The sequence below is a fragment of the Drosophila suzukii genome, chromosome X (genome assembly GCF_043229965.1).
Source record: "Drosophila suzukii chromosome X, CBGP_Dsuzu_IsoJpt1.0, whole genome shotgun sequence".
Lineage (NCBI taxonomy): Eukaryota > Metazoa > Arthropoda > Insecta > Diptera > Drosophilidae > Drosophila > Drosophila suzukii.
Genome location: NC_092084.1, coordinates 2686202 through 2813529, shown reverse-complemented (window position 1 = coordinate 2813529; position 127328 = coordinate 2686202). Strand labels below are relative to the sequence as shown.

The 127328-nt window shown below is 40.4% G+C and overlaps 6 protein-coding genes and 1 long non-coding RNA gene across 11 annotated transcripts; 3 read left to right on the top strand and 4 right to left on the bottom strand.

Moving 5' to 3' along the window:
- Nucleotides 1–18608: 18608 nt before the first annotated feature.
- On the bottom strand, nucleotides 18609–55839 carry RunxA (Runt related A). Of its 2 annotated transcripts, none has more exons than XM_036820867.3 (6): nucleotides 55098–55839; nucleotides 34106–34928; nucleotides 28241–28354; nucleotides 26631–26747; nucleotides 22990–23187; nucleotides 18609–19635 (listed from the first exon to the last, which is right to left on the bottom strand). In XM_036820867.3, exons 2-6 carry the CDS (start codon nucleotides 34650–34652, stop codon nucleotides 18647–18649), a joined length of 1965 nt encoding a protein of 654 aa, XP_036676762.3. In that variant the 5' UTR covers nucleotides 34653–34928; nucleotides 55098–55839; the 3' UTR covers nucleotides 18609–18646. The 2 variants fall into 2 exon arrangements, with proteins under 2 accessions (XP_036676762.3, XP_036676763.3); XM_036820868.3 differs by having other exon boundaries at nucleotides 26631–26732.
- Nucleotides 34666–58852, bottom strand: LOC139353339 (uncharacterized). The gene is made up of 3 exons (XM_070997246.1): nucleotides 58736–58852; nucleotides 55461–55863; nucleotides 34666–34928 (listed from the first exon to the last, which is right to left on the bottom strand). Exons 1-3 carry the CDS (start codon nucleotides 58850–58852, stop codon nucleotides 34666–34668), a joined length of 783 nt encoding a protein of 260 aa, XP_070853347.1.
- Nucleotides 58853–60291: 1439 nt separating this feature from the next.
- Nucleotides 60292–90162, bottom strand: LOC136117287 (uncharacterized). The gene is made up of 2 exons (XR_011604561.1): nucleotides 90028–90162; nucleotides 60292–61006 (listed from the first exon to the last, which is right to left on the bottom strand). It is a non-coding gene; the product is annotated as an uncharacterized lncRNA (long non-coding RNA).
- A 72-nt stretch (nucleotides 90163–90234) lies between these two features.
- On the top strand, nucleotides 90235–94465 carry Cyp6v1 (Cytochrome P450 6v1). Of its 2 annotated transcripts, XM_070997219.1 has the most exons (4): nucleotides 90235–90364; nucleotides 90553–91805; nucleotides 92886–93704; nucleotides 94039–94465. In XM_070997219.1, exons 2-4 carry the CDS (start codon nucleotides 91338–91340, stop codon nucleotides 94312–94314), a joined length of 1563 nt encoding a protein of 520 aa, XP_070853320.1. In that variant the 5' UTR covers nucleotides 90235–90364; nucleotides 90553–91337; the 3' UTR covers nucleotides 94315–94465. The 2 variants fall into 2 exon arrangements, with proteins under 2 accessions (XP_070853320.1, XP_016937299.3); XM_017081810.4 differs by having other exon boundaries at nucleotides 90355–91805.
- A 2022-nt stretch (nucleotides 94466–96487) lies between these two features.
- Nucleotides 96488–102131, top strand: LOC108015093 (uncharacterized). Of its 2 annotated transcripts, none has more exons than XM_036820609.3 (3): nucleotides 96488–96676; nucleotides 101451–101771; nucleotides 101877–102131. In XM_036820609.3, the coding sequence occupies exons 1-3, from the start codon at nucleotides 96643–96645 to the stop codon at nucleotides 101999–102001; spliced, it is 480 nt and encodes a 159-aa protein (XP_036676504.3). In that variant the 5' UTR covers nucleotides 96488–96642; the 3' UTR covers nucleotides 102002–102131. The 2 variants fall into 2 exon arrangements, with proteins under 2 accessions (XP_036676504.3, XP_016936824.3); XM_017081335.4 differs by lacking the exon at nucleotides 96488–96676 and adding an exon at nucleotides 101131–101313.
- A 544-nt stretch (nucleotides 102132–102675) lies between these two features.
- hydra lies at nucleotides 102676–104389 on the bottom strand. Its single transcript, XM_017081301.4, has 4 exons — nucleotides 104231–104389; nucleotides 103815–104068; nucleotides 103374–103754; nucleotides 102676–103213 (listed from the first exon to the last, which is right to left on the bottom strand). The coding sequence occupies exons 1-4, from the start codon at nucleotides 104256–104258 to the stop codon at nucleotides 102971–102973; spliced, it is 906 nt and encodes a 301-aa protein (XP_016936790.3). The 5' UTR covers nucleotides 104259–104389; the 3' UTR covers nucleotides 102676–102970.
- An 18650-nt stretch (nucleotides 104390–123039) lies between these two features.
- Nucleotides 123040–125942, top strand: run (segmentation protein runt). 2 transcript variants are annotated; one of them, XM_036820798.3, is made up of 2 exons: nucleotides 123040–124015; nucleotides 124399–125942. In XM_036820798.3, the coding sequence occupies exons 1-2, from the start codon at nucleotides 123301–123303 to the stop codon at nucleotides 125232–125234; spliced, it is 1551 nt and encodes a 516-aa protein (XP_036676693.3). In that variant the 5' UTR covers nucleotides 123040–123300; the 3' UTR covers nucleotides 125235–125942. The 2 variants fall into 2 exon arrangements, with proteins under 2 accessions (XP_036676693.3, XP_036676692.3); XM_036820797.3 differs by having other exon boundaries at nucleotides 123041–124024.
- The last annotated feature ends 1386 nt before the right edge of the window (nucleotides 125943–127328 follow it).

Below are 127328 nucleotides of genomic sequence, written 5' to 3'. Positions count from 1 at the left end.
TTATAAATGTAAAACATATACATTACTTATAAGCACTTTGGATATTTTGCTACGCTTAATGAAACTGGTGTAGACCAAAAAAAAATTCGTTAACAAACTCTAAAATAGAATTTAAAAATAAAATATTTTTGATAAGTAATCATAATTGATATAGAAATTCCTTACAGAAGAATTAGCACATATACTAAAAGCATTCCTGAAATGATGCGTTAATTAGCACAATTTCTCCCCGTCTTTCTTCTTTTTAGCATCCAAATTGCTTTCCTTTGTAATCTTGACGTATCTTTTTTTTATTAAGAAAATACTGCTGAAGCAAAATTAATGATGTCTGTCATTTGATTTGATTAAAAAATTTAGCCAGCCAAAGGAAAATGTCATGACTTGATGGAAGTTCAGAGGGACAGAGACGATTTTTTGGTAATTTTTCTTCATTTACATGGGGGTCAGGGGCACTTCGATTGCCCAGACATTTTTTGCCCCCGCAATAAATTACATCAAAATCAAGGGGGAGGATGGGGGCCACCCGAATCAAACTCAACTTAGCTAAACACGCCTTAAACGGGCATTATCTGCCGGCCAGCACATTTAATTTCAATAAGCTCTCTTTTGGTCAACTTCCCGGGGCCACCTGTGACCAATTTCGATTATGAGACTTGGCAACTTCTTTTTGGCCCGGGTTTTCCCTCGCTTTTCCACTGATTTTTCCCCATTTTCGGTTTTTTTGCGTTGAACTTTGTCCCCATCTTGGGTTGTTTTTTTTTGAGAAGACAACCCCAGAGGCGTTGTAAATTTTCGTGCCTCATAAAATTCTCGACCATCCCTTGGATTTTCTTGCGAGTTCATTTTTTCTTAGGTTTTTCCGGTGGGCGGGGAGGTGGGTGTGGCCGGGGTGGGTGGGTGGCTAATCAGCTTCCGCATTTTTATAGCCGGACGGACGTGTAACGGAAATCGCAAGTAGCTTAGCCTAATATGCTTTGTGTTCGGCTCTTTATTTATTTATGCCACTTTCACTTGGCTCGGGGCTTTTCCCTCCACTTTTCTTTTTTTCTTTCGGGTCAGCATTTGCTGTTGTTTTTGTTGGTCCGGATCATTTGTTTTACTTGGCCTCAAATAAATCCAAATAAATAATTCATTTGCCGCTGAGTTTGCTTTCAAGATTTTCGCCTATTGATTGGAGCAGGTTCTTGAGAAGGAGGCGAAATTGTTTGTATGGTTTGTTGGCTAATCAAATGCGTGAAAGCCGAGGAAGATTATTATATTGTACTGGAATAAAAACTTTAACAATAAACAAAAGATCTACATTTAAATAAAATGGAAAAATACTACAACATCTTTGGTATTTTTTTAGATGTAAAAATTTGATTTTTGTTAAATGGCTTTTTCATAAAAGGTCCAAGCATGTTGCGAGTTCAAAGATGAGATTTCTCAATATTCCAAAAATCTTTATTTTAAAATAAAGTAATATTTATTATAAATAGATACCATATTGTTAGATCGACTATTTAACTGAGACTACAAAAGCAGAATCGAGTGTCTGGTAATTTGTGCTTTGTTCCTTGTGGATAACATCGGATCTTCAAGTTCCCATTTTTACCCCAGGACCTGAGAAAAATTTCAAAATAAATGCATAATTCATGGTGCTCGTCGCGTTTGCTCTCAAGATTAGCAAAATACTCGGGGTCCTGCCGGAATGATAGCCCCTGATGGGGGGTTGATTGGCGTAGAAGGGGGGGTCCTCGACCGTTGACTTGTTGACCAATTGTGTGAATTATGTGTCAAGGCGCTGTCTGGCATACCAAAACCCCTCAATAAACCGATTGCGAAATCCCTATGCGAACTCAAAATCGCAGGCGCCAATCGCGGGCGGCAATTGAAGAAAATTAATCAAAGCGGCGAAGGCTGCCCAAGGATGAAATGATTTATGGGCGAGCAAATAATTTGGACACAAAGGTAACAAATACTTTGATAATCATAAATCACAACAACACGTTCTCCCTCACACACACACAGGCACACACACACACCCACAAACCGCATTTTGGGGGCGTAAGAAAGATAAATGATATTAAATATAGTAGCCGGAGACTCCGATTCCGATTCCCATTCCGGAGGACTGCCATCCTGGCCAAGTAGTTGACCGGCCTAATGTGTGAAACATTTCATTTCAACGCTGCCAGGAGGCCCAAACAAATTGCCTATTGAATGATTAAAGGCTCTGGAGAACGGAGATCTAGAGATGGGCTATTAATATAGTCACATTTCAAGGACTCTTATTCATTGTTCTAACTTAATGTTAAGCTAGTATTTTTAGCATTTCTAAAAATTGGAACATATTCAAAGAATACGGTTCAATTATGTGAAAAGTTTTATTTATAAAAAAAAATACATAATAACATTTGTTTGACTAGTTTACTGGTATGCAATTGATTGAAAAGAGCAATAAAATAAATAAGTAAAAATCTGGAAATGGTACAGATAATAACTCTATTTACAAAATATTATTTTTCTTCATTTCTGGAACTAAGATTATGTAGGGTTTTATAGGTATAATAATAAATATTAATTTGTTATCCCTGAATATATATCGTGACACTAAGCCATTGCCCAACTGTGTATAAGACTTTTTATCAGGATCATATCATTTAAAAAAATTCATAATACTATTTCGATACTTCTGTTGTGGATACAGAAATCCCTAAACAATCTACCTATTATATTTAATCCCGATTATATGGCTTATCCCTAAAAATAAAGTCTATCGTGACACGTGCCCATCGCTGCAGCATCCTCGATTGTGGACAGGACTTTCATTTCGGGATTCGCGTGCCGGGATCATAAATCATCGGGATTGGGGAACAGGCTCAGGAACATATGAATTAGAAATTGTTACACGGCCTTCTCTCCGGTTTTTTGGGTTCCGGATTTCCGGGCCTCGCGATGGGAAGGGACTTGGGCCTGTCGACGGCAGTGTCCTGGCTGCCAGGACGTGTTGACGTGCATGAAATTCTTACGGCAAAGGATTCCATTTCATTTCGTTTCATTTCATTCGTCTTTCGTTTTGCTTGGCCTGCCGCACGAGTGAATCAGGCCAAAAATAAAAGGGAAAGGATTCTCCGGCATCGCCTCACGTACATAAATATTTTGTCTATAATTTTCACAGTAATTTTCGTGCCCCCCTTGAGCCCTTTTGGTATTTTTAATTTTTACCCACGCCCCTGGAACTCTGTGTTTATTAGTCTGCGTTCGGCGACTGCTCCTTGGCCATAAATCTTGCAACGTGTCTTGCATTCAATTTCCCGCCGCTAGCCGCTCTATTTTCCCTCCCCTCGACAGGCTTCTCCGCACTTTTCCACATTGTTTCGCTTGTTTTTATGTCAAAGATTAAGCGAGCTTTAAGTGCTCAAGGTTTCGAGTGAAAAAAAAAAACAAGAACTGCCTCAAGTCGGGGAAAAATATAAACACGAACAGTAGGGCAGCGAAATATTGTTTTGTAGGTCCTGTTGCGTTTTTCATTTGCACTTTAACTTTTATTTAAATTGTCTGGCATGTGTTTTATGTCCGCACTGAGGAAAAGGTTGATTCATATAATAATATTAATGTGAAGCTTAAAAAATAAAAGGGCACTGTTTTCAAACCTAAACAAGCAATTGAAAACTAAAACAATTATTTTTTTAGATAATATTATAATTTTTATTATTGCAACAAGTGTTAGACCATATAAATTAAATCAAGTGTGCATTTGACTAATTAATTTAATTAAACATTCATTTAAAACTAAACGGATGTCGAGGACTTTCCATTCCCATTCGAGCAGCCAAAAAGGACGAAGGACATTAGACAACAAGTCAAAACCGACAAAAGGAAATGAGTTTGCAAAAGAAAATATGAAAAGGACAACCGCGACGACAGTTAAAACGTGACGAGTCGACAATGGGGAAAAGGATGCCGCTTTTCCCGCCACCCATTTTCCATTTTCCCAGCCATATCCTGCAGACTGTGCAAATATTTGGCATCTCCCATAGTCTTGGCCGAAAGACCGGAGGCGTTTGGCTCCTGCTCCTGGATATTTGGATTATTTCTACGTTTTTTTCTCCATTGTTTTTGGTTGCCTATTTTTTTCCTTCCTTTTTTTGCCGTTTCCAGCCGGCATTTGTTGTGCTCGAGTTTTTACCGCCAACACAAGATTTAATTAAACCAAAGACTTGATTTATGAACGAAAGGATTCGATGTCCGGGCCGCCGGATTTGGGTGGGGTTGAAAAATGTCGAGTGAAAAGGAACTGTTTTTGCAATAATGATTTGGGGATGGCAAAGGAGCAAGGCAGAAGCAGCAGCAGCTGAACGGGCCGTTAAAGGCGGCATTATACCATGCAACATATAAAGAATTGCTTTTCCCGAGCTTCTCCGACGCCGGCAACAATTTCTATTGTTTTAACCCTTTTTTCCCCGTTGTGTGTGCTGTGTCCTTTATTTTTTATATGTATATTCTTTTGCCGCCGCTGCTCGTGCGGAAGTGGAAGTGGGATTGTGGCCTTTGCCCCGGGCATCGATTTAAGCGAACAACGAGCAGGCCAAATAAACACGATACTCAATCGAATTTACGCTACACAAAATTGAGAAAAGCCCTGGCTTAAAGCAAAGGAGAATGCATATTTAGTGGGTGCTTTGTGTGAACCCGATAAGATATTTGAACTAGCATATGCCTAAGCATATTCATCCAGTGAAAACAGGCAAAATTAATTAGAATACGTTCATATTCATAAATGTAGTATAGGGGAAATAGGAATAACTGTTATTTTTTGAAAACTAATTATTTTGAAATGAAGTTATTAAATATACAAATCTATAGATATATTTTTTATTATACCTAAAATTATATTAGTTGTAAGAAGATAGTAAATAAGTACTTTTTAAACCACCATGAATATTTTTAATCAAATAATGAAACATTTAAATTTTTTTATTTATAACTACGTATTAAAAACAAGCTTAATTTAAATAATATAAATTTTTAACCTATTTCCTTTATTAAAGGCAATTTTAACTTTTTGCCATAAACCAAAATAGTTCGTATGAGAATAATTTCTCCCTGTTGGCCAACCAAATGGGGTGCCTAAAAGCCGCCTTAACACCTGGCTGACCAAACTGCACCTCAACATACTCATCAGTGGATCCTGTCAAGCGAATTATTTTAATAAATCTCTGGCAATCGATGTGGATTTGATTGTTAATGTCTAAGTCCTGGCCACAAGGAGCCGAAGGACCAAAGGAGCGCTCACCGTTGCCATGGCAGTCCGGTTAGTTGAGTTTATTAATTTGATTTCCCTCTCAAAAACTGAGCTGAGAAATTTTCTTTTTTGGCCAGAGCCACAAATTGGAATACGCACTAATTGGGCGGGAAGAATTCTGGGTCTGGGTGGGTGGGTCAGTCGAAATATGCTTGGCATATTTTCTCGATTGCAACATTGCTGGCAAAGTTTTACATTCTGATTCTGATTCTGCCAACCGCCATGCTGGCGAAAAGTTTATAAGTATTTCCACCCCCTCTGGCTGCTCATTGTTGGCCACAACCTCAGTTTTTGCTAATTTCGAGTATTGCCATCGTAAATCTTTTCATTAAGAAAACTTTGCATAAGTTTTCCCCGCATTTTCAGCTGTTCCCCCTGTTCCCCCTTTTCCCTCTGTCCCCCCGTTGCCCTTTTGGCCCTTTTTCCCCCCTCAGCTGGCCAGCTTTGGATTTTCCATTGCCTAGACGCCTTTTCGTCGGCTCAGCGTGTTTTCGTTATTAGTCTGATTAATTTGGCTCTTTTCATAAATTGCCAACAGCTCCCAGCCGCAGCTTCCAAGCCTCTTAGCCAGTCGACCTCTGCCACTGCCCGTCTTTCACCGAACTCACCAACTCAACAGATCCCCGCAGAACAAGGGACTTGAGAAGTGGCTTCGTGGCATTACCTACCCTTACGTACCCTTAGATATCCTAGATGGCACTGAAAATGATCCTTTAGTTATCAAAGATGTAAAACACCAAGGTTTAAATAGAATATCTCAACTTAAACATGATAAATAACTTAATAAAAAAATGTTAATAATGATTTATAAATGATATTTCACTACAAATTTTATATAATATATACAAAAATTTATTTTAGATATACACGTTTTATATCGATCATCTTATTTGTTTAATTTGTTAAGTTTTTTTTCTGCAATATATTTTGTAATATATTTTGTTTTCCATTTAGAATGTACAACAACTTTCATGATTTCATATATTATATTATATTTTAAAGCACAAATTCTTATGTTAACTTTAAACCAAACCGACTTTAATAGCGGATCAACCCTCAATTTCTGTCTCTATTGAAAAGGGCAAAAGTCTAGCAAAAACTCGCTGCGAACCTTTTTCCTACTTTCGGACTGGTCCAATCCCCCGCACTTTTCACAACCCCTCAGATCACAAGATATCTTTTTGGGGGGAGTCGTCGGCATGAGGTAGTTAAGCAAACTCTCCAGGAACCACATCATACATTATCCTAATAAAGGATAATTCATTAGTATTTGAACTTTTTGGCATTTTTTGAAGTCTTTTGGCTGACGGACCAAGCGCCATTTTAATTGCTGACGGTTTCCTCGGGTTTTCCCGGGCATATCCTAGCCCGTCCGCCAAAATATCTTCTTGGGCATTTAATTACGTTGATTTGCGGGTATTTCTCTCTGCTCTCGAGTGAAATGCTTCAGTTTCGGTTCCGCTTAAGCTCCAGCTTCAGTTTTTCTATTAAAAAATTCCGCTTTGCTTTCAATTTATTTGGTGGTAGAGGGTGGGAAATAGCGCCCCGTTCGGCGGAATCTGCCGCGAATGTTTATTAATAAAAATTTCATAAAATCAATACGAAAAAATAGAGAAGATTTTTAAGGCCAGACGAGCTCGTAGCCATCATTCTTCGTTGTTTGCTTTAAGGGAGCTTTAAATTTCATGTTCATCGAGTACTGTGTAATACTATTAAAGGCGAGTGTGCTATGGTAAACAAAAAATATAATTCACAAACAAAAAATTCAATATAATTCAGCTTTTCATCCGTTTTGCATAGGCATGTGCCTATATCTCTTCATACGGTTTCAGTAATGACTATATAACTCTATGTATCTATGCATCTTTTATGTGTTATATAACAATTTTAAACCAATGGAAGAAAAATAATATTTACAGGCTTTGGGTTCCCGGTTTAAAGGCCGTTGGAGTAACGAAAAATATGGAACTTGGAAATAATTCCCAACAAGTTTAAGCCAAAATTCATGACCTAAGTACCATGCCAGCCGATGAATCAAGTGACCGAAAGCTTTTGTGAATGAATGTATTGGTGTGTGAAGATGTTATTATACTGGAAATGGAATTTTACATTTTTTCAAGACAATCAAAGCTTGACCCACATATTATTTAAATTTGTCGTAGCTACAAAATTATTCGTTTCCTTCCCATAGCTCACTGTGATATATTGGCATTTAATTTTCAGGTAGCTTAAAGTCGGATAATGCTTTCTAATTTATTTTTTGGCCCCGCACCCCCGCTATCCTTTTTCTTTTCGCTTTTGCCGGGTAGTTTTCATTAGTGCAGTGCAGCCGCAGGACGAAGCTCTCAGCTCCCAGTTAAGTTGAGTTGAGCTGGCTTTGAAAAATCGACAAGGTAAAGTGGAAAAAGGCGGGAAAGAGGCAAAGTGGAAAAGCGCAGGAGATGCAAAGACAGCGCACAAAGTGTGTGCGGTATCTTATCCAAAGTCCTGGTCCCGAGGCCACCCTCCGAACCACCCACAACCCACCACCCACCCAACCACCTCGTCACTCATTATGCGCTGTGGCAGTCGCTGCCTTATCCTGACATATATTAGTATGGATTTTTAATGGATTCTGGCGTTAAACTAATGTCACAGCTCAGCCTTCGTTGTTGGTGTCTCCTCTGATGTGGTTCTCGGTGGTTCGGTGGTCCTCGGGAGTCGGTAGTCGGTAGTCGGGCTGGGTAGTTTTGGGTGGTGCAGACACCAGACACTAGACACCATGCCATACCAGGCAGGATCGTCCCGAAGTCTGTCGTTGGTCCAACATATTGTCGGTGGTTAGCGACTTGAAAGGCGATTCGTTTAAGCCCGACAAACTATTAATTCTGCACTCAGACCGATGGGAGGTGGGCAAAAACTCTAATGTGGAAAATGCCCAGCATGAGGAAGGTGGAAATAATGGGATGGAAACCTGAAGCTAGCTTAATGAGATGGAATATATATGTGTGTTTCGTAATAACAGAGAATTTATCCGAGGCAAGGAGCTTTATTGATGATGCCAAGAAGGTAAATCTGCTTCAAGTAATTTAATAATTTTAGATCACAAGAAGTCATTATAACACTTAATTAAACGACTATAAGCTAATAGCACGAAATATATGACCTTGCAAATTTGAGAAAACGAAATACCCATTATTAGTATTCATTTATGTTGCAACGTTTTCGTAGTGTAAATCCATTATCAGTAATATTTCTAATAATAAAAATGTAAAAAATACTCTTTAGATAATACAAAAAAAAACAATTAGGTTAGGCGAACAGAGTATACTAATAATAATTGTTATTAATTTATTTAATTATACTTAGTGTTATTATTATACTTTTATATTATATATTATTTTATTGTTATATTTTGATAAACAATAACTTGATAAATAAAAAAAAAATTATCGAAACCAGTTTTTTTTGTATTTCTCGTAACCTCTCCCGCTTTTTTGTTGACCGCAAACATCAAAATCGCCCGTCATATTTAACCCTCGAAAAGCGGTTAAATCTCCCCAAAAGAATCGGGCGGAATTCTTGACATTTCACCACCTCCCCCGTCAGTTGTCAGGACTTGAGAAGCAGGCCACGAATCCTTGAGTCCTCGCATCCACCACCCCCTAGGGAAGGTCCTTCATCCAATGCCAGTACTTACTACTTTAGCCCTCCTTCCCTCTCGCTCTGTCGCCCGCGGGCCTTACGGAGCGGCCGTCTCGCTCGCACTTGCAGCGGAGCATGTGCCGAACATTTTCTTGAATAAATGTTGCGGTTAACCGCAACTTATAATTGGTCGAAATGCCTTACGCTTGCCTGCTCTCTCCGTGTGCGAGTGTGTGTGTGAGTGTGCCAGGACCTTCCCTTAACGGGACTTTGCGACTGCGTAAGTGTTGGTGGCTCCGTTTATTGATGGCAGCTATCAATAAAGAATTTTTCTTCACCTACTTTCAATATAAAAAGGTGTCATTCGCGAAAAAGAAAAGAAAATACGAAAATCGAAAGGATATTGCAGAGCTTTTGCCCTGGCGCCACCTAGCGACTCAAGATAGAAACAGCGGACGGAAAAAAGAATCCTGGAACCGTTACCCAAAGGAGCTGGAAAAAATTCCATCCACGAAAATAACAAGTGCCCACGTTGGGCGCCAAAAAGTTGCTCCGCGTCTTGAAAGACGCCCGCCAAAAAACGGGGGTTAATGTCTAAGTAAGCTTTCTTCTGCGCAGACTCACGCACACACACTCGCACAGACCTCTTATAAGCCAAGGTCCCTAAGACCAACCCGAAGTTTCTTCGGTTGGCAATTTTCTTGGCTCGCCGGCATTTTTCTTAAGAAAACTTTCGCAAGCTTTGTGTGCTTACCAGGATTTTTTTCGTAAACTGGCTAAAAAGATTTTTTTAATGCTTTTGCCAGTCCTAGGCCGCTAGATGGAGCCAGCAGTCGTAATCTGAGAATAACATTAATTAAGATATTCGATTTCAAATGTTTTTAAAAATATGTTTACCTTAAACATTGTTTTAAAAGTATTTTTCTATCTTATATATCTATCCACCACACATAATACTTACATCTTTACGTTGCTACAAAATGTGCTTAAAACTATGCAACAAAATATTTTAAGGCAACATTATACTTCACTGCCTACTTCTAGGCATCCAGTTAACTGATTTTAAAACCCTGTAACTTTCTTGTCACCATCAAAAATCATTTGGTTTACCTACCTTAAACTACACATTTTCCATTGAAGTGTAACCTCGATTCGGTTTCATTTATTTTCTGGCTACCTCCCTGCTGTTTTTGTTGCTAATAAATAAACATGCGTAATGAAAACTAATGAATAATGTAATCATTTTCCATTTTCTAATTTTGATATTTTAATTAAAATGATTTGCAACTCGTAAAAACCACAAAACGATTTCAAATCATTTCGTTGGAGGTGAAAGGGGTCAATGGGTTGGCGAGGGGAAAAGGGGTCATGGGCGTAGAGGGTGGGGGGTGCCCCCAGCGGGGAGGTTGCAAGAATTTTATTCAAATCATATCATACATTAAAATGTGTTTGTTGTTGCCGCGCTGTTGTGGACGCCATTTTGTTTTAAAATGATCGCATTTATATTGCAATTGCCGAAAAATCAAAATCAAAATCATTTCTCGCCCAGGACATTGTCGACATTGTGTGTTTGTGTGTGCCCCAAAACATGGCCAAAACAATATTTGTTTTGGTCAGCATATATCTTTATATATATATACATATATAGATTTGTGTGCGCGCAGATATAAACATTTACAGTGGTCGCTGATTAATTGTATTGAGGCTTTTTGGAAAATCCTTTCTCAACCCATTTTATTTTTTAGTAATTTATGTAATAGTAATTAAATAAAATTAAGGTTTTGAAATTTTTAAGTACTGATGCAATCAATCCCAAAATATATATTAACTTATCTTGTTTACTTTAACCAATTTCGGTTTTTCGATTTTCAAAACTAAACTTATTACACTTTTACTATAATTACTTATTATTTAACATCGCCGTTCTTTTAAAGGGATTTTTAATAAATTATTTTGGTGGTCATAAACTGATAATATTAGTTTAGTTCACTAATTTAACAGCGACCACTGTCCGTATAAATATATTTATCTACGCACTCATGTTTGTGCGTTGGCCTTTTGTGTGGTAAACGCGCTTCGCTCTTTGTATTACTCCCCTCCAAAAAAATGGGCGTAGGGTGAAAGGGGGCTAGGTCAGGGGGGTCAGAGTGGCGGGGGCTCTTTTGAATAGCTGAATGTTTGAATTTTGTCGCTGTTTGCTGTTGTTGCCGCCGCTTTTGGCCAGCAAATAATACAAATATGTTGGCATATAATGAATATAATAATGCATGCGAATGCATTTTATTAAATATGAAATATGATTTTATTCTCGCCAATTGAGAATACACAAAAAAATAAATCTAATATCAAATGAAAGAGGAATGCGAACTGCAGTTGTATGACAGCGAGGAAATACTTTAACTATTTTTTAGGGATACATGATAGTTGTTTTGGACAACGTAATTATTTAAACCCTTTAATGTAATACGAGAATATGTGCTTTCGCACAGACAATTTAAAAATGTTATTTCAAAAAATAATATTATTTTACCAAACTAATATTGTTCGCATTTCAACTTTCGCAAAGTCTGATGGATCCTTGGTTCTACCGGTTTGATTTCTAAGCTTTATAAAAATAATAGAGGACCGAGAATTGCTGGCCGCTTGGATCATTTTCAGAGACCGCAATGCGAAATGTTATCTAAACTCAACCAATGCCTACGAATTTTGGTGTATTATTTATTTATAATTTTTAAAAGGAAATTCAATCATGCACACACACGCAGACTATCGCCCTCTCTGTTTGCTCTGCCCCTGTCTCTTTCGCACAAGGGGGTGAGAGCGGGACAGAGCTGTGGAAATGCAATCAATTTAGTAGCAAATTGCATAATTCGACTTCAATATAAATTTTCCAGCTTTTGCGCCTAAAATGTTGCCAAAGTGTCGCCTCCTGTTTGTCTCGCTCGTTCTCTCTCGCTCTATGCCCCGTCTCCCTCTGTCGCAGAGTGTGTGTGTATTCTTATGCGTGTGTGTAGTCGTGCATTAAAATTAATTAGATTCGAGGGAGTAATTCCAGCGACAACCGCACGAATTAATTGATTCAAATCAATATTCGGCATTTCGGGCCATGCTCTCTATGGCTCGACACACAAAAACCCAACCAAAAACCAAACTCGAAACGTAGTCCTGCCACGCCCACACCCCCCCCCCCCCCATTTTTTGGGAGGCTTTAGCGTTACCCATAACAAACCATATTGAATACGTGCTCGAATCGTTAAGAGTTCAGTTTCAGTTTGATTTGCCTGACAGTTTTAAACCGCTGCCCAACATTGTCCATCCTGCTGCACTGGCAAAAATTCGTTGCTCTTCACTTTCTTCAAAATATATATATTTAACGAAACTATGTTCTGTACAATTTGAGTTACACAAATATCTTGATTACACTAGTGTTGATTTCCTGAATTATTTTTTTTTATCTTTCTCTTATTTTCTGGGATATTTTGGAAACAAATATTTCTAAGTATGGTTCATACGATATTATTATCGAATTTCGTTTCTTATATGTAGATATTTGGTTCCAAAATTATTCGTTAATCTTTGACCCTAATAATCCTGATTATAAATATTTGGGTTACCTATTTCTGGTAAATATTGCAGAAACCTTTTACTTTACTTTGGGCCAGCCTATTTGCCAGTGTATTTGACCCCTGCCACTTGACATCCCACTCCCCAAAAATCCTGATTTCGGAAATGCTCCTCGTAGTGCAGAATTCGCTGGAGGTGACACGCGGGCTTTGGGACCCAGATGATTGCGGCCGGTTGTGCAAGCCATATAGTTTATATGCCATTTACCATATACCACCTGGCCACATAAACCATATGTAGTTGGATTCGGGTTTGGAGTTGGGCACATATGTAAAGCGGTTGGCAAGCTGCGATTGTGGAAAAGAGATTGCTGGCCACATAATTTGCTTGGATGCGCCAATCGGATTTGTCAGTAGGTTGGGGCAAAATAATCTTTGATTGTCTTCTAAGTGTCAAGGAAAATATAATAATTGGTAAATTGTTAAGAAAGTTTATTTATAACAGAAGGATCAAGTTTTAAAAAATATTGGCAATTTATATAACATTTTGAAAAGGTTCGAGAGTGCCGCAGAAATCGCTGTAAAGGTCTTCAAAAGTATTGAGTCCGAAAGAAAACTTTCTTTTTTTCACAGCATACTTTTAGACAGCATTATAAGTGTTTTTCGAAAGCCAGTGCTTAGAAAATGTATTTATAACAGCAAGATTAATTAATTTCCACAGAAATCGCTTGCAACATTATATTTTCAGTCCGAAATAAGACTTTGCTTTTTCACAGCATACTTTAGGCACCTTTTTTAAGTGTTTTCCAAGCTCAAATGTTTATTTAGCTTCCAAGTTAAGGAAAAGCTTAGTAAGTCTCAACTGGTACCCTATTAGCTCGGCATTTTAAGTACCTGGCGAAAGCACTTAACTGCCGATTCTGAACAACCACCTGTCCCATCCCGACCTTTTGACCCCCTGCCGCCGAAAATCGCCGAACTGCATTCCTCGCTTTTTAACCTTTTTAACTGACCAGAAACCCAATGCACCAACCGATGGGGCGGGGGAAATGGGAAAGTGGGAAAATGGGAAAATGAAAGGAATTGGATTCAGTCAGTCGGGGCCAAACAACAAATATAATGCCGAAAACGGGGGGATCGCCGCGTTTTTCGCCTGTCAAAGCGCGAATGCCAAAAATGTGCAACGCCAGCGGAAAAGCGGAAAATGCGGAAAACAAACAAAACAAAAGCAAGGGCAGAGCAAGCAAAACAAAACAAAAAACGAAAAATGGAAATGGGAAACAACAATGGGAAAACCGCACCGAAGAATGTTTTCATACGCCCCGTGTGTCCGTGTGCCAAAAGGTGCAAAAATGTAGCAGCCGTTAAATATTTGCACGAGTAACAGCAACAGATTTGCAAAGGCGTTTTAGGTCCGAATGGGTTTTCCGATGGGTTTTTGTGGCCCCATCCATTTCTGCATAATTCTCTGCCGACCTCAGAAATCACTGCATTATTTGAATGGTCAGAAAATGGAAAAGTGGAGGGCTGGAGAGCAGGGCGGCGCGTTTTCCAACTTTTGTCGGTTGGAAAATACAACGCATTTCATAATTAGAAAGTTTCCTTGCCATGCCAATTAAGGCGGCTTCCTTCCGGTTTCAAGGTACAAGAAAAGGGAATAAAAAGGTTCCCATACCCGCTTATTACTCTCATATTCTCTAATTGGCAACGTAATCAAATATACACCCATGTGCAGGGGCTCACACTCATACATAATTGAGGCGGGGGGACTGGAGAAAGGGCGGGGGAAAGGGTCGGAGAAAGTTGCGTGAAAGTCTCGACATGCGGAGCAAATGAAGCGAGCGCAAAAGATGATTTCCATTATGAGTCGCCCAATAAAAGAAGACGAACAAGTGAACATTTTTAATTCGTCGAGGGCGGACTCTAGAGTTATTGAGTTGAGATACGGAAAATTGGAATTATCTTTAGGTTTTTGAGGAGGTGACCTAAAACTGTCTATAAAGTAAACTATAGGTTCTCCGTTCTTCAAAAACTGTGTGGTACACATATCACTTATTATATCCATTTTCATTTAAATGATAATTGCTTAACCTTTTTTTATCCCATACCTTTTAAGTACCTAATATCTTGCAAAAAGGTGACCCAAAACTTTAATACGTGGCCCATAACTTGAACAATCGTATTCCGATATCAAGGAAGCGCAACTCCAAAAGCCAATTTTAACTTGGTTTTCAAGAAGGATTTGTTCTCAACTCCTTGATCCACTCCTCTTGCTTTTCGCTCGGCACTTTTAAACTTTTATGATGACTACCTTAACGCAACTCATCCCAACATATTTCAACTCATCCGGCGTCTCATTGTGAGCCGTCTAATTCGGTTTGCTTGTTTATCACCTTAATTAAGACCCGGCTGAAAGCGCTAACAAATGGCTAATAAGAAAAATGAATTTTATTTGCAAGACCTGGGGAACATGCAACAAATGGGGGCAAGTGCGAGCACTCCACTCAACTTCCACTCCAGTTTGCCACTTGCCACCTGCCACTTTCCACTCAACTCGGAATCTTGGCTCATCTCGAGTCGCACCCACACCCACACCCTTAACCCCTTAACGCCTTAACCCGTTTGGTGATGGTCGCCAAGGGATTTGCTCATATGAAACGTGTTAATATGCAAGGCGGCACACGCTCCAATTGGAATGGGTGGTATCTGATGGGAGGTTGGGTGTTTGGGTGGCTGGGCGGTACGGGTTTTGGGTGGGGCAAAAGAATGCCCGTTGAGAGGCTAAATCAGCGTCTCAAGTGGTTTCCTCTAGCTCTTTATGGAGCTTAGTTGCACTGAAAAAAGGGAGGTTCAAAAGTAAAAAATGAGCAACTTGTTTTAGTTAAGCTTTCATCTCTATTTTGAGTAAATTAAGAATTCGTACTACAAAACTTGTTGATACAATCGTTGACCACAAAGACTTTACCTTAACTAAATATTTTTCTTCAACCTTTTCTTGCTATTGATATTATATAATTTTGTTTAGCATAATGTTATGACTTAAAATTATAGCAACATATTTAAGTGCCTCTATTTCAATGTTTCTATTATTTCGATGTATTTTTCGCAGTGCTCTTCAAAGGACCTCATGTGAGTATGAGCGTCTGTGTGTCTTGGCGTCTGCTTGAAATTTTACCAAGCCTCGCAAGTAATGGGTAGAATTTTTAATTATTTACACTCACATACCCGCCTGAATACTTGACGGCGAGCTAATTTGTTATGCGAAACATCTTCGGCATGGAAATAATTAAAAAGTTTTTTCCAGCACTTTCCTGTATTCCTGTTCTACCCCATCCCTTTATCGCTAGTCCTTATATCGATCTCTTATTTATCCGGTGCTTAATCCCAGCCCCGGTTTAACCCCCTGTTGGCTACCTTTTTGCGGTTATGCCGCCTCCTCGCCGTTTTTGTTACGCTTCGCGTCACGAAGTCTTGTAGCCCGAGTGTATTTTTATGGCCACATACGTGCGGGCAGGTGAGATCCGGATGGACTCCTCCGATTTCGCCCGGTTCCGGATGGTGGACTGCTCGGTTTGCAGCTTAATTGGATGCCACAATGTGAAATAAATTGAGCAGAAAATTACGTTGCCCGCCAAATTCAAACCACACGGAGATGGCATTAGAAAGAGACGGCGAGGAGCGAAAGGGACGGGGATGGGAGGTTGGCAGTAGTAATATCATGGCCAGGTCATAAGTTTTCGATCCGGCCAATTGGCCCCGACGGTGTCGTAAAACGGCTGCTGAGGAGAAATAGGAGAAAATCTGAAAAAGAGACTGTCTGATGGGATTTTTTTAACTTAAAAAAGGGGGAACGAAATTACTTAATATGTGACATATAAAAAATATTTAGCTTCTTTAAAGGTTTTAAAATTTCTGTGGCATTTTACAACTTGGAAAAATAATAGCATTTCCATACCCAACTAAATTAGAACAAAATATTTGCAAAGTACAGATAGATCCCTGAAAATACCTCCCTAAGAAAATAGACCATTTCCAAAATTTGTTATTAATTTTCATAATTTTATTTAATATAATTGTTGAATTTAAGTTTTATTTAGATCTTTTTGGTTTTACTTTTTTCGTTTTAGGTTTTTTGTTCCTCAAATAAAGTGTTTTAATTACATATATTTATTTTATTACAAAGAACTCTCATTTGTTGGTTTTTTATTGCACAAAATGTGGGTTTAATTTCTATATATTTAAATATGCGGGGATCTTGGCTAAATTATACACATAGTTTCGTTAATTCTTTATGGATTTTCCATTTCCTGTGGTATACATCAATTACAATTTTACTTCGATTCTGTAAGTTAGCGTGTATATTTATATATATGTTTAAAGAATGTGCTATTTTGGACATTTCTAAACAATTCCTTAACTCTATTTACCGTTCGCGTAGTATAGTGTTTTTAGGGAATTTGATGCTGATTTTACCACTTATGAGCTAACAAAAAAAAGAATTACAATATAAGTTTTCAAGTGTCATAGATTGCGGTTGCGGGTGTGCGGTCTACCTTTAGTATACAGATATCTCGTTTATGCATATTTATAGTTATATATTTGTTTTCGGTTAGCTTAGATTGCACATGTTTATACACATTTAAAGGACACGCAGATCAAAGCACATGAAATGAACAGTAAACAAATTCACGAACATGGATTACGGCTTAGGAACTCAGACATACATCGGCTCTACGACCCGCCCAATTAAATAGGTCCCCAAACTCCTAAGAACCCCTTTCCCCCCGGGAATAGTACCCTCCTTCCGTTCCCAACACTCATATCTTACACAAAAACAGGAAAAATCACTAAAAATCAACTTGACTTTGGCTTCACAATGTTTACGACTAGTTTAAAGTTTCTATATATTTTCTTTGGTTTTTTGGTTTTTGTTTTTCGGTTTTCGGTATAGTATTTCGGTAATTACTTATCGCTAATATGACTAGCTTTATGGCTCGGGCTTACCGCGGGCCTGAAAAAATACAAAAAAAAAGTAACTCGACACAGACCCAATACTGTTTAAAATTCATTTTTTTCTTCTTGTGTTTTTTATGTCTTTAAAATCCACGAAAAATGTTCAAAACGGCCTTCCTTTGTCCCCTCAAAATTTGCTAAGTATTTCTGTCTTAAGCTCTAGTTTATATTTTCTTGGCTCTTCAATTAACTAGATGCTATATGGAGGGCTTTGCAGCACTCCAACAAATTCTACTAATAGTTGATCGTTTTCGGTTTCGTTTATATGGTCATAAAGTTATGAAAAAAAACACTCATTCACAAACTTCTAGAGATTTAAAAACAATGCTTTAGATGCCTATTAGGGGATATGAGATATTTGACGTCCGCCAACGCTATGTACAGGATAAATATTTTCATCAGATTGTAAAAATAAAACATTTTAATCTTGGACAAGGTCAAGCCAATTCGTTTTATACTCCAAAGATGTCTGTTATCCCCCAGGTATATACAATTATTTTTAAAACGCGGCTCTTACCATGACGATTCTCAGTTATCGATTACCGATTGATTTTGCGTTTAATAAAAGAATATTTATATTTTCGAAATGGAATCTTTTACATTCAATAAAAGGAATGGCTCTGCATTTGTGTAAGCCGCATCCTGAAATCTGTAATCGATTTTGTTGATATTCTCTTTTTAAGAAATAGATTATTTTTAGTCTATAATTTCAAAATAATTGAAATAAGTTTAAAATCAAAAATTAATCATTTTTTCGATAGTCTGAAAATCATTATTCGACATTCTTTCTTTATCAAGTCAATAACTTTTGACTTGAACCAATAATTTTTTGAACTGCTGCTACGCAGCAAAAAATAGTTAAGGGGATCAGCAGATACAGATACTTCTTAAAGGTTCTTTAAAAAAAATCGATAACTTTAACATATTTGAACTATCAGCAGAATGAAAATCGGTAATCTCCGACTGGAACTCGCCCCTTGACCCCCCACCACTTTCTATGTACAGATTAGAATCCCCCGAAGCAGTTCATGCCCCCGCCCATGCCCAGCCCCATGCCCGCGCCCATTCCCGACCCCATTCCAACCCCCACCCCCGCCTCGTGCTGCGGCCCACCCCCCTCGCACTATAGAACCGCCGAGCCGCACCACAGAACCTGACCTCAATAGGGCCTCCAAACGCTGCCCCCGTTGTCGGTGGGGTTGTGGTGACCGCGATGGGCAGCTAAGGCGGCCACCTGCCGATTGCTATTCCCGTCCTCGATGTTCCGCACCGAGGCCCCGCAGTTGCCGATCAGCGTGAGATCGCCCGGGTGGGTCACGCCCCCGCCGGCCATGATGTTGTGCTGCTGCCGAACGCCCACGTTGCTGATGTGGTCCATCACGCTCTGCAGCTCCCCGTGCACCGAGGAGTTGGGGGAGGCGTGGGCGGGCAGGGTGTGCGAGTGGAAGCCGTGGGCGGACTGGTTGGCGGCGGTATAGAGTTGGGAGTAGAGCAGGCTGGCCGGGAGCACGGGATACAGGGAGCCATTGCATCCGGCGGCAGCGGCGGCGGCACTGCCATGCCCACCGCCCACCACCCCGGTACCGCCGCCATAGGCGGAGGCAGCCGAGTGCTGGGCCTGGTTAACGATCCCGGGGAAGTTCTGGTTGGCACCCAGCATCGCGGGATTGCCCACCGCCGAGGCGGCACCGCCGGCGCCACTGCTGCCCGCCGCCCCACTGCCCGCATTCGAGGCCGCACCACCGTTGGCCGCCCCCCCACCACCCGCCGTGCTGCCCAGATTCGGGGTGTTGGTGGTCAGCAGGTCCTCCTGCACGGGCGATTCCGCCTGGGAGCTGTCGGACAGGCTGCGCGGTCCATTCTGGCTGGAGTGGACGTTGTACTCGTTGCTGGCGTTCGTGTGGTAGCGCGGCACCAGGATGGAGTTGCCGCCCGCACCGCCGCCGCCGGCGCCACCGCCGCTGCCGGCTCCTCCGCCGGCGGCCCCTGCCCCGCCGCTGCCGCCGCCGCTCGCCCCGTTCACCGTGGAGGAGATCGAGGTCTGGCCGCCGGCGCCCAGCAGGCTGTGGTGCGTCATCTGGCCGCTGGTCGAGCCCACCAGGCTGCTCAGGTGCTGGTCGAGATCGCTGGCCGTCGAGTCGGGGAGCACTGAAAAAAAAGAAGGGTGGATTGGGTCGATAAATACCACTGTATCAGTAGGATACATTTTTATGTAAGGAATATGTTTATTTATGTATTGTTCCTCAGTTTATACTTTTTCATAAGGTGTTTCATAATGATTTGGTCAAATATTTAAGTTTCCCGGTTTAAGTGCCAAACGATTGGGAATTTAGTTACGAGTTTAACGAGTCATGACATTCCCTATTCTGGCTCCATTTCACAATTTGTCGACCAAAAAACTGTTTTTTTTTCGCAAAAATAAGGACCATAATATTTTGGAAGAAAATACGTTATAATAATAATAAACCTTATTTTTAAGCCGTTTTAATGTTGTAATTAAGTCAATTCGGAGCGCACAACAAAAAGACCGACTGTTATGAGCAGCTTACAACCAAGGCTATCGATTCCTATCACTTATCGGGAAATTTTTTTTTTGACCCATTTTCGCATTTTTTGTAAGGGGTTTTATCATCTATTTTTTTCGAAAATTTTTCAAAAATTAAAGTTTGAAGATTTAACTACCAATCTATTGGGAATTTAGTTACGAGCTCAACGAGGTATCACATTCCTCAATCTGACTTCATTTCGCAATTAGTCGACCTAAATACTGATTTTTTTTGTGCAAAAATAGGGAACCTTCTTTTTGACGAAAAATGCGATATTTTTAGGCCGTTTTTATGTCGTAATTTAGTCAAATCGGGGCGCACAACAAAAAGACCGACTGTTATGAGCAGCTAACAATTAAGGCTATCGATCCATATCACAAATCGGGAAATTTATTTTTTGACCCATTTGCGCATTTTTTGTAAGGGGTTTTATCATCTATTTTTTTCGAAAATTTTTCAAAAATTAAAGTTTGAAGTTTTAAATGCCAATTGATTAAGAATTTAATTACGAGCTCAACGAGGTATCACATTCCTAATTCTGACCTCATTTCGCAATTTGACAACCAAAATACTTATTTTTTTTAACGAAAAATACGTTGTTTTTGCTTGTCGAGAAAATGGTCAGGTTTCTTGATTTCTTAATTTCAGACACCAGGAGAACATAAACGCTTAGCAGGTGTAAAAACGATCAGGTGATTAGCTTATTCGAAGCTTAATTAGAGATGCCCTAGTGATTTCTTCCTTTTGGCACGGCCTAAGCAAATACATAGGACGTAACTGTTACTTCGAGCATATCGTGACAAGCTCGTTACAAGATCGTGACAAGCTAATGACACGGTCATGGTTGCTCATCTCTGGTCTGCGTTTGGCTCACAGCTAACGGTTCTTTCCCATGCAGATCAATTCCTATTGGTCAGTGGGGGAAGGGGAAATATGTAAACGGCCGCCATCTTGAAAATTAACAGCTGTTTAAGTTCACTTTTGGCTACCTGCTGCCACTTGCTAAGTTTTCTGTTTGCCTGGTGTCTGAGACCAAGAAACTACACTTTAGACTTCATTGAAATGTCAATAATGGAAGTCAGAAGTCCAAAATACCTTATTTGTTCGTCGAGAAAATTGTCGAATTGCTTGGTTTCTAATTTCAGACACCAGGCGAACATAAACGCTTAGTAGGTGTAAAACGATCAGCTGATTAGCTTAATTCAAGTTTACTTAGAGATGCCCCAGTGATTTCTTCCTTTTGGCACGGCCTAAGCAAATACATAGGATTTAATTGTTATTTCGTGACAAGATCGCGACAAGCCCGTGACATGCTCCTGACACGGCCATTGTTGCTCATCTCTGGTCTGCGTTTTGCTCACAGCTAACTGTTCCTTCCAATGGAGATCAATTCCTATTGGTCAGTAGTGGGAGGGGAAATATGTAAAGGGCCGCCATCTTGAAAATAAACAGCTGTTTAAGTTCACTTTTGGCTACCAGCTGTCACTTGCTAAGTTTTCTGTTTGCCTGGTGTCTGAGAGCCACAAATCCAGCACTTTGACTGAAAAAATGTTACGAAGCCATTCAATATGTTGAAGTAAATTAGCGACTTTTCGATTTCAAACACCAGGTGAACAGGAAAATTCGTAGGTGGCCAACGATTAGTTTTTAAGGCTTGACTAGAGGTGTGCCACTTCAAAAAATCGAAGGCCTCTTGTTGCCGACCAAGCGAGAGCCCACCCCTAGTCGGCTTACACTAAACTAACGGTGTCCTTCCATTAAAATAATATTAACGCCCAGCAGCCACCTACTACAGATTATGTTGGCCTGGTGTCAAAGATCAAGAAATTAAATTTCAGACCTCATTGAAATGTCAATTTATAGAAATCATAAAACCAAAATACCTCATTTGCTCGTCGAGAAATTGGTCAAATTGCTTGGTTTCTTAATTTCGGACACCAGGCGAACATAAACGATTAGTAGGTGTAAAACGATCAGCTGATTAGCTTATTCCAAGCTTACTTAGAGATGCCCTAGTGATTTCTTCCTTTCGCCACGGCCTAAGAAAATACATAGGACTTAACTGTTACTTCGTGACAAGATCGTGACAAGCTCGTGACAAGATGGTGACACGGCCATGGTTGCTCATCTCTGGTCTGCGTTTGGCTTACAACTAACGGTTCTTTCCCATGGTGATCAATTCCTATTGGTCAGTGGGGGGAGGGAAAATATGTAAAGGGCGGTCATCTTGAAAATGAACAGTTATTGAAGTTCACTTGCTAAAAGTACAAGCTGCCACTTGCTATGATTTCTGTTTGCCTGGTGTCTGACTGAAAAAATGTTACGAAGCCCTTTATTTTTTTGACGAAAAAAAGTTTATTTTTAGCCGTTTTTCAGTCGTAATTTAGTCAAATCTATGCGCACAACAAAAGACCGACTGTTTTGAGCAGCTTACAATCTAGGCTAACGATCCTTATCACTTTAATGAAAACTTATTTTTGGACTAATTTTCGCATTTTTTATAAGGGGTTACATCATCCATTTTTGCGAAAAGTGGCCAAAAATTAACGTTTTTAGATTTAAATGCCAATCGATTGGGAATTTAATTACGAACTCAACGAGGTATGACATGCCTTATTCTGGCTCAATTTCGCAATTTGTCGACGAAAAAACTGATCTTTTTTGGGCAAAAATAGGGAGTAGCATTTTTTTTGACGAAAAATAAGGTTTTTTAAAGCAGTTTTTCAGTCGTAATTTAGTCAAATCGAGGCGCACAACGAAAAGACCGACTGTTATGAGCAAGTTACAACCAAAGCTATCGATCCCCACCACTTTTTAGGAAATTTATTTTTTAATCAATTTTCGCAATTTTTGTAAGGGCTGTATCATATTTTTTTCGAAAAATGTTTGGGAAATTTATTTTTTGAACAATTTTTGAATTTTTACACTCGGTCAACTTAAAAAGACCTAGACTTACTCGGAACGCAGTCGCGATTGGTAGCTCCTCCGAAGTCCTGGTTGTTGCTCTGATCATTGGAGGAGCAGGTGAATCCCAAGGCCGGATTGTTGAACTGGGCGGAAGTGGGCGTGGTGCAGGACGATAATCCGCTACTGGCCAAATACGGCGAATACGCAGAGGCTGCCGATCCATATCCCCAGTGCGTGTTGCTGGCGCCTGAAAATTGAAAGACATTTATAAAATATATTAGAACACGTATCAGAACAGTAAGCACCATAAATAAAATAAATAAAAATGTGGGGCATATAAGAGTATTTGAAAAGGCTTGCATACCCTACAGAATGCATACAGATCTTGTAAAAATAAGATATTCGAATCAAGTTACTGAAAAATCATGAAAAATAAATACAAGATAATTAGAGATTAGCTATATCTCCAGCCAAATTGATGACCCATGTGGGCCGCTAATTGGGGGTCACCCACTTCTCCACCCCCCGGATTTTCCCACAATATGCGGGACCTTTGCCGCCATTTTGCGGAGACAGGAAGTAAAAAAGGAAAATAAACGACAAACAAATCAATGGAATGGACCTAGGCCTGCCGAAAATTCAGTTCAGTTTGGCCATTTCGTGGGGGCCGGGGCCAAAAACAGAAGCCGGGGAAGGAAAGAAGAGTCAACATTTTGCGGGTCGCCGGGACCCATGCACAGATAATTAGGCTTAATTAATAGCCCATTCGGAAATTATTAATTAGTTTTTATAGGCGACGGGCGCGTTTTCGTAGCCGGATATTGATTTTGTGGTGGCTTTATTAATGCTATTGGCTTAAATGTTTCTACCTCCATTAATTACGTGGCTTTTTGTGTACAATTTTCTCTGTGGGATGTGGGCTACTCTGCACGGTGTCCTGTCTGTCATTATTCGCGCCAGTGTGCGTGTATCTGTGTGCCGTGTATCTGTGTGTCTGTGTCTGTAAGAGTGGTTAGTCCTGCCTGTTTGTTGTCACACTGATTGACTTCATTTGCGCATATTTTCGGGCCCTGAATTATTAACAAGGCACTGGACACCGGACCATTTTGGGGTTTTCAATGGGCTGGGGCAAAATAATTGCAAATATGTTATTAAGTCGCTCATTTTGAGAACAAAAAAGGATAGAAGTAGTAGATAATTCGAAAAATTTAGAAAACTAAATCTTCTTTTAATGAAAAATGTTTACGCAAACTAAGTGTTTTTTTCTCGAGTGCAAATACAATATTTTCATATTTATTTCTTTTAAAATCCTACAATCGCTAGAAAAAAACAGCACTTTTAAAAAAGATATCAAAGTGGTATAAATAATAGTTGTAATTAATCGAATTACAAATCTTCCTTTTATAAAAATAGTATTTAAAAATGTTAAACCTGTTTTCCTATTTCCTTAAACTCTTAATAGTCGCTTAGTTCCTTTAAAAATGTACCCAACTCCCTTGCTCTTGACTTTTCCGGTTGGGTTTTTTTTTTTTTGCGAAATTAATAAAATATATGCCAGTAATTAAGTCAAGCAGCGACTGTCAATAAAATTTGTTAATAAATAATTCAGGATACTTTGCTTTTTGCATATTTACAATTAATTTATGGGTAATCAGTATCAACAGACGCTTTCAGTAATCATTATTTACTTGTGTGCTGTGTCCCCACATATATATGTACATGTACATATTTATGTGTGTTATATAATGTGGATTGCCTTTTCAGAATCCTGTAAATCGTGCAATTTGCATTTTGATTTGTGCACTGGGCTAGACGGTAAAATATTGACACAAAATGGGCGCATATATGAGTTTGAGTGGCGAAGGAGACGTTCAAATTGGCAGGCAATTTGCGCATTGATTGAGTTGCATTTTATATTTACGGTGAGTTTTTATTTAAGTTCACCGGAATCACTTTGGTAATGGGCGGTAATCAAATATAAGTGGCAAATGCTACAAATAATAAATTGGCAAAACACTTGAGGGGGCGCTTAAATTAAATCAAGCAAGGGACTTTAAATCCGATTAAACTTGCTACCGTATGGCTGGCCAAACTATTATAGTCAAATAATTTTAAGTGCATTTAAAATTACTTCAGTGGGATGACATGCATATAAAACGTATTTCATTTAATATTAAGAAAATCAGTTGAGAATTTTAAACATTTTTTCCGCGCTTGAGCCAAATTCTTTCATAATTGCTTTCACTTCAGTGGATATTTGGCATTATACACACATCGAATATATGCTTGAATATGGCACACTAACGTTTCCATGACCAACTCTTTGTCTTTGCTTTTTTCTACATTAACCTCGTTAATATGTTAATTTTATTAAATTCAGCTTTTTTAATGGCATCAAGCTCTAAAGAGAAAATCACATTTGTAGCCGTTGCAGTATTTTTTTAGCCCCAGGCAGCTAGTTTTTGGGAAAGGGGACAAAGTCTAGTCCGGCTTTTGTTGCTGATGTTGTTGTAATGCAATTAATTGTCAATTTAAATTGAAACATCAAATTTAATATAAATGCATTTTAAAATGTACAATTAAATTTATTTCACCTACGCGAGCACACGAGCAAAAACAGCAAGAAAAATTTGTCTCCCACAACATTAATTATTGATTTTGTTATAAATATTCTATCAATGGAGATGGGGTGAAAATGAGTAGTGAATGGGGTTGATAAAGTGCAGAATAGAAAAAGTATGGTTTTTTTGGAAGCAAAAAGTAGCTTTGGATATATAGGAAAACTATTAAAAACAAGATGTAAAATACATAAAGAAATTTAAAATGCCAGTTGCAGACAACAAAAATATATATATTCTATATAAAATATTATTACTTTTAATGGGTACTAAAACCTTCGAATCATTTTAAAACACTGACTCGGCTTGCTTAGCATTCGAGCTGTCAAAATCGGTTTATATTCGCTTGGTTAAATGCATTAAATTTATTTGACTGCGTAGTTTTTCATTTAAATCATAATTTGAATGCGAAGCTCTGATTTAACAGCGTTTTTTTAGGCTTTGACTTTTTTGTGCGTGTGTCTGCTTGTGTTTGACCAACGTTTATTTGTTTGTATAGTAAACTTCGGTTAAATAAAGTGGCCAACAGTTTAACAGCAACAATAACAACGAACCCACTTAGCCCAGAAAAAAAGCCTATATGGCAAGGTGACCCGCAATTTTACCACATTCAAATGGTTGTCCAACGGCAATAACACGAAAAAAAACAACGCAAGTTTTTAAAGTTGTTATTTTTTCCTACTCATTAACAGGCGATATGTGTATTTGTTTGAATTCACGTTGGCCAATAAAATTGTGAAATATTTAATTAATTTCTTGCCTAGCCTTGGGAATAGAAACTTAAAAAATTATTATAGAGGTATGATTATAATTTTCGCCTTTAATTAAGTACAAGCTTCTTTCGGAAGCAGTTTTAAAATAAGTATAAAAAATAAAGTATAAGCAAGAAAGTTAGTTCTAAAAATAGCAGTTAGTTTTAAGTAGCCTTAAATATTTCATTAAACATTTGCAAATACATCCCATATTTGGCTGTAAGGATAAATCTCGCGACACACCTAAAATTTAACGATGGAAAATGATTCGAGGAGAATAAAATATATAGCATGCTTTTCGGGGACTATAGTATACTTACTCTGACAATTGCCAATGGGCGGCATCCGGAAGCCGGAAAGGGGATCCGTGGAAAAGTGGAACGGTCTTTGGCCAAAAGCGAAGTGGAACTGCTGTTGCTGTCCTAAAAGGGATAACACTAAGTTTTTTTCAGTTATAATTTTCTGTCCTTAACTAAATGGTTTTATTGCACTAGAACAGTGGTCGATTGCAAATTATGTGGCTTGTACAAAGTTCAATATTTTAATTTATTTAAAATTGATATCATAATTAGGAACTTCTTTATAATTAAAGCACAAACAGTTGTTTATATATATATAATATAACCAAGATAGTTCTCAATTCGCGAGCGACCACTGTACTATGTATGTGTGTTCTTGTACATGACTGTATGCGTGTTTCTTTGTCTGAGTGAAAACTTAAATGGCAAACACTTGATGAGTGACATTTTGTTGCTTTCGATTCGCTTGGGATGTCAAGACGGGACTTCCCCCAAAAATTTCCAAGACCCCACATAAAAGGAGAACTATCCACAATGGATTTTGTGTGTATGTGAAAGTGAAATGACAATGGGCCAAAAACTTTTTGCCAACCGGCGACACTTTCAGCTAAATTTCTAGTCCGCACTAAAATCCTTCGGCGGTTGCAGCAGTTATCTGCCAGCTTGTATTCATTATAAAATAATAACCTTTTGTCTGCAGCTTAAAGCCCTGTGTGTGTGCAACCCCTTCTAAGTACCAAACCCATTTTTGGACTCTGTCTGGCATTCGGGCGTATAAATCATTTCATGGATTTGAATTCGGACTGAAACCAGATTACACAGACCAGCAAAACTTTTGCCACCCGTCTGCATCCAGGGAACATATGCAAAGTAAAATATTTGCATCCTTATAAATATGTAACGGACTGGCAGAGTGTGTGATAGAGCTGTCTAATGAATATTCCTTCAAGATATTCGGCATTCTGGAGTGAAATGAAGTGAGGTATTAGCAAGGAAGTGTCCTTGCTGCATCGGCAAAGTTCCGAGGAAGGACTCAAAGAGGGAAATGGTAGTATTTTACAAGCGCTCCTTAAACTTCCTTTTCAGCGATGAGCTATTTTGGATAAAAAATAGATTCATAAAAATACTTTGAGAGATTTGTGATTATTAAAACATACAACTATTTTTATAGAATGCTGAACTATGCTTTCCCAATAATAAATACAGAAAAGAATATAATTTTTTAGTATTCTGATCAATTTCAAATGAAATAAAATTATTTTATTGAAATATTTATACAAGTTTTGGCATAACATAAAAAATCGTCACTATACCCTTCTCTTTTTCATATATTTTATGGGTATTTTCCCTATTATAAAATAAAAGACATAAAAAAGACCCTCTCATCACTGACGTTAATGAAATGCGAATGCCTGGACCCCAAAATCCTGCCCATTCAACCATCTCTATCTCGTCTGCATCTCTGAGAACATCTGAGAACTGCCTGCTGCTGCAGAGCAATTTATCTATTTGGCAACTAATAAATTGTTATGCATTGTCCTGCAAATGAAATACCCGAAAGGGAGTGGGGGTCTTGGAAACGAATGGGGCCTGGGTTCCCATCCTAATCCGGCTCCATAGGGCATACTTACTTGTCTTGGAACGGGGTTCGCGTGGCCCATCGACAGTCACTTTGATCGCCTTGTTGTAGGTGGCTATGTGCGGTGGATTCGTTGACACGGTGATGGTTAGCGTGAAGCTCTTCCCTGGAAAAACAAATGGGGAGAAGGGAAACAAACAAGTTTAGGAGGTTTTCCTTTGCCTAATGTCTGCCAGACATGCAAATCAATAAACATGTTTTCGGTTTCTGCTTCTTTCGCAGTTTTTTTGGGGCATTGTCACATCGTAAATGTGTTGGCCATAAAACAAGAATGGTGTCAAAGGTGGGGAATACTATTTATGATGGAAAACATTTTCCTAACTCTGTGATTCCAATGTATAAACTGATGTCAACAGTTTCAATAAATTTGAATAAACCATAAAAATGCTAAATAAGTGCTTGAATTTCTACAAAGATCTTCAAATATTTGTCATAGTTTAGGTTAACTAAATGAACAGTCTTCCAAGTTTTAGACATTTTGTTACTCAACTACTACTACTTTTATAATAGAACACATGTTCCTGGTTAAGTTATTCCATTAGTTATTTAGATATTGATTAAAGTGTTATGAGTACTAAATTAAGAAGGTAATATTAATATATATATTTCACATTCAAATAGGAATTTTAAAGATTTTCAAATATTATAATTTAAGGAATGGTGATTAGTCTCCTGGTGATTTTCTCTTTCCCTCAGCAATATCAAGCTGTTTTTCGTCCCCAACACTTTCTTATTTAAATTCCATTCAGGTCTCCTTTCACCTTTCGAAATAAAGAATTAATTACAATTTAAACTGATTTAGTCTGTCGACCCCCCACCCTCTCAAAAGAAAGCCCTTCACATGTGCGTCTTTGGCGCCCCAAGATTTATTTCGTTTGCGCCGCAGTTTTCTTTTAATTAACTTGTTTCAGCCAGTCATTGTCAAGTGTTGCCAAGGCCTTTTTGTCCGGAACTCCTGCCATTTTTTGTGTCGCCCCGGATTCAATTAAAAGCATTTCGGGCTTCTTGAGCCACCGCCTTGCCGAGTTTCCCTGCCCTGTCTATGACAACGCGGCGTATGTGTGATTTCGTGGTGGGGGTTTGCTTTTTAAGTTGACAAACAAAGCGTAAATCATTTCGGCACATACAAATAAACCGCCGACGTCCCCGAACCACGGCAGATACACATATATATTATACGTATTATGCCATACAAACGCAGACGGAGCGGCTTACACATGTCCTGGGAACACACTCCACTGCGCCAGGACAATATCTTCCACTCGACTTTCTTAAAAAATGAAGTCTCAAGTGGCGGCCCCACGATGGGAAAACACTTTTGCGTTTATCTGCCAGCAAGTGCAGTTCATTGTTGCGCAATTCTTTGACACTTTTCGTGGTGTTTTCCCGCTTTCCCGCGCGAAAAGTGGGTGTTGCCGGAAAAGTTGGGAGATTGGCCATGGATAATCGATCATTAAAGCGAGTAATTTGCTGAAGAAGTAGAAGAAGGAGTTTTTTCCTGGAAAAATTGCATTTGGTCGACCGAAAATTAAGTCCCAGGTGCTTGCCTGATACTTAGAAAAACTATAATGTTATTATTAACTAGGTTTCTAAAATGATTTAAGGCTAAATAATCTTTTTTACTAGGTTTTTACAATAATGTAAGGATTTTATAATATTTACTCAATTTGAAAGAAGAATAACCCTTTGCCCCCAAAGCAAAACCATTATAATCAGAGCTGCGCCTTTGACCCAATTGATTGATAATCCCACAATAACTCCCCAACCCAAACCCTACGAGCATTCATCTTAATCTCCACCGAAAGTGCGACAAATGGAAGTGTCAACACTTGAGGGGCAAAACATTTCCGTGTGGGTGTGGCGGCATTTAAAATCAAATCCTGTTGACAAATAACCTGAAATCCTAAATGGCAAATCCCCGGCAATTTACCGTTGCACAGGCGTCATAAATCAATTTGGGGGTAATGAAAGCACACACACTCACACTCTGAAACGCAGCCCAAGACACAGATACAAACACACACACGCACGTTTTCCAATAGTTGATCATATGATGGTGGATACATTTATTTAAAGGGAAACCCGGTTTAAATATTCCATCAAGTTGTCAAACAAGGCAGAAGATGAGCAATTTCTCTAACTATTTGTAATGCAATTTATACGCTTTTTAAATTATATTCACCTCCATTTTTATTTTGTTAGAAATTTTAATATTCAACTACGATTTTGCCTCAAAAGTTTATTTTTCAAATCTTTTTGGGGTTATTCTTAACTCAAGGTGGCTTCCCCATAAACCTCTCTTTCCACTTCACTTCTTGGCCAAAAAAGGCTAAGCCCTTGAAAGCTTTGAAATCCAGCCAGTAAGTCGCTCCAACACCAAAATAAAAACATTTTGCGGCTTCTTTGGTTTTCATCTTTTTTTGTTTGCTTATTTTGATTGCTTGTTGATTTCTTATTTGTGTTTACCTGAGGGTGGATATTTGTGCTCGAATGATTGATGGCAGGTGGGAAGTGGGGATTTTTGAAAGGGGTAGCACTAGTTTAGAAGGGTATTAGTCCTGACAAAATTTAAAAAATATAAATATATAAAAAAACCAATAATAAATAAATAATAAATATATTTAAAAATGATTAGAAAAATATAAAACTAGTAATGCAAATTACCAATTAGAAAGCTTTTACTAAATCTTAAATATATTAAATAAATGCTTAGAAACATGTAAAACAAATAAGCAGTTAAGCCAATTAGCAATTTAAAAAATATTCCTAGTGGCTATTCGCTCCAACATAGTTTCCGGCATTCTGAAATTACGTTTTTGATCAAGTTTAATAGTTATAATTGCATTTGGCCTGCCCTGGCTGCCTTTTCCCGGTTCTAAGTTGTATTAAATCTGCACCGCGCCCATGGGGCGTATGAGTGATTTACATTTCATCCGCCACAGTGGCCTCTGCCGCCATTTTGTTTCGCCGCTGCTCCTGTCTAATTACAATAACAAATGCATGGCACCCCCTCCGACCTTTGAGCCCTCCAACCCTTGAACCCCTTCCAGCCCTTGTCATGCAATTTAATTACCCGGCCATCGATTTATTTGGCCCAACGCTAGGCTACACTTTTAATTAGCAAAGTGCCATGCACATGCACGCATGATGATGACGACAACGTTGATTGGGCTGGGGCGTGGGGGGCCAACACGTCGGCGTTAGGGGGCTTAAAGGGGTTAAAGTCGGTGCCAGTTTCCGCCAGTTACGATACTCCACAACCTTAACCCCCAGGAAAAAGCTTACCCTTAATCGAGGGCCCTTCCCCTTTGAGGTTTTTATTTACACACAACTCTCGAGCCATTTAATACGGCCGAAAAACAGCCGCAAAATGAACTGAGCCAAGAACTCCCAGAACAGAAATCCCAAGCCCAAACATTCCCCAAAATCTTCGGCGACAAAAGAGACAGCAACCCCTAACAAATAAACAAGAAAAAACAAAAAGACCCCCTCAAAGATAAATGCCTAGCAAAAGTCGAGGCGTTAAAAAGGCAAGGAAAAAAGGCAACTTTCTGCCAGCAACTGACACCTTGTCCTGTGAAAAGGACACGCCTGTGGATCTGTGAAAATGGGAAAACAAGTGGAAAAGCCCCGGGGGATGGGAGGTCATGGAAAGTCATGCCAAATTGTGCACAATTTGCTTTTGGCTTCGCCTGTTCAGCTCTCTTCAATTTTTCTACTCGATGGGGCTTTGTTTTCGCCTTCAAATGTTGGTAATTGTGCGAGCCAAGGGTGGAGATTTTCCCCAAAGACCTTGGGATATTTTCGGGCCAAGCAACAGGCAGACAATTGTAAACATTTTCAGTTATCATAATTTGGCTGTGATGGGTTAAGTGAAACATGACGGGCACATGGGGGCTAACCCCCTTAACAGCAGCTACGTAAAACAAGCCTTGACATTTGTTTTTTGGAGATAAGGTTTAGCCCTTACCTATCTTTTAGGTCAAGTGGTAATTAAAGTTTTGATGGTGAATATATTTTAGATGAAATGTAAAACTAAATGTTTTCAAAAGTGGAAGAAAGCTAGAAAGAAAATGCGTTTCTGGCTTTTATTCCGCACACCGCAGGCCGCCTAAATGAATGGGAAATTCCCAATTAAGGCGGCTCAATGCAGGAAAATGTAGGGCGGGAAATGTGCAGCGGAAAATGTTAAAGTGAAAAGCGGAAGATGGAGAATGGAGAATGGAGACCCGAGACCCGAAAGGGAGTGACGCGGACACGGACACGCATCCATTTGGCATTGTCCGAATGATGACAATGAATGAATCCTCGACGAGACATAGACACGCCCCCATTCCATTTCCCATTTTCACCTCCGCCCCCTCGCCACCCTTTGGAAAACCGCCCCGAAAAACCGCTTATGTCCCCCTTTCGCTGGTCGAGGCTTTGGTTTTTGCGGTTCCACCGCAGCGGATGCGTAACTGCTCCCCATCCCCCCCTTTTTCCGACCAGGCCAAAATGACCAGCGGAATTGGGCTTAGTCCTTCCACTTTTGGGGAAAAGGAAAAACCTGCGCCCATGGCGGAAATCTTTTTTGGCCAGTCATTGCTGATTGAATTATGGGGCTGTGTGATTGATTTATCATGGCTTGTTTTTATCGTGGCATCTATGATACCTTAAGAGCTAAATAACTCAAAATTAAGAATGCCAAATGTATCGTAGCCAAGAAGCATTATTATTACCAAAAGAAAGAAAAAGTCACACCCTAATTTCCTTAAAAAAGCACTCCTTTTCAAAAGTCTCAATAAACACCCCTCAATCAAAACCGAAAAAAACAGCCTTGGCAGAACTCCCCATTAATGTCTGAAAACCATATCCTCCAGTTCACTTCACTTCCGTTCAGACAGTTTATTAAACACTTTAAGACAAAGCCAACACACAAATGCTGACAACAAAAAATGGAACATCGCACCGAGTAATCCGCTTCTATTCGGTATTCGGTGAATGAAAACGATGACGATGATGATGGTTACTGCTGATGAACTGCTGACAATTTGTGCAGCGCTTAACAAGCGGTTGAAAGGATACAAAGGGATACGACTGGGTGCCAAAAAAAGAACGAGAAATGAACCGAAAAAAGGATGACAGCAATGCAAAAAGTGCTTCCGAATAATACAAAGGCCAAAAAGGATCCGGGGGAGCTGGCAAAACTTTTGGGCGGTAATTGAACAAATTGTTTCGAGTGCAGTCGACAGGGTAAAAGTGGGGGCTTTTCAAGGGCCAATAAGAAGCGCCACTTGGCGTGAAAACTTTCAAGGGCTGACATTAACCGAAGATGGCCGGGGTCAGCCCGGGGAGTTTGACTCGATCGGTGTAAATATGAGTCCCCCAAGACCTAACATTTTTGCTTAGGTAAATTACAGTAAATATATTTATTTATTTTCTATTTATTATCAGGAAATTTGTTTACTAACAATAAACTTAGAAGCACTTAAAATTTATAAGCTAATACATATGTACCTAACACTTTTTCCTTCTATGACAGTACTTCAAATTAGTGAGAAGCGCATAGAAGGGCTTTAACAACTATTTGCCTCTCTATGCGCTTCTCAAAGTTATACCAACTTAGTTCTCAGAACTATTAATTTAAAAATTTGAATATTCCAAGAAAAATACTCCTAGCCCTAAAGAATTCAATTTAAGAGTACACAAATATTGTTTCGGTCGCCTTGAGAAATATTCAAAAAAAAGTAAGGGGAAATTTTGAAAAGACTGCTAGTCCTAAAGAATTCGCGTGGCCATGTGCCTTTCTCGCTGTTTTTCATCGCTTCTTAAAATGTGTAAAATATGAAACTGGGAAGTATTGAAAAACACTCACCTCTGCCGCTCCTGCCGACGAACCGCAGGTCGTTGAACTTGGCCACCTGGTTCTTCATCACCGCCGTGCAGTTGCGCAGCTCCGCACAGTAGTTCTCATCGTTGCCCGCCCGCACGGTGACCATCGTTCCGTCCATGATGTCGCCCAGCGAGACGACCTTGAAGGCCACCGGCAGCGTCTTGTTGCTGCGCCAGTGGGGCGGCAGCACCGTGCAGACGAAGAGCGGACTGCTGGTGCGGATCAGCTCGCCCGGGTGTTCGGTGAGGAAGTCGCCCAGCGTTCGCTCCGCCAGGATGTCAGAGGTCATCTTCGTGTAGGCCTCATTTAACAGTTGCGCGGGCGTTGGCGGTGTGTTCTGCTCCGTGTTGCTGTTGTTGTTCCCGCTGCTGTTGTTGTTGTTGCCGCTCGTGTTGTTGTTGTTGCTGCTGCCATTCGTGTTGCTTGTGTTGTTGTTGCTGCTGGTGTTGTTGTTGTTGTTGGTTGTATTGTTGTTATTGTTGTTGGCATTGGATGCCGTTGAGTTGCTGGATGTTGTTGTTAAATGCATTTTGTAGTTGTTGCTATTGCCGCTGTAGTTGTGATAGTGTTGCTGCTGCTGCTGCTGTTGTTGTTGCAACAGTTGCTGCTGCTGCTGCTGCTGCTGCTGTTGTTGCTGCTGCAGATGTTGCTGCTGTTGGTGCTGTTGCTGCTGCTCGAACTGCTCCAGTTGCCCTTGAGCGTGAGCCTGCACTTTTTTTAGCCGCACAATTTTGTCGTCCTTTAATCGCACCGCCTTGGAAAACAATCAAAATCCAGGATTCACCACGCAGGACTCCCTGAAATCCTGCAAGTAGAATAATATAAAAAGATTAATATATTTATAACTTTTATATTTGTTGGCAAAAGTATTTTATTCAATTTAAGCAGCATTTTCTTACAATTACTATTTTATAAGCTTGAAGTACAAAAATGAAATTGTGCTTAACTCAATACTTAAATTTGGGAATTTTTAGATAGTAGTACAAATAGTAGCAAAACACAGTAGTATGTACTACTTTTGTCTAACAATATTAAATATTTTTCGGAAAACAATAACTACCTAACCTTCTTATATTCCTATCCTATAAAGAATTGTAATGCATTTTAAAACTTATAATGTAAATATTTTCTTATATTTATGTTCCCATTAAAGTAGACACTCTTTTGTATTTGAAAATTAACCAGAAAACATGACTCTTAAAATGTTTGAGAAAGTATCTTCTAGCTGGTATTCCTCCACGAACTGAGTCACCCAGTTCGAGGCCTTCGCACCCGATTAGGCCATCAATCCCCTGCTGCTGAGGGTGGTCAAATTCAATGGCAACCTAGCGCCTGCGACACCATAAAATTTCCCCTTTTCGCCTCGGCCTGTTAATGTCTTTAAATCACGGCCTCAAAATGGCATATTACATGGGTCCACCAAACGGGGAGTGATGGGGCTGGACTGCATAAGGACTGCAGGACTGCAGGAGGGCAGGATGCAGGCATGTCCATGGGCATGGCCACCATAAACACAAATCAATTGTCAACCACTCGACGGGGGAAGGACTTCAGACGGCTGGCAGGACTCGGATTGGTGGGGATTGGGTTTGGGGGCTTGGGCATATAGGAATCAGAATTCGGGATGGGAATGGGGCATTCACATCCCGGCGGAACGCAATTTGCGTTGCACTTTTCAATTTCCGGCAAAGGACTTCATCGCCACCACTCTCGACGACCATGCAACACTATCCAAATCTAGTCGCTGCCGTGTGGCATGTGCGAGGGATCCAGAACGATGGGCGAAGGACGAAGGATGTGGCATGAAGGACCCTGCACTCGTCACCGTAACCAGTGTCAAAATGATTGTGGACTCACGGGTGAGAATTTGTGGTTTGATACTTGCATATTTTGTCACTTGTCGACATTCGTGCAGCGACCAAAAATCACAAGGATCAGATCCGCAACCAGATGCAGATACCACCGAAAATGGTAACTGACCTGGATAGTTTAAACAGATTTTGGTAGAATTTACTGAATGTTTCTGAAATTTGAGTTTAATTTTCATTTCTGATTATTTTCAAGAACCATTTCTATAAAAAGACTTGGGAAAAAGAATAATAATAATAACAATATTAGTTATGAACTAAACATTATTAAAAAGAATTTTAATTATTAAAATAACAGCCGACAGAACTATGTTGCATAAGTTCGATATATTGCCTTGGCATTATTTTCCAGTGTGCCTGAAACATCGCCCCCATCGCGGGAGACCCGCAGGTTCCTCTTCCCCACAATTCCCCCCACATTGCTGACCGATAAAAATTACTTAAAAATGCCACAGCTCATGGGTTGACTTTTGGCCAACGAACAAAAAGGAAAAAAATTAACACCGAACAGAAGAAAAGGCACGAACAAAAAAACTGTGCACAAAATAACCGTCGACTGTCACACAAAGGGAAATGGTGGAAACCGGGGGGAAATGTGAAAATGGGGCTGGGGGTTAACAAGCGGCAACAACAACAACAAGGAGGCGTGATGCCAAAGAGGAAATCGCGGCAGAAATCCAACGGAAGCCAAACGTGTCGTCGCGAGTCCAGACAACACACACACACACACACACACACGGGGAAATGGGAAATGGGGCGGGAAAAGCGCGGAAAATGCCAAGGCAGATGGGGGATCGGAGAATCCAGCGGCATGGGTTAATGGTGCCCGTTTCAGTTCCAACGTCATTTGCCTTTCATTTCGTTGGCCTGCCTTTTATTGTAAATTTACTTTATAAAGGTTATTACCGAGCTCGAGATAAAAACGAAAAGGAGCATGCAAAAAAAAGGAACTGCAGGAAGTAGGTGAGATAAGCGGTAAGAGGGGGTTAAAACTGGGCCAGACCGGACTCTCAAATTAAGTTGAGGAGCCAGCTGTGGCGGGTTAATCGATGCCCTTTACTTGGGAACTTTGAGAAGCGCGGAGAGAGGCGGCCTCGTTGGTTAACTGTGGAAGTTGTAAGAAGCGCAGTGGATGGTTTAAATCAAACTAAATACTAATGTTGTTAGATTTTAATTTAATTTAAGGTAAAGTAGGTACTCTTTAAATTTTCTTGTTTTTATTGCAGCTTGATTTTGAGCTAGTTTAAAATTGATATGCAAGAATCTTGATTTTATTTATTGCAATCAATGGCAGGGTATTTAACAACGTGGCAGTTCAAGTGGAAAATATTGGTGGCCAGAGGAGTGAAAAAAATCAGCGACAAGTGCTCGACAAACGCGCCATAATCCGCGCTCGCCGTCACCGAAAGGTTGCAAGGACTCGCACGACTCACAGTACTCGCAGGACACGGACACGCGCGGTTTGTCACCTCGTTGTTGTTGGAAAGATACAGTTTTTTTCCTTCGCTCGCTATTTTTCCACCAGACTCTCGCCGGTCGGAGGGGCTAAATCAAAATTCATGGTTGCTGTTTTAAAACCGGGTATCAATAGACGAGCGAGGACCCCGGGGTTACACGCAAGTTTAACCCTTTGATGGCGTTCGCTTCCTCACTTTCCCTTGCCTCCGCGCAGCCAACACATGTACGACATGTAAATTGTTTCAATTTGCGGCATTTGCCGTAAAGCTGCGCAATTTTCGACATGCCATGGATACCCATGGATACTTGTCCATCCAGGCAACAACCCCATTTTGTGTGCGTGAGTGGGTGGCTTTGACCATTTTGCCCCCTCCCTTTGATTTCTTTTTTTTGTGCTTTCCACCCATAGTTTGCCACGTCCATCTGTTGGACTCCCAGGGAAAAATGCCCGGAGAATGGGCAGCAAAAAATGGCAAGCCCAAATACTAAACTTGTTAAATGTTATAGCCATATGTATGTATACATATCGGGACATAGCGATATGTGGGTGGCTGGGCTACTGGCGCTGCTACTTTGATGTAGTTAAATTTTAATTGGACTTTGGGTTTTTGCTACCCCGTCTGTGGTATTCTAGCCAGCAGCAACAACAATGTCAAGTATGTGTGTGTGTTAGTTGTTATTATGGCATTCGAAATTTTCGCATATTAAGTGCTAGTCCAAAAAAACAGAAGCTAAACTGGCTAATAGGGGTTAAGGAAAGTCATTGGGATTCTGGGATTCTTTGGGATATTTACTTTTGGGCAACAGATCCTGTGATTAGCCAAGATTAAACGAGTTAAGAAGACATAATACATCTATATATAAAAGTACAGCCCCAGGTGGATAAGTATATGATTTATGATAATTAAAATCTCTTTTTAGCCTATGATTATTTTCGAAGACAATTAGTAAGACTAATTTTCAGTACCCCTCCAAAAACACATGTCCTATAAGAGACCCCCACTATGGACTCCTTTTGAGTGGCCAATAAATCCCTGTTTTAATTTCCCCCACCTCAGCAATCAATTTATCTTTTCCACTCGGTGCCACAGAGCCGTTTGCCAGGGAACAAGGGCCGAAAATTAACAACATTTGCTAACTGAGAACAAATTAAGTCATACATTGTTTATAAGTGCTCAAAGTGGGCACCACAGAAGCCCCAGGATTCGAGTTCGGGATTCTCGACTTTGTGTGCGTGTGTGTTCGCTTTAATGCCTAAATCAACTAAATTTGCGGGCAGCAAACTTATTTCCGGCATGCCCAGAACACTTACCCCAAACAAACCAGACCAGTCGGAATCAAGAGTCCAAGAAGGGAGTGGACACCAAAATTCAACCATAAATTGATGCAGTAACACGCCCTCCAGTGAGCCCCTGCGAACTGCAATTCCAAGGCAAAAACAAAAAAAGGGAAAAAACAAGCTGCAGTCTTGCAAATGCAGTGCAGTGCAGTGCAATCCTTTCGTCCTGTGGGATCCTCCGTCCTGTCCGTCCCAAGCCCCAAAAAGCGAGCAACCAACAATGCCAAGTTTTCGGTCAACTTTCGGCCAAAACAATGCCCAATCCTGTGTGTTAGCCCCTGTGTGCCCCCTTAACCCATGTCCACACGGCGCCGCTCGACACCGAAAAAACACACAGCACACACGGGCCACGCATCTTGTGCGAGTCCTTGGTCCAGGCTCCTCACTTTTTCACTGAGTTCACACCGCGAGAAAAGGGCGATTCTTTAATTCACTATTGATGATGTTTTGACCAATTTCCGAATTTTTCATAGGGCATTTTTTAATTTTCCCATTTTTTACAAGAGGGTGCATCATGATTTTTTTTGCGTAAAGTGGTCAGAATTAAAGTTTGAAGATTTAAATGCCAATCGATTGGGAATTTAATTACGAGCCCAACGAGGTATCACATTCCTTAATCTGACTTCATTTCGCAATTTGTCGACCAAAATACTGATTTTTTTTGTGCAAAAATAGGGAACCTTATTTTTTGACGAAAAATGCGTTATTTTTAGGCCGTTTTTAAGTCGTAATTTAGTCAAATCGGGGCGCACAACAAAAAGACCGACTGTTATGAGCAGCTAACAACCAAGGCTATCGATCCATATCACAAATCGGGAAATTTATTTTTTGACCCATTTTCGCATTTTTTGTAAGGGGTTGAATCATCTATTTCTTTCGAAAATTTTTCAAAAATTAAAGTTTGAAGACTTTAATGCCAATCGATTGGGAATTTAATTACGAGCTCAACGAGGTATCACATTAGTTAATCTGACTTCATTTCGCAATTTGACGACCAAAATACTGATTTTTTTTGTGCAAAAATAGGGAACCTTATATTTTGACGAAAAATGCGTTATTTTTAGGCCGTTTTTATGTCATAATTTAGTCAAATCGGGGCGCACAACAAAAAGACCGACTGTTATGAGCAGCTAACAACCAAGGCTATCAATCCCTATCACTTTTCGGGAAATTTATTTTTTGACCCATTTTCGCATTTTTTGTAAGGGGTTGTATCATCTATTTTTTTCGAAAATTTTTCAAAAATTAAAGTTTGAAGATTTAAATGTCAATCGATTGGGAATTTAATTACGAGATCAACGAGGTATCACATTCCTTAATCTGACTTTATTTCGCAATTTGTCGACCAAAATACTGAATTTTTTGGGGAAAAATAGGGAGTATAATTTTTTGACGAAAAATACGTTTTTTTAAGCCGTTTTTAAGTCGTAATTTAGTCAAATCGGGGCGCACAACAAAAAGACCGACTGTTATGAGCAGCTTGCAACCAAGGCTATCGATCCCTATCACTTTTCGGGAAATTTATTTGTTGACCCATTTTCGCATTTTTTGTAAGGGGTTGTATCATCTATTTTTTTCGAAAATTTTTGAAAAATTAAAGTTTGAAGATTTAAATGTCAATCGATTGGGAATTTAATTACGAGATCAACGAGGTATCACATTCCTTAACGTGACTTCATTTCGCAATTTGTCGACCAAAATACTGATTGTTTTGTGCAAAAATAAGGAACCTTATTTTTTGACGAAAAATGCGTTATTTTTAGGCCGTTTTTATGTCATAATTTAGTCAAATCGGGGCGCACAACAAAAAGACCAACTGTTATGAGCAGCTAACAACCAAGGCTGTCGATCCCTATCACCTTTCGGGATATTTATTTTTTGACCCATTTTCGCATTTTTTGTATCACCTATTTTTGCGAAAATTGATAAAAAATTAAAGTTTCCAGTTTTGAATGTCAATCGATTGGAAATTTAATTACGAGCTCGACGAGGTATGGCATTCCCTATTCCGACCCTATTTTGCAAAATGATTGCCAAATTAATTTGGTTTTTTGGCCCGAAAAATGGGTAGTAGGATTTTTGGCAAAAATACTGCTTGCTCTGTTTTGTGCGGTTTTTCGATTGTAACTTGGTCAAAACGATGCTCACAAAGAAAAGACCTGCTTACGATCCCCATCACTTTTCGGGAAATTCGAGCAAGTCAAACTTGTTTTCTGAATATTTTAAAGTGATTCCCAATTTCTGGCAGTGCAAGTGGGCAGGCACACGTTCGGCTTGCATCCTTGCGTCCTGCGAGTGCATCCTGCACTGCAACTGGAGATGGAGATGGTGCTGGTGATGGAGATACAGATGCAGGAGATGGAGCTGGAGCTGGAGAGCCTGGGACTTTCTCTGGTCAATTCGCGGTTTTGCTTGTCACTTAGCCGACGGCCAGCGGCGCAGCGTTGGCCATTTGATAAACGACAAACGACGAGGAGACGACAAGGACATTTCCCAGGGAAATGGGGAGGGGAAGGCGGGGTGCGAGTCCTTTTGAGGCGACAATGTGACGACATTTGAGCCCGAATGCAAGGGGCGCAGCCAAAGGAGTGATACTGTACAGGGGGCACTCGACTGGCAGCACCTCACTGAATTATCCCACCGAGGTGCGAGGCAGTTTGTCAGCTTGGGGTTGAACTTGGCCTATGCTCACGATTAAGTCGTGAATTCCTCGGATGAGCTTATAAGTTAGTTGGGAACAACAAATGATTAAAAACCCAGAGAAATAATAAATAATATTATAGTTAAATAATAATACGTCTTAAATATAGAAGTTTACGTAGTGTGAATTTTAATGCAGCACTCGCAGTTTACTTAGAAACTAAGAACGTACTTGTGGGTCAGCAAAAACATTTATATATTTATTTAGTAGTAAAATTAGTATATCTCCCAATAATTCTTAGAAGACGTCGGACTCTAAGTTTCTAAGTTTCTTTCCCTGAAATCATAATTAGTTGTAACTGGACGTTAAGAAATGATTTCACATTTCATCCGAAGTCTAGTTATTATATAATATACAACTTAACTATTTTAGGTTTAATCGAGTCCAGGAATTAATTTGTATTTTTTCTCTAAGACACTTTATTAGTTTTTTTTTAATTTCAATAATTGTTTTCATAAAAATTGTGAAGTCATAATCTTTTGTTCTAAATAGTTCATATTATATTTTTTAGTGTCATGTTACAAGGTGTTTATCACACGTACTTGAGAGATTCTTCCTCTATCTCGGATGTTTCAAATTTCTAGGGTATTCCCAATTCGACTAAGGATCCCAAGGACCTTCCTGTGTCTCTTGCCCTCCATTTGCGGACAGACTGTCTGTGTGTTATGCTTAAGCTTTAAGTGGCGTAATAAGTCCAGATTGCAGCCTGTTCTGGCCGAGGTCCTCGACGCAACTGCTGAACTCCTCGACTCCTCGACCCCTTGACCCCCCGACATCCTTGGGTGTCCTTGTTTGTTTGCCTGTGCCCGCAGAGCTGGCCGTTGGCTTTTGCTTTTAAGCCAGCCAGGACTAGGCCCAAAATGGTTGGCCAGAAACTGTTGGAGGCGTTTAACATTTTTGAGGCTTGATTGGATTTGGCACTGGCCAGTGCGTAAAGTGAAAAATTGCATTTTGAGCAGCTGCCGCTGCTGCTGCACTTGCAACATGCAGCAAGTGTTTCAAGTTGCCACTGCCTTTGCTTTTGTTTTTATTGTTGATGAAGTCGGCTTTGGTTTTGGTTTCATTTGGTTTTGCTGGTCAGCCCCGGTTGCGGCTGTCTGTTATTTTGAAATACTCGTTGAGTGGCTCGTTTGCGGTGAAATGCATGTGGCCACGCCCCCGTTTTCCCGGCCCCGCCCCCTCTCTCCCTGTTTTTGCAACACACAATTGTTTTTACACCCCCACCGCCCTTCTGGATTTCCTCCTTCGGACACTTTAAGCCGCTTTAAGCCACGGTCATCGTTTTATTCAGTGGGGGACGGGTTGCGTCCACCTTAAGTGCAATATTGCATTTCAACGGCAATTAAAACGCATTTTCCGGTTACTTGACACATAACATAATTTGCATTTCCGTAGCCAAGCATTTAACCCCTCGATGCCGCCCGGGGCGTTAGATTGTTTAAATGCAGCAACGATGCCAGGGGCAGATATTGCAATTGCGGAACAGCAGCAGCAACCGCAGACGCAGCAGCAGCCCCATCGTCACCCCAGCAACTTGCAACATGCAACATGCAACTTGCAAGGATGACGTCCTCCATCCTCGTCCTTCGTCCTGTCACCTTCAGACAACACTGTCTATCCGGCGATTCCGCATTTCAATTGGTCGCCCTGCCAAAAAGTGTCACCACATTTCCCAGTTCAAAATAGCATCCCAAAGTTAAAATTAAAATATTCTTACTCAAAAAAATTTAATATATTTAAATTAATATAAATAATAATGCAAAACATTTCCCAGCTTAAAATACCTCCTTAAAGTGATAAAAATAAAAGGTACTTATTGCAAAAAAATAATATAGATAATAAAGTTTTGCTTATCAAAACAGAAACTCAATATTATTGTAACCTAAAATTTATTCGTCTATTGTAAGAAATAATACGTTGAAAAGACACATAGGATAAGCCAGAACTAAATGTGTTTTTCTTCTTAAATTCAACATAAGTTCCCTATAAATCTTAAATAAATCCGTGTGTATAATAACTTACAAATTTTAAGCTCCTTACACTTTAAACGAAATATTAAAAATAATTTTCAATGACAATGAATCATTACAATTTTTAACATATTCTAATTTGAATTAAAAACGCTGGCCTGGTGACCAGTGTAATATGTTGTCGCCAATGTATGGCATGTGTCGCATTCAGCAAACATCGCATGGCCACCCTGCTACCTTAACCCTTAACCCTTTGGCAAAGCAATTGACATGCCGGCATTTCGAGAAAGAGGCGGGTATGGGCGATAAGAAAGAGAGCGGTGTATAGCCCCCCATTTGCACAGAGTTTGTCCAAATCACCGAGTTTAACAAATTAAATGACTTCTAGTGCGTACATTGTTTTGACACGGATGTGACCCAAGCACCTCCCCCCTGAACCTCTATACTTCTGCCCCCTTAACCCCTTTATGCCCCACCCCATTTTGCATAGAGGGTGTTAGGTCAGCGTCTGGACTTTGCCAAATTGCTGTTGATTGCTCGACACTCTTGGGAGTGCGAAAAACCCACCTGCAATGTGTAGCATTTGACAGGCCACCCTACCCTCGTCCCCATGCCACGCCCACCGCCCTCCGCCTCCCGGAAAATGTGGGGGAAATTGCACTTTGCATGACATCTTGTCAACTGCAGTCAACATTCCGGTTAGCTACGGTTTTCGGTCCGTTCTCGGTTTAATTATGGAGCTCCAAATATGTTTCGTTTCCCCCATTTTTAAGGCAAAGAGAAAATCATATATCTAGATGTTTGTGAATCGGAACCCCCCCTTTTTTCTGGGTGGTCTCCTTCGCCGCCTTTGATACATTTCATATTTTTAACGATCTCCTGGCTTTATGTCTTTATAAATACACAAAATTATGAGCAATGATCTCTGGCCGCTGCGCCTGTTTTGTTTATATGTTTATGGCAATTAAATTCACAGCAATAACAAACAACAAATGCACTTGGAAAAAGGGAGATTTCGGGAGGTAGGAAATTGTTTATGCCTTTGTTTGTCCCAACCAAATTGGTCATAAAAAGTGTGGCACAGAAACGAAGGAGTTGAGGATTACGCATGGCACAATGCAAAATGGCAGGGGAGAAATGGAGCATTTCGGGGACTTTGGTGGTATTTTAGAGACTTATTAATGCATTAATAAAAAAAAGTGCATTTTAAAATGTAACTTACGGATATTAAATGCTGTTTTTACATTTTAAATAGTTTAAGTAAAATAAGATTTAATTTTTAGAAATCTTATAGATTACTTTGTTTTTTTGTTAATGAACTTAAACAACAACAAATATATTGTTATGGGTTTTCTGCACTTTTTTGAGAACTTATTCATCTTATTTTTTATCGATAGCTATTCTTCCTAAGTGCACTTGCTTATATGTCACTTTGTTTTCACTTGCATTACTTACTAACAATTTAAGAAATATGTTAAAAAACATTATTCTTGATCATTCAAATCATTTTTAATTTTAAGAACCACATTATTTTGGCTTTGAACATTCCGTTTTTGCAACCGCTGTTTTTGTTTTACACCTTTGTTTAGGGGAGGAGCCTCTGAAAAGGGGGTCTTAAGGGGCGACCGCAGTGTATGAGTCGGAATCTTAGACTAATTCCGAGTTGAGTTGAGAAGAGCTGAGACATTTTGGTTGTCTTGGCTAAGCGAATCCCATTGGATCCCATTTCAGACAGAGAAACATGTGCTTGTTTCTTTTTTTTTTGTGTTGCTTGAGTGTTCCTTTGCCGGCTTTGATGATGGAGAAAAAAACAAAATTAAATCCCCCTTTTTTATGATCCTTTTTTGTTTGAGTTGCTTTGGCTGTGCCTCACTTTCCACTCAACTCTCGAGATGAGTTTCCACTCAGCGCGCCACTTTGTCCCCAGTGTAATGCGCCGTTGCAGGCTCTCAATTAGCAAATTAAGGACTCGCACTCGCACACATGGAGCCCACCCACACACACTCGCACTGGGCAACTCACTCAACCACACACTCATGCACACACACACACACACACACACGTGCGGCAAGGGTTGAACTCCGTGTGGAGCCGGGTTCTCTCGCAAAAGTCCTTTCTCCACTCGAAAGTCCTTCCTGCAGCGACCCCGCCCCCCAAATAAAATGCAGGCCATTGCAGTCTCAACACTCGTCTGCATGTGTGTGTGGGTGGGCGGTGTGTGTGTCTGCATGTGTATGTGTGTGAGTGGTCATTTGTTGTTTCCGTTGGATGGGGGATGGTCTAGCGAATCGGTTTTATTTGGATGAGGATGCCGGTTCGTTCTGATTTCCTCTCTTATCAATGACATTAAATCTATTTCTATCATATTTTATATCATTATAAACTAGAAACCATTATATACTTAATAAAAACGATATTTTCTAGATTTTCTAAATAATTTTATATCTATTGTAAAATATCTATCTTTAATATTTTGATTACTGAATAGTTACAATAATAATATAGTGCTAGTAATGGTATACTGGTATTAATAAAAAAAGATAATATGTCAGTTCTGATGCTATTTCTTTTAATATTTGACTTAAAATGTTAGTTGGTTGGTTTTAAGTTATCTTTAATCAATCCATACAACTCTTACCGACAAAAAGGATTTATAATTCAAGACTATATTCTTTATTGTAAGACCCAATTTGTTCTTATGGGGCTCGGAAATGATTCTATCTATTTAGTACCACATTTTAAATTAAGCAGCTTTTCACCACCTTTGAAAACTCAATTTTTTCATTATTGCCAAGGGCTTAAAAAAGATTATCTTCTTATTATACCTTATAAAATCCTTTTGTATTGACGAAACTAAATATTCAACGAGAATCAAAAAAAGTACCTATCAAAGGGATCTTAATTGACAATTTAGATTGTTCGAAGGATATTTTCCGGGGCTTTCACACACTCTGCTCCCTGGTTGCACATTTTTGCGGGCCTGATTTTATTATGCCTGCGTTATATTTTACGCACCTCCGGACATCGGGCACAGATCCGCCCACACACATTTTGCGGTGGCTGTGTGTGAGGGATAGTTGTGTGCAATTTTTAGTTAAATTATTTTTACACCCCGAATGGCCGGCCAGAAACCAAATCACAAAAAAAATCTGGAAAACCTGAACACAAAATTCGATGCCATTTGAAATTTTCAGGGCCCGTGGGAGGCTTCCTGGGTGTATATAGAAATGTTACATATATGTGCTGCATTTTGGGGATACAATGCCCACATTTTCACCCACTTTCCCCACTTTTTCCACACCCACCCATCTCCCACACACACACAAAGTGGCAAGTGCAGATTTGAAGTTATTACGAAAAACTAACCAACATTTTGTGGGTTTGAAGTTGTGTGGAATAATATTGGTAGACCCAAAAAGCCTTTGCTATGATTGTTGTTGTAAATATTTTTATTGCCCAGTCTACGGCACATATATGCGAACATATATCTGATGATGGAGTTGCAGCTGCACTGGCAATTGATGTATTGAGTTTTGTTGCAGGGGAAACTAACCATTTGACAGAAATAATTAACTGGCACACGGAAGCCGAAAACTGCATTTGAGAAGGACACATGTAGAGCATTTCTTGAGAGGGATTTTAGTCATTACATTTTTTCTATTGGAACTGGGACTTGAAAATGGCCAAAGGATGCATTTTTGACATTGGTATGTGAGGGATTTTCAAGTGAAGTACATACGAAAAGAAAAAAAATAAAATAAATATGAAACAACTAGTTTCTAAGGTGAAAAAATACCCCTTGGTTTTAATTCATTTAGACAAGTGTCATGGCTCAGAAGTAAAATTTTATAAATAAAAATGTAAGAGGTTCATAAAAATACGCATTATATTCCTAGTAGGAACTTTATTTTTATTAATTTGGGCTTTGTTATTACATTTCTTTTGGTTCATAAAATGTATTTCAATTTTTCCAAAAAATATTTATAGTCTGCAAATACCTCCTAAGGATATTAAGGTATTAATAACCTATAAAACGTCTCAACGTTCTGAAAATGTATGAACTCAACCCCCATAATTTATTACCATCGAAATTCGCCACCAATCAACAGCTCTTTTGGCCGAAACCGAAAAAAAAACCAAAGGAAACTCTGGCTCAAACAACTGGCTATAATTTGTGAACCCAAAATGGGCGTAGGGGAAGGGGTCAGGAAAAATGGCGAAAAAGAAGGTGAAAAACCGCCAAACACACACGCAAACAAAAACAAGGTCCAAACAAATGCAACAACAATTGCCGCTGTTGCATTGTGGGTAGGAAAAATTACGAAACCAAAAATCAGCAACCAAATATGTGGTTGCCACCAACAAAAGGCCCAAAACAGAGAAAACATACACCCCCTGGAAAAGGGGCGGTGGGGCGTGGCAGGTGAGTTGTTTGGCGGTCAATTTTTTTACCCACTGTCTGTCTGTCAAAGAAACGAATGCAACAATGCAACAATTGCGAGGGGTTTCAGGGGTCCTTTTTCCCCAATTTGTTGCTGCAATAATAAACATGAGAGAACACGCGTGTTCCGTGGGTTTTTAAAGTCCTCTTCCTTTTTTTTTGATTTTTCCTGCATTCCTTTTGTGTTTATTTTATTTTTTATACATATAGGATATTTTTTCCCCGAACAGTTACTCTTTTATTATGCCTTTTTGGGCAACAGCCCAGTGCAGGCAGAGGTTGTCTGACAGCTGTACAAACGCAGACCGACAAACAAGGGTTAAGGGCCAAGGGGCAAGGGGTCATGCTTTTCAGGACGCGTTTGGTCAGTTGGCTGGTTTCCGCTGCACACGCGGCGTATGCGTAATATGCGCACATGCAAAAAAGGCAGGCAAAGGAAAATCAATAAAAAAAAGCATCGAGTACAGAGGCGAAAGGCAAACAAACTGCAAGGTCCATCTTGTGGATGGACATCCCCCCCCCCCCCCCCTTTGCCACACGCTTTTTCCACCCCCCGATTTTTCCAAGCCATTGCAGTCAAACTTGTTGACAATCACGTGCAAGGCTTTTCCACTCTTGCACTTTGCTCCTTTTTGGGGTTTTGCATTTTGAGGCCAACATTGAGGCCACGAACTGCGGAATGGGTGCCACCTCATCCCCTGGCTTTTCCTCCTCCTCGATTTTCCCCGGGGCTTTTCATTTTTTGGGCCTCGTTTGTTCGGCTGGCTGGTGAATTTATGACGCCGTTTAAGTAGTTGCATGATAAAGCGATACCCTGATGCGGTTTAACCAGTTTGTTATATACTGTAATCAGTTAATCACCATCAATCAATCATACTAAAATGATATTTTGACAAAAAAAAATCATAGGTGTAAACTTTACTTAAAAAGATTTATTTTATTTCTATTATATTTTGTATTATATCTTATAGATAATTCATTTCAATTACTTGCATGGTGTTATAAGAATCCTTTGAGATACTTTATTTACAAAAAAGTTATGTAAAAGCTTACTTAGTTAGTTATATTTAAAAGAAAAACGAATTTAATATTGGCTAATATTAAAAAATATAGTTTAAATTAATATTAATATGGAAATTTCTTATAAAAATAACTAAAAAAAAAGTACAATTCCAAATTCCTTATGAAGAATAGTTTATGAAAATAATAACAAATATATTATTACCAATTTCCCTTTAATTGTTAAACTGGTTTAACTAATATTATATAACTTTTAAACTGTTGCCCAAAACAATCCTCTTATCCTTAATGATCAGTATCAATACCTTTTTCAATTCAATACCCAATTTTCAATTCTCAAAGGTCATTCCACAGTCGTTGTCCCTTCCACAGGATCCCCACTTACTTTTGACCTGCTGTCCGAGCTCGTTTGGTTTATGGGCTGTTGGAGCAGGCGGAGAAAGTGGTGGAGAAAGTGGCGCAGGGGGAGAAATGGTGGCTGAGGTGTGTTGAGGGCCTTTCTCTGGTTACGCATTCTGGCCTGTTTGCCAATTTTTCAACAGCTTGTTAACATTTTGTCGCCCATCAATGGGAAATGCGCTGCTCGGCCAAAGGAGTGTAACTTATCTTGACAGGGAAATTAAAAGGGGGGCTTGGGGAAACGGGGAAATGGGGAAATTGAAGTGGAGAAATGGGAAAGGGACGGGCGGCGAAGAAAACGCGTTAATGAAGTGTTGCTTGAGAGCTCATTATGCATTTTGCTCACGTTTTTAATTTTTAATTGCATTGCAGGCCGGCCGAACGCGAGTGTGTCCTGGTTTTCGTCCTTTCATTAAACGGCACCGCACGACGGCAAACGATTAAAATGACCGCCGAGCAGCAAATCGAATTAATTTTTGTAACGTGCAAATGGCCGGACAGCAAAAGTTTCCCGCACAAGGGAAAATCGCCGGAAAATCGAGCTGCAAAAATCGTGGAGAGCGGGGAAAGGGCGGTGCATTAAATCCTTGCTGCCACACGACACATTTAAGTTGCTGATTAAGCCTATGTACTCCGCCAGTCCGCCAGTCCGCCACTCCGCACATTATGTACTCGAGCACATAAAGATGTAATGAGACGGGCGATGTTGCACCTGGCCCTTGGCCACAAAAACCAGAAGCAACATCCCATTTGCACGGCGGCAAAAATATTCTGGCTTCGCTTTTCGCTGGCTTTAATTGAAAAATGAATAAGGGGCTGTGCAAGATCAAAACCAATGGGATAGGTTGAAAAATCATTAACAATAAATTAACTGAACTGATATTTTTTAAAATAAATTTTAAGACTAAATTTACACAATGAATTTTATCAACATTTTATAACATTTTCTAATCAGCTTATTAATTCTAAATAAAATAAATCATATGTATACATAACATTTAAGTAGATGATCGACACCTTGAGATAAGTTTAGGTTGATATGAAAACACCAACCTAGTCGTTCTATTTATGTTATTAGATATTGAAAACGAATGGATAAGTATTATTTAAGACCTACTTTTAGTTTATAATGCCCCAAGAAGTATAATTTTTTGTGTGACAAAAAACGAATTCATATACTTCGGGCAGACTTAACAAGAAAAGCCAGATCAGCAGCAACATCATCAGCGACTTGGGAAAAACACAACGGCAACATCAATAACACGGCAGCAACATCATGAGGTCGGCTCATATTTTTTAATGAATATTGAGGATTAAAGGAATTTCTGCAGGATTTTCATTGAATTATGCATTTATTTTCGTTTTTTCGCTCGTTTTTTTGTTGGTCCAATCACAACCTCAGCAATGCCCAAACCATCGGCTCTTCCTGGCTGCGGTTTTTGCTGCTGGGGAGCGACCGACCAGGAACATATATCCCATATATTTCTTTGTCGCACGCGATGATTTATTAAGTCATTAGCACTTGTGCGGCTGTTGCTGCTGTTGTTGCTGTTGCCGATGTTGCTGCCACGCCCACGCGCCCACACGCCCCCACATGCAGGATGCGGATGCAGGATTCAGGATGCAGGATGCGGATAAGCCCGCACAAACACACACGGACACAGGGAGCACACACAGGCAACCACCCCCTCATCATACAACTTGTAATTCTTATTAATTGTGTGCGCTGCTGCCCGCTCATACATAAATATACACATATAGTATGCCCGCACATACTTATATATTTTTCAGGAGCCCTCCTGCAATGGCGGCCACGACATTAATGCATTCGATCCAGGACATAGCATTAACTCTTTCAGTTTGCGCATTTTTAAATAGAACATCACTGATTGCAGGTCGGCGTGAATGTTTAATGCGAACGATATCGACGGGATGGCAGTTTGAGATACATGTGTTTAAATATATACAGACTTTAGTCTTTAAGAAATAGTAGGTTGATTAAAATGATGCGGCATCAAAATATACCACTGAATGTGTTTCTAGGCAATTTCAAAACCACTTTCTCAATAATTATAACAACTGTTTAGTGGCTTACATTTATTTTAAAACAAAAACAGTCACTAATTCTTTAGCACAATACATATTCACTTCACATTTCTTCGTATTTATTGACAAAACCAAAACGCGAATTCTTCAGCATTCCGTTAATCACGCATACAACTCATATTCTCTGCTTTTCAAACGATTTTGGCAGGTGACTTAAATTAACCCATGGAATTTTGATTCAGTTCAAATGTAAGCTTATCTTAACGCCATGTCCATGCATTACTATCCATCGAAACACTTTCGCGTGGCAACACGGCGTATACGCAACACCTCGCAGCACTTCATAAAATGCCAACGGAAGTGAATCAAATAAGAAAAGACGAGTTTTTATTGAAGTGGTCCTTTATTTGATGCGATGCGATGCAACTGGAGACCGCAGATCGAACGACTTTAAGCCAATTTGCGTGAGATGCCGAAGAATTGGCCAGAATGGCGGCAGGGCAGCCTGCCAGCCGGGCTATATGTTCTTCGATGGGTTCTTCGCTCTCGAAGGACGAAGGATGGGCCGTCGGGGGATGTCAGAAATGCGTGTGAAAAATAAACGAGATTTTCGCGACGCGCTTTTGATATTTTTGCCTGACAGAAGCCAAATGAGAAAATGCGATTTTCCGCATTGCCCCGGCCAATGACATGGACATGGACGTGGCCGTGGACATGGCGGTGTGGAGGGGTGAGGAAGGGGGAGAGGGGGACAGGATGCTGTCCAACAACACGGCCTACCAACTTAATGTGCTGCCGCTTCCTGGCACACAAGCACACACACACACAGACTGGTTGGGAAAACGGGAAAACTGGCTGGGGAAAATGCAGCGAGACAGACAGTCGGAAAATCGGACAGACGCACACAATAATTTTTACAATTTGCAGCAATGCGTTTTTAATTTAAATCGATAAAAGTTGCACTTGCACAAAAAAAAATGAAACTCGGCGTCCAGACGAAGGACAACAACAGCACAATGCACATTATAATTGCGAGCAACCCTCATAAATACATATATCTCGCCGATCCTACAAGTTCCACACCCTCGCGCTGATTTCACCGTTTTCAAATTGGTCTGCACGTTTTAATTAAGACACAAAACATGGGCTAGTAAAGGAAAATAAAAACGGGCCTCAAAAGAGATAAAAATAAAAATAAAAAATTTAATTTATTTCAATGGTAGCAAAGAAGGAAGTTCTTTTGTACATATGTCTATATTAATAAATATTTGTATAAACCATTTGAGTAACTTTTTTAACGCTTGCACTTTTTCACAATTTTATAACCCACAATTATATACTTTTTCCATTTCTATTAAGTTCTTTATTATTTTATCAAATTCCTTGAATTCCCTCAAGCTCGCTTATTAAATATTTCGCCAATAGGAATGTTCTTTTTAGTCTCGCATTTTGTCAAGCTGTCAATAATTCCAGCAAATTAAAATAAATCATTAACTTTAGCAAACAACGACTTTCCAATTGGCCAATCAGCGGCTGGAAAAAACTAAACATTTTGCAATAAATATAAATTAAATTAAACATTATAAAATGAAACGTTCAACTGTCGCATTGCATTAGCAGCGCCAAAAAAATTAAACAAAATGCAAACAGGGAAATATGAAAGGGGAAAGAATCCATTGCCTACATTTAAGCGCCGGCTGTAGGAATTATTGTTGCCATTGTTTGTTTTGTTTGTGATTTGACTGCCAGGCCGCATACATATATACTTAAACGCACACATGCATAAGCATACATATATCTGTCCTATCTGTCTGCGTGTGTTTATTTCATTTTATTATTTTTTCTCTTCTGCGGTCAACGAGTTGGTTGACCACTTTCAAATACCGCCCACCCCCATCCCTTGCCCTTCGACGCCCCCTCAACCTTTCGCCCACCCGCTGACCCTTGGGCTGACTGCCTGCCACGCCCACCCGCCCCACATTTCAGGCAGTTTGATCTGTATCTGAACCTCTGTTGATTATCCACAATATTTGTTGACTACTATGTTTGCTTGTTTTTTCCACGATCTTTTTAGAGGTATAGTACATATAACCCTTATATTTATTTTATATGCTTATCTATATTTTGATTACATTCTTTTACACCTCATTTACTTATATTTTTTTTAAGATAAATTGGCATAATAATTAAATAGCACTTTTTATCAAATTTAGTAGTGAATATTATAAAATCTACCTCATCAAAATGTACTTTTAAAGTTATTGTAATTTTCGGGATAATAGTATATTATGGATGGTCTATTCTCCAAGAATTATAAGCATTGAAATTCAAATAGCCAAAATCTAAATGGTTGAAACCAAATATATGTTATTTTCCATTTAAATAAAAGCTAAGGATAGAGTTGCTCATTAGAAAGTAATATAGGTATTTATAATGCTTTCTTATTATATGTTTTCCACTATTCATTGATGTAATAGACAGCCTTTGTAGAATGTAATGTACTCCCATTTAGTTTGATCACTTTCCATTTATGATAAACCCTTTCCCATAATGTATATCTTGTCAAAACATATTTCCCAGTAAAACCCATTGCCTTCTCCACCAATTTAATGGTATTTTTCGAGTTCCTCAACTTCCCGCCCTTCGATTCCAATTTTTGTTTACATTTGTGCCCGGTGTGTGGGTAGTTTTTCATCCGATTCCAACTGTTAAGTTGATTTAAAGCGTTTAACACTCGCTGAAGCACGGCTCGTGCTTTTTTGCCCCGATTTTCCTTTTTGTATTTATTTTTTTGCTAGTTGTTGGCCCGTTTGGTTAACCGTTGAATTATCAATTTCGCGGTAGAACTTGTGGTGCATAAGTGCGGTTCGCCAATGAGTTTCCCAAGGTATCATATTATTATACGCGTTCGCGTATGGGCACACAATTATTGCTGTCTTTGTTCGCACTTGCACAATGACATTTGTCCCGCTCGAAATTAATACGTTAAATTTTAATTAATTACATTAAGTAAAAATTGCTCACTGCCCGTCGCATTTTTGACGCGTCAAGTGGGTCATTAAATGCTTTTAGCACGAATTTCCTTTTTGGTTGGGATTTAAGAGGAATCGTCAATTGCTGCCTTTCGCTTTTCGGAAAGAATACAAGATCAATCATAATTAAATCACAAACCCCGTAAGGGATAAATAAAAATAATTGCTGTCATGAATGCGATTTCAAAGCTTCATTATTTTTTTCTGGCATTTTATAAACAGAAAATGCCACAACTAATGTTGGGTAATTTTTGTACATTTATGATGCCTTTGAAGATGTACTTTTCAAATTGTTCCAATGTGACAAACAGATGTTAGACATTTAAATTTGAAAATTATTCCTTTTGTGGAGTGATTTGATTGATTTGTTTCGGAATTTCTGGAGAATTCCCTTGGATGAATAGAAAATCATATAATATGTTAGAAATACAAACAATGTGAATTGTGTATCAAAATAAACGGAATTTCCTCACTACCAATACCATTTTTCCAAAATGATCCCAATAAACCCAGTTTTAAAACTTAATGGAAAGAATAGAGGCATAAAATGATCAGATTACTTGAGTAAAATTGTGTTTTTTACTTATCTATCATAATATCAGATATAAATTCATCGATGGATACTAAAACTTACATTTTCTTTATTATTTTGCACCGTCCCAATTATAATATTATACCATTTTAGCCAAAAAGCACTCACCTTTTTGCCTGTTGGATGCACCAAGTGCACTTGTTTGACGGATGGTGTCCCAAAGGTATATATCTAGTGCACTTTATGTATAAGAAAACTTCGCTCTCTCTCTTAGATCTCTTCACTGTTTTGCAAACTTTCGATCTTTTATTGCCCGACTGAGGCACACTCGAAAAAACAAATAACTTGAACAAATGCTGGCGCCAACATTGTACCAACGATCTCTGTGTTAAAGGATCTGTGTTTGGGGACTCCCACTTTTGTTTAAGACAGTTAAGCAGATCTGAAAAGATCTATATTTTGGTACTAGCGATTTATGATGATAGCCTTGGACCGAAACACGAGTTTTCGCCACGATTTTGGCCACGTAACCGAATCGAATTGGATGGTATTGGATCACTGCGGAACGCAACGGAAGCACAGCCGGCGCGTCAGTGGTCAGAATGCAGAGTGACACATTCGGGGGCACCTGACCAGCTCCAGAGTTCCAAAGCTGCCTGCTCGGCGTGGTGTTGCTGCCGTGCTGCGATATTGCTGCCGGGATGCAATTCGTGTCCGCTGGCCCGAACGGGTACGAACGAATGCCTTTCTGGAGCCCGAGAGCCCTTTGAGCGCACCCGATTTGCAGTTTGCACTTGCCGAGGGCTCCTCGCGAAACGTATATCGAGTCGTATATACTCGTCGGATACGAGTGTAGTGTTGTTACGGTATGTTGCTCGTACGGATGTTGCTGCTGCGATTGCTGCTGCTGCTGCTGTTGCTGCTGCTGCTGCTGCTGAACCGGTTAACGGCACAATTGCAAATGATAACAACGCACACGAATTTTCGAAATTTTCACACAAAAAACTTTTCAAATTTCCCAACGAGTGGGCCAAACATACGAGGCCGAGGCCAAACGAAACGAAACGCCGACGCTCTCCACAAAAAACACGCAGCACACACAACACACATGTGTGTGGCCTTAAATAACTCAAACGGAAATTGAGTTTCGGCTCAAAAAGCGGCGACGGCGCCGCATCAGCAGCAGCAGCGGCAGCAGCAGCAGCAACAATTAAAAGCGAAGAAGAGCTCAGAGCCTGTGGAGATGCGGGGGAAATTACCGTTGAACGTGGCACGTCCGCCCCACGGTGGGCGCCACAACTTTAGTTCACTGCGACCCACCCCCACGGGGCCCGCAGTCCACTGACTGACCATTCGGTCTCTCGACTTTTCACTCGTTTGGAAATCAGGTTTTATTTCTACACAAAATACATAAATTTAGCATCATTATCTGAACGGGTTTTCAACCCTTTTCCTTTTGGGGGTCTCTTTTCCTCCCGCGTACGCACACACAGACATACGTACACATGAGCGAAATGCTCATTATCATAAACAACAACAAGTTGGTGGGGGTGGTGCTTTTTTGAGCAGGAAAATGCAACATTTTACATAATATACACTAGATTTATACATATGCCCCCGTACATATAATATATGGTTAGAGTTCGCTCACAATTATATGTACGGGGCTCGGAGTCGTTATAGAGAGAGTGAGCGGGATGGCGAGAGAGCGTGCGAGGGAGATGGCAAAGACAGTCAGTTGAGTAGTTCTCACTCGCCCATACATATATACATATATAATGAATTTTAAACTATTTTCCTCGGCGGGGGAAACTATCGTTAGTTTGTTGCTGACTTCGAATCGGATTCTCTCTGTCGTGGCCACAGTCTTCTTCTTCTGCTTCCTCTTCCTTGTCGTCTTCTTCTTCTTCTTTTTCTCCGTTTGGCAAACACAAGTTTTCAGAAAAGGGGGCACGCATTAGTGTCTAACTGTAAATTAGTGTGGGCTTCCCATCGGGACTGTACTTGGTTTAAACTTCCACTTCGAATTGATTGTTTTTTATACACTTTTTTACACACATTACAAGTAAGACAATGCACAGTGGACCATACCAGCAAGCTTACTTCATTTATAATATTTCAAGTAAAACTACAGTTTTAATTATAAAGTTCTAAACTCAAAACATTAGTTTTTGGTATGGGTAGAAAAAACTTGAGAGTGAGAGATACAAAATAATAATATTAAATATTCCAGTGCTATTGTGATATACTATAGATATTTTATGAGTCAGATGTTTTAGCATAAAATTTCGTAGTCTTTTACTATTGTAGATTGTGCCTTTTATTTTATGAGCTCTCTATTTATGTATCAATACTCACTGCGTACTTCTTAAATTTCAAATATTTATGCTTTACAAACTAGGTAATATTTTAGAGATATTCTGCCTAAAACAGGATTATCTTTTACCACCTTTTCGGGGCACTTGGCCCACTGTGCAGCATGTGTGTGCTCGCATGTGCAGTTTTTGTGTCGCTTTCTCCTCGCCAGGACATCATCGGCATTATCCTTACAACGGCCATCTGAGCGACCTTTTGCAACTTGTCTGCACGGGGCGTGGCAAGTGGGCGGTGGGTGGTGGGTGGTGGTGGCTGGGGCTGCTGGGGGCGGGGCATTTGACGGACATTTCTAATTTGCAAATGTGTGTGCGTGTGTGTAATGGCAGGCAAACAAAACAAACTCGATGGCGATGGCAACTGTGTTAATGATTAGAAAAACCTTTGGCCCAGGCTAACCCCTTTTTGCAGCGAAGCCCCCTGCCCCTGTCCCCCTGATTTCACCCGGTTTCCCCCCTTTTCAACGCCCAACCACCCACAACGTATCTACTTCCTGGCAATTAATGTGTGCAACATACGCGTTTTAATTTAACGCAACGCAACGCAAACGCGACTTCCCCCACCCAGTTTTCCATCCCCCCACCACGGTTTTCCTCCTTCAGTTGGAAAACTTTTGTTGCTTTTTTGCCGTAATTTTAAATGGTTTTCCACGCACACACACACACACACATGTGAGGCGGAGGAAAAGGAGTGAGTGGGGTGGGGCGAGGCGAAAGGACGTCCCGTTTTGAAAACTAAACCAACCAGTTTGGCAAGTTCCAAAAGGATTCACTTTGGGCCAGAAGTTGGCGAGGAAAACCCGGCTGAGAGTCCTTGTGCGTGCGCGAATATGCGTGGCAAGGATTGCACTGGGATGAGAATGGAATGGAATGGCGATGGTGATGAGTTGTCCTCCAGCACATGCACTGCAACAAAAACCGGTTGGTAAGGGCAGCTAAATAATGTAGTTTATCTATAAAATGAAAAACACGAGCAATTAATGTTTTTAAATTGAAATACAATGCCTCTTTTTGTCTTCTTTAAGGAAGACTATTTAGACTTCCTCTTTTTATTTCAGTTGTAGTGCTGGAATTATATTTAAATAAATAGTTATCTACTGAAATCTATATGAAATCCATGGAATATAATAAAGAATTATTGAAAACATTTGTTGAATTTTATAATAAACTAAAGAAATATTCCTGAAATTTACATATTTCTTGAAAACCGCCATTGGCCATCATCATATTTTAATAAATTGGAGCTGCAGAAACCAAAATAATATCTATGGAACATAATAAAGAATTATTGACAATTATTGGAATTATATATTTATGGAAAACCGCCATAGGTCATAATTTTTTCCTGTGTCTTCGCACACACATCGCGCGGCGTTCAATAGCGGACTCAACCTGCGATGGTTAATGATGGACCCGGAACCGAGTCCGGGTTACGGCCTGGGGTTGGGGTTGGGGGTCGGGGGTCACGGGGTAGGCCTGGTCCGGGTCCGGATTCCCGTCCTGGGGCCGCTTATGCAAATGGCAATGCAGCGCGCGGATTTGCATGAACATTTTGCTAAACAAAAGTAAACCAATGCACACGCAATCCGAGCGGAGAGGCGGCCAAACGAGCGGCCATTTTGCATGGAATAAGCCGGAGGATTGGAGGACTCCGCACTCTGGACTCCGGACTCCGGTTTCCCGGACTCGAGGCAGGTGCGATTTTCCGGGCTTGGGCGGAGCGGGCTCCTCCGCCCCCGTTGCCATGTGCGTAATAGTGCGGCGGCAGTGAAATCCCGATTAGGCAACAACCCATCAACATATTTTTTCTCCATGGAGGACCATTCATAAAGATACGGATTAAGGGGCCAAGTACTGGGAGATATTCGAGAGCTGCCCAGAAAATCATTTATTAACCCTTAAGTTAGGTAATCGCATAGAAAGGTTCCAAATCCTTCCCTTGGTGTATATTTTAAAAATATATCTTGCTGTCTAAAACAGTATAGAATTCTGCATAATATTGAGTACAACAAATTAATGTTAAAAATTAGATACGCCTAAATACAATTTTATTCAAATAATGTAAATTGCCTGGTCTTATGTTCAACAAAAAATAAACACATAGCTTAGTACTTTCTGTTTAAAACTCGCATGCAATAATACATTTAAGGCAAAATAAAGTTATAAATCTAAAATGATTGTATTTTCTTTACGTTTTAGTTTTACAAGTATTTATAACGCATTCCCTTAAACTAGAATCATAAAATGAAAACAAGCTTATAATCTCATCAATTGCAGATTTGGTGAAAGGAAGAGCCCCGAATGGGAAGCAAATATCCACTGATGCTGCTCTTCATCTGCTTACCGCAGGACTCTAATCCTAGACACATTTGCATCTCTTAACACCCCTTTGGCCCACGCCGCTCCTTTGACCCCCACCCCCATCCAGTTTTATTTTCCTGGTGGACCTCCCACGCGCGCTTCACTTTTGCGGCTTGTTTACATTTTGTGTGCCACGTGCCACGACAGAGGGCAATAAAAACAAAAAGAAAAGAATCACAGCCTGCCTCAGTGCCTCGCCGCTTAACCCCCAGTCCCTTAACCCACTGAAAACACTCGCACACAGGGGAAAAGAGCCTTGCCCAATTGCAATTTCAATGGGCAGAACGAAAGGGAAAAAATATCGCACTCAATTTGCAGTTGCAGCAGGGTTGTCACCATTGTCGAGGAACTTCGTAGCACTTTTATTAGATTGAAAAGTTGAGTTAAGAACCCTTTCATGTTGGATACTTTGTTACTAATTTTATTTTTACATAATTATAAGTTGAATATTTATAGATATTTTCCCTGTTCTGCAAGTCATTTTAAATTAAAAGGAGTACTGAACCAAAAGAATATATTTTTTAAAAGCCACGTTTAGTTTACAGTACCCAAGCTATTTTGGAAATAATGTGAACTTTTTCTAATAATAGTCTTTATTTATAATACCATTTATCTTAAATTAACAATACTATATAAATGAAAACTATTTATTATAAATGTATTTTTATAAATATAATTCTATACTATATCACACTATATCCTATATAATACCCAGCTAAAGTTCTAAAAATACCTGGCAACTCTGAGGCAGATGTTTTCGCCTACTCAAAAGCGAAATGTGCTCTGCGTTTGGTTCACTCACTCGCAGTTTTCACTCGAAAGGGGGACCCAGTTTTCCCCACCCTTTTCCGCCCCCCTTCCCCAACCCCCTTCCGAGTGGCCCCCCTCCCAGCATTTTCCCTGAGCACTCCTCCATGAATTGCATTGGCAGCAGCAGGCGGAGCCGTCGCTTTTCTAGTTTATTTCTGCGCCCGGATTTTCCACTTGTTTTCTGTTGTTGTTTCCTTTTTGCGATTTTTCCTCGTTTTTCCCCGGCGTGCTTTTGTTTTTGTTGTTGCGACGAGAAAAATGCGCAGCCATCGGATCCGCTGATTGGAAGAGGACTCGACTCGACTCGATGCTTTAATAGTTTCTAGGGTTGCACTCGCTCACTCTCCTCCGTTTTTTTGATTTTTTTTATGATGAGGGGAAGGTCCTCTGTTTTGGGGGACTGCACTCGACCCCCCTCATCATGCTGCACTTTGCGGCCGTGCGCCACTGGCTGGTTGCATGGCAGATTGTGGGTGACAATTTCGTTTTATTTTGCCACGCTTTCCCTGACAAAGCTCTGTTTTGCCGGGTTACCTGAAAAGATGAAGGGGGTTGTATATTTTTAAATATTTTGCGGAGATATTTATATTTTATTGTTTGTTATGTTGTAATCACCTTTTATAGAAATCTAATCAATCAATATGAAAGCATTATTAAATTTAAAACAAATTTGGTATACGATATGAAACTATAATTTCATAGATTACCAAAACTAAATTTTATATTACTAGAAATATTTACTAATTTACTAAAATTTAAATTAAAATTGTATTGGAATTTAAATTACAATTATGTCAATTTGATGTTATAAAGTAATCTTATATCAATTTTAATTCTAAAGTTTTTATTTGACATCAAATAAAACTTTTTTTCTTCTTTTTTTTTGTAATTTAATCAGTATTGGATCATCAACTTAACAATTTTTTAATTAATCAATACTTGCTGCTATGAAAATATATATCGTTTTTATTTATCGATTAGTTTTTATTATTTTTAGCTCTGATTCGAAGGAAAGTGCATTGCTGGGTCGCCACTGGATTTTCTCGATTTTCCTCCGCCATTTTGGTCTATGCTGAATCCTGCTCCACTAACCTTCTCCCCGGAAAATTCCCATTCATCCAATGCATTCGCTTTTTCTAGTTTTTTGCTTCCCTTTTTTCGGGTAGGGAACATGCGCACAATTTTTTAGCCCCTTTAAAACAAAATTGCAAAGTGCAAAGAGCATCCTTTGCAGAAAGGGGTGCTCCCAACCCAGGTTCCCATCATTTTCCCACCCATTTTCCGACCGTTTTTCCTGGCGAAAAATGCTAAACGAATGCGAGACAAGGTGACGCTGAGGGGGAAAAGAAAATAAATGCAATGCAGTGAAAATGTACCCCCTCCCGCCTCTGCCTGTATATGTGTTTGTGTATAAAGTCTGCTTGGGAAAAATAGAAAAACGAAAGTTTTCGTGATTCCCATTTGCTGTTGGCTGCTGGCTCTAAGTGGCGCCCCCTGGCGGGTGGTTCGGGTTTCGGGTTGGCGGTGCGGCAGTGGTTCGGTTTTCAGCATGGCTGTGGTTGGCTGTCTCGTACCCCCCTAAAAAATCCCCCACCACCGCCGGAAAATGCCCCTCAAGACATCGCAGAGAGGCATGCCGAATACAAAAAACGGAAAAACACAGAGACACAGATTATATATAGACGGATTGTACATATACTTATAGGGGAAATGTGGAAAAGGGGGCCTTAGGTGTCGACTGTGGTGGGCGTAGTGGGCGTGGTGGGCGTGGCAGAGTGCCGGGGTACGCCATCACTATTAGTACGGCATTAATTAGTTATGGCAGACGATTTTGAGGTTGCCGCGCTGCTGAAAGCTTTTTACTGTCGGTGGGGAAAAGAAAATCTATGCAAAAGAAAAGCCTTCGAGTGGGGGGGGGATGTTTCATGTGTGCCCGCCAAAGTAAACAAAGGAAATGGAAAACCAAAAGAAAATTTATTCGCAGCGAAAGTTTTTGGCATGCAAATTCTATGAAAAAGTCGGGTAACGATAACAGAGTTTAAATTTAATTAAAATTTATTCAAAATCCAGATGTTGACAAACTTGTTATTGGCTTTTGAAATAGTTATACTTGTTTACTTAAATTATTAGGTTTTAAATTAATCAAATACAATTTAATGTCAATATCAAAATTAGAGCAATTTCAGTAAAATTTAGTTATATAAATCAATAAATAGTTATGGTGGTGTCTTCTTGCAAACCGCTTACCTTCTGTATTTCCCCACCGACGAAACATGTGAAGTCTGCTTTTTGTCTTAGCCCATCTGCCTTTTAATTTTTCTGTTTTCAAAATATTTTAATTAAATATTTAACTACCCCCCGTCCGCTGTCCATCTCACACTTGAGTGACTTTCAATTAGTTGCGCCACAACTAAGCAGAATAGCCCCCGTCTTAACCCCTTAATTTCTGCACTTTATTTGCTCGTTTATTTATTTAAAAAGCAATAAATTCATGGCAAGTTTTATGCGCAAATATCTGAAAATTAAATGAGCATTTCCGGAGGGTTGGTCAAAAAGATCCCCTTTTTGCGTTTGGGAGGGGGCTTTTGGGTATGAGCATAAGACCCCGGTGGTCAGTAAAGGAGTTCTCAAAAATGAAGGTCCTTCGTCCTTTTGGTGGGGGGTTGCAAATTCGGGGGCTGGATTTTCCACTGACCGTTTCGTTCATTATCAACACCAAAAACTAAACAAAATTATTCGCCTTTGCCGGAAGTTGGCAATAAATTAGTTGGGTTCCCTGCCCACCCCGCCCCCTTTTTCGCCACCCACATATGTGCACACACTCACTTACACACGATTCTCCACACATACACACTTTGCCCATGAAAATCGCTCTACAACTTGTCCAGACAAGCCGCCATAAAGCATTCATAAATCCCAAAGTAAACTAGAGTGAACCACCCAAAAACACACACACATATGCATAGATGCAGACCGTACAGCGGAGGTAAGAAAAATAGCACTAGGGACTTTACGTAGGCATTTTAAGAACATTGTAATTTTAATCCACCTTTCTTCACTCATTTATTTTTATCAAGCCTTGTTTTTTGAAGCGCAAGCTATAATATAACTCTCCCTGGAAGATATGAACCTCTATAAAAATGTCTAAAGAATATTTATTTTTCGGTTTATAACCATTGAATTGCCAAAATAAAAATATATCGTGTTATGTTGAAAGATTCTTAGCAAACAGGATGCTTAATCTTTAAATATTTTTGTATCCCCTAAAAATACGACTCACGCAAATATGCAAAACTATAAAAAACTACATAAGACTCTAGAAAATTAAACCGTATCCTAAATATAAATTTTTAAAATTTTTTTTTTGCAAATGAATGTTTAGTAATTACTGATCAGAGTTCAGAAAGATATAACCATTTTCTGAAGACCTGCTGTTGGTGCTCCCAACTTGACCGCAGCTGTGGGGGCACACAGTGAGAAAGAGGCAGACTCTTGTGTAACATGCGGTGGCCTTTATCCATTCATCCGTTCATTCATTTAACCTCCTCCGGTTGACCAAACCCCCTCCCCTGTCTCACTTTTTGTGTGTGAACCACCGCCCACTTCCACCCAAACGGACCACCCCCCAACCCCTTTAAGCCCCGCCACTGGGGCCACATAGTTTCACTTTTGTTTTCGTTTCAACTCTTCGGGGGCTGCTTTCCATGTGTCTGGACTTCAGGTCCACAATCAGATTCTTCCCTTTGTTTCGGGGGCGGGGTGGTGGGGAAGGTCCTTGGTCCTTGGTCCTGCGTCCTTTGTCCACTTCGTTAGTTGTATTAGAGAGTTTGCGTATTTGCGGGTCATTTCGGAGATCCCTCGATTGGGGGTTAAATTAAAAGAGAAGCTGTCCCAGGAATGCGGAAGGAAGGAGGACTGTGACTTAATGAGTTCGAGGATAAAGGGTACTAAAAGCTGGTTAATCGCAGCCAATTGCCATTCAACAACGCAGACCGATGCTGGAGTTGTCCTACGCTAAAAACACTTACATTACTTACATACTTCGACCTCTTATGATCACTTGGCGCCCTCTATTTCTGAAGTTGTGCTCTAGTTATCCTTGTAAAAAATGTCCAGCTAGTTGAAATTCTTAATTTAGATTCTAGTACTAAGCTCCTGTATTTAAAAATTGTATGTAGTCATATTTTGCCTAGCTTAAATCAAGATAAATATAGTCAAAATCATATTTTCAGTCACTATCTTTATAGATAAAGGAATCTATATTTAACACGATCACTTGGCACCCTCTATTAATCAAGATGAGTTTTCCACCGCAGCCCAGAAGTATACACTGGTTTTTGTAAACCAACTGAAAAGTATGCCACCAATTAGAAGGACGATCCTTGTTACATTTACCGAACGGGAAAATTCCCATATACCTATTTAAGCTAATAAGAATTAAGATACATAGTATTTTACTTTTACAAAAGTACGAAATATTTAGTTTTAGTTTTTACTTTAGCATATTACTCTTAGCATACTATGTTAAACCGAATATCTTATATACCGAGCACATAAGTATATGGTAAAATAAAAGAATATAAATATATACGATTTATATGTAAAATGTTGTTTGTAAACATTAAGCATTTAACACCAGAATGTGTTCTTATTTAAGAACTCCTTTTAAGTATAAGCCAATCAGTTCTGCAATCTAGGAATATTAAAAACTAAATATAACAAGCATTTTTCAAAAACCGTTCTGAAATAATATTTCCAAAGGGCTAAGCCTCGAGTTAAAGCAACAAACACAGAGCGGGAATTATCCTGGGCACGTTCTGGGGACTTCGTGTGTGGGTACAGGATATCTGCGCCAGTTGTTGGACCTTCAGAATGGGGATCATAAAAACCGGGGACAAAGGCGTAAGCCGAGGCCAAAGATGCGTTAATTGGCCTCCAAACGCGTGCCATTTCCTGGGTCCCCCCATACCATTCGATATGATACCATACATACGATCCCTATTTTCTGGCTGATCGCAATTGGGATCGTGATCCCATCGCACGCTCGTCCAGCCGGAACTGTAAACAATAAATACCGCTCAGAGGCGGAGGGCAGACCTCCACTAATCCAGCAGACTCCTTGCTCGTTAATTGATTTATTATACGCCTGCGCCATCAACACGATACACACATATATATGAGTATCCTTCGAGGATCACGGATCACGTGTATTTGGCCTGTGCTCCTTTGAATGGCTTTATTGGTGTTATTAAATTTCATCCGCGATGCCCCTGCGGGGGTTGTTTGCTCAACATTCCGTCAGTTGTTACAAAACTATCCTTACTTTTCTTTTTCTGCTCCCTCTCAGTTCTTGGAATAGTTCTGGGGAACAATAAAAAAAGAGCTCGGGGAGAAGAAGGACTTTGGGACCCTAAGCAGGATATGTCCAACACATTTCGGTGATTATTTACCAAGTATATAGTGTGGCAAATAAATAGCACACATCCGTTCTTTTCGTAATACCTATGTATTTAAGCAACATTACATCCGTACTTTCTCGAAGAATGCATTTCATTTATTTTAGAACTATACCGTATATCTATATTAGCTTTCCACTTTCAGTTTTAGTATCCTAGTCTGAAAGCCATGAGAGTTACGAAAAAAAAGAACATGAAAATGGGCTATAATTTTGACTCTCGATTAAGAGTCAAATATTAACGTAGGATATTAGAGAATTAAATCACAAACTTAAAGAGGTATCCCACTTGAAAATCGATATCATACAATGCAAGTTATGGATTGTAGAAGAGCAATTTTGGGCTTCCATTATAAGACCCAGTAGAAATACTGAAAAATCGAACATGAAAATGGGTTAAAATTTTGACCCTCGTTAAGAAGTAAGATTTGAATGTACAATATTAGATATTTGAATCACAAATACATAGAGGTATCCCACTTGAAAATCGGTATCATATAACTAAAGTTATGGATTTTAAAAGTGCAGATTTGCGTTCCCGTTCTGAAAGACATTGTAAATACGGAAAAATCTAACATGAAAATGTGTTAGAATTTTGACCCTCGTTAAATAGTAAGATTTAAATGTAGAATATAAGAGAATTCAATAACAAATTCATAGAGGTATCACACTTGAAAATCGGTATTGTATAACTCAAGTTATGGATTTTAGAAGTGCAGTTTTGGGTTCCCTTATGAGACCCAGTGGAAATACTGAAAAATTGAACATGGCAATGGGTTAAAATTTCGACCCTCCTTAAGAAGTAAGATTTTAATGTACAATATTAGATATTTGAATCACAAATTCATAGAGGTATCCCACTTGAAAATCGGTATCATATAACGCAAGTTATGGATTTGAAAAGTGCAGATTTGCGTTCCCGTTCTGAAAGACATTGTAAATACGGAAAAATCTAACATGAAAATGTGTTAGAATTTTGACCCTCGTTAAATAGTAAGATTTAAATGTAGAATATAAGAGAATTCAATAACAAATTCATAGAGGTATCACACTTGAAAATCGGTATTGTATAACTCAAGTTATGGATTTTAGAAGTGCAGTTTTGGGTTCCCGTTCTGAAAGACATTGTAAATACGGAAAAATCTAACATGAAAATGGGTACAATTTTTGACCCTCGTTAAAAGGTAAGATTTAAATGTAGAATATAGGAGAATTCAATAACAAATTCATAGAGGTATCACACTTAAAAATCGGTATTGTATAACTCGAGTTATGGATTTTAGAAGTGCAGTTTTGGGTTCCCGTTCTGACAGACATTGTAAATACGGAAAAATCGAACATGAAAATGGCTAAAATTTTTGACCCTCGTTAAAAAGTAATATTTAAATATAGAATATAAGAGAATTCAATAACAAATCCATAGAGGTATCACACTTTAAAATCGGTATTATATAACTCAAGTTATGGATTTTAGAAGTGCAGTTTTGGGTTCCCGTTCTGACAGACATTGTAAATACGGAAAAATCTAACATGAAAATGGCTAAAATTTTTGACCCTCGTTAAAAAGTAATATTTAAATATAGAATATAAGAGAATTCAATTACAAATTCATAGAGGTATCACACTTAAAAATCGGTATCATACAACTCAAGTTATGGATTTTAGAAGTGCAGTTTTGGGTTCCCGTTCTGAAAGACATTGTAAATACGGTAAAATCTAACATGAAAATGGGTTAAAATTTTGACCCTCGTTAAAAAGTAAGATTTAAATGTAGAATATAAGAGAATTCAATAACAAATTCATAGAGGTATCCCACTTGAAAATCGGTATCATATAACTCAAGTTATGGATTGTAGGTTTTAAGCCCTTAGTTGTAAATAATTTGTAGAGTCCCCTGAGAGTTGACACTTTCTTGCCCCTTTCTCTGGCACAATTTTTAATTAATTTCACGTCTGGCCAAACTATTGCATTAATCAGTTGGATAAACTTGCCGGCTTGAGGCGAGCCTCGGAAAAGCCTCGGGAAGTGCCGCAGGAAAAGCCAAAGCCGGGAAAACCGACCGACAACAAAAACAAAAACACCGCGTCAAAGTCGCTGGCAATGACGTTTATAATTTGTCAAAAGTGACAGCGCGCGATGCGTCGTCCTTCTCAACCTGTCACTCAACGCCACACACGACTATCCCACGGCCCCGCCCACTTTTCCCCGATTTTCACGCCCCTCCCCCAAATCCCGGGCCAGCTGTTTATCTTGACTTGAGCCAAAAACTATGCTTGTCTTTTAATCTATGCAATTTAAAATAAGTTCTCCATCTGAATTTGACCGACATGTGGGGGAAACTTCGGGAAAAGGCAAAACGGTTGGAAAAGCTGGGGGGAAATGGAAGCGTGTGCTGGCTCATTAATTATGTTTGCTTTAGTGGATGGGTGGCAGACAAACTTAAGATTTGGGATCCAACTTGATGGAGCTAGCTGCTAAATCCAATTAATGGAAAACTACACACGACATGAGAAATGCACGGGGCTGTTCCTTACATGCTTTTCAAAGAGGACAAACAGAGGAGTTACAATGTAAAACAAAAAGGATTAATTATGTATATATATAGTTTTACATGATAAGTGAATAAATAAATGTACATAAAAGATTTACCAGATTTTAGAGGTCTTCTTAGAATTTTATAGGGACGATTATAATTGTTTTTCGAAATAATATTCCAGAAGTTAAAGCTTCAAACGGATTTAGTTTAAGGTACCATTTCAGATATATTATTAACTACTAAATATTTCCGATTGTAAAGAGGTTTTCCAGTTTGTTAAAGGTATATTTTATCATTTGACATTGGCCAAAGTATTCAATTACAAAGGAGTCACGGGGTAAGCTCCCTGCCGGAATTCCATCAATCAGTGAGGCGTTTTTCGTGCCCTCCGATCACAACATTTAACGATCCGGGTCTTGAAATAACAAATCATTAATTATCCGTGGGACGTCGCCGGTTTTGATATTCTATAGCCAGAGTTCCGATGGAGGATGCACCATGTCCTTGGTCAAGAGTCCTGCGACGGGATCTGTGGCACATTTTGGTCGGTTGACCGCCGCTGCTGTTTGTTTTTCAAGTGCCGGAAGCTACAAGACATTTGTGTCAGGCCGACCAGACTGCTTGGCGGCCTCAAGTGGGCGGCCACTTGAGCTGCAACAACAAACAAGGATCTGCCAGGGACTCAAGGGTGCGGACTTATTTTCAGCCGACCATACACGGCGACCACACACGCGGTAATATCGGAAGTCCCACCAAGATCCTTTGAAGTCGCCCCAAGACGAAACGGGAAAATCCCTGTCAATTAGCACGTGTTTCCTACAACAGGATGTAGGAAATAAATATTCCCTTTAAAAGTTCGCAAAAAAAAGAGAGTTAAACTAGAGAATAAAGACCACTAACCTTTAAAAATACACACTTTAACATAAGATATAGATCCCTTAACATCATGTTCAATTAAAATATTTTTTCCTTGAGTTTCATTTATTGCGGTAAGGATTTAAAAATAAATATTTTTCGAACAAAAATAAATTTGTTTATTATTTAATTTTGAAGTATATATAATGTATTAAATATTTGTATAATCCTGCTTAATGTTAATTTATAAATCATTAATTTTAACAATCTGAATTGGGAGCTTATATAACATAAAAACATGAGGAAAAACACTAGTGGCTGCAATTTAAAAAGCCAAGAAGCAGGAAAATCCACCCAAGCTCCCCAAAAGTAGCGCCAAGTCATTGGGGGTAGAACTTTTTCACGCCCCCAGGCGCAACCCTTTCGCTTTTTAAGCCAAAGCGATGGCGCCAAAGCTTTCGCCATTTTAAATAAAAATGCGCAGCTTCCGCAGTCGTGCGCTAGGTGGCGCCACGCCAGTTTTCCGTCGACGTAATGGGAAAATTCATTTAAATAAAATAAAAGTGGAAATGCGAAAGAAATAAAGGGTAGAACCAAATAATCAATTGCTAGCCGGTTTTTTAAAGCAATAAATAATTACATTTAATCTTTATTTATAAGCGCAAACTTATGGCTTACTTACAATGATTAGTATAACATGTAAACTGTTGAATTGAACTCTTCCCTACGAACATTTACTATTAACATACATTAAAATATTTTATTTCTAATCAAGCTTTAAATCAAAAGGGAAATATATGATGGAGTCTCACCAAAAACAAGAGGAACCACATACGGCGGCCACCGCAAAAGTAAATGTGGAAATGTGCCTCCGAAAGAGGTAGGCAAATCCACAAAACCCCCCAAACACGCACTCAAAACCCCCCTTTTTCCAGCCCCCACACCCATGCAAAAACCCCCTCTTTTGCCATGATTTTGTGCGTGCAATTTTTGATTGCAATGGCCCAGACTTCGACTGAAGTTCGGAGGGGGACTTAAACTACTCCGGCGCTTGTCTGGGGAAAAGCAGTGGCGGAGGGGGGAATGGGGTTGATGCCGAAACCGGGGGATAGGCTCACTGAACCGGAAATTGGAGGTGTGCGGCAAAACACGACGTGACGTGACATTTCCTCTTCGTCAAAATGTCAAAATGCAGCCCAACGGCAGCCGAGCGGCGACATGAATGCAAACAAAGGGCCAACTGCAACTACACGGCCATGCCATACCATATTAATGAGCATTTTAATGGTCAAATCTCTGTCCTGGTTGGCCAACGGCCCACAGCCATTCGGCCAGGCCTTAAAGGACCCCTTTCGGGGGCTTAAAGCTTTCGGTTGGGGATTCAGTTTGAGGATTTCCCTAAAACGATGAGTGAACGGCCAGAAATATGTTGGATTTTAGACCACGCAATAGAAAAGGTAATTGGAAACATAAGCATTTATAAAGAATATAATATTATTATTTAAAATTAGCTTAAAAGGGTTTAAATATAGCCATTTAAAAATCGAAACAAGTAAGTAAAATAATACATAATATATATTCCATTTTGGGGATTGTTAATTTGAAATTGATAAAGCTATGGGATTTTTAATTTCAGTAATTTGGGGGCTTGTTAGCACTAAATAACCCCCTATATATTTTCTTATTAACCCACCTCATTAATCATCCACACATTTATGGCCGCTCGAAACTATATTTTTTGAGCCACCTCGAGTGAAGCTTCCGCACTTTTGGCCACCTCAAACACACCCATTTGGGGGCCTGGTCACACTAAGCAGTTCATCTCGACTGAACGCGCTTTCGGTCGCATTCGCTTCGGATTTGAGTCCATGGTTGGCTTAACTTCGGGGTCTTAGGAAGCCCAAGATGGCCAAGACGCCGACTCCCAGCGAATTTCGGTTCCAAGTGAGTGGCCAGCGGGATTGGTCAACCGCAACGAAGCAACAACAAATTGATTAGGCCAGTCACGGTTGTTATTGCCGTTTCTGGTGTTGTTTTTTTCCTTCTTTTATTATTGTTTTTTTTTCATGGGCTGCACATTTAGCCGGTTGACGCCTGGCACGACCAAAAACGGAGAGACAACAACAAGAAAATGAAATAAAATAAGGCGAAACCCTTTGACAACATAATTACATAATTAGCTACCAACGGAGCCTGGTCGAAAAGAGAGTTTCGAGGGTGCCACTACACCTACACCTTCTGGCCCTTCCCGCCGTTTTTAGTTTATGGTATTTATATTATTTTGGCACTGGAAAAAATAATATTTCCTGGGACTCCAGCTCTCAGTTAATTATTATAGTTAGGAATTTATAAGAAGAAGAATAATAATATAAAATAAATAAGAATATTTCTACCAAATGTATGCTTCTCAGCATTTTCAAAGAAGCTCATTTCTTAATACATATTCTAGATTTTCTATCCCACCTTTTCGGCCAGTGTAACATCCTTGTCAGCTGTGCGAGCCAAGGATCGCAGGATGATTGAATGTCGGTGTTGATGACTCCAAAGGAGCCAAGTAAAAGATCGGGCCGACGGACGGGGGAGGATCATCTGTCAAGCGCATTTGGCTAAAATGCATTTAACCAAACAGAAGCAGCGAGTCCTTGTTGCCGGCCGAAAGGACAATGCCCCGAGGACCAAGGAACAGGAGCCAAATCGGAGCCGAGAGATCAATGGGAGGACACTTGGCCTAAGCGGCTTAACCCACGACATTCCCATCGCATCTCGACTCGGAAGTGCCTAATGCATCATCTTGCATACGCACAAGGACCCAGGATCGGGGACCAGAAAAAAAGGACAATGCAGCTAACCGTGCGCAAACGGCTCAGCTGCGATAACGACGGCAAAAAGGACATGGGAAAATTCATAATCCCAGCAACCTGTGGCAATGTCCCCGACATCAAGTTGCACCCACCCTGCGACAGCAGAAATCAAAGAAAGACAAACAAGTTGCAGGATTGATTACTCAGCCGATTAAGAGCCGATTACCAGTGACATTTCGTTCCCATGAATGAAGCGGAAAGTACCGAAGGTCCTTCAGGCGGCGAAAGATCTGAGGAGTGGGTGTGGGTCCCCAGATCACCGGGATATATCCCTAAGCTAGCCACAAGCAGGAAAACAATCCAGCAAGCAAAGCCCCGGGCAGAATCGGTATCTTAAAAGGGTTAAGATACAAAAAGGCTGGGGAAATTGCAAAAAATTCTATACATTACGTATTAAAAATGTTTATAAACTATGCAACTTGGTGATATATGACTATGTGGATAAGACTATAACAATTATTAAATACATTAATTAGTAAATACTTGTAGGTGTTAAGTTTTTGAACCTTTTTTAATACCTATAAATTTTTCCCCTGAAACTTTTCTTTGCAAAATTTAGAAACCTAAAACAATTATATTAAACAATTTTCTTCAAGTCTCCAAGAGCCTGATGAAAAACTGGTGTAATAAATTTTAATTAAATTTAATTAACAACGAACCGCAAGTCCTCTTCAAGTTTTCTTCCTAAACTTTCCGCCTTGTTCTTTTCATGATAATTTACGACTTTCGTCTTAAGGGGTTAAACCTTTTCCCATCCGTAGATTGTGATGAAAATCGCTAAAACGCCATTTAACCGCGACGGCCAGGCCATTTCCCCCGGTTTTCCAGGACGCTTTCCCCCCAACCCACTGACATTTCGGCGTTTTATGGCCTCCGCCGCGCTTGACAAAAGGCCCAGAAGCCAAATTGAAAGAAAAGTTTTAATTATTTTTAATTTTCATGATTAGTACTTTGCGTTTACACCGCCCCAGATGCGATGTTCACTCGGCGCGCTTGTTAATTAAGCCCAACAATAGTGGGCGGCCTTCGGGGTGATAATGATAATTTTCTCACTTTCTCCGGGGGTTGCTAAGTGGGCGGGGCGGGGCGTGGCAGGGGGAAATTGGTGGAGCTGCGGCATCTTCTGCTTTTGACACAAGTTAATGAGTTTCGCGCTTTTGCGCCTGCCAAATGCCACCATCGGGTGTACTTAAAACTCAAACCATATACACTGAGGGAAAACTGTATAAAATGAGTGTAAAATATTTAGATATTATTAAAATATTATTATTATTATTAAAAGAATTTTGTAGAACCATTTAAAGCTGTACTCGAAATGAATAACCTAAAACACTAAGAATAACTATACAAGTTGAGTATGAAATACTTAAAAAAATATATATATATGACATAAAGATATATCACCAAGGATTATCATTTCAGTTTTTCTCCCAGTGCTGCATCTCTTTCGCTGTGTATCCATCTATCTCTGTCCTTGTGCGGCTACCCCCAAAAAAGACGTTTTGGCTTTTTGGCAATTTTTTAATTGTTTCTTTATGCAAAGTGACAACCTGGGAGACAGGCCAAAGCTTAGGGAAAACAGCCGTAGAAAAGTTTTGGGGGGTGAGAGTTGGAAAAGGACAGGGGGGGGGGGGGCTCATTAATACCACTTGCTGTATATACCTGGTAAGCCGAATACTCTCCCCCTTATAAATCAGATAAATACTTAAAGCCTTTTTCGGATAACCAGATGACTAGACATTTCTCAATGACAAAAGGTGATTGGTGGAGGGATTTTCAATGGGCTCAAGACAAAAATATATCGGGAAACGGGAAAATTCAACAAGAAAAATGCCTTGACAAACTAATTGAGTTGAAAAATTGATTAAAAGGCAATGATTTTTGGCAAAAAACAAACATAAAGTGGAATAACAGGAAAACTTAGGAGTGATACACTTAAAAAATTATTCATTTTAATTACCATGCAGTTGCTTCAGTTCATTAAATAAATTATTTTTAAGAAGTCCTTTAAAAATCTCTCAATATGAAAACACGCAGCATGATTTATTTAACTCAATAGTTTGACTTTGTTATTGAGATTATTGCGAAAAAGACCCATAATATTTAGGGTTCTTTCGAACAACTCCATTCACATTAGCCTAGTTTAGCGACCTGTCATCGGCAAATTCCCAATAATTCCCGTAAATCTAATGCCAATTGTCCCGACGACAATTTGTTGGCCCGACACCAGCCGAGAAAAAGAAAAAACAGAATAAATAAAATAAAATTCAATCGAGGAAAGTTCTGAGGGCGTTGCCGCCGCCTCACAAAGGAGACAAAACCGAAATACCAGAGTACTGAAAGAAAATGAAAATAAATTAGTTAGATGCCTCTCAATCTAACCGAGTGACGAACAAAAAATAGGTGTGATTCCGGGGAAATTGAGGGCACAATAGCGGAGGGGCAGGAAAATTGTAACAAGTCAATTTCCCAGTGCCGCAGCGAGATGAAAAGGCCAAGGAAAACTGACCGGGCCAGACAATGCGTCTGCTGTATGTTTTCATTCCTTTTTGGCCAGGTCAAAACGGGCAGTAGTCAGCAGTCAGCAGGCGATAATAATGTCCGGCACATATTGGTACATGTTTTTGGAAAAATGTTTACAAAACACACTACCGCCTCGGTCCTCCCTCAATTTAAACCAAATCAAAACTCATTGTCCTCGATTTGGCCAAGATGTTCTATGGTTCTCCTTTGGTGGGGCGTGGGAAATGGCTTGCCAAAATCTAGGAAACACAAATTTTTGGAGAAAAAGAACACAAAAATAGGGACCAGGAATTCTTAGACTTAATTGTATAATTTATATAATTTTTAATCATTAAATAAATGATATAAATATTTTGAAATAGACAGCAAATCAATTCAAAAAATCAAAACAGCTAATTTTCCACATAAATTAATATAAATATTACCTAAAAAATTCTGCGGCTGGCCACAAGTCATAAATCTCAGCGAATAAATGCCACACTATATCTAAATATTATAAACCAGTTTTCCACCTATATTTATCGTATGTACATGCGTAAATAAATGGCAGACGGAATCGCTGAACGCATAAATCTTGAGTAAATAATTTTCACCAACCGCCGGCGGCATCGCCGAAAATGACAAAGTTTATTTGGTGGTTTTTCGAGTGCGGTGGCCGAGGGATTTACTCCATATATATTATATATATGTTTATTTTTTTGTGGCATATATTTTTCGTGTTTTTGCGGATCCACGCAGATGGGCGGTTTTGTGTGGTCGTGCCAAAAGTTTGCGTATATTTATTTATTTGTATCCCTCGGCCATTGTATTCATCATTTAAATTCAGTGGCCATCGCGAAAAGTGTATAATTTTGGCAAGAACCTCGGAGAAGATGTGGTGGGACTAGAGGAAGCAGATGAAAAACATGACAGCTGTACTGCTTAAAATATTCTCAAGAAGAGCGTACTAACTAAGTACTATGATGTAATGTCTCATTTGAAAATGAAATATTTATTCTTTATTTTAGAGACCCTTTTTAAAAGCTTGTAAATTAATTGAACACAAAAAATATATCTTCAGAACTAAGGGTTAATATAAAATACTGTAAATAATAATTATATAAAGAAGGAAAAAGATGCTGGATTTGCGAGGCAATTTAATGAGATTTCTCCTGGGAATCGAAATGAATATGAAACGAAAAAACCATTTTGGCCAAGGAATGCAACCCGCAGATTGCCACCCCCTCCCCCTTTTTTGGGCTGTTTTCTCCGCCATTTTGAACGCCCCGCCCCTGTGTTTGTATGCGCTATTCTCACCCCGAAAAAAAAAAACAGAAACATAAAATAGGAAACAAGAAAAGTGAGCGCTACGCTTCGGTTGCATTTAGTTTTCAAGTGTTCCCCCCTCCGAAAAATATCAAATCCCCACCCCTGCGCCTCGTAACAAGCATAAACCACCGCGCTCTATGTGTGTGTGCGCGTTTTTGGTTGGTGACCCAAAATGCCGCAGATGATCATCATCATCATTGCAATATCACGAGCCCTATATACACCATACATACGCTGGATTTTTCGGTGGTGAGTCGAGTGCCGCGTGTCACTCACTCCCCGAATCTTCGATTCCCCGGCGATAGTTTCCCGACGATAATAATAGGCAGGAAGGCTGGGCGGGAAAAAAGTATGCGAGGCATACGAAAATTCACTGGTGAAGTATCCATAAATAATGAGCAGGGAGTTGAACGTTTGGACGGAGATCTACGACCCATGGGATACACTACCGGACTTAAAACCCTACTTTGAAGTTTGATTTTTGGGTAGACTTAACTGCTATGATTGTAATCTTTTCGGTCACTTGAAATATATATTCAAAAACTTGTATAATAAATGTACAAACAATATTTCTAAGAGCAAGTTATGGGAACTATTATAAAACTCATTTAGACAACATTCTTAAAAGAGTTTCAAAATGTAATTTATTTTATTTATGCATATAGGGTTAAAGCTAGTATTGTTTTTGTTATATATGAAACAAATTAGTTTCATTTATAACTTTAATATACGTATTTTTTGCCTTGCTTTACACATTTTTCTAAATAACATCCCCAAGTCTTAATACTTAGTTTTAAATTTTTCCCTTAAAAATATTTAAATTCCTTGTTCTTATTTTTACAAAAATATATTGTTAACTATCCCAGAAAAGTGTATTAGTTCAGCGACCTTAGAGGGTGTTTCTCCGCCCCCTCCCGCGGACTTTTCACCACCCCCACCCCACCGGGAAAATGCCTTCGGCTGAAGTGCTTGGGCGTGCGTGGCCTTCGCTTTTCCCCTTCTGTTTTCCCACTTCCCCCGCCCCGTTTTCCCTGGCTTTTTGTCTCACTTCAGCTGCCCAGCCTCCCACTCCCCCCGAAAAAACCCCTGCTGAAAAATCGAATGAAACCAAGAGGTAAAAAGGGCGCGTTACAAATATTTGTCGTTGCATCCGTTGCAATCACACACACACACACACACGCACAACTATCAAACGACGAAAAAAAGGACATTAATTTTATTTTATAGAATCTTTTTTGTCGCTGTCGCCGTGTCGAGGACAACATAATTCTTAGTAGCATTTGTGACAAAAGGATAACATTGCATTTGTTTGCCCGGCCAGAAGCTGTCACATCGCCAAAGGATCGCATTTTCCAGCGGCATACATTTTCCATTTCATTCAGCGTTTTTCATTGATCCTGCTGGCGAAGGACAATGGGTGCGTTCGCCTGGAAGGGAGGGAAAACGAGAAATTCGTGTGTCCCTTTTCTATTTTCCATCACGTCACACACAGCACAGTTTTCCAACACGATCAGCCCCCTTTTGTGGGCCCGGCTTTCCCGACAGACAATGCGGAGACTTTGACATCGATGTCTTCGTCTCAATGTCCTTTTCGAAAACCCTCCGACCCGATGTCCTTTTGTCGCCAAAACGGCAAAGTCAATAGATTTTCCACGGTTGCAGCTTCTTTATTTGTTTATTTATTTACGACGTCATTGCCTCGAGGCTGATGTTTCAATTTAGTTGGATTTACAGGGTGAATACATCGAATCGGATCGAATCGGATCGGATCACTCAACTGGGTCGTTAAAAAACTTGTCAATATTCTCATTTGGCCAAATTGATGAATGCCAGTCGGTGGCGCGGGCGGAATTGGCCCAGTTTTCCACGGAAAATTCGATCATAACTCACGTTTCACTCGAGTTGAAAAATGTCAAAATAATAAATAAATACAATGGACCCATTGGATGTCATTATAGTACTTAGATAGTAAACAGAAGATGATGTTTTACACAGTCAGAAAATAATATGCAAAATATTTTCATAAGAACTTAGCTATAAATAGTAAAGTTGTAAATGGGATATAAAATAATATACCTAGTTATTTAAGCAATTAAATTCATGAAGCTTTAAAGTAAAATAAAATTGTATTTATCATTCCTTATTTTCCTTATTTGTTTTTTGAAATGTCATCAAGCCCGACATGTTTATAGATTCATATAATTCCACCGAGATCCCAAATGGAAGACCCCACTGGCGAAAAGCAAATCCACCGAAAGCGAGCTTAGTAGCTACTTACAAGTATCCAAATAAACAAGCAGCCGCAACCACCGAATCAATTGTTTCGAGACCCCCAGTAAAAAGGGAAAACCCTGGCATATATGCGTGTATATATTTTCGCCAAGGGGAACCCCCCGCAATTTTGGGGCTATAAATCTAAGCGTCAAACGGCAGCGCGACGGAATAATCAGAAATCAATACAATCTGCGTAATATGTTTTATGCGCCCCCTGGCTTTGGCTTCTTTGCCATTTTTCCAAGCAATTGAGTTTGATGATGCCGCAGCTCCACCAAAAGCCCTCTAAAAAGTAAAAGAAGAGGAATCCCCATGCCCCAGCTGATTAAGCCACAGCCTGAGGGCCATGACGTGACTTTTGGCTTTTCTTTTTCGATAATCAAAAATCACGCACACAATGGATCCTGTAATAGTTGAATTGAATTGCCCAGAAAGCAGGGAGGAGGGTGACTTTATTGGCCTCATTGAGAGGACGAGCCACACCCACCCACTTCCTTGGCTCTATGACATGCTTTGACATCGCAGAACCCATCCCAAAGACCCATCCCCCAGAAGGGAAAACCCCATCCAACCCCTAGGAACATGGCATCATTACACGGCCGCGTCGCACGCAAAATTGTGCGAAATTTGGTGAGCCGCGTGTGGCAAGTCGTGTGGCGGATTCAATTCGCAAACTTTTCAGCCCCCCAAAAGCGAACCCACACGAGATACGTTTCGAAATAAACCGAACTCAGCCCAGAGAACCACCCACCCAACCACCCAACCACCCCAGCCACCCACCAACCCACCACCCATCTTGTACACTTTGAAGTCCTGAGGAAAAGGACGCTTAAATAGCGATTGCCGAACAGAAGCAGATGGTAAGTGGAAATTTTCAAAGGGAAACTGAACCTTGCATAACTTATAGACCTTATGATATCCACTGCCTTCAATCCAAACGAGACACATGTTTCGGTGGTGAGTGACTCATCAGTCAATTTTTACTAGGGAATAGAAACATTTCTTAATTATAACTTACATTTTTATACTCACTATAACTTTATCGAGATGTTTAAAATAATGCCATCAAAATGCATAAATTCAAAAATGTATATAATTATTTATTTCTGTAAGTAAAACAAGTGTACTCCAACTTACATCCATGTATGTACTTTGATCCTTTGAATCTTTTACCTTGATAAAAGTCAATATTTTAACTTAATTAAAATGGACCTACTTACATTATCGAAAAATTATGATATATAACAAAATGTTTTTTTGTGTAAAGGTTTTCATATATCTACTAAGAAACAAGTATATTTTTGTAGTTGGTATCTGGTCTAACATTTTTTTAAGCTTATATTATAGTTGTATATCTATACAATTATACAATACAGTTAAAAAATGTATAATATATTTATGATATAAGTTAATAATTAATATATTTAATCAACCTGTTTTCAATGACTATACCTTCATACATATAAGAATATACGAACAATGTTTTATAAACAAAATTATAGTTTTCTATCGCTGAACCACTTCTTAACAATTAAAGATAATGCTTTTTTGATTTCTATGCCCCCTGAAACTTTGAGCTAAAAATTCTACCAATTCTTTTTGATTCCTCAGCTTCTTGAGCATTATTCCATCTTGTACCCTTGCCACTTTGAAGTACATCTCTATATGAGGTAGGCCAAAATGCCACCGAAAACAATTGGGGAGATGAGAAGTTTAGGTTATCCGCGAATTTCCATCACAGCCCGAATGAAAATCAAGGGCGGGGGAGGCGGCATAAAAATAAATACAAAAGGGGGAGAGGAAAACATGGGCCTTCGGTGAGAAATTGCCGGAGGAAAATCCACTTAAGCAGCTTTGACAAAACTACGAGAAGAGGCTGCCAGCCGGGAAATCGACTCGGCAGAGATACAAAAGACATATCAGCTGGCAACACCGAGTTGGCCAAGATTTATGGGATCTTTTAGGAAAGAGTTGCGCCAACGGGCCCGGGAAAATCTCATCAAATTTGTTTAAATGCCCATAAATCTCGCGGGGCAGCTGAAAAGGGAAAATGCAGCTTAAGCTTCGTGTAAACAATCATTAAAAATCATTAACCATTGGCGCCACTTTCTCATAATAAACACACAACTCCGCAACTCTGCAACTTCCCCTTAAAACTGCAGTGAATACTTTTGTATCTTTGTATCTGCGCGTATGCTTCATCTTTTGTTTACGCAATAGCAGCGTGAGAAATTCGCCACGCCCCCGATTGGAAACCATAAAACCGCTTTGGCCATAAACAAATTCAAAAATCGAAAAAAAGCGAAGCAAAATCCCAGCAAACAAACAGAAATATTTGGTTTTCTGGTCATGCCCAAAAGAGCTGGGCGCCAACTAGCTGCAAGTATACAATCAAACGCCCAGATACTCGCACTCTTCGGATACGTAACCCCCATATATGTATCCCCCAAAAGATCCAAGGCAACAGTGTTTTTATTGGAAACGTTTTTACGGCTCGGCGTTTTTATGGTGGCGTATAAAAAAAGGAGCAACACGAAAACCATCGCGTAACAAAATAGCAAATCGAAAACATCCAAAAAATAATTAAACAACAAATTGCGCACAACACAAATAAACAGAATCGAACAACATGGGCTGCTTTTCGCCCAGAACAGAACTTTAAAATGAGCTGGGATAATCAATCAATTTACGGGGTTTTTTGAGACCATCTGATGGGTGCTATCCTATTTTTAAATATTTCTTTTGTGGCCCTATGTTGAAAAAATAAGAGACAAATATTATTTTATTTAAAAGATCATTGTTTCCCCTTTTCAACAACAATTAAAAGTTTGTAATTTGGCAACCGAATTTATTTTAATTTCAAAGTTGAATGTTTTATTAAATCTTTGCTCTCCATTGGAATTTAAATTTGTGAAGAATTTTAAAAATTAATTTTTAGATTTTCTAATCTTTATTACATTTGTAATTTTGTCTAGGTAATTCACCTGCAATTTTCTAAATGAACTTTCAATTTCATCCTATTAACATTTCCACTTCCGAACTTTTTAATTGCAGTTGCTTTTTGCATTCCAGAGAAAAGTTTTTAAGGTCTGAAAGGCTCTTCCAGTTTAGCTGCAAGCTGAGATTAATTTAACCAATTTATCGTTTATTTTGCCATTTTTATGGGGGGATGGTAAAAAAGGGATGGAATCTGAGGCGCGAAATTGCGAAATTAAATTTGCAGTTATTGCGCAACCATGGAAAATTGGTTAGCGCCGCCTGTCTATTCGAATCTTGCCTCGTATTTTTGTATCTGTATCTGGAGCCATCTCCTTGGTAATTGCCGCGAAGTGAGACATCCGCAAAAGGCTGGGAATAAATCCGGCCAAGAAGCAGCAGATGTGTCTGTATCTGACAACGAAACTGTAGCTGAATCTGTATCTGAATCTGAATCCTGCACCTCTGGCACTTTTATGGCCTTCGAAACTGCATTTGCATGCAAATGGCGAAGTTCGGTTAACCCCAAAGAACGACCAACAGCCATTTCATTTTATTTCAGTTGATTTGCCCCCCAACAAACGGCGGAGATCTATTTGGATAGTAAAGGGTTAAGCGCAGAGGGCTGGCAACTAAGTAAACAACTTTATTGGCTTGTGAAAATCTAATTTATTGGAGTACGTTTCCCAGAATCGTAGGACCTCTTTTTACGGCAATCCTAAACATATTTAACTTTTTCTGTAGTCTGGAAATGCCATTGAAATTAACCCGAGCATAAGGCATTAAATTAAAATAGTCCCTGACTTCAAATATAAAATGATAATACAATTTTGCATCTAAACACTAAGACAAATACCCCAAATTTGCTGGAATTTTATTCAAATTACAATTAGTTTTCGGTCCTAAAATTCAAGTAAAAAGAAAGTATTTGGTACTATAAATGGCTGTCAATAATTTTGATTGATTTCCCGACAATATTTAACCCTTGAATTTTATTCAAACGCCAATTTCCCCCCGTTTCACGGCGCTGCATTCCCATTGCGTTCTCCCAATTTTCGCCACACACATATTTCAATTTTCCCCCGCTCTAAGCTGCATTTTCGCCACCACCCATCGTCGGAAATTTTCACAGAAACGGGGGGAAAATTGCCCCCGCCCATCCGATTTTCCCCAACGGCGACTGCAGGCCGAAATAATTATGCGTGTGCATTCCGTGGCCACACCGAAATGAGCTGCGATTTATGAATGCCAGGACCGAAAAACCCAGGAGCCGAAAACCAGGAGCCAACGGAAACGCAGGACCTCAGGTCGGAAAACTGAAAACTGAAAGCGGAAAACGGAAAACGGAGAGCTGAAACTGAAACATTCCTGCCCCCTTGCGACCAAAAAAGGATCAGAATCCCAGCCGTCGAACGACAAGCGCAGACATTATAATTATTAATAAATGCAGCAATGCAGGTGAGGGGTGGGGGGAAATTTGGGGCGGGGGCGAAAGTCCTGGACAGCGGCAACAACTATTTACGGCATTTCCAGGCGAGCACGAAAAGTGCGAAACTGGAATTAATATGTGGCGCCCAAATGATGGAGTTGCCTCGATTTCGCCACCCCGCGATGAAATCGCCTGTGCGGCATTTTAAAATTTATGATACGAAATTGATTTTATTAAATAAAGTCGTCGCTGCAGCGAGTGCATTAAAAACGCCGCCTTAATTAAGATGGGAAGGCCACACTGGCGTACAAATCTTCGGTTACACTTTAGGATTTTTTATCACATAAATACAAATGGAAGCCATTACAACTGAATTGTGTTTGTTCCCAACATCTATTATAATTATTTTTAGATTGTTTGTAATATTTTTCTCACTTCAAGACTTGGCTTTTACAGACGTTTTCCAAATGAAAAGTGATTTAAATATTCTCATCTCTATAAAATATTGAATTGCACCACTATAGATTTTATTAATATAATATTTATCATAAGTATTATAGTTATTATAGGATCATAGTCTTAAATAACTTGTTCAAACCTTTAAGATCCTTTAAAGAAAACTCTTTGCAGACAAGTGTAAGCAGGCAATACAGCAGAGGGAATTTTAAATAGGTGCACCGGTTAAAGCCTGTCCCCAAGGTCATTTCAGGGGCAGGGGGATGCCTTTAACCCCCAACAACCAAACATCAGGGCCTTTTCGAGGAGCTCCTTCTACATTCCGTTGCGATTTCGTTGGCAATTTGCGTCCTCAAACTGTTTGCCTACACTGGGGGAAAAAAACATCGTGAACATTTCAACTATGGATCTTGTATACAAATCTCATCAGTGGACCAAAAATCTTTGATTTTTTAAAAGGATTGGTATTGAATATTTTTCTTTTTAACTAATAACAATATTTTATAACTAAGAAACTAAATTAATTTTTAGTTTCTTAGTATTTTGTAAGTAGTAATGAGAAGTAAAATAATGTCTGGCAAGTGGATTCTACTTTTATCACTAAAAAATCCAATATAAATAAAAAAATTATAACAATAAACCCTTTTTCTTATTTATAAGTGGTATACGTTTTCCCCAGTGTAGATTAGGCAGGTGAAAGGGGGTGTTCGAGGGCAAGTGTGTGGACTTCGAGGGCACTTTGTTGCACTTTTCGACTGCACACACTCAGTTGGAGGGGCGAAGAAATGAACTGCATTTTGTGGGCTTGCACTTGTGGCCAAATGTTGGCCAAAATGGCTTGGCTCGGCTTAGAACATGGCCACGACATGTTGATTGAGGCGATTCGAGGAGGGGCTTTTCCGGAGGAGCAGCGTGTGAAACTCTTTTCGTGCGGAGCCCCAAAGTTTGACCAGGAAAACAAAGACAAACTGTTTGGTGAACCAGCAAGGAAAATTAGCCAGCAACGATTGTTGATGTCGAATGTACGCTTCCTACGCAACAATCTACTTTAAAGTTGGGTGAAATTGGCATTGACTTTTAAATATGTTATAAATAAATAAGATAAATTCCTAGTTATTATAATAATTATAAGCGCATTTTATAAACTTGTATTTACTATAGTTTTAAGGGACTTGTCCAATTTACCTATTACCAAAACAAATATATTATTTTTCTTAGTAATCTAAAGCTTCATTCTTCCCATAATACATTAGATTAAAATATTTTTCAATATCACATATTCACATGTTAATTTCCTTTTCCAATTTTCCACCTTCCGACAAATCAAATAAATTTAATTAGAGCATAGCCACTTCGATCGGTTTTCCATGCGCCATTCACCGATTTTCCAGTTGTGTTTTAACCCCGCCCTTGCCCCTTGCCCATCGCCCTTTTCCCTTTATTCATTTGTGATTTTCCGATTGAGATCGAGGAGGCCTTTTCATTTTCACATGCAGTCGAGAGCTGTTGACTGTGGCCCAATTTTTGGTATCTCGACTTGGCCAACAGACGGCCAGAAGAGCAGACACCGCAGCAATTTGTACAAATTTGTTAGGGCTCATAAAAATGCCGGGCCTCTCTTTTTTATTCTCCAGGGACAAACACATGGCGCACAGCCTGAGAACCGAAATTAATTGAAATATTAAACTCACACGATGAGTACACGATAAAAAAAGGATAGACCCTTGAACGTAACAACATATAAATTACACTAAGCCTAAGAAAAGCGATATAATTACTTCAGTGTTATTTTTAAGAATAATAATGGGAACTTTAAATGATTTATTTTGGCATAGGTTTGTTAGTCTTATAGATTTTGGTTCCCAAAAATAAAATACATTTTTCCTTATACCTTTATCATCTTTAAGTGTTACTTGAAAATAGGAAAATGTCTTTAAAACCTTATAATTCCTATACTCAAAGGAAAGCAGCTTCAATATTTTCTCGCCGTGTACGGTGGATCATCAAAGCAATGGACAGCAGGTTAAGATATTAACGGAATGGGAAAATATTAATATTTATAATTTTTCGTATTGTTCTCGCGCGGAGCGGAGTTGACTTATGCGACAGTTTTATTGGGCGTCGGCATCTTGGAAAGTCAAACCCCGCGACCCCGAGGGCCACAAAGGGGTTAATGTTAATTGTGCCTTTATGTTAAGCGGGAAAAGGCATCTCTATGGCCCCGAAAAAATAAATACACTCGAAAGTCAAGACACAAAATCCCCATTGTGTTTTTCGCTCAATTTTTACCAGTTCCGCGTAGGCCAGTAAAAAAAATAAATCAGCGGAGGAGCGGGCGAAGAATTAACCAGAAAAATCGATTGTCATTTTGGCCATTGCTTAACCCATTCGCTGACCGAGTCATAAAAAATCTCACACAAAAAATGTCCACGCATTTTTTAACCCTTCGTCCTTTGCCGAAAATGAAAATGAAAACGAAACCGTGTCCTGTTCCCGTTCCACATTTACTTCTTTATCTCTAATTTATGTCTCGCTCGGTTGTCGTATTTTTATGGTTTTATTACTTTACGATCTAGCTAAAAAAGCAGAGCGAAAAAACAGCAGGATAAAAGGTTAAGCAGAGCAGAGGATGTTTCAGAAAACTAGCAGAGATTTCCACTGTGTAATGTGGGTGTATGACACTGACGCATTTTAAAATATAAAAAAAAAATATCTTGAAAACGCTTACAAAATTGCAGACTTTACATGGGTGCATGACACTGACACATTTCAAAGTATAAAAAATTATGTATTAAAGGTGAATACAAATTTGAATAATTTATATAACAAAATATTGGCAATAACTACAAAATAATGTGACCATATTGAACTACATTAAGCCATAAACAATTTTTATTAATACAAATATTCTGTGTTGTATTACAACCTTTTTAATAATATATATATATAACGTATACACGATTTTTTCAAAAATTTTTTTGGATGCAGTGTCATATGGCCTTACAACCGTGGATTTGCATTGCCATAACAGCAGAAGTTATAAAATAGAAGCAGACTTCTGGACTCGACCTGAGGTCCTTTTGCCTGCTTTCCTTTTTTCGGCTCTTTTTTAACCCCTTTCTGCTCTACAAATACAATTACAATTGTTCGCGCTTGCAAAAAGGGGTTAAGGCGGGTAAGTTCTGCTGACCGTTTTACCTAAACTACCGAGAATCGCGTTTTACGGTCGTTTTTTGTGCCACTTCTGCGATTTTCGGTTGTTTTTTAAGATAGGGCAACTCTTTACCCAGAACTTGACCCGACCTATTTAGGTTTGTAGGTTTCTAGTGCAGTTCCCCTCGCGTTCTTGGTTTTAGTATTTTTTGTACTTTATGATTCAGATTTTTAACATTTCGCGGAAGCGAATCCTTTCTCTAAGTTATTTTTAATGTTTTGGGATGGGATTTTTTTCTGGATGATTTTCAGCCGCTGCGTTTTGACTTTGCATTTGTTGGGTTTGACTTTATGGCCAGGCTTTCGGTTTTCGAGCCATAGTCAAGGTCTAAGGAGAGACACAAGGTCAGCTGAAGCACCCCATCCATCTGTCATAGAGAAGAAAACCCGGAAATTATGGTTTTTAATGCTAAATAGTTTGAAATTATTAACTAGATTATAATATTAGAAAAGCGTTTCAATTTTAATATCTTATTTGTATAATCTATTTTAAACAACCTCATCAGCTCGTTATAACATTATTCAAATTAAATACTTTTCAACCTATTAGAGTTGCTAAAAAATAGTATCACCAGTCATTGTTTTGTTTTTGGTAGGCCCCTGCTCAGGGCCTCTTCCGATTTTCCTGTTGTGCAATTTACTTTCATCAGCCGTCTGTCTCGAAAAAAAATCAAAACAGTGTAAGGGAAATTTGCTCAACTTAGCTGCGCATCATTTAACTTTGAGCAAAAACGAGCAGAGTGGATTACACACATGAAAGGGCAGACAAAAAGATACTCCGTATCTGTATCTTTTTGGGTAGCGGGACGGAAAACTGGGGAGGGTTAATCTGAGGAGTAATCGAAACCCGTCAAAATGGCAAACACAACAATGCGTCTTAGAAACGAGCTGAAAAGGAGGAAAGGTCCTTAAGCACATTACACGATCGCCCGAGATATACACATGTGTATCCGTATCGTATCTGGATGCGAAAGATCAGCTGCCTCCTCTTCCCTGTCGAGATTATTATTAGCGCAACATTAACGTCAAATTACGCATCTATTTTGCGCACTTTATCTCGATCTCCCTATATGCCACATATCCCATAAAAAGCGGTGAAACATCAAAAAAAAGGGGGGATTAGCCCCCGGGATTACGATTACTGGACCATGTGTGTGTGCTCCTCCCAGGTTTTTCTTTTTTCTGTGTGTTCCCGAGATGGTCAGTGCAGTATCTTAAGTCGAATGTGGGCAGGTGAAGGGATGTGTATCTTGCAGATAGATTGAGATACAAATACGGTAGCCCACCGATGTGTGGAATTGCTTTGGCTAATGAGGCGTTCAGGCGGAGATCTGGGAAATCTCGAAGCAGATATAATATATACCCATGCAAAGTAGAAAAAAAATGCAAAAATACAGAGGTTGAAAAAAAGGGTATGGGTATGCAAATATTTTAAAGTTCAAGGCAAAATCTTTTTTAATATTTCTAAGTGATTGTAATTATCTATATATATCTATCTATATCTATATAATCCATAAACATTAAAATCCTCAAACTTTATAGCTCTTAGTCCAAAGTTACATGGTTTTTCAACCTTATTTCCAACATTCTCTACAATGTTGTAAATCGAACACTTCCCCGAAGACCAAATATCGAAATTAATCCCCCCAGAAAATGCCGCCACCTGACGCAACTCCCACAAGTGGAAAATTTGGGGGCGGGGGAAAACTACTTTTCCGAAGGCGTGGATGCGTGACAATAATTAAAAGATCTCCAACGCAAACAGCGCAAATGGAATGAAAACAAGGTCGCAGGCCGAAAACTAATAGCAAAAGCAAATTTTGCCACCCTCCCAGCCGCCCAACCTGCCACGCCCACCGCTTAACCCACTGCAGCCAGCGCCTTGAAATGCGCACGCAAATGTTTGTCTGTTTGTCTGTTTGCCTGTCTATCTGTTTGTTTGTTTGTTTGTTGATTGAGACGGCTTTGATTTGCGCTGAGCTGATTTTGATGGGTGGCCGAGCGGGGGTCATGGGTTAAGAGGGGGTGGCTGGGTTAAGACAAGTGCGCTGGTGTTTGCAGAGCCGTTGTGTGCATAAGCAACGGCGATTATTGACACACCTCCAGTGATGCCACAGCTACAGTGAACCCACGCGATGGCGGAAGTGCAATTTTTATAAAAGTATTCCTGGAAAATTCAGACATCAACAGGGAGCCCATACCAATAAGACTACGGTATACATATTTTTTACAACAATTTATATGGTAATGTAGGTGTATTCTAAGAACTGAAATTCAATTTCTATTTATCAGTAATATTTTTTTCAATAATTTAAATTTTTTCTGTAAGTCAAAACAGCATTTTATATTTAAATGTTTTTAGTTTTATCATGTAAAAGACAAATCTCATATTTCCTTAATTAAAAAACGCAGTAACTAATATACATTTTAAAGTTACCTTTTAAAGTATCCAACTAGGGGTTCCACTGTACGCCCCACCCCAGGAAAATGCAAATCAAAGTGCAGCGCGTGATTTTTGGAAAAGGTAGAAGGTCCGGAAGGTCTCGAAATCGAAAACAAATCGTCCGCCCACTGCCACTCCCCCTCGTCAGTTGGCGAAAACCCTTTCCGTGCGGTCGTGCGTGAAATTTAATCAAAGCAAGACTTAACTCCACGGCGCCCCTTAACCCCCATGTGAGCCATCAATGTGGCCAACAGTTTTCGGTGTCCCAAAAGTAGACGACATACAAACAACCGGAAATGTTGCACATTTGTAACTCTAGCACACTTTTCCAGAAGGAGAAAGGCGAGTGGGGGAAAATGCGGAAAAGGGGATTGCGGAGTGAACGTGAAAGTTTTCCATCCGCAGCAAGTGCAAATTTCTGTCAATTGTTGCAAATGGAGTTTCCTTTTTCCTCTGAGCGGCAATTTGTTCGACAAAGTGTTCTTTTTTTGGGAAAATCCCAAGAAAAATTACATTTTAACATGAAAAATTTAAACAAGTTTTCGAGAAAACCGTATTGTACATAACATTTTTGTCCTTAAATTTCTTTTTTAAATAGCATTAACATTTTAAAACTTAAAACCTTAAAACCTCATGGTTCAGTAATACGAAAAATATTACTTTTATGAGAATGCCGATCGTTTTTAGAATAAGTCCACGAATTTTTCCTAGCTTTTTAAAAGTTTGGCGCCCACTTTCTCCCAGTGCTGCTCCCCAGTTATCGATATCCCATTTCGCGAATAGAAGAGGCGAAAACAAAACAGCTGAACCGCAACAAAGAAGAAGAGGCGACGAAAAGCAGAGCAAAAGCAACAAAAAAGCACGTTATTTATAAATCGAAGCAAGCGACAAAGAATAAAATGCAAAAAAAGCCCCAAACAACTACAACAACCATTGTCATTGTCCGCTCTCTTTCCGTGGGTTTTCATCAGTTTCGCTTTTAATCGTCACTTTTATTTGCGGTCTACTTTGTGTTTTGGCATCTTTCTGAACAGTGGGGCAAGTCGAATATATGCATAAGCATATTACGCTAAAGCTTGGTAACGAGTTCGACACCCAGGCATCTATTGCTGTTTTGGAACTAAGGGTGAGTTATGGGGTGCATTTACAGTACATTATTAATTACGAAATTTCTATTGTGTACTGTAGAAATTTTATGAATCTACGAAATTTGAATTTTCACTTACTCTTATGTGGCCCACTGTTTGGGGGCCTGTGCCCCACTGTGCGAGCCAGAACATGTGCCAACATGACTGTTCAAATAATTAAGCTCTCTTTGGCGCACTCTCGCTCTATCTCGCCGAAAGATCTCTCTCTCGCGCGCTCTCTTCTGTGGGCTCCCCGCAAACTTGCGGTTAATAAAGCAGGGGAAACAACAAAAACACAACAGAGATGGGGGCGTCGTCGTCGCTCTGCCGGCGTCGCTGCCTTCGTGGGGCTTTGGCCGCCGACGCGGCGTCAGTTAAAAAGCGTCGCTTGGTGGAGCTAGCTAGCGATTTTATTTATATTTTTTTTATATTTATTGTTTGTAACTTGTAACTTGCAATCGCCGTTTTTGCGCCCTTTCTTTCGCGAACTTACTCTCTTTTCGCTTTCGCTCTCTTCTCCTTTCTTTCTCTCTTTCTCCGCGCTCTCTTCTTCTTCCTGTTCTTCCATTTGTTGTTGACGTCGCGTTGTTGTGCATTTAATTCTTAATTTTTGTCTGTTTTTAGTGTACTTTACATATTTTTTGTAGTTGTCGTTTCAAATGTGATATAATTTGTTAAGTATTTATTAATAAAACGCGCGGCGAGTAAAAAACCCTATAAAAAACGAGGATTGCGACTGAACACAACAATAAAGGCAAAAAAGTGAGCAACGAAAAGGAGCTGCGAAAGAGAATCAACAAACAACGGAAAAAGCTGAGGCAGCAAAAAAGAAAGGAAAACAAAACACAAAAGCAATAACAACCACCAAAAAAATCGGCCAATGCTTATTTTCTAAAAAAGCGATTAGATAAAAAATAATTTTAACAATTATACAAGGCACTACAAAGAACAAATTCATAAGCTAAAAAAAAGTATAAGAAATGCAAAGCGGACGATCTTCAATAAAACATCAGAAGAATTGAAGAGAAAATTGTACAATCAATAAAAACCAAGGATCAGCAGATGAATTTAAAAAAGATCTCCAAGCTATTACAAAAATAACAAAATAATTATTTAAACACATTGCAAAAATTCAGATAATTTAAAAAGAACTTTAAAAATTTATCAAAAAAACACCCAAAAAATGTGCAAATAAATAAAATTTAAAAAATACTAATAAAATATAAATACTACCTCCAAAGGCATTGCATTTTAAAATAAAACAAAGAGTTAAAACAAAAGATCGGAAGGAATCATACCTGGGATCCCCTTTAAGAAACGGCCTTAAGATCGGGGAAATAAAGGCAATACCCGCATATCCCTACGCGATATACCAGCCGCCGGAGTTGAACCCGGACCGCGAATTCGAGATGGTGTACTCCACGAACATCCTGCTGGCGATCGTGACGATCCTGACGGGCGTCTTCATATGGTCCCGCCGCACCTACGTCTACTGGCAGCGCCGCCGGGTGAAGTTCGTCCAGCCCACCCACCTGTTGGGCAACCTGACCCGCGTCCTCCGCCTGGAGGAGTCCTTCGCCCTCCAGCTGCGCCGCTTCTACTTCGACGAGCGGTTCCGCAACGAGCCCGTCGTGGGCATCTACCTGTTCCACCAGCCCGCCCTCCTCATCCGCGACCTGCAGCTGGTGCGGACCGTTCTCGTCGAGGATTTCGTCAGCTTCTCGAACCGATTCGCCAAGTGCGATGGGCGCAGCGATAAGATGGGCGCCCTGTCGCTATTTTTGGCCAAACAGCCCGAGTGGCGCGAGATCCGCACCCGTTTAGCGCCCGCCTTCGCCGGCGCCAAGCTGAAACAGATGTTCTCGCTGATGGAGGAGGTGAGTCACCCACCCAATCAGCCGGGTCCCAAGTTCCCAGCGCCACGTCACATGTTCCGAGCCCCTACACCAGCCTACAAGGCCTACACTTTCGGGGGAACTTCGTAAAAACTTTTATTTGCTCTGGAATGGGCTTGGTACTAGACTATAGAGACTATGATATCTTTATCTTGGGTGTGGAAGTTTTTAGATCCACAGATAACAATTTTTTTTAGATAATTGTCAAATGTTCCGAGCACGTATACTGATCTACAAAACATATATCTTTGAGGTCCAGTCTAATCTACACCAGGCCACAACGGCTATATTCTAAAGAGCATTTAAGACTTGCTTAAGAATATTTTCTTATTCTCAATTAGTTCCAATTTCCCCCTTCGATTCTTTAACTTAAAAAATATATTTACCCTGAGCAACAGAATATACCATCTTGATAGACATTAGGCTTTTCCAAGAATTTATAGAGGTTGCACTCGAAGAAGGCATGTGGAAAACGGCTGATAAGTGAAAGTCTCCCCAAACTACCTGTGTTTCTTTGTGGGGCTTATCAAACCAAACTTGCTTATTGTTACCGATTTATTACTTTGACAGGCTATCTTATCAAAGGTCAACAACTATCGCATTTCTAGAAAGAGGACCGTAAAAATGATAGCTCAAAACTATTGTTTTTTGTGTTTTACTTTGTTGCCCAGTCAAATCAAAAGTTGTATGCAAATTAAAGCCAAGAAATCAAAATAATCAAAGCGCTTGGCAAAACAAACCAAAAAAGACTATTCATTCTGATAATGCAAATTCTGATGGAACAGTGCTAAGGCTTATGGCAAGCAGACAAGATATTTAAGGAACTTCTTTAGATTAGGAATCTTAAAAACATAATTTACATTTTTGATGGGGAAATAGAGATATAGACTACAGAGGTTGGACACTTACCACTAAGTAACGATTACGACAAGATATTTAAAGAGTTTCTTCGACATATTTAAAGATAGGAGGTACTCATACCACTAAATAACCATAGATGCTTTATTTTCTGTTTTTTGCTCTCCTCTCTTTTTGGGCTATACCCCGGCTATATAACCATAGATCGGCTGCGACTTGGACTGGTATCTGAAGCGTCTGACCCGAGATTTGCGTCGAGGCAACGCCGAACGCGGGGCCATCGTGAGCATCAAGGATGTGTGTGATCTCTACAACACCGACATGATAGCCAGCATCGCCTTCGGCCTGAGATCCTACAGCCTGAGGAACACGCAATCGGAGATCGGTTCACATTGTCAGGACCTGTTCCGGCCGAATGTCCGTCGAATAATCGACTTGTTTGTGATCTTTTACCTGCCCAAACTGGTGCCGCTGCTGCGGCCCAAACTTTTCACGGAGCCGCATGCGGAGTTCCTGCGCCGGGTCATCCAGCTGGTGATCGAGGAGCGGGAACGGGGCGGCGATCTGCGCAACGATCTCATCGAGATGCTGCTGACGCTCAAGAAGGAGGCGGACCTGCAGCAGGACAAGTCGCACTTCACGCACCATCGCGACTTCTTGGCCGCCCAGGCGGCCTCCTTTGAGGTCGCCGGCATCGAGACCTGTTCGGCGAGCATGTCCTTTGCCCTCTACGAGCTGGCCAAGCAGCCGCTGATGCAGTCCCGCCTGCGTCGCGAAATCCGCGAGGCCTTCGCGGACGATCCCAACGGGAAGCTCACCTTCGAGGCCATCTCCCGGATGCAGTTCCTCGACATGGTCGTGGAGGAGACGCTGCGCAAGTATCCGATCGTACCGCTCCTGGAGCGCGAGTGCACGCCGATCAACAAGAAGCGCTTCTACTCGCTGAGGCCGCACGCCGAGTGCTACGCCCGTCGCGGGATGCCCGTGTTCATATCCAATCTGGCCATACATCACGATCCCAAGGTGGGTATGGGGAAGGTTACCCCTATTTTTGGGATACTCGGAGTTTTTTTTTTGATTTTTTAAACTCAAAAAACAGGGTCTGATTTGGAACACATGCTCCTTTATAAAGTTACTGATAGTACCCTACAACTCGGTGGATAACTAGCTTTTTTTACGATTTTATCAGGAACCAAAAATAATCGGTACTTTTGATTATACATAATAATAATAATTATACATAATTCAAAAATAATATTAAGCCTTTTAAAATGAAAGGTACATATGTATAAAGATTTCTACCCTGGATTTTTGTGTACCAATATATTAAGATCTCAAAATTGTTATCTTTTTGCAGTACTGGCCAGATCCGGAGCGCTTCGACCCGGAACGCTTCAGTGCCGCGAACAAGGTGCTGCAGGCGCCCATGTCCTATCTGCCCTTTGGGGCCGGGCCGCACAACTGCATCGGGATGCAGATCGGCCTGCTGCAGATAAAGCTGGGCCTCGTCTACTTTCTGCACCGCCACCGCGTCGAGATCTGCGACCGCACCGTGGAGCGGATCCAGTTCGACGCCAAGTTCGCGCTGCTGGCCAGCGAACAACGCATTTACCTCAAGGTCGACCGCTTATAGCCGCCGACCCATGCGCCCATCCGCCCATTCGATATCAGCAGCATTATTTTATGGGTTTTCTGGGGCGGGAGCAGGGCCCCCATCGTCATCTCTTTGTAAATACTTCGGCCTGCCTCAAATAAACTTTGCTACGATCATTTTTTTTTCTAAATACCAACTCAGTTGTCTGTTAATCTTAGTGGAAAATTGGATATGGATAGGTTTTATGCTTTGTAGTACTTGAGTGTATTTCTATCAGCGTTTTTGCTTGGTGTTATTATTCTGCTGGCATATTATTTACTTCAGCAATCAATGGCCCAATTTAAGCATAAACAGTATTCAACTAAATGTACCATTAAACATTTAAATGCTACATGTGCATCGTAACCCCCATTTCAGGGGTCAAATTCGCTTCCATCACTTGTCATTGGTCCGAAATCACTATAAAGTGGGGTTTGTCGTTCTGAGTGGGAGCAGTGCCCCCAATCTTCTTATAAATACTTCTTGGGCTTTATTTTCTCCACATGCCACCTCAGCGAACTTTCGTTTAATGTTTATTGGCAGGGGGTCGACGGGGAGGGTCCGTCCATTGCGTTCCGTTTCATTTTGCTGATAAGTTATCAGTCGGCCGGGTCTCGAGGCCTTTGCCCGGTGGCCTGATCATTTCGATTCGGATTCGGTTTCGCATTTCGGTCTCGGATCCGATGGGCCGGCTACGTCATCGCTATCGCCCACCGGAGAGCTTCATAAACAAAGTTCAGGTTTCTGGGCGTCTAGAGTTCTACGGGATTAGGGTGGACCGTCAAAAAGCTCGCCGTAAGAGATAAGATACAATACATCAATAATTTCTTTAATTATGGGATGGTAGTGTAATATTTTTTTACAATTAGGATAAAATTTGTAAAGTATTAAGCAAAATCGATTGAAATTTTTTTTAAAAATGGTGTACTTGTAAATATTTTCAATGAAGGTACCTGAACCAAGTGAAAAATGTTCTTTAGCACCTGTTGAACTATGGCGTAGAGGAACAGGAAATAAAAATAGGTAATAAATCATAACATCTACTAGCAATTTAGAGGTAAAACGGGGTCCAACCAGTTCCCGTTCCCCCGCAAAGCTTAAAGTTCAAGTTCAAACCTCATACGATCTTTCGATATTCTCGCGAAAACCGGTTGCAAGTAGCTAATTTGTGGCCAATTAAAATTAACATAAGTCTGACGGAATTGGGTAACCAGCGCCTGGACCCGAGGAAAATGAAACACTTGACAGCTGTGATTCGATTGCTGGGAATTCCTCAAGTCTCAACGTTCTTTGTACACTTAAAATATGGATGATCTTGGCTAAGTGATAAATAAAATAAAAATAAATGTGTTTTCTTAACTATTAAAAAATAATTATATGGAAATTATTAAAAAATGAATGTCTATCTAGAGGTATTTCACTGATTTAGTTTAATTTTTTCCGTGTACTTGATTCTTCTTTAATGTTGTTTCTTTCCATACAGCACACCGACATCGGCGTTGGCGGCGTTATGCAAATGCTCACACCCAAAGGAGGGAAAACAAGCGGAAAACCGAAGGGTTTTCGTGATTTCCTTGGAAAAGTGCGTGCGCAACTCTTTGAGGGTAAAACCCGCTCGTTTTTCCACTGCGCTGGTCAGTTTTTATTAGACCGCGAAAAATCAACAGTGGCCGGCTCGTCGGGGTGGTCCGTTTTCCGCTTTTCCGATCTGATCCTTTGCCATATAGCCGCCTTCCATTTTTGTGTTTGGTCCTTGCGCGCACGCCGCTAAAAGGGTTTTATTACAGCCTCCCGTAAAATGTAATGTCATAAAGTTCCGAGAGCAAATATTGTAGGGGACTACACGGCGCAAAAAGATGTGTGTTCATGGAGATACACACTAAGTTTCGATACTCATATATGTTATATTATTATGTAAATATTAAAAAGAATATAGGTTAGCATTAATAAAAAATAAAGGTACACTCATAGATAAGAAGAAATGGTCGAAGATTGGAGAAAACAAATAGATCATCGTATCGTATCCTTTGTTTCTGTGTGCCTTGACTCTTACCAAAGCATTTCTGTTATTTTGTAAATTCGATTTCTAGACTTTTTTGACCAGTGTACGATCTGGATGCAACATTTGTTTTTCGCTGCGAGTGAATGAAAGGGGAAAGAGTTGCACTCAGCCTCCTTCTGCAGTTGCAGTTGCTGTTGCCTTCTGGGAATCATTTGCGCCCTCAACCTTCCGCTGACCCATCGACCTGGGCTAATTTACATAAACCTACGCAAACATCACAGAAATAACAAACATTGCATTCCCGAAAGGATGAACCAATAGCCCAGATGTTGTTTTGCACAGAAAGAAACCACGCTTGGGGTAAGTTAAAAGAAAACGTTACTTAAGGCTTATTAAATATATATAAATTAGTAAAAATAGGTACAATGCATAGAAAAGCTAGGGCCTGTAAATTCCAAGAGATAATATTAATAAAAGATTATACAATATGAAACCCAACCTTGAAAGATAAAATATCTCTACAAAAATCCTTAATACCTATCTTATCATTCAAGTTAATTATAAAAAAGGAGAATTGGAAGTGTTAATAATTTTCTTTCTTTTTCTTGATATAAAAATGAACAAAAAACTCTAAATTCAGTTTATGAAAATTGTAATAGTCTTCCAAATACCCATAACTCGACCAGTTGAATTTTTTCGAATGTAGTCCGCAGTTTTTGGACCCAATTAGAGCCCCGACTCCCACGCACGTGTTCTCTTTTGGGCCCTGCACTTGTCGGCTCCCATTCCCCTAACTTTTTCGGGGTTTCCACCGACGGATCCCTCTGACAGTTGCTGTTGTTACGGTTCACCATGACCAACGCCAACAATTACCGCCGCAATTCTATTGTCTCTCGATTTCCTGGGCCCCTGCACATGTAGATATATGTATATATACATTTTTTATAGCTCATTTCCCACATGTCGCGGAGTTTTGCCCTCTTCGGGAATGACACTTCGGAACCATTTTAATGAGCCCAAATTACTCGCTTTAAACAGAAAAAAAAGAAAAAACGAAGGGAAAAACACTGGATGCACATGTCCAGTCGATCGGGCGGAAGTTGCCATTAGCCGTTAACCATTATCCATTAACCATTCACCATTCACCATTCACCAGTTGGCTTCGATCCTCACGATCCTCATCGATCTGCGAAGACAAAACCAATTAAGACTGTCAAACAAATTTTAAGCGCCATCGGAATTATGATTATTAATGAGGGTTTATTGTTTATGGCTCAATTTTGGGCGAGTTTCAAAGATATGGGAAAAAATATCATCAACATTAGTCAGCCATTTGTTGAAGTTGTTACCTTTGGCAACTATTTTATTGATTTTTACCCTCTTTTAAATATTTATGTTTAATGTTTTAATCTTTCCTGCCCTTAAAGCTTGAATAATTTAATTTCCTGTTATACGTCTTATTGCTTATTTTGTGCGAGTCTATACTTTCTTTATATTAGCAACAAAGTTAGGTTTATTTCTGCACTTATATACTGGGCTTTGATGTTCAGTTCCTCCGCCTTTCTTTCCCTTTTTGATTTTCCCGTACAAGTGGCCGGAATATGTTTTACGAGCTCATCTGGCGGATCGTTTCGCACATTTCGCACAATCTGTAACTCGATTTGTGTATCTGTGAGGTAAACAAACTCGAACTCAAACGCAAACTCAATCCATGGGATGCACAAAAGATGCGACAGATATTTATGAATGAATGCGGCAACTTGTGTGCCTCCCCGATGCCCCGATTACCCGATTCGCATCTTAATTCGAAGGGGATGGCCATATGGATCATGGATAATGGATAATGGATAATGGAATGTCGTGTAACCCAAGAAGTTGCCTCACTTCTCTACGCTTCGTTTATCAGTTACATTACCATGCGTATCTCTCGGATACTTCCGCCTTGGCTCTTTTTACCTGGCGCTACTTGGGTTTTCCTCGAGGACTCGCCATCCTCATCCACATCCTCGCCCTCGTCTTCATCATTATTTTCATCGCAGCTCCCAGAGGAAGTTCCAATTTGCTACGTCAATGAACCATGGCCCTGATTTGCTCATCAAGTGCCTGTCCTCTCTTGTTCCCAGTTACCAGTTCCCTGGGCTCTCATCGTCCTAGTCCTTCGTCCTGGGCTTGTACATTTTACTTTTTTATTTTTCATACTCCACCCCAGGACCTTGCTCGCATTTCTTGATTCCATTCGTTGGTTGGGTGCTTTTTTGGGCCTGTGATTTCTGACACGGCGCTGACTGTCGGCTGTCAGCAAAAATCATCTTTGAATACGGACTAGCGAGGGGAGAACTGGAAATTCTTACATGAAATTACTTGTCCGTTATGGAGAATATCCGTTCGTTCCGTCCGTTATGAAGAATATTACCCAAGTAATTCGGAAATTTATGAGTAAAATTAAGTATATGACTGAGAATAAATTAATAATGTTGATCCTTAGCCAATCAGGCTTTAAGCTGTGCCTCTACCTTTAGTTTATTTCTAAATTGTATATTCTTTTAAACCAACTCGAAACTTCTCGAACCCACCTCGTAACCTTATATCCTTGTTACATGTCTTGGGGGCTCCAACTTTACTACTGCTCAAAAAGCTGCGCCAAATTGTCTGTTTACATTAAATGCATAAATTATGCAGCATTTCATTTACTTATTTATGTTTGCCCTGCGAACAATCGCTTTGATTCCGCCACTTCAACCAAAATGCCAAATGCATAAAATATGTCAGTCGGCCATGGGAATAAACATATATACATATATACCATACTGTCTGTACATACACAAACATATCATTGTTCAATTTCATTTTGTATGCATTTCACTGCTGATGATTATTTTTTCACGGATATTCATGGTTGTTGCCCGGTTTTTGCCCATTTTGATGCCCTAATGATGATGTCTCTCAGTTTTGGGTCATTTGCCGGCGGGTCGAAAAACCCTCCCTTTTCCGCCACTGTTTCCACTGTTTCTGGGTTTCAATTTAACCACCGGGTCTACAAATCTCGAAGACCAACCCCCTGAAACGATAGTAAAAGTTGACAGTTATGTGTTGATGACAATTTCGACAACGCCCAGCGGAAAAACCCTCCATCTATATTATATGTATCCCCTTCCCGCTGACTTTTCCTCTCATCCCATCTTGGGTGGCGTGTTTTCGACGCTACTTAGTCGTGTAATGACCAACTTAGTAGGCACTGGAGCCCAACAAATCAGTATTCGGCTGCCTAATGGTAAATTGTACAACCCAAAAATGGCAGCATCTTTGGTAAAAATTACAGAACCCAATCTTCAATATGAAGAATATAACCTATGGAAATCCTCCTGAAAATTTTTAATATTTTCGAAAAATGTTAGTAGTTATCTTAAAGAGAAACTTACAAAATTTGTATTTGATTGGAAAAATATTAGAGCGGCATTCGAAACACTAAGATTATTTTATAGATTAAGGTTATTTTATTAAAAGTTGAGATCCCCAAAAACATCGAAATTCAAAAAATTATACAAATAGTAAGTAAATTCGATTTCTTAGTTTTCCAAAGATATAATAAAACTTTCTTCTTAATATTTATGTTAATAGGTAAAATAACGGTGTTCGTATTGCCCACCCACATGTTTTTGATTGTCAACTTTTTAGTTTGCCGGCATGATTAGCGATTCTTTTCTGGTGTCGCAAAAAATTTCCAGCTAACAAATTTCCGTTTAGAATTTTCCTGTCTGTGTGTTCCGCCGTCTTCAAAGGGCTGCCGACCCAAAATATTTTCATTAGGCGTTAATTATGCCCGAGCCAAAATATTTCCGTGTAAACTGGGCAGGACATTTGTACCTCAGCATGATCGGCATTTTTGCATTGACCACGGCACTAATGACTGCATTTCATATGCATCCTTTTCTTTTTTGCTAATTTTTTGCCAATCATCAGGAGACTAAAGGGTGGATCAACCGAAAAATAGAAACCAGCATCCCGAAAGGAAGTTGCCCGCCAAACGTAATTTATAACCAGGCGATCCCGAGGTCCTGACAATGCAACTGCAAAGTTTCAAAGCAGACTTTAAACATTTTCGTTGTATTTTTTCCATTTTTGGGGGGGGAAGAGCGAACAGAAGTTGGCACTGGAATTAAAACGAAAAATTGCAATCCACCCTGTCATTAGATGGCATCAATTGTTCGGTCCCGGCGCACAAGGGACTCTCCATATATATATGTCGAACGACTAAAGGACTCTTTTGTCCTGGAATCGAACGGGGCTCGTTGACAGGGGGATATAAATGTTGTGATTTCTTAATTTTTGTTTGCATTTTTCTCGAATTTAGTAGGCTGTTGAGGTAATTACTCTAATTATATGGCCCTGGTCCCAGTTTAGGGGTAGTTCCCCATTTCCGCACCCCTCACAAGAAGGTCATCGAGAGCCCTAGACCCCGTAAATCGAATTCGGAATCGGAACTCGAGAACGGGATCACTTGAGAGAGATATTCCAATTTCAGGCGGGTGTCACTGCTGCGACACCATGGCTGTAAGAAGTACTTGACTAATTCGGGGGTTGTTTAAAAAGAAAACCCCTTTTGAAAAACAGCTTAACTAAGTTTCTTCCCTACTATCAATTTAAATTCTTAATATATATGTATATCATTTATAACTCATTTGATCTTGCGACTTTCAGATATATTGAATATCTAAATCAGGTTAGCCTTGTAATTTCGTATTTTTTTTATGCAAACTCAGAAGCCTCTGCTTTTAAATTCAACTTTACTACCTAGGGTTTTCTCGGCGAACTCTCATTGTGTTTTTAGTTGCCAGTCAAGTAAGATCAGAAATATCACAAAATTAAAGTCAGCTAGAAAATATCACAAAATTTATTTTTTTGTTAAAATTATTGAGAGTATTAAAAGTAAAAAACGATGCAGCCACAAAAAGATATGTGCAAATGTTTGTTTAACATAACGCGTTCCGTGCAGCAAAGTGAGTTAGCCAGCGATTTCCAAAACGATTCGGTGTTCACACTATTACAAGTCTTCCTATCGCATATTTTTCTACGGGTTGCATTTGATAAGATTCTTCTTGACCGTATATTTTTGTACATTTTTTATTTTTCACAGCTTGCGCCTATAGCACTAGACGTCATTTTCTGGCCATGCAGGCCCTGAACGCCCGAAAGATCCGGGAGTCGAATATACCCGAAATGGAGGCGGATGTTACTGCCAGCAATGGGTGGCGTGGCATCCAAGCTGGCGACCGCCTCCCTACGGCCGTGAGTCTGGTCAGACGTAATCTCCCGGAATCGGTTAGGAACGAGGTGAACACTGCATTCCATCAGTATGGAAAATCGATGACCGATTTGGCCAAAAGTGCCCGCAAGATGTACAAGACTGCGCGATTGAAGAACATTGCTCCACAGCCATCCGTGATGGAGAAAGTCAGTAAGTTCCATTCCTTTAAATTTCACATAAACACATTTCGAGGAATATCACATTTAACTTTTATATATTTTTTTCTAATTCTATGAACTTGTTCCCCTTTTATAGATATCCTAGGCTTGGGTCCTGTAAAACCTCAAGAACAAAGCACTTGTGCTATAACCGAGCGCCTTACCAAGCTGTTCTTCCAGGACCCCTGGGATTTTCCGAAGAGCGGAGACTCAAACAAATGAGGCATATCGTTGAGGCATCAAAATCGTATACAATCGATCTCATTCAAGTGGTAGCTCTTAGACATTTAAAGAAACGCAAATGTTTGTAACTTTGTAACGTTTTTTAAATACAATGTCTAGTTACCATCAACTGTTGCGTTTTTGAATATATTTCACGTTTTTTTCCTCAAAAGGGTGTAGATAATAAGTCTGAAACATTTTTACTCCAAACAGATCCAAGTCAAATACATCTCCGAAAAAGTAAAATTCTGCATGGTCCCAAAATACAAAATACATCTGGAAAAATGTGCGTACACAGAGAAAATTCTGACGTTCTAATCTGAGTTGAAAACGTTCTTAAAAATAGAACGACATTTTTAAGTTGAAAATGTTTTTATTTTGCTCCAATCAAGTTGAATTTGCGGTATTTAAGTAAATTGTATGTACAAATAAACTATTAGTTCAGTCCTTAGTGTATACTTATCAAAAACTCAATTTAACTTTTCTCTTCTCACCAATTCGTTCTTATATTGATACCAAAATGTACTTACACGGTTTTTAAGAACGAATGTTCTCAATTCAAGAACAATGTGCTCAATTCAAGAACAATGTTCTTAGATAGTTTTCTCTGTGTACGCACCAAAACCGTACCCAAAATTTATACGGTTTTGGGCAGACCATAGTAAAATACGTCGTTTCTGGTTTTGTCAAAATACATTTATTTTTACTACTTATATCAAGTATTAAAATACAACAAATTTTTCCATCTATCCTAAAGGGTTTACTTATAACGAGAATCCTGTAATATGATGCGTGGTACAAGTTGTCAAGTCGAAAACTCCGCTACCGATCAGGATCTATATGGGTTTCAGACCACTCCTGTTAAGTAATACGGTTTTATGCGGATATATTTGAAGAGCTTCCTGGGAAGGGGAGTAAAGTTGAGGTGATATATGGGACTAATTATGGTGTGCTCCTTTTTCGCGTCGCCTAGTGATGTCTTATTCTGCCGAGAGCTGAGAGGTCGCAAAGTTTCAAGCAGGCTGATTCCCTGGAGTATTCCTCCCGGGTTCGTGTCTTGTCCATCTCCTCGGCGCGGGATTTGTGCAGCTCTACCACGGACTTGGCCAGTTCTTGGAGGCTGATCTTGGCCTGACTCGACGGTGGCGATTTGCTGCCGAATGCCGAATATGGAATTTCTGGACGGGCCGGGATCTCAGACTGCGATTCAGTCTGGAATTAAGATTAGAATTAAATCAGTGTACAAGCATCACATATCGGAAATCAAACAGTTGCATTAGGAATTGGGATTCTAATAACGACTTCTGGTTTTAACAAAATTATTATTATATTATATGGTTATATGTATATGGTATGGTATCTTTGCACTCACCTGGTAATTTGTAGTGGTCATCCTGGGAGGTCTTTGCATGTACCGGTGCTGCAGTATTTTTCCAGTTGCTGCCAAAACGGTGGCCGACATCCAGGAGCCTGGCTTGGTGTTCTCCTGGTTCCTGACAGGTGAGTACTCCCTGGGAATGGCCTGTTGCCTGGCCGGCTCGCGCTCGCCCAGCACCTCCTTCTTGGGGATCAAGCGATCCAGCTCATCCTGGTTCCGCTCCTCCAGCTTTTGCTGCTCCTCCATGAGACTGCGCATCCTGTTCTGGATCTTGCGGCGCTCTTCGATTTGGCGCACCTTGTCCAGAGCACTGATCACATCCTCCGAATCGGAGTTCAAGTCAGAATTGGCAGGTTGATAGCCACGTAGACTGTTCTGCTTGACAGATCATATGAAATTGTATGTTGTATATTAAGGACTATTAATTCAACTAACCTGCTCCCTGGCAGCTATTCTAGTCTGCTGCCACATTTCCTGCAGACGATTGGTGTCAATTTTAAACGTGGAGTAGGGCTTCTCGTCCTGCTCATCGATGACTCTATCAGCCGGGAATCTCTGGAGTGTTGGCCAGTTGAAGAAATTGCTTTTGGGATTTAGAGGGGGGCGCCTCACGAACTTCGGCTTCTTCCGGGAATTCCCCGAGAAGTTGCGGAATAGTAAGCCACACGACTCTGCGAAAGGTCGGTTTGCTAGAAAAATACAGAAAAAGAGGAAAATTCAGAAATTGTTCAAAATAATCTAAAATTTGCAAAAAGATCGGAAGATTCAATGGTGAAGACACCGATGTTATAACCACTCTATTCTAAAGAACCATTTGGATGCACCGCGCACAAGGAACTTATGCTACTCACTTAATGCTTTGAATCCTCTACGAAACATTTTTATATTTATGTAAAAAACAGATTGAGAAATTTAGTTGTAAGAAATATCCGAATACTGCTAGACTGAAAAAAAACTGAACTTTCCGATTACATTAGTAGACGAATACAAAGTCAACGGCAACTCTGTTTCCACATTTGATCAATGAGAAAACAAAGGCTACTGGGGCTACAAATTTTTTGCAGGTTTTAAACTATGATTGCTCAGCATTTTAAACTGAGTTTTTCGAACCTCCAGTAATAGTTTTATAATCTGCCCTCCCTTTTCCATCCAACACCTCATTAGCAGCCATTTTCGCTGAGGATCCTACGGTTACATCATCTAGACCTTGGTCATAAATCCCAGGATCATAAAAAGATATTCGCGTTTTTTCTCCCATTTTTTTCGCTGTAAGTCGGCGGAAGAAAAAACTGAGCTACAGAACTAAAAAACTGAACTCAAGAGTCACCGTAACCAAGGCAAGTTTCGTTATTTTTTTGTTCGCTCGTGGCGATTTTTTTATTATTTGATTTACAGTCTCGGTTCGCCGATTGCGTTTTGCGTAATGTTGTCTAGAGTTTTTCAATTTTTCACCGGAATTCAGTTCTCCTCGCCTTTTTATGACGCGTGGATATATCCTTTTTGTGCCTCGCTTTTTTGTGTGTTCATTTTTTCCTCCAGTTGCGTGCAGTTCCAGTTTTTTAGGCTGACACGCGAGGATCCTCGTTCGCAGAAGGATCCTGGCCTGGATTTTTATGGCTTACGCAATCCGAGATGCCGATCCCGAAGATCCTTAGCCGTAAATCCAGGCAGAAGGCCCACACAGCACAACAGCTGCCCGAAGAAGTGTGCGCAAAAAATGAAGACCGGGCCCGTAAGTAGCGGAACCAAATTCGCCAACAAAAATAATATCAAATATCAATTGTATAAATAGTAATGTTTGTTGATTCAATAGCGAGCCATCTGTATGAAAATATGCCCCAAACTGTTAGACAACAAATATCTATTTGTTTAACGTAGCTGTTTATATTGTATGGCTTAAACAATATATGAAATGTTTAAGAGCAGATACTAAAACCATTGTTTTGAACACGTTTTAAATACATTTTTAATCATAAAAAGATAATATTAGAAGAAATAAGCATTGGGGAATATATATATGTTATTAAAATAATATAAAGTGTAAAAGATTATTTGCTAGATAAACTCAGAATCATCTCATATTGAGATAATAATTTTTTATAGCCAGGAAAATCGATATAAAAGACCTAACAAAAAATGGCACCTATTTCTGCAAGTGAACTTTGCAAACAGTTCTACAAAAAATGTATATACGTATGTACCTATATACTTACTAATAATACCAAAATGGGCAAGTGTGTACTAGGAATATATATTATTTTATTCAAATAATACTTTTTACATTTGCAAGGAAATCAAAGTGTAAGTCCTAACAAAAAGAACATCTATTTCTGCCAGTGACCTTAGCGAACCTTCCTATAAAAAATCCATATACCTCCTATATATTTCGATGCCAGGTTCCCCGTCGATCTGGCAAAACAATGCGGGGTCCTCGAGTTCCTTTCTGTTTTCCTGGGCTTCCGGGGTGGCTTCCTTGGATTCCGATTCGCAGCTCTGCTCATCCATTGACTTTTTGTGTCAAATTGAGTTATTCACATTGCACATGGGCAGATTTCGATAATGCCTCGGTGAATTGATATCCTGTTGCGTTGTTTGCACAAAAATATTTACCCAACTCATAATTGAAGTGTCTGCAATTTTTGCGCCATTTGTGCATGTCCTGGTGATGCCGATTCTCGTTCCCATTCTCATTCCCATTCCGATCCCGATGCTTTGGGCATTTGTGAATTTTTGTCATTTCGGGCACCCCACGTGGCAGTTGGCTGCCTGATTATGTTGTCGAGTGTCCTGCCGAAATCCTGGGGAAATCTTGTTTAGTCACCGAGCAAATTCCTGCTGCCCTAATTGTTGTCATTAGGTGAGGTGTGTTTTGTGTTTTCCGCACTCTGTATTCTGTACTCTGTATTCTGCATGTGTGTGGCCATTGGAGAAGAACACGAGAATATCTGGCATTCATTCTTGGCCAGAACTGGTCAGCACACTCAAAGGACCTTAGGTGGCAGGGCCACCTGCATTGGCTTTGTCCTCGATCCTGGCCATTAGTTAATGGCCCAAACGGGCACAAAGAGTTTGGCCAATTTGGGTGGCATCTGCCGATGAAGATGTCTCTTTTTCATGAATGGCAACCGCCGTCCCGGAGAGTGCTCCTTTAAAGGTCAAGAAGCACTCGAAAGTGCACTCGAAAACTCAGTCGAGTCAGGGGTATCTTGGAAAAACGTAAAACAAAACCTGGAAAACCAATAATAATTAAAAGTATTTGTTTTTGATTTTTAAGTTATTTAAAAAATATAGATTTTAAAGGATAATCAAAATCAATATTAGTACATCTTAGTACACCTAAGTGATTGATATCTTAATTTCCCTATTTTTTCTGCAATCCTTTCTCCCATCAGGGCATGGATTTAAGGGAGTCTTATACATATATCCAGCATATCCCTGACTGATTCCCATACGGATGTCGCTCCGGTTATCTTGTGCGATTTTTCCACGACTTAGTCTTGGCATATCTGAAAATCAAACAGATAAATTGCCGGCATTTTCCGCTCACGTGTGTGTACGCCTCACATGTAACCCCTTTGCAACCCCTTTCTTTTCTGTGGGGTGATGCTCCGGTTTTCTGCGCTTTTTTCCAGCCATGAAAATAAATTGGCATTATTAGGCGAAGCGGCTCAGCGAAAATTGATTATTGACAAGAGTCGCATTAAGCGCCGTTTTATGAGCCAAAAGGAAAAAATGCACAAGCCAGGCATTAAGGTTCGTAATGCGGTTCGAGCTGTCCTTGAAAAATCCCACGACACCCCCTAAAAAAGCGGAAAAGGGATTGTGAAACTTTGTCTGGGGTTTTTATACCCTAGCCGGTGATACATTGTGATTTTCTGTGGGAGTCGCAAAGGGTAACGAGTAGTGTTTAATATAATGTCTTATTTAGGCTCAAATTGTTTATAGCTTCAAACACAAATTTATATATTTTGTCGAAAATAGCGGTATTTTTAAGCCGTTTTAAGTCGTAATTTAGTCAAATCGAGGCGCATAACAAAAAGACCGACTGTTATGAGCAGCTAACAACCAAGGCTATCGATCCATATCACAAATCGGAAAATTTATTTTTTGACCCATTTTCGCATTTTTTGTGAGGGGTTGTATCATCTATTTTTTTCGAAAATTTTTCAAAAATTAAAGTGTGAAGATTTAAATGCCAATCGATTGGGAACTTAATTACGAGCTCAATGAGGTATCACATTCCTTAATCTGACTTCATTTCGCAATTTGTCGACCAAAATACTGATTTTTTTTGTAACAAAATTTCAAACCTTACTTTTAGACGAAAAATGCAAAATTTTTAGGCCGTTTTTATGTCGTAACTTAGTCAAATCGGGGCGCACAACAAAAAGACCGACTGTTATGAGCAGCTAACAACCAAGGCTATCGATCCATATCACAAATCGGGAAATTTATTTTTTGACCCATTTTCGCATTTTTTGTAAGGGGTTGTATCATCTATTTTTTTCGAAAATTTTTCAAAAATTAAAGTGTGAAGATTTAAATGCCAATCGATTGGGAACTTAATTACGAGCTCAATGAGGTATCACATTCCTTAATCTGACTTCATTTCGCAATTTGTCGACCAAAATACTGATTTTTTTTGTGCAAAAATAGGGAACCTTATTTTTTGAAGAAAAATGCGTTATTTTTAGGGCGTTTTTATGTCATAATTTAGTCAAATCGGGGCGCACAACAAAAAGACCGACTGTTATGAGCAGCTAACAACCAAGGCTATCGATCCATATCACAAATCGGGAAATTTATTTTTTTACCCATTTTCGCATTTTTTGTAAGGGGTTGTATCATCTATTTTTTTCGAAAATTTTTCAAAAATTAAAGTCTGAAGATTTAAATGCCAGTCGATTGGGAATTTAAATACGAGCTCAACGAGGTATCACATTCCTGAATCTGACTTCAATTCGCAATTTGACGACCAAAATACTGATTTTATTTGCGCGAAAATTGGGGACTGTCACTTTGAACAAACATTTCTGTTTTAATCAGTTTTTCAGTCGAAATTTGGACACTTGAAATATATTTAAAGATATTAGAAAGGGTATTTCCATGTTCGACTCTTTCATTTAATTCATTTAACCCTTTCGTTTTACCCATCGCCCCTGCATTAATTATGAGAATCTGTCGCCTGCTCGAGAAAAGGGGGTGTGAAAAACTTCTTAAAGTTCGCCGCTTGAATAATTGAACAGGTCGCACACTTAAGGGCCCCCGCATAATTAATTTCAATTACGTTTTTTAAGGGCCCAAAGGAGAGCTTCTCTCCTTTCGTTGGCTCGATTTTCCCGATTTTCCCTAGGTTTCACGATTTTCCCGTGGCCATGGCATAGCTACCTGCCTCTAATTTCGTTTTAATCCTTTCGCTAGCTGTACGCCACTAATCCGGCCGAATTTTACGGGTGCCGGCGGCCGAGGGACAATGGCATCATCTATAAAGATGACAATTGCAAACAACAATGACGACAATCGCGGCAAGGACAAACAGTAGTGCCATACCACTTTTCTCCTTTTTCCGATTTTCCACCGGCAGATTTCCCTTTTCGGCCGGCCTCACTCCTTTTGCCACTATTCATAATTAGTTGCAGGCAATTAAGGCAGCCCCCGCGGTCGCGAGCAAGGACACTCTCGTCCTCGCCCACCAGAAAATTGAAATGGAAATCGAAGTCCCAGGGAAAGGATATATGTGCAGGGAATCCTGGGCGTTGCCCCTAGCACTTTTGCGATTTTTGTTTACGAGTATTTTGAAAACACAGCCGCACCCCTTTCGCCCAGTGATCCTCGGATTCAGGACTCCGAGCCCCGATTCCCTAATCCTTTGACTTTGACTTTCGATCCTGCCAGATCGGACCGCTAGTCCGGCTTTCCGGAAAGTGTGGCTTACTTTGGTTCCGCTCGGCTCTACATATATGCATTCGAAAAGTCGGCAATTAACGCGGGTCCTTCGCCCGAAGTTTCAGTTCCCAAATCCTGATTCCCAATTCCCTATTTCGTGGGTGGGTACCGTGCAAAAGGGTTTAGTTTTAATTAGCCGACTTCGGACGCGCCTCATCGCAATGGTCACCGAAAATTTGGGAAACGAGAGTTACGCGGGGCGGGGCGATTAGGGAAGTTTCAAAACATTCAAATCAGTCGGGATATTGGGGTTTCTTGAGTCTATGTACAAGGAAAAACATAAATAAAAATCTCTGCGAAACAAAATATAATTGAAACTAAAATATATTCATTCTACACCTTTTAATGATATCATAATTATCATTAATAATGATATGATAATAGTCTGATAGGCGGAAGGATGTAGTTTAGGTTTATATGGATTAACTTAATCGATTTAACTATTTTACCAAATGAAAACCCCTACAAAAACAGATCTGAATCCCCCAAAACTGTCGCCGTTGTCACTTAATTTGGTGATTAAGTTTTATTAAATGTTGCAACTGGCAAAAACCGGCAAACGCCGCGTAATCCCCCTGCGCCCAAAGCAAAAACCCCGGGAAGTACGAAAAATAAAACGGAAGAAACCGAGAGCGAAACCGAAACGAAACCTCCGCACCGAGTGTCAAATTAATTAAAATGTCAGCGAAATATGTTCAATTGTCGGCTGGTCAGATGGATGGGATCGGAATCGAAATCGGATTCGGGACTCGGGATTGAGGATTGAGGATTCAGAAATCATCGGGCTTAACTTCGACTGGCTGTCAAACAGTTTTTGGCCGGGCCGGAAGGAAGGAAAAGTCGGAAAATTGTGAATGGCAGGGGCAGGCTGGCTGTAAGGGCGCCCTAAGCAGCGGAGCGGGTTTTTCCCAAAAATCGGGGGATCGGATCCTCTGTTGTCATATTTTCAATTTTGCAGTCTGCCTGTCACTCATTGTCCGACTTTGTCCGATTTTCCGGGTGTGCTGGTGTTTGGCAATCTCATGCTCATTGCCATTTTCCTCCCTCCCTTACCAATTTCCCGTTTTCCCATTTTCCGCAACCCCCATCAAAATATCCTGTGTGTTTGTGTGTCCGTTAATGTGCATTTGACATTTGGCGAAATGAGAATCTGGGCAAATGATACGGATTTATGGCAAATTTGTCGAGCGATTTGTGTCGATTTACATGAGTGCCAAAGCCAAGTGGCCACTCAAGTCTGCCACATGGGATGTTGGGCTGTTGGGCTGCTGAGATGGCTCCTGAATCCTGAATTCTGAATCCTTATGTCCCAAGTCGAGCTGTTCTGTTAATGATACCCAGCCCGACATAATGTTCTCTTTCTGGTTCTGACACAGTTGACAGCGGTCAAGACGGGATTTGCATTTTCCTTAAGGCGATCTTGGCCACCTTTTCAACGGACTTGTGGATGGGATTGTGGGAATTTGTTCTCCTATTTTTTTTGGCAACGGTTAGGTGTTCATAAAAATTATTTTCAATGGTTAGAGGGCTGTATGTGACTGCTAAAAATAAATTTTTCACATTTAAGACAAAATAAGATTAAAGCTTGGAACTGATTGAAAAAAGTACCCATTATATACCTATTTATATAACAAATTATTATTATCTAAGTACAAGACATGATAATAGTTATTTTTATTATTTCTCCTAATCTCTTATTTTTATTTTAAGAGAACCAAAGGTTTTCCAATCCTACAGCAAGGGTTTTTAGCGTTTATTATTCCTTTAAAAATCTCTGAAAAAATACAAAGAACATTATCCCTTTTTCCGGCATTCATTGAAGAAGCTAACATTACATGAACGCAAATTTCCGCGGAATCTTCGAGTTAATATTGCGACGCTCTCTGCAGTTTCCTCGCAGTTTCCTTGGGCATTTTCCTATTTTCGCCGAGAGCTCGCAAGTCAAGGACACTTTCCCGATAACTCTTGCCAATCCCTTCCATCCTTTGCAATCCTTCCTTTTACTTTTCCCTTCCTGTTTTCCGGCTAACTCCACTGCCGCTTATATAACGTTGCGTTTTGTTAAACAAACCATAAAAATTTGCAAAAAAAAGTGGACAAAAATGCGCGGGGGTGTTCATGCTCGAGCAAATCCTTTTTTTGCCCTTTGTCCTTTTGCAGGCGGTGTTCTTGTTGTTGTTGCTCGGTTTTGGCGAAAAATGTTCAACTGTCGCGGAGTTGAGAGTTGAGTTCTGAAGTCAACAACAATGGTAGGTAAGTGTGTGTTCGCCGGTGGGAGTGGATGAAGGCACTGAGAGAAAATGCATTGCATTCAGCTTTTTTAAAAGCCAAAAAGGTGATTTTTTTATGGGGCTTCAATATACATTACACGTCAAAACTACATTTATTTTTAGATATCTAATATTCTCGAATGTGATTTTTGAATACAACTTTTGTTTAATAGATACTAATGATAAGAAGTATCTCTCTATATTAATCTTTAAACGATTGGATAAAAAAAATGTGCAGACTTATAATTCTTTAGCATCCATCCTGGCCTACCCATAAAACTAAATATTTTTCGAATAATAGGGTATTACCCATTTTTTTGAGCAGTGTCCGAAGGAGTTGCCTTCGAGTTTGGCAATTGTTTGGTTTACTGAATGCGCCATAAAAACGTCAACGGAATTCGCAATCGCAATCACCTTTTGTGCCGCTTGAGTGTTGCCAAACCCCCGTCCACCCCCTCCTGGGAAGTGCCATCCCCCCACTCTACGCCCCCTTCACCCCGCCCCTGGCCACGACTCCTTGTGAATGCAAAATGGAATGACAGCCGGCAAGGACGTTGCTGACAAACCCGAAACGCGAAAATGTCAGCAAACAGGGCCAAGAAAGGCGAAAGGCGGGGAAAGCAGGGAAAGCGGTGGAAGGCGGTGGAAGGCGGGAAATCGAAAAGGGGGAAAATGGCAGTTGAGCACTTGCAGCCCCGGAAAGGATTACTTTGCAACGGGAGGCGCGAATAAATAAACAACAACCGAACACGAAACGTTTTGCATACGGAACTCGACTTTGGGGGTAGCCCAATGTAATCATGCTAAGCATACAAACGAGCTGGCGAATTCTCCAGGACTTAAGGGACCCAAAGGACACCCTAGAACATTTTCAAAGTATATAGGTGAGCTTAGACTGTTTTTTAAGATTCTTACTTAATGTATACAAAATTAAAAACTGTATATTACAAAAATATATAAATTAAAACTCTAAAATAATTGGTTAGCTGCTCATGAAAATATAGTTTCCTTGAATTGGCGTGGTATTTTTAATAAAAAGAACAGTAAACAGTAAAAGTTAAGAGTTCTTAACTTTTCTTCTTAACTTTAACTTTAACTTTAGTTCTTAGAAGCTAAATTAAAAACACAACAGACTTACCCCATCATACCCCCGAGTACCCTGTAAAGCACCACAGAAGTCGCAGCCCCCGTCACCTGTGACTGTGTGAAGAGCCTTATGCAATCGGTGTCCATATATTATGACACCTCCGAGCCCCAGACCCCATAGTACCACACCCCGGGAACCAATCCCAATTCGTATGCCAAACAAATTACATGAACATGAGAATTTTTAGCGATTATGCGCTTTATCGGGGGAGTACTTCGATTCCGTTTGGGGTTTACTTTCAGCAGTCTGTGGGGAGCAGTTTTGGTTTCGGTTTCGCAGAAGGGTCAATGAAAATGCAAAATGGCTGTAAAAGTTTACCTTTGCTCTCTGATTTTCCCTATATCGAACGGCAATTTGTTTGGGCTAATCAGGGTACAATTTTCATGGGAAGTTTTCGAATGTTTTCCAAAGACCTTTAATGCCGTGTTAATTTATTGAGAATATTCTTGATTAAGGCCTAAGCTATTTTAACCCCTGATTAAATGTTGAGCAATTTAATGAAACGGTTAAAAGTGCGACTTTCGCAACTCGTGATGAAATATTCGGCGAATTTGCACATTCTCCCCACTTGACTACTGTCATAAATCCCTTTGTGCAAACTTTTCACCGGCTGGAGGAAGTCGGGTTTTCCATTTTCCATTTTCCGCACTCCTTGCGCCTTGTTTGCTTTTTTATAGCCCAAGTGTTGGCATTTTTGATTGTTTACCGCGCAGTTTTTGTTGCCTCTTTTTGACAAATAAAATGTCAAATTATTAACACAACAAGAAGTCCCCACTTCCTTCGCTGTTTCCCCCTCTGTTTATTTTTTGTCTTTTCTGTTTTTTTTTGTTTTTTGCTGGCCCTAACGAGCAGCTCACTGTTTTTGGGGGTTAGAATGCAAACACCCACCTCCTGTTTTTTCTGGTGTACGAAAAAAGCGCGACATGTTGGCAATAAACAGCAGGTGGCGCTGGCAGGCAAAAAAAGGTGGGCAACAAAGGCATGGCAGTGTTCCTCTAGCTGCTCCAGTTTGCTGACCAATTTTTAGTGTTCTATTTCTTTTTTTGGTCATATGTTTTTTGGAAATTTTTATGAGGTCAGTCGAGGGGCGAGAGTCGTTTAGGGATCAATCCATCATAAAGAGGCACTGCTCTCGACACCACCCGCCTCAATTAGTTCGAATCTTCGGCTCCCTCGGAATCTTTTTAGGGCGAAAAAAATTCGGAAATCCTCGGCGCAGGATTTTTATTGCTCGAGAAAAACATGCAAAAAAGTAGGACACCGGCGCAGCAGGATGCAGGATGCCCGAGGGTGCTTTATGGTCCTGCTCTCGTTTTACACTTCTTAGGTAATTTTTAGGCCAATTTCCATGGCCCATGAATGAAGCAGCGCAAAAAGAGACCAGCGTCCATGTACCCATGCTAAGTACAAAAAATTCCCTCTAAGAGGCGCAGGAGAACAAAAAATATAAATGCAAATTATTACGCAAGTCCTGCGGCTTCTGGGAATTTCGCCATTTGTAGGTCGGTCCTGGCTGATTTATGAGTGCCTCGCCGTGGACCTGATCTAGATCTAAATAATTTTTATTATTCTTTTTTAACAAGCCCGGCCATAAACGGGCAAACAGAGGGCGAGCAGTGGAAAAAACTGTAGCAAAGTTGAGGAATCCTGCTCTGCTTTTCCGCATAATTGCTGCACAGGATCCCTCGTCCTTCGCTGGAAGCGATCCTGGCCATTGTTGGCCCATAGAAAAAACGACGGCCTCACAAAAAACTGCACTAAAAATTGGTCAAAAAACTGGAGCAGGCGTTTTATGGACGCGGCCCATTGTCCTTCTGGCTTTGGCTTTTTAGCCACAATTTCGATCGTCCTTTGTCCACGCTGATCGCCTTTTTTCGCCCAGTGTTCTCGTTTTCTTTTGCTCTGCGGTTAAGGTGTAAAAAAGTCGAGCAGTGTGTTTTTAAGGGGCGTTTGACGTGGGATTCAATGGGAAAGAAATTAAAGGTTGATTATTTCATTGACTGTTCCAATTACTGCTCAGTTTACAATTTTAGAAGGCACTTACTCGGCACTTAAACGAAAAAGTATTCATTAAATACCATTTAAGGCGATTAGTTATTAATTCAAAATTTTAAAGAGCAAAAATTAAAAATGGCCAAAGTTATGACCCAATTTTCCACATCCCCATACCGATTCAAGCCGTCATGATTTTCAGTCATAACCCCTGTGGTCATACATGTTTGTTGGGCCGACTTCCATTGTTTGTCGGCTGATTAAATGTGCGTATTTAAATCGAGGCGCGAGTTAATCAAGCATTTTTGGTCAAGTCAATATTTTTTTAGCGGTTTACACCATTGACAAACTTTCGCCCCACTCGCGCCCTCTCTCTCCCGCCCGCTAGCCCCGTCTCTTTCTGTGTTGACCAATAACCAACCACGGTTAACCAGACAAAAGGCCACAAAAATGCCACGAAAATCCCAAACTAAAATTGCACACAAACAACGGAACGGCAAACAAATGGCTTAACCCCACAGTGCCCACCCAGCAGGCCCGGCCCCAAGAGAGGGAGACGGCGATAGGGGGTGCGAAAGAGACGGCGGCAGAGAGTGTGAGCGAGAGAGCGTAAAAAACTGCGCAAAGTTGGCCATAAAAATTCAAGGCAATTATGCATACAAGTTGACAACTTCCAGTGAGAGGGGGTTAAAAGTGTGCTGTGGGGTGCTGGGGGGTTAACGAAGAACACTGCTATAAATTTGGGTATCATATCAGTGATTCAGCTGAAATATCATTTTGATTAATCCTGAAGAAATTGTTAGTGAAATACATTACATTTCTGTGATTATTAAAATAAGATTTCAGTTGAAAACCATTTGAAATTGTCTGAAAAGTGTATTAAATAGCAAAGAATTAAATGAGATGGATTGAAAATTTCTTTAATTTAAAATACTTTAGTTTGTCCAAATGTGTTTTTTCATATTTATTATATTATATTTTTGAAAGCCCGTATTTCTATTTACTTTCTTTTCGGTGCACCCAAGTGTCAATAATGGCGCTGAGAACTCTTTAAAGTCGAGCGTTGCTTCCTTGGTTTTATTTTTTAACCAGCCCCCCTCCACCCCATTTGCGTTCTCCGTCTCGCTTGCACCCCGTATACCCGTCTCTTTCCCGCACAGAGATGCTTGAAAAGTTACGACGACTTTGGCCGGAAATACAAACCAGCAAACCGCGTTTTGATTTGCAACCCTTGGCGGGTTAAGACGGCCGACCAGAGGAAAAACCAGAAAAGTGGGTGGAAAATATGGTTTAACCCCCGCCCTCGGCCCACTCGCGCCATCTCGCTCTGCATATATTCGCCAAAGGACGAAGGACTAAGGACGAAGGACCTCTCTTTCTGGCAAAGCCAAAGCCAAACTAGTTTTGTGGCCGCAGCTGCCGCAGCCCTTAACCCCCGCGCGTCCCCAGTGCCGCCAAAGGACCACCCCTTTTAACCCACTCGGTGTCTGGTATTTTTCGGGGTGGAAAGGAAATGGCAGGGGTAAAAGCAAAGGCAGAATTAAAAAAGGAAAACAAGTAGTACAAAATTGAAACATGAAACGGTCGGCGGACGGGAGAATTTTCCAAGACGCGCTCTCCGTTTTTCCAGCCAGAAAGAGACGGGGCGTGCCAAAGCGACAGAGAGAGAGCGATACAAGCTTGGTAAAAAAGAGTTGTCATGGGGCCGCGATTGGAGCAGGGGCGTCCTTTTCAAGGGGGTTGTACAGAGAAAACTACACTACCCATCTGAAGTCATTCTAGGTCTTATTTTATATTTGCCAAAGACGCGTACTAGTTTTTCACCCGTGAGTTTAAAATTCAGTTTTTAATGGAAAAGCCAATAGATCTTTAAAAAAATCTAGGGAGATGTAAGGATGACTTTTAACATAGTACAGCATATTACAAAATAAATAAATTTTGTTATTTTTTCAATTTAATTTTTTTATATCCAATTACTAATAGCTTCCTTTGATAGTCACGTGACTCAAATCAGTTACAATATTATATTTTCTCAAATAAAAAGCCCCCTTCAGCCTAAGCCTCTGCTGGAAAAGCGAAAAAAATACAAAAGTAGCTGGAAAAAACTGGGGAAAATGGCCGGAAAAAATGCAAAAAATGTGGAAAATCAAGGAAAAGCCAGGAGAGCCAGGGAAAAGCGGAGGGGCCACGTCTCCGACGATTCAAGCCGCCCGAATCCAACGAATCCAACGCGATACCCTGCAACCGAACTTCTGCGGCATATGCCGCACTCCAAAATGGCCGACAATTATGCGAAACTTGATATTCCGGCTGTGGAGTGCGTTTTTACATATCAAATGGGAATAGATCTGAAAACTGGTTCCTGGTTTCCTGGTTTCCTGCCCGCTATTAAAAAAGGGGTCGCAATCGCATTAAGGACGCACTCGTCGGGGCGGACTTAACGGATTTCCAGCTCTAATCTGCACATTGTCTGTCCATCAAAACTCGAGGGCATGTGTGTGCGGAGCGTGCTATTATATAAACCCGCGATTTTGATATATGTACCTTTATGTACAGTGTACACTTACAAAGCCAAAAGGTGCAGTTCAGAAGTTAGCGCCGCGAAAAGAGGGTTTCAAGAAAAATGCAGGAAGGGCTGGGGAAAACTCAAAATGGAGGATCAGTTGGTGGGAAAATTTATTTATTAATAAAGTGTTGGGATAAAATGTAATTACCGAAATACAATGAAAAAATGTCTTATCTAGTAACTACAACATGTATATAGGGGTTCGAAACAAGGATAAATTAAACTAATACCAATACAGGCTTCTTTACAACAGAATGTAGTTGAATAAAATGTCGTAAATAAAATTCCCTCTGCTTACATAATAAATTTAAGAAAAAATCTATAAAAAGATGCCGATGATCCAAAAGAATATTCTTTGATCAAAAGCAGCCCAAAACATGACCGAAGATCCATTGTTATGCCAACAAATACAAACAACTTGCACACTCCTCCGATTTTCCTTTTTTTTTTTAGTTTTTTGTGAACAATTTGTAGATGACATTTGTAACAATCGCCAGAGATCATTAGGATTTCAACGCCGATCGGACAGCTGCATTTTCCCCCCACCATCCGCCGAGTTTTTCCCCGTCTTCTCATAAGCATTTCCCCTCTCTGCAGCATTTTTCTCTTGGCTAATTGTCGCGGGCCCAAAAGAAAGTCCATACAAAATGGTTACGGATCGCTACTGCCAAACATGCATTGTTGTGAAGTAAATAAACCGAAGGAAAGTCGGGGGAAAATGAGGAAAATGTGTGTGTGCAAACAAGGAGCACAGATGATCGGTGAAAATTCCATGACATGTGACCCGGGGACCCGAGGATTCGGCCAAGAAGGAGTAGCGCACACGGGCCAAGGAACAGCTGGCAGCCGGAAAAGTGTGTGGAAAACGGTGGAAAGCCAGCCAATGCATGGGCACCTAACCAAAACACAGTTTTGTGGGAGTGTCGCAAAGGCAGAGAAAAAAAGAAAACCAAAAAGGGAAAAAGAAAAACAGAAGGAATCCCGAAACACACTCATTCCCCGTTTTCCACCACACGAACGAAGTAAAAAAACACCCCCAAAAGGCAGAAAAAAATCACTCAAACAGGCGTTTTCCAATGGAAAGTGGTGAACCGGCTGTGGTGTAATTTTTTCCGAGGGTTGAAGGCCGTCGGGGGGCGGTGAAAACCGCCGTCGACGTCGCTGCCGGCAGCGCTGCCTGCGCCACAACCAAAACAACAAACCACAATTCACTTACACAACGCCGCAGTCGCAGTCGCTCCGCTGCCGCGGCGCTGCCCGCTTTTCCGCTTTTCCACTGCTATTTCTTGTAAATAAAAAACAATGCACAAATTGGCGGGGCGAATTTCTAAATACGCTTTTTGATATAACTCTGCATTTTTTGATGTTTTTAAAAAACAGAAACCTGATTTTTTATTCACTTTTACACTTCATATTTATGCATTGTTATGGAATTAAAAATAATAAATTAGTTTTCATTTATGATTTACATTATAATATGATGTAACAAACTCATTTTGTCTTTATTATATTATAATAATAGATTATATATAATGTAAAATGTTGTTTTCAAAGGGTATATATTTATAATGCTAAGTATTTACACGTTATTATGGGATCCTAATTAATTTCCCATTTTAAGTTGTATTAACAAAATATTACTATTTCTGTTAGTTGAATAAACCGAATGCTGAAGAGTATAAAAATGTTTCTCGATTGGCAGTCGCCTGTGTTTTTTCTTTGGCTTTGCCTGTGAGAATTTCCCCTGCGCCACTGGAATTTCCATGGTGCCAGCGCTTTCCACTCCTTGCTGGTGTTTTTTAAAAGGACTCATTGAGTCCTGGGGTCCTTGTGAATTTAGTATTGCCTAGTTAACGGCTGAGCGAAGAGCTCCATGAAAAAAGGCGGAGCCACGATCGCTTGTAGCTGTCTCTTTTCTCCACCCCTTTTCTCTCTCTCTCACTCTCTCGATCGCTCTATTAATAAATCATCCCCTCTTGGATGTCTGGTATTTTTGTACCATCTGCTCGCCAACGGTTGGCTGATCTCTGCGGTTACCCCAACCCCTCGATCGTAGCTCCCTCTCTTTTAGTATTTTTCCTTTTCTCTCGCCGTCTCTTTCTTCCGAAGGGGAGGGATCTGTATAGCTATATACAATGCTAATGATCGGTATGGTAATTGGGGGTTGATCGTTACACTCATTTGTCTGCTCCTCGATAAGGCAGAATTCACAGATCTTTCAGTGATCGTAGATTCGATAGCAAGTCACTTCGACGGAATTTGCATAAGTGAGGTTGTTCATTATAGTTATGGTATATGGTGTTGTTTTTTGTATATTTAAACATCATAGATATCTAAAATTTAACGGTCTTTGGGGTTAAGTAAAAATTTTCTTATTATGTTGGTTTTTAGGAAATACATCTTGGTTTATACTATGTAAACTAATATATATAAGCATTTCCAGGGCTTCAATCTTTTATTTCTTTTATATTTATATGATAGTGATCTATAGATTATTTAACACTTATGGATATCTTTACATTCCACTTTCGTTGGTTAATTTGTTTATTGTTTTCAGAAATATATATTCCGGGTATATATTTATTTCTGGAACTTTAATCCCCCATCGCTTAATCCCGCTAAAAAGCGGAATCCGTCTAGATTTTGTGGACCAGGTAGGAAGTATCTGATGCTAGTGGTTTATTTTTTCTGTGCCCATATTTTACGACCCGTGGCGGCGGCTAATCGGCCAAAATATTTGCGGGGCGTGCTGGTTAATCCGGGCGATTGACTTTTATAAGCAAAGGATTAAGATTGCGCGGTTGCACTACCTGTGTCGAGGTGCGATATCTGCGAACTTCAGGTACTTTGAAGAGAAACCCAGAGGGTTTCCTAGTTCTTTGGGGATCCGCTAAAAAGCAGCCGAGAGCCAATAAAAAAGGGTTGATCCTTGGCTCCTGTGGGCCTGAAGAGGTGACGATTCCACTAGATATGGACATCAGGTACTACCTGGGTTTTGGGTGATCCTGCGATGCGCGTGCTGCGGCGGCTTCTGTCGCAAATTGCCGAGGAATCGCAGCAGGATCCAAGGAGCGAGGACAGGAGCGCTGGTTTCCCGGGAATCGAGAGTCGCGTCCTTGTCGCACGCCCGCCAAACCTGCCATGCCGTAGCGGCCATATATCCCGGGGATATATGGAATCGGTATAGGGACACGAGGTCCTTCGCAGCGAGCGGCCGCGCACGTACAAAGGCAGCGCTGCCGATTTACTGGATTTACTGGAAGTGTGCGTCCATAATGTCCAGCTGAGAGCGGCGCGTTCTCGCGACATTTTGGTTGGTCTTGCCTCGTGGTTCCCCTCCCGAGGTTTCCATCTCCACCTTCAACTCCACCTCCTGGTGCCTGGAATAGCCGGCCCTGCCCCACGCCACCCCCTGCTTCACCTTGGAAAATCGGAGGTCCTGTGTGGCCTCGTTTTTAAGGTTGTTTTGGTGGGCCGCAATTTTTTGGCCTGTCAGGCACTTGATTTGAGCTCCACTGCGAGAAATATGCACCCAAATATAGATAAGGGATATCCCCATAATATAAACTAAATTAGTAAAGTACTTTAAACCGTTTTCAGATAATCAAATATAAGAAATATAATATTGGATCATAAAAAAAAGCCTACAAAATTTGTGATCTTATATAGTATAGATATTTTTATATTTATACTAAATACTAAGAGTATTATAAATAAATGCAGAAGGTATATAAATACAAATTAAAGAAACAAATTAGTTATCTTTATAATCAACTTAATATGCATTATTGTTTTAAAGAACACAAAATCAGTATCTAATTATTTTGGTTAATATTAGGTAACGGTTCTCAAATATATTTTGTATATCATAGAGTGAAATAAGGATTCACTTAGTTTGGCTGTGTATCGGTGGCAAGCAGGGGCGTAGAGGGACTTTTTTACCAAGTATCACACTTCCGGATCAGATTAAATCCGATCAGCTAGCTAAACCTGATCCAATCAAGGATCGGCGATCGCAGGCAGCGAAAATGGAAATAGAAATGAGATCGAGGGGATTGCGCCACACGAACTGAGGGACGCACAAATATTTACATGACTAATCGCCAGATAATCGCCCCGATCAGCATTAGGATTAAGTCGATCCGCAGGAAGATCGCTGACAGTGAATTTTAGATAGTGCTCGGAACAGACGGACCTCACAATGGGTGTTAGTTGGACAGATCCAGATCGGAGATGGCAGATCAGTTGATCAAGTTCCGAGATCGGAGATCCGAGTAAAGTTGGGCGGAATCGAGGAAAAACATTGGGCAACAATGACTGTGGTTCGGGATCAGGGTGCCGTAATATGATCATCAGGATTTCTTTTTATTTTGAATGAAGCACTAATTTCTGGGACATTAATAAACAATGGGGTGTTATTCTATCCACTTTGGGCAGTGTAAACAAATTTGTTTTTTGATCAATTGAAGAAGAAATACTTAAAATACTTAACTGAATAGATTAGCAGCAAATTTAAGCCTAAAAGGGTGCATTGGATATCGTAGCATTAATCTATAAGTATAAACAAGTGTTTAGATTACGCTTATCTTTTAATCATAATTTGTAAAGGTGGTTTCATTTTTAATATTATTTAGTATTGTATTTTCTATCCCATCACGTATTGTGATATTTGTATACCTAATATAGCTTTTAAGATCCTGAGATGTTATATAACTTTATTTTTGACCTAATTTTTTCTACCATCTTTCTATATTATATTATAATGTTATATTAATATTCTTGACTCCTTTGAATACTCAAGATATCCAGTGATGATTTCCTTAAGTGATCATTCATTATTGAAAGACGGTATTGATAGGCTTCTTCGTTTCCGATCCCCCTTGTTTTGTGATAATATTTATGATAATTTCGCCCCTTGATCCCTCCTCCCACTGGCTAATTGAGTCCTCATGTCCTGTCGGCAGGACGCCCCTGGCAAGCCCTCCCCACCCCCTCCGCTTAGCCATGGGTGCCTACCTGTACCGCCCCCCTCGAGGACGCCCCTCGGCAGGAGGGCCGGCAAAACACGCGCGCCGCTGGAAGTGGAAAACGGGAAACTGTTGCACGGCCGTTTTCCTTTGGCGTGCGTGGCGCGGCGAAAAAAGGAAAACGGAAAAAATTCGAAACGAAGAAAAGGAAAACGCACACATTTTCCAGACCGCCCGTGGGGAAAGGAGAGAGGGAACGAGACAGGGAGCGAGAGCGAGAGAGCGGAAAAGTCTCGGTGTGTTTCTTTTTTGAGTTTTTCTTCGGTGCAATTTCCAGGCCATCCTTCTCTCGCTCTCGCCCATGTGATTTTCCTTTTTTCCGCTTTTATTATTTCTTTTTTTCCTTTTTGGCCACAAGTAACAAGCGACTTCTCTCTCACAGGCACGAACACACACACACACAAACACACAAGCACACACAGAGAGACCGCAATGGAAAAATGGGAAATTTTTTGCTGTGGTTGTTGTTGCGGCGGCAATGGTGGTTGCTCGATATACCGATATAGCGATATACATACATACACATACCTGCCCCGGCACCCTTAAAAGCGCGCCTGTGTGCGTAGGTAGCCAACCACACCACCATACCGCCCAGGACAACGTGCGAGAGCGGGACGGAGATGGGGGCGTGCGAGCGAGACGGGCGCCCGACGCCGGCAGCGCCGCCGGCAGAGGCGGCGAGCAGCGCATTCCACTTTAAATACTGCCAACGATCGCAGCAGAGAATCAGTTCACTCAGCGACTTTAGCGTGTCGAGAACGCACAGGAAAGATATCGATTTCGATTCGAGTTCGAGAGCAGAGTTTTCGAAAACGCCAAACGAAGTATTCGAAACCGCGCAATTTCAAAACCAAAACCCACACATAACGAATTTTTTCCAAGTGGCCCTGGCAACAGAAAAGTGAAGTGAAACATACATAGAGAACCAAAAGATAGAAAGAACACCCCAAGGATTACTTTCGGATACGACGAGATGCATCTGCCAGCGGGTCCAACGATGGTGGCCAACAACACACAGGTCCTGGCCGCCGCAGCAGCCGCCGCTGCCGCCGCCGCCGCCGCAGCCGCCGCGGCACAGGGCCAGTCGAATCCCGGCCAGAACCTGGCCAACACCAGCACCCACTCGGCCAGCAGCACGGGCAGCTCCACGCCGGACCTGAGCACGAACCACACCAGCTCGACCACCGCCAACAGTCCCCAGAATCCGGCGAGCGGTTCCGCGTCAGCTGCCGCCGCCTCGGCCGCCACCGCATCCGCATCCGCCTCCGCCAAGATGCCCAGCTCGATGACCGACATGTTCGCCAGCCTGCACGAGATGCTGCAGGAGTACCACGGCGAGCTGGCCCAGACGGGCTCCCCCTCGATCCTGTGCAGCGCCCTGCCCAACCACTGGCGGTCGAACAAGTCGCTGCCCGGGGCCTTCAAGGTGATCGCCCTGGACGACGTGCCCGATGGCACCCTGGTGTCCATCAAGTGCGGCAACGACGAGAACTACTGCGGCGAGCTGCGGAACTGCACCACCACGATGAAGAACCAGGTGGCCAAGTTCAACGATCTGCGCTTCGTGGGCCGGTCCGGGCGCGGCAAGTCCTTCACGCTGACCATCACCATTGCCACCTATCCGGTGCAGATCGCCAGCTACAGCAAGGCCATCAAGGTGACCGTCGACGGGCCGCGGGAGCCAAGAAGTAAGCAAAGTGAGTTTTTTAGTTTCCATTATGTTTTCAGTTCGAACCACTCCCCCAAATCCCCAGAACACCAGCCTTTAAAGAGTAGAAATTACCATTACTATCTCAAAGATACGCAAAGTATTTCAAATATTTTATAAAGACTTCTAAGATGTCACGTTTCTTTATGATATGATCTTACCATCATCTCTTGTTACAATCTTCAATTCTTTTGATCAAGATTATAAATACTCGAGTAACTTCATTTACACATTGAAAATCCTTCTAAAACCTTCTTTTAAAGGCAATCCAACCCCACAAAACCCCCTCCTCCACCCTTTTTAAAAACCTTTGCTCCAACATTGCGTGCCTTACTGATTTCCCGATTCTTCTTGTCCTTCCAGGCTATGGCTACCCCCATCCCGGCGCGTTCAACCCGTTCATGCTGAATCCCGCCTGGCTGGACGCGGCGTACATGACCTACGGCTACGCGGACTACTTCCGCCACCAGGCAGCCGCCCAGGCGGCCCAGGTGCACCATCCCGCCCTGGCCAAGTCATCGGCCTCGTCGGTCTCGCCCAATCCCAACCCCGCCGCGGTGCCCGTGTCCACCAGCTCCTCCTCGGCAGTGGTGCAGCCCGCCGAGTACCCTCATCCGCCGACGGCGGGTCAGGGCGCCACCATGATGCCATCGCCTCCGGGGGCGGCTCCTGCCACGCCCTACGCCATGCCCCAGTTCCCCTTCAACCATGTGGCCGCCGCAGCCGCCGCCAAGGTGGCCACCGCCACGCCCCACGCCTTCCATCCGTACAACTTCGCCGCCGCCGCGGGCCTGAGGGCGCGGAATGCTGCACTGCATCACCACCCCAGCGAGCCGGTGGTCAGCCACGTCAGCCCCGCCTCCTCGCGCCCCTCCAGCTCCTCGCCCACCCAGCAGCACGTGCTCCTCAAGCTGAACACCTCCATCGAGACCAGCTCCATCCACGAGCAGTCCGCCAGCGACGGGGACTCCGATGACGAGCAGATCGACGTGGTCAAGTCGGAGTTCGACCTGGACAAGAGCCTGGACGTGGCGCCCCTGCGGATGCGCTGCGACCTCAAGGCGCCCTCGGCCATGAAGCCCCTGTACCACGAGAGCGGCCCCGGAGCCGTCGTCCATGGCCGCCAGTCCTCGCCGGAGACGACCACCAAGATCAAGAGCGCCGCCGTCCAGCAGAAGACCGTGTGGCGGCCCTACTAAAAACGATATGGGGGCTCCCAACGGGTCCCGACACACCGATCCAGAGCAGAGACGCGGAAAAACAGAAAAACAAAGTGATAAAACAGCGGCGGCGCAGAGCGGCAAGCGGGCAAAAATTATAATTGTGATATAGTGTTATAAGTTACCTCCGGCCGGCAAACGGAGCAGCCTCATCGGTTGACAGGATGCAAGGATATTCATCAGCAAATCATCAAGGAAGCTTAGAAGGATACAGGATAGGGGATACAGGACTCCCCCTGGACTTCAGACTCCGGCGAAGTTTTATGCTCGGATTCATAAAATCGTGCGGCGAGTTTGAATCACAGGCCCTCGTTTTTCACCCGGATTTTCCACAAATCCCAGGAGAAAAAAAAACACACTCAAAAAACTAGATCCAAAAATACTACCAAGAAACCAACTTTAGTTCAATCTCATTTCGAGCCACGCAAATGGAAAACACACACATTTTGTACATAGCTAACTAGTTGTAACACTCATTACTACTTTTTTTTTGAGAAACTTTTTTTTCGATGGATAATACGCGAATTTAGCTATTTTTAATCTTTATGTTTAACTAGTCGTCTAAGCGAGAAATCAATTTTTTTGTCTAGCCGTAAGTTTTAGCGCGAAAAGAAATCTAACACAAAAAATCGAATTTGAAACAAAACCAAATAAAAAACAAAAATCACACACGAAAAGTATTTACAAAAAATATCCAGTATTTGTTTTTATTTTTTACATTTTCAGCGACATTTTCTTTCAGGTATAAATCGCCCAAAATAGAAACGAGGGAAAAAAGTACTATTTCAACTTTACAATTTTAAAAAACTAGATTTTTTTTTTTTATAATAAGGTCAAGAATTTTTTAAAGCCTTTTTGTTGAAGTAAATAAAATTTACTTGGATTTCCCCATTTAAAACAATAATCATCTTCTAATCAGAGGAAGATAATAAAGTTCCTCGAGGAATTACCCATAAAGTGAGAAATTCCGAAACTGAATTATCAACGCAAAAAGTAATGGGAAAACCACGCGCGAATTAATATTTTCAATTGAACTTATCTTTCGAGTATTATCGATAAGAACTATTTTGTGGTTGTCAGCTGGGGGGAAAAATCCAAGTGTCTGGCACTTTCATTAGAGAGTCTCTGCTCTTATCAATCAAAATAATGATTGAGACTTCCCCCGAAGAGAGCGAAGACGACAAGAAGTATAACTGTGAGGTTTATAATGGGTTTATAACAAAAAGAGACACCTCTCTTGGGCTTTCCAATGCTTACTTAAAAGGATAATAGTATTGAATTTACATAATGATTTTTTTATGCATTTTATTCAGAAAATATATCCATATTATTTCCACAATGTTTTTTTTTGGTTTCACAACTCTTTCCAAACAGATAGATAAAGATATGTGGATATCCCAAACCCTGGTATAACATGAAATTAAGATGAGGACTTTTAAAAATATTTTCCAATATTGTGGGGTGTGTATGAAACTCCATCCATATTATTTCCACAATTTCTGTTTGGTTTCACAGTTTTTCCCAAACAGAAAGGCAAAGATATCTGCATTCCCGAAACCCTGACAACATTTCACTGCACAGTGGGAGCTTGGTGGTGCTCGAAAATCGAAGGACATCTGCTGACCGCAGGACATGGACATGGCCAAAGCCCAAATTGATGGCAATTAATGCGGATTATTGGTGATTAGAGAACCTCGTTGGATCCGCAGGAGCTCGCTTTTCGACAATTGTCGCATTAATTGGCATAACTAACTCGATTTCGTAGCTGGGATGCTCGAATGCTCGGATGCAGATACCTATCCGGCAGATACATGCGGATATGCAGGACGCGGGACGTGCAGTTGGCCAACCGCAGTGAAATTTGTCGGGGCCATTAACCGCACAGTCGCGTTGAGTTATCTCCTTTTGCTGGTCGACACCTTGGTTTCTGTGGGCCGTCAAGGTCGTCCCGCTGCCCCTGCCACTCCGACCTTGCCTTCGATTGGTCAAGGTCGCAGGACCTCGATTTGGTGACAGGACGATGGGGTTTCTCACTTGGCCAAATCGCCGTGGGTGAGCTGTCGGTGGGAAACT

Bases quoted from the DNA above. Each gene is read 5' to 3' on its own strand.
- Cyp6v1 (XM_070997219.1), top strand. From the start codon at position 91,338: ATGGTGTACTCCACGAACATCCTGCTGGCGATCGTGACGATCCTGACG. The intron at 91,806-92,885 runs GTGAGTCACCCA...ATATAACCATAG, and splicing joins TGTTCTCGCTGATGGAGGAG to ATCGGCTGCGACTTGGACTG. The intron at 93,705-94,038 runs GTGGGTATGGGG...ATCTTTTTGCAG, and splicing joins CCATACATCACGATCCCAAG to TACTGGCCAGATCCGGAGCG.
- run (XM_036820797.3), top strand. From the start codon at position 123,301: ATGCATCTGCCAGCGGGTCCAACGATGGTGGCCAACAACACACAGGTC. The intron at 124,025-124,398 runs GTGAGTTTTTTA...TTGTCCTTCCAG, and splicing joins GGAGCCAAGAAGTAAGCAAA to GCTATGGCTACCCCCATCCC.
- RunxA (XM_036820867.3), bottom strand. From the start codon at position 34,652: ATGCATTTAACAACAACATCCAGCAACTCAACGGCATCCAATGCCAAC. The intron at 28,355-34,105 runs GTGAGTGTTTTT...TTGTTTTTCCAG, and splicing joins CGTCGGCAGGAGCGGCAGAG to GGAAGAGCTTCACGCTAACC. The intron at 23,188-26,630 runs GTAAGTATACTA...TTCAATTTTCAG, and splicing joins GCCCATTGGCAATTGTCAGA to GCGCCAGCAACACGCACTGG.
- hydra (XM_017081301.4), bottom strand. From the start codon at position 104,258: ATGTTTCGTAGAGGATTCAAAGCATTAA. The intron at 104,069-104,230 runs GTGAGTAGCATA...GTATTTTTCTAG, and splicing joins TAGAGGATTCAAAGCATTAA to CAAACCGACCTTTCGCAGAG. The intron at 103,214-103,373 runs GTGAGTGCAAAG...TCTTAATTCCAG, and splicing joins TGACCACTACAAATTACCAG to ACTGAATCGCAGTCTGAGAT.
- LOC139353339 (XM_070997246.1), bottom strand. From the start codon at position 58,852: ATGTTCATGCAAATCCGCGCGCTGCATTGCCATTTGCATAAGCGGCCC. The intron at 55,864-58,735 runs GTAACCCGGACT...TAACCGGTTCAG, and splicing joins CCCAACCCCAACCCCAGGCC to CAGCAGCAGCAGCAGCAACA. The intron at 34,929-55,460 runs GTTACGTGGCCA...TTCTACTTGCAG, and splicing joins ATACCATCCAATTCGATTCG to GATTTCAGGGAGTCCTGCGT.
- LOC108015093 (XM_017081335.4), top strand. From the start codon at position 101,253: ATGCAGCCACAAAAAGATATGTGCAAATGTTTGTTTAACATAACGCGT. The intron at 101,314-101,450 runs GTGAGTTAGCCA...TATTTTTCACAG, and splicing joins AACGCGTTCCGTGCAGCAAA to CTTGCGCCTATAGCACTAGA. The intron at 101,772-101,876 runs GTAAGTTCCATT...CCCCTTTTATAG, and splicing joins ATCCGTGATGGAGAAAGTCA to ATATCCTAGGCTTGGGTCCT.